At 34.2% G+C, this 122,277-nt stretch overlaps 9 protein-coding genes, 1 long non-coding RNA gene and 2 pseudogenes across 15 annotated transcripts; 5 read left to right on the top strand and 7 right to left on the bottom strand.

Annotated features, from left to right (window-relative positions):
- The first annotated feature begins 6,233 nt into the window (after window positions 1–6,233).
- On the top strand, window positions 6,234–8,835 carry MRL7 (polyadenylate-binding protein 2-binding protein). Its single transcript, XM_078302884.1, has 5 exons — window positions 6,234–6,467; window positions 6,766–7,791; window positions 7,941–8,025; window positions 8,123–8,240; window positions 8,539–8,835. The coding sequence occupies exons 2-5, from the start codon at window positions 6,809–6,811 to the stop codon at window positions 8,637–8,639; spliced, it is 1,287 nt and encodes a 428-aa protein (XP_078159010.1). The 5' UTR covers window positions 6,234–6,467; window positions 6,766–6,808; the 3' UTR covers window positions 8,640–8,835.
- Window positions 8,836–9,543: 708 nt separating this feature from the next.
- On the bottom strand, window positions 9,544–14,884 carry LOC144554540 (putative serine/threonine-protein kinase At1g01540). Its single transcript, XM_078302856.1, has 7 exons — window positions 14,258–14,884; window positions 13,131–13,366; window positions 12,408–12,534; window positions 12,265–12,327; window positions 11,133–11,316; window positions 10,658–10,790; window positions 9,544–10,212 (listed from the first exon to the last, which is right to left on the bottom strand). The coding sequence occupies exons 1-7, from the start codon at window positions 14,409–14,411 to the stop codon at window positions 9,964–9,966; spliced, it is 1,146 nt and encodes a 381-aa protein (XP_078158982.1). The 5' UTR covers window positions 14,412–14,884; the 3' UTR covers window positions 9,544–9,963.
- A 19,310-nt stretch (window positions 14,885–34,194) lies between these two features.
- Window positions 34,195–35,088, top strand: LOC144553894 (BTB/POZ and MATH domain-containing protein 1-like). Its single transcript, XM_078302075.1, has one exon. The coding sequence runs from the start codon at window positions 34,195–34,197 to the stop codon at window positions 35,086–35,088; it is 894 nt and encodes a 297-aa protein (XP_078158201.1).
- Window positions 35,089–37,632: 2,544 nt separating this feature from the next.
- Window positions 37,633–44,280, bottom strand: LOC144554865 (putative disease resistance RPP13-like protein 1; annotated as a pseudogene). The gene is made up of 4 exons (XR_013511792.1): window positions 40,608–44,280; window positions 39,387–39,799; window positions 38,124–38,545; window positions 37,633–38,010 (listed from the first exon to the last, which is right to left on the bottom strand). The product of XR_013511792.1 is annotated as a putative disease resistance RPP13-like protein 1 (transcript).
- Window positions 44,281–60,085: 15,805 nt separating this feature from the next.
- On the bottom strand, window positions 60,086–65,634 carry LOC144553684 (wall-associated receptor kinase 5-like; annotated as a pseudogene). The gene is made up of 4 exons (XR_013511433.1): window positions 65,190–65,634; window positions 61,962–62,486; window positions 61,670–61,828; window positions 60,086–61,364 (listed from the first exon to the last, which is right to left on the bottom strand). The product of XR_013511433.1 is annotated as a wall-associated receptor kinase 5-like (transcript).
- A 5,835-nt stretch (window positions 65,635–71,469) lies between these two features.
- LOC144554578 (putative disease resistance RPP13-like protein 1) lies at window positions 71,470–77,010 on the bottom strand. Its single transcript, XM_078302891.1, has 2 exons — window positions 73,079–77,010; window positions 71,470–71,555 (listed from the first exon to the last, which is right to left on the bottom strand). Exon 1 carries the CDS (start codon window positions 76,899–76,901, stop codon window positions 73,101–73,103), a length of 3,801 nt encoding a protein of 1,266 aa, XP_078159017.1. The 5' UTR covers window positions 76,902–77,010; the 3' UTR covers window positions 71,470–71,555; window positions 73,079–73,100.
- Window positions 77,011–80,571: 3,561 nt separating this feature from the next.
- Window positions 80,572–81,693, bottom strand: LOC144553707 (uncharacterized). The gene is made up of 3 exons (XR_013511449.1): window positions 81,632–81,693; window positions 81,092–81,217; window positions 80,572–80,996 (listed from the first exon to the last, which is right to left on the bottom strand). It is a non-coding gene; the product is annotated as an uncharacterized LOC144553707 (long non-coding RNA).
- A 5,215-nt stretch (window positions 81,694–86,908) lies between these two features.
- On the top strand, window positions 86,909–88,317 carry LOC144554646 (putative F-box protein At1g44080). Its single transcript, XM_078302966.1, has one exon. The coding sequence runs from the start codon at window positions 86,933–86,935 to the stop codon at window positions 88,016–88,018; it is 1,086 nt and encodes a 361-aa protein (XP_078159092.1). The 5' UTR covers window positions 86,909–86,932; the 3' UTR covers window positions 88,019–88,317.
- Window positions 88,318–93,340: 5,023 nt separating this feature from the next.
- Window positions 93,341–96,645, bottom strand: LOC144554189 (Flavin containing amine oxidoreductase family). The gene is made up of 8 exons (XM_078302482.1): window positions 95,907–96,645; window positions 95,732–95,816; window positions 95,456–95,603; window positions 95,257–95,337; window positions 94,661–94,832; window positions 94,368–94,527; window positions 94,035–94,138; window positions 93,341–93,904 (listed from the first exon to the last, which is right to left on the bottom strand). The coding sequence occupies exons 1-8, from the start codon at window positions 96,537–96,539 to the stop codon at window positions 93,605–93,607; spliced, it is 1,683 nt and encodes a 560-aa protein (XP_078158608.1). The 5' UTR covers window positions 96,540–96,645; the 3' UTR covers window positions 93,341–93,604.
- Window positions 96,646–99,656: 3,011 nt separating this feature from the next.
- LOC144553893 (cell division cycle 20.2, cofactor of APC complex-like) lies at window positions 99,657–101,867 on the top strand. The gene is made up of 5 exons (XM_078302074.1): window positions 99,657–99,791; window positions 100,129–100,377; window positions 100,569–100,838; window positions 100,965–101,528; window positions 101,630–101,867. Exons 1-5 carry the CDS (start codon window positions 99,657–99,659, stop codon window positions 101,771–101,773), a joined length of 1,362 nt encoding a protein of 453 aa, XP_078158200.1. The 3' UTR covers window positions 101,774–101,867.
- Window positions 101,868–102,775: 908 nt separating this feature from the next.
- RECQL2 (RECQ helicase L2) lies at window positions 102,776–111,074 on the bottom strand. Of its 4 annotated transcripts, none has more exons than XM_078302494.1 (22): window positions 110,881–111,074; window positions 110,555–110,778; window positions 110,007–110,153; window positions 109,155–109,370; window positions 108,887–108,991; window positions 108,149–108,253; window positions 107,938–108,060; window positions 107,728–107,816; window positions 107,586–107,622; window positions 107,470–107,503; window positions 107,345–107,397; window positions 106,761–106,838; window positions 106,593–106,658; window positions 106,426–106,492; window positions 106,271–106,324; window positions 105,996–106,103; window positions 105,514–105,596; window positions 105,298–105,376; window positions 104,983–105,206; window positions 104,196–104,340; window positions 103,744–103,807; window positions 102,776–103,123 (listed from the first exon to the last, which is right to left on the bottom strand). In XM_078302494.1, the coding sequence occupies exons 1-22, from the start codon at window positions 110,939–110,941 to the stop codon at window positions 102,979–102,981; spliced, it is 2,307 nt and encodes a 768-aa protein (XP_078158620.1). In that variant the 5' UTR covers window positions 110,942–111,074; the 3' UTR covers window positions 102,776–102,978. The 4 variants fall into 4 exon arrangements, with proteins under 4 accessions (XP_078158620.1, XP_078158622.1, XP_078158623.1 ...); XM_078302496.1 differs by having other exon boundaries at window positions 102,776–103,130; window positions 110,881–111,073; XM_078302497.1 differs by having other exon boundaries at window positions 102,776–103,130; window positions 110,555–110,798; window positions 110,881–110,989.
- Window positions 111,075–115,046: 3,972 nt separating this feature from the next.
- Window positions 115,047–115,667, top strand: LOC144554411 (putative glutaredoxin-C14). Its single transcript, XM_078302731.1, has one exon. It carries the CDS (start codon window positions 115,148–115,150, stop codon window positions 115,457–115,459), a length of 312 nt encoding a protein of 103 aa, XP_078158857.1. The 5' UTR covers window positions 115,047–115,147; the 3' UTR covers window positions 115,460–115,667.
- The last annotated feature ends 6,610 nt before the right edge of the window (window positions 115,668–122,277 follow it).

Here is a 122,277-nt window from a genome sequence, read left to right as displayed (position 1 = left end):
GCTTGGTTTGCTTGCTTATTGGTTCAATTAGAGATCAAGACATCATATTTATACTTGTTATAGAAATCTCTATACCTCATTAAAATATATTATTTTAGAGTTTACCTTTTTTTTTTTAATAGAGTGGGGAGTGCCCACCAGTTTCATTACGAAACAACACAGTTTTTACATCACTCATTACTTAAAAAACTAAAACATAAGTATCACACTAAAGGGATAGCCTTTAGGCAAGTTTGCAAGAAATGAATAATTATTACAACCTACAAAAAAGAAATTATCTAAACTAAGAAATTAGCCAACATCAGCTGAATTGTCAAGAGAAGATGTAGGCGTAGTGTCAAACCCTACTAATCCAGTATCACCTAGAGGTAAAGCATCCACAGTATCAAACCCTTCTAACCTAAGGGTTGGGTCTTCCTCCGAGTTCAAAGGGTTGCTTACCCTTCCCTGGGTATTTGAGTCCGAAGGTATTATTGGAGCAACTGCATGGTTTAATACACTAACATCCATAGGTAGAATCAAGGTTAATTTAAAAAAAGATTCATCTAACTTAGATTTACACCAAAATGTAGTAAGAGCAATAATTTTTAAAGCTAAAGAACTACTAGAGGGAACTGGAGTATGATCAAAACAAACTTTATTTCTAACTAACCATATAGTCCACATAGTACCTGCCCTAATCATTTCTAATAATAATCTATCTTTAAGTGGTATCCAAGCATCTAATAGCCATAAATCAGAAACAGATGTACAATTAAAAGTAAAACCATTATGTTGTGCAATCCAAGACCATATGGACTTAGCTATAGGACATGTGACAAAAAGATGATTAGACGTTTCCAAGTCCGAACAAAAAGGGCAAGAAGGATTCCCCTCGCCAACCTTTATTCAGTAAATTTACTTTAACTAAAACTCTATCCTGCATGACTAGCCACATGAAAACCTTTATCTTGAGAGGGATATTAGCTTTCCAAATAGTGTTAAAAGTATTGTTGGGAATACCCCCAAACTCTAACCATTAGGGCCCCTATCGGAAGTAACTAAATCAGATCTAGAAGTGTCAATAAAGACCCTATCGGAAGTAACCAAAGAAAGTAATTGAAACCATTCAACGCGGAGAACACCTGTCAACTGTCTACTAAAAGTAATCGTTAATCTAGAATTGGAAAATGCTGCTGCTACAGTAATATTTGGGTCTGAAACCACCCTAAACAATTGAGGAAAAGAACAATATAAAGAACAATCACCAAACCATCTATCTAACCAGAAAGATGTGTTATTACCTTTACCAACCCATCGATTAATGCCTAAATCAAATATGTCTCTATAATAAAGAATACCTGCCCAAAAAGCAGAAAAATGAATTTTAGAGTTTACCTAACTCAGTAAACTCATCAACTTTCAAAAATTAGCTTGATTTCTCTAGAAAATGTGTACTTCATGAGATGTCAAACTAGAATTGCGATGCTTTCTTCATAAAAGAATTCAAGACATTAAATTAATTCACTATATTTATTGTATAGTGATATGAAACTCTAGTCAATCATTCTAAGTTTCTAACACTTGTGTATTAATTAATATGCAACAAATTTGGATATATATATATATGAGATATCTTGCCTATTCAATTTATAGGATTTATAGTATCCTATTTTACTTCACGTATTTAGAATTACACAACAACAAAAAAATTAGCGGAAAGGGGTCTACGAAAAATTCTGAGAAAAATGTCAACGGTTGCTGGCTTATTTGTCAAAGAAAAATGGAGTATGTTATAATAAATTAATTGATCAGTTGAATATTCGAGAGTCACAAACTCGTAAATTTCATTGTTTGAATTTTTTTTAGTAGTATTCGATTTTCGTTGTGATGAACCTCACTTTGAGAAATTCATGGAATAATGAATTTAGGAAGAAAAGATATGACTGTACCGGTTACAAGAAAAGATCTCTTCATAATTGTTGCACTAGTTATAATCCAACAAAACAATAATAGTACTCTTGTATGATGGTGAAAGGGTAAGATAATAATTTTGTATGAATTGCTAGGATGCTCTCTAATCTCTATTAGATATTTATAGATATAAGAATGATAAATACTTAACAAAAATAAGAGAAATAATATTTGTGCCTAAAAAAGTGATGCAGGTTCTCACAAACTTACGATTGATTTTGCATTAAATTGTTTGCGCAACTAATTTGAGTGAAAATTTATCAGAAGTATGAAGTCGGATTTAGGGATTAAAAAAATGTCATCTAAATCGTCAATTTAGAAATGTCTACAGAGAAATTAAAGGATAGATGAGAAGAATTATTTTCTTACTTTCATATATTATTCTTAAATATATATTATGGAGTTAGGCTAATATGACACTAGTGTTATATCAAACTAAATAACACCACATCTTAAACCCTTAGATCTGCTTTAAAATTCGTACAAAATGAAGTGCTTGAACAGTAAAAGCGGAGAGTACGAATCTTAAAGCAGATCTAAGGGTTTAAGATGTGGTGTTATTTAGTTTGATATAACACTAGTGTCATATTAGCCTAACTCTATATTATGTCTGTCAATAAAATAAATTGAGGACAACTTAGAATTTAAATTATTCTCTGTGAAAGGTACGGGTAAGTTTTCTATGAATTATGCTTCAAACAAATACAATTTTTTTTTTTTTTTTTTAAAAGAGGCTAGAAGCCCATTTCATTGCTGAAACAGTTAATTACAAAACGTCAACAGCCAGCAAGCTGATGTCAGTTTAGCAATGTAAAACAAAATGCAACCAACCATAAGGCAACAGTATAACCAACCTCTATTTGAGGCAATCGACCAAAAGTAAGCTAGAGACGCTAAACATAATCCAATTAAGATAAAACTAAGGAATATAATAACTACAAAAAGGAGGAAGTCTGTCTTCATTCAAACACATTCATTTGCACCAGAGGCCATATGAGTATCAGCCTCCAAGCCCTCAGCATATGGCACTACTTCCATGTTGGGGGGGATGATGTTGAGAGGAATGGCATCCTCTATGATCGGCAACCAGGAATGAGCCGCATCAGCAGTGTCCTTCTTCATTTTTCCTGACCAGTATACAATCAAAGATTTGATTAGAAAAATAAGTGTTCTAGCATTTTTAGGTGAAGTATCATTGAAAACAACATCATTTCGATGTGTCCAGAGGGTCCAACAAACCGCACTAAGTATGATTAACAAACCGGACTTTTCATGATGATTCAGCAAAAAAGCATATGTCATCCCATGTGTTCCAGCTGGATATAAATTGCTGACTTTTACCTAACCAAAACCAGACTTGTTGGGCCAAAGGGCAAGTGAGGAAAAGATGGTCTCTGGTTTCATTTGCTGGACAAAACTGACATTGTTGGTTACCTACCCAACCTTTTTTGGTAAGGGTATCTTTGGTTAATATCCGTTGATGCATGGTAAGCCACATGAAAATTCGTATTTTTGGTGGTACTGGTAACACCCACCAAATTAACGGATTGTCAGCCAATACTCCTCTATGATTAAGTATGAGATAAATAGATTTTGTAGAAAATTGACACTTCCCATCTCCAATTAAGTGTATCAAAAGAGGGGGGAAGTTGTGTATGACTAATGAGGAAAAGAATGTGAGACCAGTCTTCCCTTATAGTGCCAACTAAGATTCGGCGAAAACGGATTGCCCCCCCTTGTGTGGCTATGACTTCAGATAAGAGAACCCCTTTGTTAATACAAAGTCGGTACACCTGTGGGAATCTTGTAGCTAAAGAACAATGATGGTACCAAATATCTTCCCAAAACCTAACTACAGATTGCTGACTACCTGGTTCATAGCTAAGGCTAGCCTGTCCTAAATTCTCTAAAGTACATAGTGCTATCCAAAAGGAAGATTGAGATATGATTGGCCTAGAATAGTATTTCATAATAACAAGTGTTTTCCAAGTACTAGTATAATGAGGGTTTTTAAGTTTCCACCACCATTTCAACAGGAGAGAAATATTCATATCACGAAGATTTAAAACCCCCATGCCACCAAAATGTTTAGCTAAACAAACTACAGACCATTTCATCAAGATATATTTTCTTTTAGATCTGTCACTACCTTGCCATAGGAACTGTCTCCGAATCTTGTCAATCCTATTCAAAATTGTAATTGGAATTTTATACACAGAGAGGGTATATAGAGGGATAGATGATAGTACCGAATTAACTAGTGTTAATTTCCCCCCTAAAGATAGTAGGTGTCCTTTCCAACTAGGTAATCGATTTTCTATTTTATCTACCAAGAATTGCCAATCTGAAATAGTCAACTTTTTATTACTTACAGGGAGGCCAAGATACATTAAAGGGAAAGAATCCCAATGACATCTAAACAGTTGATTGAGAGTAGAATTGGTATTGACATTAATGGGATACATAGCTGTTTTAGAGTAATTCATTTTGATTCCTGAAAGAGCTTCAAAAGCCATCATTGCCCACCAAGCTGATTCTACATTCTCTTCAGTGGCAGATAAGAAGAGAATAGTATCATCAGCATAGTGGCAATTGGTAATGGCTTTATTCTGTAAACATGGTGGTCCTAACCCTAACAATTTATCATGCATTCGACCTTTATAGAAAATCTTACTAAGTGTATCAGCCGCTAGAATATACAAGAAAGGGGAGAGAGGGTCTCCTTGTCGAACTCCCCTTTTACAGTAGAAATATTCAGTAACATGACCATTAATAAGTATACTAGACTGAGAACTATACAACCATTGAGTAATCCAGTGAATCCATTTACTGCCAAAATTTCGACTTTGCAAAACCTCAAGTAAGTAATCCCAGTGAATCGTATCGTAGGCTTTTTCAAAATCCACCTTTATTACTACACCTGGCTGTGTTGTTGATTGACAGGAATGGATTACTTCTTGACTGAGGATAACATTATCTAAAATAAATCTATGTTTAATGAAAGCTGATTGGCTAGGATCTATGATTCTAAACATAATTGGTTCTAATCTAATAGTAAGAAGTTTAGAGAGCAATTTAAAACTACAATTGACTAAGCTAATAGGTCTATATTTTGTAATGAGTTTTGCATCTTTCTCTTTTGGAATGAGACAGATACAAGATTTGTTGATTTTATGCAAGTCTAAAGTGTGCTCAAAAAAGTAATGAGCCAATAGCATAAGATCAGATTTAACCTCCTCCCAAAAGAATTGATAGAATTTGAATGTAAAACCATCTGGTCCAGGGGCCCCATTTGGTTCTGATGCAAAGAGAGCATGTTTCAGCTCTTCTTCTGTGAATGGTCTTTCTAAGGACCACTGTTCCAATGGTGTGAGGGTATCTTCTATATCCCAGAAGTTTTGTTCTAAATGTCCAAATTTAAGTCCTACAGTACCTAACAAATTTTGGTAAAAATCTAATATGTGGTGCTGAATAGAATTGGGATCAGATGTTAATTGGCCATTAATTTCTAAAGAATTAATTCTATTTCTAAACAAATACAATTTTACATAATAAAATTTAATTGAGAAAAGTTTAGCAATATAAAATCAGATTTTCGTAAAAACTAATCTAAGTACTAGATGTGATTGAATTTTATATTAATGCCATAATGCTTCGACAAATGCATATTATCGCTTTTAATTTTTGGCTACTTTCTCCTCCCGTTGTTTTATCTTAAGAAATTAAAATCTGTACATTTGTACATCCTACATTCCTACCTCTGTTACTGATAGGCTGAAACACAGACTATCACACCAAACGTTGCCACAAAGTACCCGATTCCATCTTAAATCGAATCAGACCCGCATCCGCATCTGCCCATATCTCCAACTCCAAGACTCCATTCCGATTCCATCTAAAAACCAAAACAGACCTGAATGGCTGAATCCGTATCGATTTCAGATCTCCAACAGTAACTCATTTTTTTATAGTTTAGATTGAAATCGTCCGATTCGAATCGAGCGGTCAGATTAAAGGAGCCCCGTGCGGTCCAGCTTGGATCGGATTGGCCCGGATTCGAAACGGATGGTCCGGACCCGGAATTCGCATCCTCCGAGATATTTTTGGAGAATTTCAACCGTTCAAATACATTCTACACGAATCTCAAAGCTCAAATAATACTGCCCCTGCGCTATCCCCGAACAGGCACCGGACACGTCGGTCACGCAAAATATGAGATATCTCAGAGGATACGCACTCCCGGACCCGTCCGTATCAGCCGATATCTCTTTTTCTCCCGTGCTCCGTCAGACCGTCACCTCCACTGCACACTGCACTCTGCTCTTCTATTCTCCTCGTTGTTTTTCGTTTTCTCTCTCTATTCCCCCACGCAAACAGCCGCTTCACCCCACATAGAAACCATTGACATCAGTCTTCGTCTAAATCTTGCTTCGTTGACGAAGCCCGTGCGCTGTTAGAATTTACAAGGGATAAGGGAAAAGGAGGCATAGAAGAGTCAGAAGAGGAGAGCACAGGTTCGTTTCATATCTTGTTTAGCTGCTGGTGTTTAATCGTTTGTTGTTATGATACTCCGTTGGGTTCAACTGGTTGTGAGTGCAAGGTGTTCGATGAAATGCCACACAGAGTATGTGGCCAACTTAATGGTCTTTTTTTTATTATTATGGATTTAACATTGTGGTAAACAACTTTATACTTGATTCCATCCAAGGGGAAGTTAGTTTTCATCTTTTGATTTCCATTGAGCATAAATTCGTGGCAATTTCTGATGAATCTTTGGCTTCTTTCTCTCAATATTTCTGGTAATGAAAACAGGCAGCAAAAGCAAACTGTTTTCTGATTTCCCGCAATCATAGCCATGCTCACATTCCTCCAAACCCCTGTTATATCTCCATCTCACAAACTTTCCAAAACCCTAAACCCTTCCAGTACATATCCTCTAATCTTTTCCTTCCCTCTAACAACTACCATTAGCATTAAACGTCTCTGCCAACCAAAAACCTTTTTTCCTACCCTTGCTACCTCATCCAGCTCACAATCCCACCCAACTGCCGGTCCAAACCCTTATTCCAAATCTCTCAAGTCAAGTCGGAACCCCAAGAAAAAGACTAAATCTGTCATAAATAGTGATGATAAGGTCATGTATTCATCAGGAGGAGGAAACAATGGAAATGATACAATTCCAGAAAATGATCGACCCAATCTTAACAAACAAGCACCCAACCCTAGCGAACCAATTCAATATATCAAGCCTCAAAAACCCCAGTGCAGCGAGGCGCAAAATCAACAATCTGATTTAAACAATGGAAATGATACAATTCTGGAAAATGATCAATCTGATTTAAACAAACAAGCACCCAACCCTATCAACCCACTGCAATATATCAAACCTCGAAAACCGCGGCGGGGCCGGTGCAGCGAGGCACAAGCCACAGAGGATTTCATTCGCAACCAGCTCGAAAAAACCTTGGCCTCAATTGCCTCAAAGAACCCTAACCAACGTGAAAAAATTAGCAAAATCTTGAAAGAGAGGCCAGAAGATCCCAACTCTGACAGCGATGAAAGCGATGAAGAGAGTGAAGTCAAGGAGGGAGAGAAAAAAGGGTTGGTTGAAGAGGAGGATCCAGAGTGGCCGTTGGATGCAGAGGTGGGTTGGGGAGTACGGGCTTCGGATTATTTTGAAAAGCACCCGATAAAAAATGTGGTGGAGAATGGGGTGGAGATTGATTGGGAAGGAGAGCTTGATGAAGGCTGGGTTCAAGAGATTAATTGCTTGGAGTGGGAGAGTTTTGCTTATCACCCCAGCCCCCTTGTTGTACTCGTTTTTGAACGCTATACGAGGTAACAGTTTTGTACCTTTTCTGATAGAATGCCAATTTTATTCAGTTGATCATATGCTGTTAACCATGCTTTATTATGTTCAACATAGAACCCATGGTGTCTATAAATTTTTCTTTTATTAATTAAGAATTGTCGAATTAATTGTGCAGGGCAGCTGATAACTGGAAATTTCTCAAGGAGTTTGAGAAGGCTGCAAAAGTTTATTGGAGTTGTAAAGATCGTTTGCCACCTAGGGTTTGGCTCTCTCTCTCTCCCATTATTTGTGTTTTAATGATAGATAAATTGGGTATGTAATGATGGATGATAACACATTTGGTATAATTTGTTACAGACGGTGAAGATAGATGTAAATATAGAGAGGGATTTGGCATATGCTCTGAAAGTAACAGAATCTGACTGTCCTCAGCTCTTGTTCCTCAAAGGAAACCGAATTTTGTACCGGGAGAAAGGTAAGGGGGTTAAAGAAATACCAGTTTTCATCAATTTTATGTTTTGACTGTTGAAAAATTTGTTGTTTCGACTGTTTAATATAGAACTGGCAGCATCTGCCAAGATCAGTAAAAAAAAGACTGTTGAAAAATTTGTACCAGCAAAGACTTGCTTGTAGGATTGGTCTGGCGCACCTGTTAAATACTTAACATTTTTATGGCAATAAAGTGAAAAATATTAAACATAAGGTTCATACCTGTGCCATATTGATTCAGATAACTGCAAGCTTATTAGTGTATTTATTTGTGAATTTCACAGAGATAAGGTGTTCAGACGAACTTGTGAGAATGATAGCGCATTTTTATTACAACGCAAAGCGACCTGAGTGGGTTCATTCTTCTTCTGTTGCATCATCTTGAATTATGTTAAATTTTTTTGTAGATGAAATGCAAAAATTTAATTTTTGAGCTAAAGCCTATTATGAGAGATAGGTACTAGTATGGTACAGTATAATATTACTTCTCATCATGCAAGTGTTCTGACAGAACTCCATATTAGTTTTTTAAGAAGGCTCTTGATTCTTTTTCTTTTTATGACCTACTTGCCCCAAGGCAGTAGAGACTTTCTTGTTCTTGGTTAATGGTTACTGCTCAAGTAAAACGCTGCTCTGTAATTATACTGAAATAGAGTGAGTCTATAGTACTATGTATAGCGTAAATGAGTCTGTACTAAAGCTTCATATCTCCATTTTCAATGTCAACACAGTTGATTGTAACCGCTCAACATGATTTCCATATGAAAATATAAATTTTACAGTTCTTAGAATTTTTTTTTTACTATTTTTTAAATAGATAGAAAATCACTAATTTTGGATGGTCCATAATCTTTAGATCAAGTAATTTTCTATCTACAAGAATTGTACCAAAAATTCTGAAGAATATAAGATTTGATCTTTAAGTACATTTTCATATCGATTATTTGAACTTTGAAAACAAAGATATGGAGTCATAGTACGGACCAGTATGCATTATGCACAGTACCTTAGCCTCACTCACTGAAATATATAAAAATCAAGTTAAGACTGAGTAACACAAAAGACTTGATAACCGTTCGTTTAATTACTAAACTATGAAGTATACTATAGAGTGAGAATTCAGTGTGTAAAATAAACCACAAATGACAAAAGAAAAGGTAAAATATTAGTACTTTTACAGCTGGATGATATGATAATGCCAGATAGATTTAAAGCAGTAAATTTACTGTGTATGTAGTAAACGGGAACACAATAATTGTAATGATAGGAAGCCAAGCCATGCTACTAACAGTGGAGCAAATCAGTCCATTCATTATTTACAATTTTACACCAATAAATACAAATGTACATTAGTACATTTTCTCACCCCTCCTGCATAATTAACTGCAAGTGAGATTCTGCCAACTATGTTAAGCTTACAGAGTAGTTGGCAGTAATTGGCATAATAATATACATCAGTAAATATCAATAATTGACAATAATCAAGTAGCTCCTTGCCCTAAAAATAATAACCTTACATAAACTTCTAATCCCAAGCTCCTAATTATTTTATTTCTGTTAAAAGATTTCATGCGTACCCAACTATACCTCATAATATCATGTGTCCGTGCAGAGTGAGAATTGCTTTACTCTTCCTCAGAGGCAATGTGACATCTTGAGGAATTTTCAAGGGCACACAGGAAATTTTCCTCTTTTCTCACTTTAACCTTTCAAGAAGTAAATAATTGGCTTCCAAGGGTAACAATGGCAGTCCCGTCCCCCATGACCGTGGTCAAGTTCATCTCAGTCTCTAAAATTCGGTCGAGTTCAGTTGCCACAAGCCGCATTTTGAGGCGTCTTCTAGAACTTGAGGTTACGCAATGAAGGGTTAAGTTGATTAGATCCCTCATCCCTTCAGATGTGAAACTCGAATTTAATCTCGGATCAATTAGTTCGTTGGAGTTTAGACGTGATTCCACCTATCAGATGCAAATTACAAAGGAGATTTTTATTTTAAAAATGCTTGCTACAAAAGTTGGTATTATATAAATAGAAATGTAAATTATGCCATCATTAATTCTCCACTTTCAAATCAATCAGCAAAATGCCTATGAAAAGGATATAATATTTTTTACATTTTATAGAATTTTTTTTTACTATTTTTTTAGATAGATAAAAAATCACTTGATTTAAAGATTCTAGACCATTCAAAAGAAGTGATTTTCTACCTATCTAAGAAAATAGTAAAAAAAGAATTTAGTTTACAACATTTTCATACAGAGATCATGTTGAACGGTTCAGATTGACTATTTGGACTTCGAAAACAAAGATATTGATCTATAGTACAAACCAATCTGTGCTATGCATAGTACCATGGCCTCACTCAAAAGTGGTAATAAAGTTTTTGCAGTTTCCAATAATTACCCATGGGATAAAAGAAGATTTTAATTCAGGAGGAACAAGATGGGCAGCTTCTTGGCCACTTATGAGCTCCAAAAGAAACACTCCAAAACTGTACACGTCACTGCTCTCCGACTGCTGCATTAATGAACTGACCCTAAAAAAACCAGCAATTAACTAGTTATCAAATTATCAAAAGTTTCACCTGAATTTTTTTTTTATGTTATGCTCAGTTTTACTTAACAGTATTGAACATTTCATGGCACTAATCAAAAATGAATTTACAGTGCTTTGATAACTATTGAAACTGAAAAAAGTGAGTTTGAATTTGATCGCAGATTTCTTGCTTCATTTTTAAAAAGTGGAAGTCCAGAAAAAGAAATTCCATTTTATCCAATTGACATCCTCAACTTTAATTTTTGATATGCAGCCCTAAATGTAAAGAAAAAGATATGAAGTAAATGAAGTTGGAAATGTTTTTGAGAAAAAATTGCCATACTCTGGGTCATGGTATATGCTGCCACTAAGTCTGTTAGAGGGGCCCGCATTGTCAGACCCTTGAATTAGCCTAATGATACCAGCATCAGCCACCTTGGCAATGAAATTTTCATCCACCAATACATTGCTTGTTTTAAAATTATTGTGTACCACTGGAGGTGACAGGCTATGCAGATGTGACAAACCTGTATTTAAAAATATTGTTTGAATATTAATCAAATCCTTTATGTTGTGCTTTCTGTGGCAATATTTACCATACACCCCTGTAAAAGCTCAAAAAAAGCTTGTATATTGTTGCAAAATGAGCATATTACAAACAAGTCCTTAAAAACTAAATGGTGCAGATGTACTTTCTGATATTCTTTCAACCGTATAAATGCAGATGACAATATCAGGTACAATAATGTGTAAATATGAAGCCCTACCCAAGAGAAATGACGTATCTTCCCGACATGTTTTACAACAAATGAGGCCCCAATTGATGTCACTTTGTCTCTCATTAATGATTCTATTTCATAAATGAAGAGAGAGAATTTATAAAGATGGGCAATTTGGGCCTTTAGATTGAATAAATTGGGGAAATCAGTCGAAGGGTACATCATACTTTGAAGTCATGCAGGGGCATATTTGTAAAAGCTAAATTGACAAACCTGAGTTTAAAAATTTTATTTGATTACTAAGCTAATCCCCCCCCCCGCCCCCAAACCACACACACCGTAAAAACTCAAAAAAAACTTGTATATTGTTGCAAAATGAGAGTATTACAAACAAGTCCTTAGAAACTAAAAGCCAGATGAATGCAGATAACAATATCAGGTGAAATTATATAGCCCTAACCATGAGAAATTTTACTAAGCATCTTCACAGTTTTAATGGGTTTTTTTTTTCAACAAATGAGATCCCAATTGCCGTCACTTTGTCTCTCATTAATGATTCTCCTTCATAAATGAAGGGAGAGAATAAAAAAAGGGGCAATTTGGGACCTTTAGCTTGAATAAATTGGGAATGAGTCGAAGGGTACACCAGACAGTTTGAAGTCTTGCAGGGGCCATACTTAGGGAACAATATAATGCCCAAATTAAAATATTCTGTAATGCATAAAAGGGCAATTTAGGAAACAAATATTCAGATACCTTTGGCTACTCCAATGGCTATTGATAGTCTCTGTTTGAATTCAAGCCTGGTACCCGAATCACCTAAACAAAATTTTAATTCAATCAGCAGCCCCAGAATATAAATTATAGTCTTTTCATTTTAACAGGTTGTTGAAAAGTACCATATAAATGGCCACAAACACTTCCATTAGGTAGATACTCATATACCAGCATTTGGTATCCACCTTCTAGACAATATCCGATGAGGGTCACCAGATTTCGGTGCCGAATTTCTGACAATCTTCGTACCTACAGAATTATTTATACAATTTCTGTTAGGTTTATCTTTCTAAATTTTGATTAAAATATTACGCCTCAAAATTGCCAGAGGCAACCTTTGTCAGGGATAAGCAAAACTCCAGGCACCAGTACATGCAACATGTTATGTACCAGTACAGTTGTTCATTGGGAAAACAAAACCGAATTAAAATAGTCAAACCCAAAATTGTATTCGGTTTTCAAAAATATAACAGAACCAACCGAATTAAACTCGTGAACCAAATAACAACCGAACCAAAATAACCAAAGTAAATTTTGGTTTTTTTGGTTAAACCGAAACAAGAGAGATTAATTTTAAAAGATCAAAACTCAATACATACACAAATCATACATTTAATCCAAACCGTACCATATAGAAAAAAACTGAAGTAATTCAAAATTTCAACTGAACCAATCAATTTCAACCAAGAAACCGAACCATTTAATCCAAACTTTTTTGGTTCGATTGAAAACCAAACAAACTGGACCCAATGAACACCACCTATGTACCAGTATTAATAATCATGAGTCAAATCATACACCAATAAGCCAACAAAATGCAGTAAAGATAACCCAGAATTAACCACCTCTTCAACAAAATCTTGCTGAGCTGGACTCACTCGTCTTTTGATAGCAACAACAGTACCATCTAGAAGCAAACCCTTGTAAATCTGGCCAAAGCTGCCCGTACCGACCAAATTCAAGCCATTGAAATTTCTAGTGGCTTGTTGTAGCTCCTCTAAGGTGAATTGACGAGCCCTGTGGTTTTCAGCTAAGTGGGACCCACCAGCTGAAGAGACCTGACCGCCTCTATTCCATTCCACTAAAAATCATTAAATAATAAAAAAAAAATTAATTATACCACTTACAATACTAAGGAATGCACCATGCGCAGTTATCAACAGCCATTACAATGCAATTAGAAAATAATTCAACTGCGAAGCCATGTTAAGTCTTTTTATTTTGATAGTTTAAAATAAAAAATAAAATAATCCTTCAAATGGCTCTTGTATTTGTTACCAGGAAAGTATTCTCGAATTTCAACATTATAAATGTCATAACTTGGTACTGATGGTTACCATACCAAACCATACATACAGACCTGGATGGGGCAGTATCAAGCCTGTGTTATTATTACAAAATTTAAGTTAAATTTGACACATTCACATTTAATTTTTTCAGCCAATAATCATGCTTTTGATAAACTGAATTTCAGTACCAGACATAGAATAAATAGGACCACTAGGGGCTTTACTTAAAAACTTGGTTTAACTAATTAAAAGTGCTTTTGGTATCTACCACAATATACCCCTACTTTATTAAATGATCTGGTATCTAATAGAGATACTCAAGATCAAGGAAATAATCACTAAGATAAATGCAATTTACTTAGCTCGGCACTGACACCAGGCCACTGATCTGATCTTAGTTTGTATTTTGTTCTTTATTTTCATTTTTTTTTTATTGTGATTTGTACTTTTTAAACCCTGCTTGCTCAACTGTTTTGAGCAATCTTTTGTATTTCAATCACTGTTACATGTCCTATCAATCAAATGTGGGCATGACCCATATTTTTCCTGGAAAATGGATAAATGCAATTGTACACCATGTATAATATTACATGTATCTCCAACAATTTGGAAGAGGAATTATAAAATAAAGACATCACTAACAAAAAAGTATTACAGAAATTTAGTACACAAAACTTAATTACCTAGAGTAGAAGGATCTGATGAACCAGTCTCTGAGTTTCTATTGGATGATGATCTTCGGCGAAACACACAGTACCACAATAGCCCAATAAAAGTTAATAATACCAGAAAGACCCCTACAACTATCCCGGCTATGACAGCGGGTGACAAAAACATATGGAAAATTGGTACATTGAGTTCAAATTCAAATCCACACTGGAAATTCAAGCTCCTAAATCAAAAGCAGGGTTCTGAATTCAATTCTAGCAAATGTATCTTCTTTCTCTCTCTCTCTTTTCCAACAGCTGTGTTCAAACTAGCGCCAAAATTAGGTTCTGGGTCAATCAAAAAAGGGTTCTTTGGTGTCTATTATAGTGCTCCAAAAGAGAACCAACAATCAAAATCTCTCAAAAGTGAATCTAGAAACAGATTGGTTCAACAGTGGCCACTTATTACTGTTCTTGGAGGGTATTAAGAGCCCCAAAATGAGAGAGACAAATAATCAAAGGAAGCCAAAGAATACAAGTGGACTTAGAGAAAGAGAGAGAGAAAGTGGAGCACATGGGACAAATGGGGCAAGGTGAAAGCTTTTTTATTAAGGAGAGAAGGGGGGATACCCCCCATGTGTGTATGAGAAAGGGTGTGCTGGTGTGTGAGCAGACTGGGGAATCTCCATGGCCAGAATAGGTAATACACAACCTTTCTGGTCCTACCTATGCTAGCTTGCCAACTGTAAAATCCTATAAGAAACAAAATCATTTTTACAACAAATCTTTGGAATGATTAAAAACATTGGTGACTTTGTTCAACAATTTTTCATTAGGGAAGATAGTGTGCCAAGTAAGTACCAGTGTGCCACTGCCAATTGCCAACACACCCACTGTAAAACACCAACCTTGGTCCTTGGGTCCATGGCCATCATGGACAAATGAACAGATAGACCTGGTGCAGCAAGAAAACTTGAAGGTTGATTCCCTGTGGCAAGTGAAGACAGGTTGACCGTGTTGCTTATCAATGAAGATCAGATCTGTACATATGGCATCAAATCAGTAAAATCTCCGAAATTTTTATTTATACCCTTTCAATTAAAATAAAATCCAAAACACCTCACATTATTAGGGAAGTCGAAAAATACTAGGGCCTCTAAACCAATCTGCGATTCTATTTGGAGCCACAGATTGGTTTGGAGGCCCTCAAAAATATAAATATATTTAATATTACAATCGTTATTTGGATTTTTGGTGAGCCACCAAGCCAATTTGCAACTCCTCAAAAATGAGACCGCAAATTAGTTTGGAGGGCATGGTATTTTTCGAAATTCCCACAAAATATGGTTTTTAGTTTTTTTTTTTTAAATATGGTATAAATAAAAATTTCGGGTAAAATCTTGAAACAAAGTAAAATTGTTGTCGTGAGATGAAACGCTGTCAAATGATACCGCAAACATTACTTCTCAAAATTGAAGGAGCATTGTGAAATAATGTCACCGACAGTTCTTTTATCTCAGCACATAAACAGTGTCATTGACAAAATTTCACCTCGTCACATAAACATTGTCATTAACAATGTTTGTGCTATGTTTGGAGATTTAAAGGAATTGTCATTGTCAGCATATTATATTTTTAAATGCTACAGATAAAAAAAAATTTGAGGATTTAAATGAATTGTTCATAGATATGAATGTTGCGATCTGAAAGAATATTTATCGGATTTTAATTCAATTTAGTACATATGGTTTTAATAGACTTCAGTCATAAAAAAAATCTCAACCAATAAACGCATCTATTGAAAAAAAAAAAAAACTCAATTAAAAAGAGGTAAAAAAGGTCCATAAATTTTCTTAATTTACCAACTTCTCCATTCCAAAACCTTAATTAGGTTAAGAGAGAGAGGAAATATGATATGATGGAACTTTTTATGAAAGTGAAAAATATTACCACACTGAGAATGAAAATTAAGTTGGTTGTATAGTAGAAGTTCCTCGACATAACTAGAAGTCCTTTCAATAGCGAAGGAAGCACATATTGTCGGTAGGATCAACTTAAAAAAAAAGTTTCATAAGATGAGTACAAAAATTTAATAGTTTAAAGCGATTTTGTAAAATATTTAATAAATAGTAAAAAAATATATAAAATTTGATCTGCAAACACATTTTAATATATACATCATGTTGAACGGTTTTAAATTGGTTGTTTGGATTTTAAAAACTTTAAAAATGTAGGATGTAATTCAGTGTCACCAAAAAAATATAAGTTAATTCCTCCTCTTAATACATATATATTTTGTAATTTGAGTGCGCTTAATTCAACCCATTGAGTCGTCTAGTTTGCAATAATTTAAATTAACATAACTAATTTGAATCGTTATTTTTAAATTAGCATAAATATTAAAGAAGCTCTGTAATTTTATAAATTAGTCCAAATTAGTTTAAAATTATGATTGCATAATTTGGGGTAATACAATCACTTCTCAGGTTTGGATGGTGCGTTTTCTATGCACACTTTGGTGGATATGGCGACAGAGAAATAACAGGATTTTTAGAGGTGAGGTGGTACCACCAGAGATACTTGCTTGGAAAGTGCTCCAGGAGGGTGCCATGTGGCTCAAATTTTGTTAAATTATTGACATGTGTTTTTGTGCTTTTGAATTGTACAGTACTGAGTTTGTAATTTGACAGCCCCTGTCAAATATTTTTTTAAAATTTTTTTTTGAAATTACTGTAGAGAATATAGATTGTTTTGTCTAGGAGTGCCAACAGATCGATATGGATCGAATATTAGTAGACAAATCTAGATACGGATCTAATATCTATAGAAATATATATAATATTTTTCAAAATACATATTAAACTATATAATACCTCACATATTTGAATTTGATATTATCAAAAACAAATTTCACAAAAGTTCCACGATTTGAAAAATTATATTAATTGGTCATTAGTTGGGGACGGTGGCAAAACCGCCACAAAAAGACTTGATATATGTGTGTTTGTGGATTTTTACGATTAATCAGTCAATTATTCTCTATTATTATCGTTTATTCATGTTTAATCAGCCCTTTTTAATTATGAGACCCGTAGGCCTTTTAGTTGGTTATTTATTGAGCCATGATCCATTATATATTGGATCGTTTAGTCCATCAAATAGACCGATTTATCTGATTAATCTGTTATATATTTTGTCTTACTTTATCTGGACTTTTCTAAATAACAATTTCATGAAACTTTATTAATTAAGAAGTAAACTAAGTTAAAATTAAATTTATTTGATAAATTTAATGAGCTAAATTAATCATTTTAATAAATTATAAATATATGCACATAACTTTAATGAAACGCAAAAATTATCCAAAAGTTCCAGTTAATTATCAGTATATCAATTAATCGCTTAATAATACCTCATCTGTCCAACGAATGCATACCGTTATTTACAACATTGATATATCGTAGTAACAATTTCACTATTCAAATCTCCATGCGCAATCAATGACGAAATTCTAAGATACTCTCAAACTATAATTAATCACCTATTCAAACCAAGAGTTGAGTTAAAATTTTGACATGTGTGATCAAGCTAAATATTTTCTCACAAAATGTTTAATTTTTAAATTAATTACTAAGAAATTGCCAAGAGTTGAGTTAAAATTTTATATTTTACAATAACATGTGTGATCATGCTAATTTTTTTTCTCACAAAAGGTTTAATTTTTAAAATAATTATTAAGAAATTGCAAGTTCAATTTTTAATGGATGCTAAATGTTGACATGGAATTTGCATATATTTTCTTTTGGCATACAAAGTTAAATAAATGTATGTCACAGCCGACGCTCAATTTACAAAAGATAGCACCAACGTACACTGGCACTGCCAAATTTCAGGTTGAAAACAGAAATATTGGCATTGTCGGCATCGAATTTTGAGCCTGATGCTGCCGACATTTTTATTAATATCCAATATTTAATATTTTTTATCACAAATAATCAAGTTTTTAAACTTTTATTAAAAATAATCAAACCACAATATTTTATTGTGGTTTGAATTTTTATTTTTTTGCACTATAAAAATCTTGTTACACTATATCTCTTTGAATTTTGAAAAAAAATAATTATCGTGTAAATGACATATATTGAACAATCATAGATAATTTTAATGATCTTTGAATAATGAATGAAACCGTAATCCATTAAAAAAAATAAGCAAACACACACAATAAATAGTAAATGCATTTTAAAATAATTATATGGGTAATTCTTGAATAATCTCTTAGGCTTTTGAAAAAAAAACTAATACCAATTATTGTATGTCTACCGTTGATAGAAAACTTAATTTGAAATATGAGGTGACAGTTTTGAATTTTGAAAAAAATAATAATAATTAACGTGTAAAGAACATATATTGAACAATCATAAATAATTTCAATGATAAATAAGCAAACACACACAATAAATAGTAAATGCATTTTAAAGTTATGGTCGTTTAGAGAGCATGAGTGTGCCATCGATGTTTTGACGTCATCGATGTTTTGACGTCATCGATGTTTTGACGTCATCGATGTTTTGGCAATAATAAAATTATGACCGTTTAGAGAACATGGGTGCATCATTGATGTTTTGGCAATGAAACATCGATGCACTTCTGTTGTCGTTAAGTCAGGCATAAAGCATCAGTGCGTTATAAGTGTTTTTGCATAGAAGAATCTTTTTTTTTTTTTTGAAAAAACTTTAAACAGTCATAACTTTGATTAGGAAAGTTGAGTTTGCGCGTATGATTCCAATTTGGAAAGGGGGGGACGAGGCGGTCGGGACCTTGCCCAGGGATCATCCCTGAGATCAACCCTGGGCACTCGACGAAATCAGAATTACAAAAAAACACCGTTTAGTGTCTCAAAAATTCATATTAAGTTTTCTATCAACGGTAGACATACAATGACCGGTATTATTTTTTTTTCAAAAGCCTAAGAGATTATTCAAGAATTACCCATATAATTATTTTAAAATTCATTTACTATTTATTGTGTGTGTTTGCTTATTTTTTTAACGGATTACGGTTTCATTTATTATTCAAATATCATTAAAATTATCTATGATTGTTCAATATATGTCCTTTACACGATAATTATTGTTTTTTTTTCAAAATTCAAAGAGATATAGTGCAACGGGGTCTTATAGTGCAAAAAAAAAAAAAAAAATCTAAACTGCAATAAAATATTATGGTTTGGGTATTTTTAATAAAAGTTCAAAAACTTGATTATTTGTGGTAAAATACATTAGATATTAATAAAAATGTCGGTGGATGCTGATAGTGTCAATATCCGTATTATTTCTACAAATTAATTGTCCACTATATTATGCATTCAATTAATTTATTTTTTAATGCGATAAAAAAATAGGTGAAACTTACAAGCCCTTACAATTAATTTAAAAAAGAAAAGAAAAGAGAGAGATGTTATCCTACTACAGCATTATCTAGGTTGTGTCAATTACTTTACTCTGTAGAGGCAGGTCATTGGTCAGGTTCACAATTTAATATGTAGACCAATTCTACGAAAACAACAGTCATTAACTTTTCATTTGCCATCTCATCATAGTGCAAATGACGTGGAAACATGGAATCTCCCTAGTCCCCCTCCGCTAGATATTTTTTCCGTTTCTTTAGGAGTTCAATTATATAATAATTAATATGCACTGTTTATGTTACTAAGATGATATGTGGCCAATACAGTGAAGCTATCATATTCGGATTAACATTCCAGTGTTACAATATGCATCACTATTTATTATATATTTATTAAAATTAATTACCATATAAATTAAAATTAATTAATATTTAATTTCTAAAAAAAGAAATTCTACATTTAATTACCATTTATTTTATTGAAAAAAAATATTGACACTTCGGACGAATTATATTTTCGTTCTCAATTTGATGGGTTAATTCTCAAACATAAGCTAGTAAATATTTGGTAAATATTTACAAGTTTAGAAACTTTGCAAATTTAAATATATTTATGATTGTTTTTTTTTATTCTTTAATTGACAATTAAAACAACGACCCTTTTGCTGTCTCACATAAAATCAATCATTTATGTTCCCACTTACTTAAATTTCATAAAATATATTATGTTCATAAGAATGTACCATAATTTGTAAAATTAGTATATTCATTTGAATGTATTATATTATCTAAAACATAGTATATTAATATTTTGGTTCTAAGAGCTGTTGGGCTCTAAAATATAGTCACAAGATTCGCGAATTATTCACGAATTAAATCCAAATAATTCAGTTTTTTGGTGATGCCGAACCGAATGTCGAATTATTCGGTTGACCAAACTTTGACCGAATTAAACCCGAATAATTCGCAAATTTTACAAATTATTCGCAAATTTTTTCTGAGTTTTTCCCATAATATTTTTTTTTATCTCTTGCAGAACTGAGATCTCAAATCCAGATAATTCCAAATCATTCCCGAATTATTCCCGAATCACGAATTTTACCTCACCTCACCGAACCCGAATAATTTATTTGTCACTATGTTCCAAAATATAGAGGCACAGGACAAATGTACAATAAAGTGGCCACAAGAGATCTTCACCTGAGCTTGGCTGGTGGCTTGTCCTTTTGCTTCTACTGTTTAATTTTATACAAGGGACTTTAGATATCTGGATCAAGAAAAGTATTTATATAGGCTAAAGTTGTCTGTTTTAAGTGCTGGCTAGGCTGCATATTTTTTTTTTATAGTACCTTTCCTTTTAGTACAGCTAGGCAGCATATTATTGGTCTAGGTTACAATAAAGGAAACAGCTTCGGTCCGATGGTCATCGGACTCAAAGTAGTTTTAACGGGTTTTCTCACCGTCGGATATACTTTAGGATTCGCGCCTGTAATTTCTCGTCTGCTTTAAAATCCGTACACATAAATCCTAAAGCAAATCCGACGGTGAGAGAACCCGTTGGAACCATTTTGAGTCCGATGGCCATCGGACCCATGATTCCTACAATAAAATGTTCTGTGGTAAAAGTTACTCAGTTGAGAAATTAAAATAATTGATATATCCTCAATCAATGATGTATTTCTCCAATTTTAATAAGTATTTGAATCATCTATTGAAGTTCTTAAAATTCAAGTTGAAATTATTTGATGAATGATTAAATTGGTAATCCAAAATTAAAATTATTTGATGAATGATTAAATTGGCCATCGCAACAATCTAAAATTAAAAAAAAATAATCCAAAATTAAATTGGTTCATATTGACTGATTTATATTGGATTCAATCTGACACCAACCAACATGAGTTCTCTGATACACCTCTAGTCAAATCTAGATTAATTGAATTGTCAAAATAAGTCAGATGAGCTGTAAAGAATATTTTTTATTCATAGAAAATAATAGAAAAGAAGAAAGAAAAATAGAAAGAGTGCACATGAATTTTCATTAATAGTAACATCGTTGGTGCTGTAGAGCTTACTACAAATTAGGGCTGTTAACAAGTCGAGTTAGTTCGACTTATGGATAACTTGAATTCAACTTGGAAATATTTGAGCCGAGTTGACTCGAGTTGAGAATGCCGAGCTAGACTGGCTCGCTAACTTGAATTTAACTCGAGTTGACTCGTGACCCGTGAATCAACTCGTGATCAAAGATCATAATTACCTATTATCAGTCTAGCACTTTGAATTTTAAAGTATTGAACACTTAAACTGGATATATATCATGATAATGTGCATTTTATTGAACTGTTGAAAAAAAAATGAGAACATTTTGTCATTTCGGTAACTATTTACTGTTCTTCTTACTCATAGTGGCTCAGTTTCAGTGGAATGTAAAATGAAATGGGTCAGGTCAAGTCAAATTGGAGTATGAGACGCCAATAATCAACCGAGTCCGAGTTGTAATGAGCGAGCCGAGCTTAACTCGAACTCAACTCGAGTCAGACTAACTCGAGTTGTTAGCGAGTTTGTTACCGAACTTAGTTCAAGCAGCTCACGAACCGCGAGATTTTTACACAGCCCTACTACAAATAAAAAATTTGCAGCAAAAAAGAAAAGAAATAGGATCGGTGGTGCTATATAGCTCCCACTAATCTTACGAATTCGGATCACCCAGGTACCTGACTCAAGCAAATTACAAACGGATGAGTTCTTTTAACTTGATATGAATCTGGTAACGGACCCCTTATAGTTTCTGTAGGCATCAGAATGATTTTGCCTCGGCTGAGATTAATCCTGTCCGTCCGTTTTGAATCAGGTACCTGGAAGGATACGGATTCTCGATCTTACTACAAGTGAAAATTCTAATACACTCATTCTATTTTTCTCTTTTTTTTCTATTATATTCTATTAGTAAAAATTCTGAGTTGGAAAGGAAGAAAAAGATTCGGTATCTCTTTATGTGGGGATTCGTCAGTGGGGGCTTGAGAGAAGGGTTTCTTTCCTCAAAAAAAAAAAAAAAAAAAAAAAAAAGAGAGAGAGAAAAGGGTTTCAGTGTTTGACAGAGCAAAAGTCGCAATTTGCGGCCATACAATTAAACTTTTAGCAGTGTTAAAAGTGAAAAGGTAAAAAGTAAAAAAGTAAAATTAAACTCTGTAGTACTAGGTTGCCGGTGGTCAGTGGATGAGATTTTCAGAATTTTTTTATTTTAGAGTTTATTAAATATTTTGTTTGGTTAGGCTGCAAACGAATCGAACTGAATCGAAATTAGTTCAGTTTGAGTTTGGTTTAAATTAATTTCGAGTTAAATTTGATTTAAATTAATTTTGAATATTTTTTTTTACAAACTCAATTTCAAATATTTTACGAATTTTTTACGATAATGAAGAGTGATCGTAGTCGCCGAAAGTGAGAGGTGAAAACCATCTAGAATTTTAGAACTGAGACCGAGAATTACGACTTAACGAGTTTTGACTTATGGTTGAGAGGTCTTATGTTTTAACTTTTAAGTCAACAGCGGAAATCAATGATTCACGTTACTTTGAATTTTGAACTAAAATAATTTGTGAACCTATTTCGAACGAACCAGGTCCAGTTTGAATTAATTTCAAAATATTTCGAATCAAACTTTTTACGAGCTTTTTCGAATTAAACTCAAATCGAATCAGGAACTACTATTTTTTTGTGCAGCCCTATTCGGAAGAGAAAGATGAAACTTTTTTAAGATGTATTAGAAAATAAATTAAATTATTAATTCGAATGATTCGATTGGTTTAGACATTTTTCTAGAGAACTAAATTATTAATTATTTATAGAATTTGTATGTAAATTGATTCCTTAGTTAATGAAAATGTCTGATCTGATCTGCATAACAAAATTTAAGAAATAATCAATTATACGTTTTCTTTTAGGTCATCAATTTTTTAACTTTCTATTTCATTGCAAAATATTTAATACAATTCTTAAAACATATTATTCCGTAAAATTGTGAACATTTATGTCCTTTTTTCTTTTTCTGCGTCGTTTGCAAATAAAGGAGGAAAAGTACGGAAGAATTACATTGATTTATATTTTATTTCAATTTCAAATTCTAAATGACCATTTTTGTTTACAATTTTGATGAATGATAATTTCATAAATAGAAAATATTTCTTGTAATGAAATTGTTTTTAAAATATCATGTTGACAAAAAATATTAAAATTTGTTGATCTATCTCAAAAATTAATTTTTTAGATATATAAAATATTTTTTTCCAATTTCCGAACGCTATGTCCTTGGAATTTTGGATTCAAATCTGCTCATTTTCTTAAGAAAAGGAGCACTCTCCTATTCTTCTATCCGGACCGTTCAAAATCGATCACATGGTTTTAATTACTTTTTTCTTTTATATCAATATAATCTATTAAAATGAATCAGATGTAATTGAAGCCGTGTGATTGATTTTGAACGGTCTGAATGGAAGAATAGGAGGTGCGAAAAGGAGCAGATTTGAATCCTGGAAATTTAGTCTAAATTGGTTTCAAATCATCAAATCAAACTATAGACATGACATATCTTTAATTTCCAACTTTTGTAATGAAATTATTTTAAATCATGTTGATAAAAAAATATATCTTATTTTCAAATCAAGTGATTTTTCAATTGTTTGCATCTGAATGCTATATATATCTTGGAAATTTCGTCTAAATTGGTTTCAAATCAAACTATAGACATGACATATATCTTAATTTCTAGATTCACCGGACTTAAAAGGGGTGTTGAACAATAAAATTAATTTCTTGTCTTAATCAAACTTCTCATCAAATACTGTTTAATTTTTCTTGTTGGGTCTAATCAAACACATATATAAATGTCTTGTGTCAGTTTTTAAGCTCCAGTCATGTCCCAACGTGAAAAACCCTAAATTAATAAGATATATAATACTGTTTATAAAAAGAAGTGCGTACAAAAAAAGTTAGATAAAAATTGCACTTTTGAAAGCTAAAGGGGAAAAACAAAGGGTTTCAACTTAAAAATAATTGAGGGAAAAAACAAAGGCAAGTTAACTTATTAAAACGTTGACACCAAAATCTTCTGTTATTTTGGAAAACTAGCCGTTTATTAGGTATACCTGTCATGTTTAAAAAACTGTACAAGGGGACAAAACCTTGGTCAGGACTCAGGAGTGTGCACTATTTCAAATACTTCTATATATTAAACAACACTGTAGTAGTGTAATTTATCAAGCAGGATTCAAAACGCCAATTTTATATTCACAGTTAATTAATTAAGCATCTTTACACGTCTCCAATTATCTCCATATATGGTCGAATTCGTATCCTCTCTGCATTAACTCAAAAAGGAATCTTTTCAGTTAATACATATGGACCGTCCAATAAACTTTAATATTCGTGCAAATTAAATCCGCACTAATATTGAAGATCCCTATGTTTTAGACGGAGTCTGGATGGGCTCCGTTTACAATCGGATGACCGATATCTATTAACTCAAAAGATGCTCTTTTGAGTAAATGCAGACGATGCGGACTCTATATGGTCCTAGGCTGATCATTTTTTACACAATATATAATTGAACGATCTTTAAATAATAATGGTCATGGACAGTTAATAAATTTTAAAATTGACATTTTTTATCATTAGGTTGTTAAGAGAAATATTGACCATTGGATTTCAAATACTAAATTTATATATGACAATATTAGATGAACTCTACGGCGAAATGTGAACGAGAAAATAACTTTTCGATAACTATATTTACATACCCGCAAGTACACAAAAGACTACATATATTAAAAGGAAATAAAGAACCATCTCACGGAGTGAGGATTTCACAAAATAGTATCAATTTATTTCAAAAATATAAAAATATATGTATAAACAACAATTACATCTATACGAGCATACAATACTTATCTAAAATAAAAACTACAACCAAGGGCAGAGCCAGATTTTTAAATTATGGATGTCAAACATGAAGTTAATTTTCATGTCAAAAATGAGAGTCAATTTTATAGTACCTGTGACATTTTGCTTTAAATTATATAAAAAATCATATGTAAATACAAAAAGAAATAATAAAGATCAATTGATTCCCATTCATTATACATACTTTCGTCCCTGACTGCAATCTAAGGTTTTTCTAATAGAAAGTTAACGATGTGCACTGAATGGGAGACAATTAACAATAACTAGTTAACCTTTTACTAAAAAGGTAGTTACTGTTAGTTTGACCCAATAAGACTGGAAAAAAGAACAAAAAGAAATTGTAAACAGCACAGTAATTAAACAAACACATAAAGTCTTGCATGCAATAGGGATGGTAAAAAAGCTCGTAGCTCATGGCTTGATTGTGACTCGCATCTGACTCGCTCGCTAACAGTTCGCTCGTTACTGGACCGAGTTATTAACGAACTAGCTCGCCACTAGCTCGGTCCAAAATTAATGAGTTCAAGCTAGGGCCAAGCTTGCTCGCCAACTCGCGAGAGCTAGCTCAATTAGGTATCAAGTTGTGAATTTGTATGAATTTGTATACATTTTATACTGTCTAGCCCGGTTCAGCTCGATCCAAAAAATTTGAAGAATATATTTTATTCTTAAAATAAGATCCAGTCAAATCCAGCGAGCCAACTCGTCAGCTTGCGAGCTAGCTCGGGCTGGCTTGTTATGAGTTCAAGGTGAGATTTTAGCTCGAATGCCCTAAGTCTAAATCACGTGACTGTAGCTCTGTTCATAATTAACAAGCTGAGCCAGAGCCTAGCTCGGACCGAGCCAACTCGTTGACACCCCTAGCCATGCATTCATGCCAGCATATGTTTCCCTGTATATTGGCCACAAGATTAGATCCGCCGTCAAAAGAAAAAATATAATCAAGAACAAAAAAATATAATAAATAAGAGAGAGAGAGAGTGAGAGATCTAGAGAGAGAGAAAAGAAAAAGATGAGAATCCAATGACTGGAGACTGGACATAACCTGCTGCATGCATGCATGCATGTACTCATTACATGATGCCAATCATCCAGCCTGGATTAAATTTTACTTTTTTCAGATCAACTAATGACCTCATTGGCCTATTTATTTCAGAGTATTTATCTATTTTTTTATCTTACTGGTACCCGGATTTTAGAAAAATAAGCACAATATACTTTTTTTGGAAAAATTATAAAATAATATCTAAAATCTGAACACATTTATTGAAAGCTTTAGTTATTGTAGATGTTCATTGCTTTGTGTTTTTTGCCATGTAACACGTGTTTTTTTTTTAATTCATAGAATAAATCTCAAGCATAATTTTGAGAATTTCTTAAAAAACAAATATTGTTGTTATAATGAAATGTACATAGTCAGAAAAAGGGACTCCCCGCCCCACGGAACTGTGCAAATATATATTAATTTCTTCGAGTTAAAAGGGCATATATGCATGTGATGATATCTATTGTATATGTGCAGTAATTAATTGTTTGCATGTTAAACTTCTCAAACAAAATTAAAAATATGGTTAAAACATGTATTGTTATTTGTTTTTGAATTTTTAAGTATTTTTCTGCACAGAGAGAGAAAAAAATTACTCAATTTTTTTTTGGCATCAGCGTTTCGTGGATGTTTTTGTAACGAAACATCAATGTTTTTACAAAGAAATATTAATGCAACAATGCGAGGATTAACTAAGGTATATAACATTAACGCGCCATCGATGTTTTTACAATAAAACATTGATAACAAGACATAAAACAACGGCGCATCATCGATGTTTTTGTAATAAACATCAATACAAAGTTTCCGATAAAAGCGTATGGCCACAATTCAGAAAGAACGTGAAGAGACGAAGGACCTGGTGATCGGGGCTATATGTGATAGGATTATTTGACAACTATTTATTTTGAGAATATTTGCTATTATTAAAAAAAAAAAATCATTCATAGTGCTATATATACATATGGTCTATACGCATGTTGTCCATATCATACATGTTATTTCATTCATTAGGTGATTTAGATCTTCGACAATTAATATGAAATTAATTAACGTTGTTTGTTGCTTCACTGAACTATATTCAAATTGCATGAAATTTGTTCGATATATTTTATTTAATTATATGTATCCAATAATATATATCTATAAAATTTATTTTAAAAATGTTCAAATTAACTTGACCTTTTGAATTAACATTAAAAATTATTGTCAACAATGACAAGATTTATTATTGTCAACCACGCATGATCTTTTTGTTAAATATCTACATTTATGCGAATAAGCAGATTTTTTTTTTTATATTTGTGTAATTTTTGTTTGCTTGACCAGCTAATGCTTTTTGTACTTTTTCATAAAAAAAAATGCATAGTACAATATAAATTATATATGTATATATATTTTTTTCATTGAGGATCTATGTGAATATATTAGCCGACCCAAAACCATGAATAATGAATGGAGAATATCTACAAGAATTGGAAGTTGGTATACTGTCGTGGATACTACCGTTGCTAATTGAAAAAACATCTTTATGTCAGTATACTCTTGTGAATAGTCACTTTTTATCATAACAGAATGTACCTGTAATTGAAATGAATCAGAACCAAATCTGAGTTTCTGGCATGGCCAACTGGATGGGGATCAGGTCACATGCATGTCACATGCATATATGCATGCCCTTTTGGACTTCTTTTTTTCATATATGGTCCTCTCTCATATCACACCATCTCAGATCGACTAGCTCAATTATATAACCATTAGTCTCTTATATATAGGCATATTGCTGGTATAAAGTTTACAAATATCTGAAATATTTTTCAGTTAAAGAAGATGGTTCAATTGCTTCTAATTTTGTATCTTTATTTTGTCTTTATTTTTAAAATTTTAATATATATATATATATAGGGTCTGTCTAAATTGCTGCTGGCAGCATTTCGGCAGATGTGCTGCCGGGGCTATATTTAGCCGTGTGATGTCCAAACAACAAATCCAAACCGTTAGATGTTTAATCTATATTATAATCTACTTGGAGACCAAATTTTACATTTTTTAGAATTTTTTTACTATATATTAAGCTGGTTTGAAAACCGCTGATTTCAGTAAATTTCTGCAGCATTGAAATCAGCAGTTTTCAAACCAGCTTAATATATAGTAAAAAAATTCCAAAAAATGTAAAATTTGGTCTCCAAGTAGATTATAATATAGATTAAACATCTAACGGTTTAGATTTGTCGTTTGAACATCAAAAAATAGAAAAAACGGTGGCAGCACTGCCGGCAGAAATGCTGCCGACAGCAAATTAGCCACAGCCATATATATATATATATATATATATATATATATATATATATATATAACTTCTTTACTTCAATTTTAAAACTTAAATGTTACAATTAATAGAACTGTTACATTTTTTATTTTTAGAAAGAAAAATGGAGGTATGATATAATTCAACTTTCATTTAATTCCATATATAAATGAATCTTCATCCGGATTTCGAATTCACGACCTCCCATATGAAGTATTGCTCTTTACTAAAAGACCAAAGGCTGGTTCTTAAAACCGTTAGATATGATCTATATATGATTTTCACTATGTCCATGTAAAAGATTATGACATTTTAACTTTATTTTAATTGATATCACGAGAACTTGTAAAAATACACTAATGATAGTTGGATGTTGATTTTTCAACTTAACGATTCATATAAAATAAAATTGAAAAGTGATAACTTTTTATTTGTATGCAGAAAATACAATACAAATCACATCTAACGGTTTTATTTTGACATATAAGTTTGAGAATTTTTTTATTTGAAAATTAAAAAGTGGAGGTATGTTTGGAGGCAAAAAAAAATGCATTTGAACTCTTTTCTAATAAATAATTAATAAAATAAAAACTGTGGTTCCTTTTAGTATAACTGGTGAAAGAATATCCCTTTATATATATGGAAGATGCAAGTTTAAAATCTAGTTTTAGCTGTGTACGTACGTTTAAGAGAAAACAAAGAGAATCATAAGCCTTTCGTTCACTCAAAAAGATAATCAAACAAAGAAATAAAATTCATGATCGATACAATATTACATATATATATATATATATAGTTAGTGATATTCTCGACTGCATGCTTCTCTTAGGATAATTACACGGCCGGATATATAAGAAAACAATTAAGATAATTTTTATCGAGTATATGTAATATATTTGAGTATGCATCATTTTATAAACAAGAAGTAACTTAAAGTAATAAAATAATAAAGACCATCATCCATGAGTCTATATATGACAACAATAATAATAACAATAACAACAACGATAATAAATAACAAAAGGATCAACTAACTAACAACATATCTTAAATTATTGCTAGCTACCCAGTACTGCATGTGTTTCTTCATTAACCATATTAAATTCATCAAATTAAAGGCAATAACAACGATATATATATAGCTTCTCACTTCCCTTGGTTTGTTTAATTATTATTTAAATTTTCTTCTTCTATTATTAGTTTTATTTGTTCAATTTGTTCATCTCTTATATATTGGTCAAAAAGGACGAAAATGATAATTGAGTACATATATGATACATGCATGGGACCATGGAAATAATAATCATGAAGCATTGTTAGTCAGTATGTGGGTAAGATGCTATGATTCCCTTTGCTGGAGCCTCTGTTCTAAGGTTTCCAAAGTCAGATTAAATGCTACAAATTTATTTTCCTACGTACTGTGTTACTGTGTAGTGTGTAGTACTGTGCACAACATGCAGCGGTGAACTGTCCCATAGTACTACGTAGTACGTACTGCATGCATATGAGCTTGTAGTTGTTGGATGCTACACATATGTAAGATCTCCATACAGACTTTTCAGAATTTTTCGTTTTTAGAAATATATTAAATATTTTGTCAGGACGGAGAACGATGGAAACTTTTTTGACAAACTAGAAGAAACCAAATTATCAATTATATATGTTCTTTAGGCTCAGCTCCAGACGGGGGACAGGGACACAAAGGAAGCGAACGGCAAATTCTCTGTGCAGAGGTGAGAACTCGCAAAATATGGCTGACTAGATGAACTCATGACCTGCTTCAGAAGAGGGAAATCGGAGAGGGAGCGAAGGGGAACAAAAGGGAGCGTGCACTGTTAAAAGGGGAGCGACAAGGAGATTTTGGGCGAAATTTGTCACTCCCGATTTGAGGTGTAAGTTTTACTGTTCGGAAGGTTGTCTCCCCCGTCGTCCCATCCCCTTCCTTCCCTTTAATGAAGGTTTCCCCTCTGATATTGGAACGCAGCCTTAGAATTTAGACATATGTTAAGAAACTGAATCGTATATTGATTCGATTCCTTAAAATTTGTATGTAAATCTCAATTATAATTCATAAAAAAATTTCTGATCGATATACATCTACCTACAAATTCTAAGGAACAAAATCATTCTTTCTATGGCACCAAATTTTTTGTTATCAAATTCTAGTTCTTTGTAAAATAATATATTTCTAAAAATAAAAAATTCTGATAGTACTGCAGAGAGCTTGCAGTTGTTGGATGCTACATGAATTTTCAGTGTGATATCCTTGTACGTTCCATGAGATCTCCAGAAAGATTTTACAGAATTTTTTATTTTAGAAATATATCAAATATTTTTAGGGAAGGAGAAAGATGAAAACTTTTCGATGCACTAGAAGGAACTAAATTATTAATTCGGTTCCTTGAGACATTTTATAAAAATGTCGTATGCATAAATTAATTCTTAATAGCAGAAAATGCGTTAATTATCTGTATACAAACTCTATGGAACCAAATCAATAATATTAATTTGGTTCCTAGAAAATGCTTGGGAATCCAAACAATTTTTTTCCATGGCATTGGAATTTGTTTCCATCTTTCTGATTCTTCACAAAATGGAAATACAAAATTATTATGCAGATTTTATGTCTTCATTTTGTGTTGCAATTAATTATCCCAAAATTGCATACATTGTGATTCAAAGGATGAAAAGTAGTAGAAATAATCCATGGTGTTATCTTATATAGAATTTTGTTATATCGATAATACTTTATCTAAAGAAGGATAATGTAGAAATAAATTATTTTCTATTCTTCAAAAATATGGCATATGTCAAATAAGTGCTTTTCTTAATATATCATTCTACCGCCGGGCCCTTGACAGAAATTTTATAAGATATGACGAGTGAATAAATGATAATTTAATTATATATATCAAGCTATCCTTTTTTAAGCTTATTTTCAGATTGTTAATTGGAAAGAGAATTTAAATATGACAATTTTAAGATTTATTCTGCCGTTTAAAATTTCATCCATTTCGTTAGAATTTTTTACGACAATTTTAAGATTTGTTCGACCGTGCGTTTCAAGTTTTTAAAACATAAATTCCCTTTGATAATTAGTTTGGTTGTTTCAAAAAGATAGTGTTATGGAACATATATAAGCATCAGTTGGAGCCAAGAAATAAGATAGAATGGAACAAAAAATTTCTGGTAGGACATAATTGTATAATTATTTTATACTAGCATATTTTCTTTTAATTTCTGAAAAACATGATAAAAAATATTATGAGAAAAACAATTTGGATCAGGAATAAGGAAGAATAAACTGGCGGAAGCTTAATTTGCCAGTGATGAGCATACATTCTATAGACATTGAAATTTTAGTCATCTATACATTGGAATTTATTTTTCACACACGTCAATTTATTAATTCATTTATGATTTTCCACGCTCATAGGTATATGCATTATATTTTATGTAGCAGAACGCTATATATGTTGCCACTTATAATATTTCACTAATTATAATATATTCTTCGTCTTGAATTAAGAACAGCTTACTTTCTTTTCTTTTTGCTTTAAAAAAAAAAAAAAACTTAAAAAGAAGAGAGATCCAATTGAAGACCTTTGCATATGTTTGGACAAGTTGGTATTCACTTACTTTTAGTTTTAGAAAAATATATATAACTACAATAATGTGACAGTATTCGCAAGGGATACTATCAGGTATACCGTCGCGAATACTACTCCCGCTAATAGAAAAAACACCTTTATGTCGGTATACTCTTGTGGATAGTTACCTTTTACGTACCCTCGCAGATGCTGTCCCATTCTTTTATATATATGATCTTACTATTTCAAATCAAACTCTTTTACTGAAAATGAACGGATCATATTAACATAAAGAGCCCTCCAAATATCAATTAATACAGTTTGATTTGAAATAGTAAAGCCTATTTTTCCTTTAAATTTTTTTTATATAAAAATACGAAATGGGGTTCTTGGGGCACCAGTTGTTAATTTATACATAATTGTGGGAGTTTTTTTGGGCAAGAAAAGAAAAAAAAATTGATGGAAGATCATGTATTGAATTTCAAAGTAATCATAAAGTTATGCTTGATTGCATAATATTTTTTTTAAATGTTTCAAGAAATATCTCTATTTATAAAAAATACAAAAATATACTTGATTTATAAAAATTTATATAATTATAACCAGTCCAACGCGCTGCCTCCACCACCTACCTCAGGTTATGAGCCTTGTAGAATTTGGGCCCAACAAAGGCCTGCTTTTGTTTTTTTTTTACAGATTCAAAAGTCCAATCTCTTTCAGGTATACGAACTATTTCAGTTTTTAATACCTCAAAATAAGGAATAAAATCACAATTGCGATCAATTAATAAGTCTCATTAATATGTTTATAAATCATGACTAATTTCCTCCTTGGTTTCCACCATACACTTGTTAATTGTTATTACCATTTTAGCATTGTTCATGATTTGAGATCATAATCCTCACTAAAATTTTGTTAAGTTATTTTTTATTTTTTATTATTATTATTATTTTTTTTTTATGGCACCAACCTGTAGTCACTATACAGCTGCCGCTCGCCCTCATTCCCTTGTAATCTCAATCGGTCGAGCCATGCTAGAATTTAAATCCAGTGAAAGCATATAGTCATATTTGTCTCATACTGTGAAGATTCAAAATCAGATTCCAGCAAAAGCTAGATCGGGCCTTGTACTCCAAAAATTTATAAAAAATAATGAAAATGAAAATTTGTTGATTGCTCAGCATTTATTCATGGTCGACATGGATGACAATTGGACATAAAATTTGGCTTGAAAGTTGGACCATCCAAGGGGAATGAATGGTTTCATACAATGTATATTATTAAATGAACTTTTATAGTTTGCCTCTTTGGATTATGTGATTCATATGTATTTGCTAAACAGATGTGTGATTTCTAGGGAAACGATTAGTCACCTATGGCTCTATATATTGGTACTAAAAACCTCTCCTTGTATGTCACTTCATATGTTATCTATTAGTTCAATCTGAATTCCAGAAATTTTCCTTTGTTATAAATCGTCTTCTCATAACACATGGAGAATTCAGCATCAGTTAACTACATCAAAGTCGAACACCATATCAAATTTAACTACTCAGAGATCAAGAATCTGCAAGCTGAGCAATTTGTTTCCTCCCCTGTATTCCAGGCATTAGGCAATGAATGGGTCATCGACTGTTATCCACGAGGTTCTCGCAAAGAAATGTCTGGTGTTTGTACTTCTTTCCTTGTTAGGCTTCACGCTGAATATAAAACCGTGAACCCAAAAATCAGTTTGAGTCTCATGAAGAGAGAAGGGACAACATACCAACTTCCAGGTCAATTTCTAAAAGGACACGGGACAGATTTATTCCAGTTTGCAGTACAAAAGTCTCCTTTTCAGGGACAGGTATTTGCTTATGGCCAACACCCTCGATCGATAGGGGTGGATTTTGTCAAGGATGGTAGTTTTGAATTAATCTGCAGCATTGATAGCACAGATATACCCCATGATAGGTGCTCCCTTGGGGTGTTGAAATCAATTGATTTGCACAGCCAAATTGGGAAGCTCTTGGAAAGTAAGGAGAAAAGTGATGTTACTTTTCAAGTTGAAAATCATTCCTTTATGTGCCATAGATTAATACTGGCTGCACGATCTCCTGTGCTTAAGGCAGAGCTTTTTGGAAATATGGCCGAGGCGACAGAGAAACAAATTAAAATTGAAGACATGTCCCCTGAGGTATTCGAAGCAATGCTCCACTTCATTTACACCGATTCTTTTCCTTGCTGTGATTCTGAGATGTCATCAATGAAAATGGCACAACATTTGTTTGTAGCTGCTGATAGATATGCAATAGAAGGGTTGAAGGCATTATGTGAGGATAAGTTATGTGCTCACATATCACTTGACACTGTTACATCTACTTTGGCTTTGGCTCTGCAGCACAACTCTCGTCAGCTCAAAAATGCTTGCCTAGATTTCATTTCACAGCCAGGAAATCTAATTGATTGGATCCTAAGCGATGAATATGTAGATTTGATTAGGAACTTTCCATCTATAGTGGCTGAAATAAGAGGTCGGAGGCAGGGAAGGGAAGGTAATAGTTCAACTATGTGAATACTTTTTTGAAGAAACATCTATGTGATCTTAATTATAGGTCCTTCTCTATCTCATTTTCTAATGTTGCACAAAGGATTCTGATGAGTATCATACAATAATCAATTTTTAGGTCCAGTGGTATTCCAGCCATCAGATTTACCAATTAGGAAGTAAATTGAGAATCTTATTATAGGTCCAATGGTCCAACTATGTGATTCTTAATTTTAGGTGTTTCTCTATCTCAATACGCTCAGTTCTCTCTTTGCTGCTTTCCTCAGTACCAGTCGCACTGTTATGCATCACTAGTTTCTGGTAGTCAGTACTGTACAAAATTGATAAGTTTTCTTAAGCAAAGTGAACACTTTTGGACCGTACCATAGGACTTTACTAAATCTTAGAAATTGTGAATTGGAATATTAAAATTAATTTCTTCATTTCTTTTATACTTGATAGGGTCACTTGTGACAAAATCCATTTTTAATATTTTTCTTCAGGCAATTCAAGCAACATGTAGAGACTGTCATCAATGTCTTACAAATTTACTGTAGAAGAGGTGTAAGAGGCTTAGTCTATTGTTCAAAAGGCAGGGGTGAATTGGAAAAGTAATGAAGTTTTTTTTGGAGAAAATAGGTCAATAAATTTTGATATAAAGAGTAGCAAACTGAATGTTATTCTCTGGGAAATGTGGGCATGATGAGTATCATGAATCAAGATTTCTTTTTATCTTTTGTTTTTATTTTTCAATCCTTTAAGGTACTAATGTGAAAGAACTGGTTTTAATTTGTGTAATAGATTGATTACCTTTTGCTTTTTGAGGATGCTGAAAGAGCGTAATGCCATGTATCTATTGGGAACTGTCTGAATTTTTTTTAAAACTCAGTGAATTATAATTGTTGCTATATTTAGAATCATGAAATTGTGTCAGGTCAGTCGAACAATTTATGGTGTCTATCATTGAAAAAAAATGAAATTTTCTTATGTAGGCTGATAATTTTTGTCCAAATAACTGTACTTGTGTGTGTGTATATTTACTTTCTCATTTGATAATTAAATTATTATTTTAGCGGTTATCTATAATTATTCTATAATTTCCCTTCTTATTTGAAATCATACAGCTTTTAGGGCTACTATATAAAGAATTATCATTTACCCACAAGGCCTTGAGACACATGATCTGATCTTGCTCCAAAGTTGATTGCACAAGTATGACAACATCAGTTAGGTAAGAAGCACAAATAAAACCACTAAAATGAAAATTTCTAGTTTAATTTTTTCAAAGTAGATTGTAGTTTGTGGTAATATCTGCTCACATAAAGTAAATTGTCTTTAGAGGTTAGAGTTGCAGTTTGTGATAACAGTACTCATTTCTAAGATAATTCATGATCATAATCATGAAAGCTACTTGATTTATAAAAAAATATAAAATTATGTAATAACCAGTCCAACGCGCTGCCTCGGCCTCGTACCTTCAGGTTATGAACCTTGTAGAATTAAGGCCCAACAAAGGCCTGCTATTGTTTGGGGTTTTTCTGCTTGAGGAAATGATGGTTTATGAACTAAGACTTCTGATTTGACTTTAAATTCTCCCCTAATTGTTGTTAGTTCAAATGTTAGAATCAGTAGAAGTCATTTCATATCGAGCATTTTCATCAAAAAAAAGAAAAGAAAAGGAGAACTAAGACAAAAAGAAAAGAAGGATAAGTAACAACGATTCAAGACTTATTTCTTTCAAAAAAGTAAGAAATTCATTCAAACTAAATTGACAACAGGTGCAGATCCACATGGAAAATAAGTGCTTTTATTTCTTTTCATTTCTATACTTCTCTAAAAAAAATTTAAAATTATGTCTTCTTCTAAAATATTTTTTTCTCAAAATATACGTCTCTTTCTATACGTTTCTTAGAAAAATTATAATAATATACTTAGTACTTAAAAATAATTAGAAAATTCGACCTCAGTTTAAAAGTTCATACAAAGCGTTATTAATTTTCATTTTTGGGCTTGATATCACGGAGTAACTAAAATGGGTTTGGGCTTTGTAATTCACTAATTCACAATTACAAGATAATATATAGGGCTTCTAGGGAAACAATTTTTCACCTATGGCTCTTTATACATGTCATGTATAAATATTAGTTCCTAAAATGAATTAATAATTTTCGGCTTTATAATCCTCTTCTCAGAACTCATATATAAAAAGCTCATCGTGTAAACTACATCAAACACTCGGCACATTATTTCATATTTAGCTTATCAGATATGAAGGATGTGCAACCAGAGCAATCTGTTTCCTCCTCTGTATTTCATGCATTAGGCAATTAATGGGTCATTATAGATATTTCTCTGCATTTCATTTGCTAAAGGAGAATAAAAAGAATTCTGACGGGTATCAGACCAATTCAGATCCAATGGTTCACAGCCATCCGATTTGGTAATTAGTTCCCCACTTCCCCTGCATTTTTGAACAATTAACCAAAAAACATACTATAGATCCGTATTAAAAACTAAAATTGAAATGAAAGAAAAATCATGGGTTACTTAAAACACACTCAATACATCTAGTTGTCCAAAAGAATAAATATTTTTCACACACTTCAACAAGGTTTATCACACAATGGAATCTAGGGTCGTGACCCCTTCATTCTTAAAAAAAAAATATAAATAAAAAAAAATACAAGGTTTATCACACAATGAGTTTGATAACCGCTTATTACAATAACAGTACAGTAAGACCAAACAAAATTAAGTACATGTTAAGATGCATAGCAACAATAGCAAAGAAAAATAGTTGATACAATTAAAGCAAACTTAAATATTCCATTGTTTGAAGCACACCAAAGCAAATGCACATCTGATCACAAAAGAAAAGAACTGATCGGAAAGGCACAAACCATTCTTCCTTCAATTTTTAGTAAAGGATAACCACATCTGATGACCTAGCTACATGAGATATATATGGTAATTTAAAAGAGAGAAATAAATGGAATAAGCTGATAAACAAATATAATAAGAGCATTTGGATATCTAAAAAGAAATATGTTATTTTACTGCACCTTAATCGTACATCATTGAGACCTCCATTTTGCTCCCAATCAGACCATTCTTGGAAAAACATGCAATTCGAGAAGACTTCTTTTATTTTGTTTTGGCAGGATACAAAAACACTAAAAAAAAAATAAGGATTCCAAGGTTCTCCAATCAAGCTCCAGGTTTTTACTTTTTTAATTTTTTTTAGGACTAAAAAACAAAAACAAGCAAAACACTTGCATGACTACAAATACAGAAGGTGCCACACCAAAACACAACACATCACTGATTTTCTTGGGCATACAAAACAAAATACTTCTTTTTTTTTCTTTTCAATTTTCTTCTTTTTATCATTTTTTTTCTTTTATTTTAACGAGAGGCTACAGGAAACTCATCTATTATTTATTCTCTCCTTTCTTTTCAGCACAATTGAAACTTCATCTTCAAGCTGCAGGGTAGTTGAATAAACTGTTGATTAATGTTTTCAGTAGCAACAAAATCACAAACAATACAATCAAGAGATAGAGAACAACATATTAACTTCATAATTTTAATCCACTGAGGTTTTTGAAAAGATTGTCTTAATTCAGTCATTATTTAATATATTTGGAGAAATAATTAATTTGTGATGTATAAATCTCTTTTCATCAAAGTTGTGTTGTACATATGACTTAACATGACTTGAATTAATTGGTGTCATTAGAACTTGGCAACCATAAAAGTACATTAATAAGATGCACCATAAATGTTATGACAGCCTAATTAAACTTTTCTATCCTTTTTATAGCAAAAGATGGAAAACTATTGAAAACTACCTCTATTAAATATATATCCTGTAATTGTTTTCTGGACATGACTAATTAATATTTGCCCCAACGGTGATCAAGGATTCAACATTATGGATTTGGAAACCATTTTAGCCCTGCATCAGTATGTAGTAGTTGAAACTTGAAACTTTTGATTTGTGCTACATAACAATTGACCCCGATTGAATTATTAATGTTTTTGCATGTTTTCCTAGGTTCTTTTCCTCTTGCTAATTTATTGCTTCTTTATATTGATGTCAGATATTTACTTTCTAACGATATCTCAAACACTGCTTTAGTAAAAAAAAAAACTTTAACAAATACCAAAAGTGGTGTGCACAACATTAAAAATCCAGTACAAGTTGAAACACATTTTCGCCTCCAGAATATGCAACCAAGATATCCAGATATCTGAGAGAACATCAGGTAGAATTGTAAATAACATTATGCTAAAGCTGTTTGTTTTGTGCAAATAGAAATTACCTTTTTTATTGCAGTGGTTACACAATTCTCTTCTTAGGAATGTGGGAAATGTTATGCCCATTTGGATCATTTGGATTCTTGCAACTCCTTGTGAACTCTTTGTCGCAGTGAGCAATATTAATATGTTGGACTGATGGCGGCACATCTGAGAGAGAACGTAGATTTTCACAGCACAAGATTTCCAGAGATATGAGAGAATGAAGGCACATCAGACTGGGCAACCAGCAAATTTTACATCTGTTAAATTTAATTGTTCTAAGGGAAGAGAGATAACGGAACACTTCATCACATTTTTCTTGAGAAAAGTATTCTTCCTGTGCACCAAAAAATTCTAAAGAAACCAGGGATAAAACTGTTGAGAAAAGTATTCTTCCTCATTTCGCTTCCAGCACAGTTGAAACTTCATCATGAAACTGCATGTAGTTGAATAAACTGTTGATTAATGTTTGCAGAACCAAAATAAGAAACAATCCAACCAAAAGATCGATAGAGAACAAATTAACTTCATATTTTCAATCAACTCACGTTTTGAAAAGATTATCTTAATTCTATCATTATTCGATATGTTTGGAGATTATTAATTAAATAGGGAAAGAAAAAATCACATTACACTAAAGTACGATCTACATCACATTGCCTCATTAGAACTTGGCAATCATAAAATAAAATAAAAAATTTTTTTTAAAAAAAAAGTACATTTTATGATTTACGATAAAGGATGGAAAACTATGTGAAAGTTTTTAAGGGGTATAACTACCTCTGTTAAATTTATATCTTCTAATTGTTTCCTGGACATGACTATTTTAAAAGTTTCCATAAAGGTGATCAAGTATTCAATTCATTGATTTGTCAATCATTTCGGCCCTGCACCTGCACCTGTACATGTACCAGCTTAAACTATTGATTTGTACATGTTGCACAATCATTGGTCCAAATTGAATTGTTAATGTTTAACACGTTTTTCTAGCTCTTGCTATTTTATTGCTTTTTATATGAGGTCAATTGAAGTCAAAATTTGTACATTTGCTATGAAATCTCAAACACTGAGCTTCAGCCAATATATATATATATATATAACACATGCAATACGAAAAGTACATGAATAGATTATCGCCTCCAGGATATAAAACTCTTCATGCGCTGAAAAATTAGGTAAGGAGTGTAAAACATTATGGTAAAATGCAAAAACAAAATTCGCTGACTTGTGCATATTGAAATTACCTTTATAGCTTAACATTTTTGTTAGGAATGTGGGAAATCTTATGCCAATTTGGATTATTTTGATCCGTGCAACTCCTTGTGAACTCCTCATCGCAGCCATAAATTTTAATACACTGAATTGATGGTGGCAGTTCTGGGAGAGATTTTAGATTTTCACAGCAACCGATCTCAAGTTCTATGAGAGAATAAAGGCACAGCAGATTGGGCAATGAGCGCATTTTACAATGATAAAATCTAATTTCTCTAAGGGAAGAGAGATAATGAAACATCTCATGTTCTTCTTGAGAAAAGTATTCTTGCTGTGCATATACAAGTTCTAGAAAACCCAGACATGAAAACCCATCTCTTGAGACAAGTTGTTCAAGCAGTGACCATCTGCTGATGCGAAGTTCTTTCAACTGGGGCAGATTATCAACAGTGTCACTGCTGCTTGCAACATCAAATGATATTTCAAACGAAAGGTTGGGGCACCAGATTATTTGGAGTTCTTCAAGGTTGTTATGAGTGTCTAACCCACCAATTGAGGTAAGCAACAGGCATCCCTTAATACTGAGATTCAGGAGATTGGTCAGGGAACTAAGAACCTCTTTGGGTATACACATGATTGTTATGATATCCTTTAAGGTTAGCTGGGTTAAGGAGGTTAGTCCATACAAAGACCCAGCTAAGATTGTGTCCGTGATAAAGCATGTCTCAATAGAAAGTTTCTGGAGCGCAATGGGCAAGGATAGTTTGTCACATACATCTTTAGGCTGGCAAATAAGGTCCAATTCTTTCTCTAAGCATTTCTTCAAATCTTTTGAAATGGTTGATAATGCTTGTTCTTCTATATGATTACCCAGTTTCATCAGTTCCTGAACACGTTTGAAATGAAAATAACCATCGTTGAAGCGGGAATTCTCTATGAAAGTCACAATCTGGGATATTCGTGTACCCTTTGTTGACATTATCATCTCTAAATCTTCTTTCAGCACAAAATCAAGAGAGAGACAATGGGAAATTATCAATTGAGTTAGCTTCAAGGGAAGAGGTACCCAACTTTTCAGCCTTGGAAGAAAAGAGATGGTAAGAGAAAGAAGATCTGATAGTTCATTTATTCTGTCTAGGACTTCCAACCCTCCACAGTCAGCGAGATAAAGATGCTGGAGATGTATAATATTTTCATTATTTTTCAAAATCCAAGTAGGGAACCTCTTACCACTATATCCTTCAATAGTCAGCTCTTTTATTTGGGGTGGTGGACAAAGACCGTCTAAAATTCCCACATCAATGTCTCTTAGGACATATCTACTTTTGTAATTCCAGGAAAAAAGTAATTTCTGGAGACCCATTTTGTCAGATATCTTTGCTAGATCTGCCTCCTCCTTACTTTTGACATCCTCCAGACCATAGATAGATAATGATCCAGTAATATCATTGAGATGCTCCAACTGTTTCAGCTCAAACCCCCTTTTTATTCTAACACGAAACTTTTTCAAATCCTGAAGTGATATTAGTCTCCCAACATTAGGAATCTGGGTCCCAGCACATAAAAAACGTAATTGGTAAAGTCTATTTAATGAATTGCGGATTTCAGCTAAAGTTCTTCTCTCTTCTGAGTTTTTGTAGCTTTTGTTTCTAATGAGCATTCCATAGCTTTTGTTTCTAATGTACATTCCATAATATTTAGGAAGTCTGAACCATAATTGGTATGGTGATAAATGAGCAATAGTTTGAACTCTCTCAAAATTGAGGTAGCGTAGGTTTCTCAAGTGAACCACAGACTTCGGAACTCTTGCAACATGCACTTCTATTTCCACCACCCATAATTTCCTTAACTTTGTAAAAAGAGCATCAAGGTCCACTTTCCATAAGAAATTTTGAAACCTTGATCTCGAAACAATAATTGTACGTAGATATTTGAGTTTGCTTATTTTCTCCACATACTCTCCAAGCATATGATCTACAACATATATATGGCGAGTATGGGAAGGAATTTCCTTGTCCTCACCACATTCAATTCTAAAATAATCACCTTCAGAAGCATATTGGGCTAGAACATGCATTAGATCATGCATATAGTAAGTATTAATATCCCATTCATCAATTTGAAAGAAAGAGCTAGAAACTAACTCCAAAATATAGTCACTAGCAACATCCTTCATTTGTTTATTACTATCCTCGATTTCAATGAAGCCCTCTGCAATCCATAAATTAACCAAATGGTCATGTCTAAATCGATGCCCTTTAGGAAACAAGCTGCAAAATGCAAAACATCGTTGCAATGCGGGAGGGAGGTGTTGATAGCTCAAAAACAAGGCTCCCATGGTATCATTTAACAAGCTTCTGTTTAGCATGGATGACCAAAATTCTGGGTCTAGTCTTCTACGCAATTGGCCTGCCACTGTTGTTGCAGCCAGTGGCAAACGACATAATTTACTCACAATCATCTTCCCTATGGCTCGTAATTTTATCTCCAGATTCTCAGTGACTTTTACATCACATAATGCATGGTTCATAAATAATGACAAAAAATCATCATCTGCAAGTTCTGGCAATTTTATCAGATCCATTGTCCCCAAAACTCTTGCTGCTTCTTTATGCCGAGTTGTCACCAATATTTTGCTACCTTGCATACCACCTCTTAGAGGGGCAAATAATTGGTTTAGTTCTTGCTCACTAACCCCTTTATCACACCAAACATCATCCAACACCAACAAATACCTTTCTCTCTTAATTTGGCAGCGACTTCGGAAATTAGCACATCTAAATTTTCATAATTAGGACAGCTGCCCTTGGACACAAACTCCCATATTTTCCTCATAATAGCATGGACACTAAACTTTTCAGAAACATATACCCATATAATAGGGTCGAAATACTTCCCCAACTCACCCATTTTTTCTTTTTTCTCATGTTCACAAACATACTGTGCCAAGGTTGTCTTCCCTGACCCACCAATGCCCCATATCCCGATAACAGAATAGCTCTTAGCATCACTAGTTGATTCTGACGTATTTTCCCGTAATAATTTTACAATGTGATCCCGGTCGTTGTCACGACCAATAACTTTGGAACCGGGAGTAGAAATTGTTATTCTATACTGTTCATTAGATATCTGAGTTGAATTATTGAAACTACTGCTTGGTAGGTTCAGCAGGGGAACTAATTTCATTGCTTCATTAACAATTTTTTCCAAATTCTCAAGGCTTTTAATGAGTTTTTTCTTCTCAGATGAAAATTGCGAGAGCTTGCCTTTTAGTCTTTTTAAATTAAATTTAGAAGTAGATGGAAAGAGGGAATTGACCTCCTTTTCAAGGCGTTGGTACTCGACTAAACCGAGCACATGCTCAGCCTCATAGAAAGCAGACTTGAGCTTCTGAAGCCATTCTTTGAGAAACTGCCGGTGGTCACTCTGTTTTGTAGCTTCTGTTAGGATGAGCAGCTTAGGGAGGAGCGTGGTCTGGAGATTTTCCAATTTGCCTAGGAGAACATTCTTTCGAGACCGGAACTTTGGATCTATGTCGAGCGCATCAAAGCATTTGTTCAACAAACGGCTTAGAACTGGGGAGATCAGCCAACCTGCGGCTGAGAACCCCCAGCCGATTGCAGCGATGCTTACCGGATCCATGGATCCGTCTCATGTAAGCTGGGTTAGATACCTAGTTCTGGGTCAAACAGAGAGAGAGAGAGAGAGAGAGAGAGAGAGAGAAAGGAGGTGGTCTATTATTTGGACTAGAAAGAAAGGGGAATACGGTGAAAGCACTAGAAATAGAGGGGGTGATCATCTCGGATCAGGAAAAAATAAAGGAGGCCTTTCATGATTATCATAGGGATATTATTGGGGTGGAGGCAGAACCGATGCAATTTGCGGTGACGGCTTTGTATCCTTCAGGTCATCTCGAACTAACAAATTTACAATCTATGTTTTCCGAAGATGAAGTGCATATTGCGGTAATGCAGTTGGCAAACAACAAGGCGGTAGGGCCGGATGGAGTGCCACATGAGTACATAAAGAATTTCTGGGGATATTTGAAGGGAGATATAATGAAAATCTTTGCTGAATTTTTCAACCATAAGGCAAATTTGGAGATTATTAATTGTGCTAATGTGGTCATGGTACCGAAAAAAGATAACCCTCTCCACCTTAGTGATTACCGACCAATTAGCATAATCAATATCATCCCAAAACTGATCACTAAAGTCCTTGCAAATCGCTTGAGAGGGTATCTTCCTCAACTCATTTCGAATGAGCAAACGGCCTTCATAAAGAACCGACACATTGCGGAAAATTTTATAGCCACTCGAGAAATTCTGCACCATGTCACAAATTCGGGGAGAGAAACAGTGTTTGCAAAGATTGATTTTAGTAAGGCCTTTGACTCAATAAATTGGGAGTTTCTTATTGTGGTATTAAAGGCGAGGGGCTTCCCGAAGAGATGGATAACATGGATACAAAGGCTGTTGAGTACCTCCAAATCTAGAATACTTGTAAATGGAGAGGAAACAAGATACATTCAGCATAAATGGGGTCTTCGTCAGGGAGACCCAATCTCACCTATGCTATTTATAATAGCAACGGATGTGTTTCAAAAACTGGTGGCAGCTGCGAATTCGGTTCTGACTCACTCACTATCAAGGAATTTTGATGAAGGAATATTGGCACTCCAGTATGCCGATGATACGGCCATAATAGCCAGTGCTAAGCAGGAAACCCTAATAACCCTAAGGCTAATATTGAGGATATTTGCAAAAATATCGGGTTTAACTATCAATTTTAGAAAAAGTAGTTTTGTGGGGTTGAACCTGGGACAACAACAGATGGAGGAGACACGAATAATATTGGGCTTCACCAAAACAAAATTCCCAGTCATTTATTTGGGAATGCCATTGACTGTGACAGCTCCGAATAGACGAGATTTTCTACCGTTGATTGAAAAGATTGAAAGCAGAATGGAGGGGTGGAAGGGGAAGTTAATATCGAGGGGAGGTAGATTGCAATTAGTGAAGGCTGTCCTCTCGGCTATGCCTATATATTTCATGTCGTGTTTTAGGTTGCCAAAATGGGTTGTGCAAAGAATTGACATCATAAGAAGATCCTTCCTATGGGGCAAAAATGATACAAATCGACGAGGTGTGTCTTTGATAAACTGGGATGAGGTTTGTGTACCGATTGAATGGGGGGGCATGGGAGTACATAATTTACAACTGCATAATACGGCTCTTCTAATTCGATGGTGGTGGCGAGCGTACTGTGTTCCAAACTGCCTCTGGACTGTCATTATCACCAAAATAAGATGGATAGGGATTTATGAAACTGGACCGAATTTCTGGGTTGAGGCGGGAACCTTTTTCTGGAAAAACTTGCTAAAGATTTTACCACTGTTTAAACGGTGTTTAAGATGGGTAGTAGGAGATGGCGCAAGCACCTCATACTGGTATGATCCGTGGCAAGGATTCATACTGGTAAATGAGCTTCAAGAAGGGCAGAGACCGAGGCAACCAAAGATTTCATTGAGAGATGCAATGCCAATAAGAGAGAGCCTCCATGATGAATTACCAACCATGCAAGATGTCACCTTTACGGCCCAGAGAGATACAATGCAATGGAAGTGGACAAATGAAGGGGTATACACGGCATGTTCCATTTATAAAATTATGATAGGGTTCGGTAAGATAAGAGCTCCAATAAAGACTTGGAAATTATGTGTACCGCCAACGGTACGTATCTTTATCCAATTTTTGCTCAAGGGCAAGATCCTCACACAGGATGTGATGCAGTATAGAAAAATGGGGACTGACTCAGGGTGTATGATGTGCTGCAACTGCCCTGTTGAATCGGCCCTGCACCTTATATTTCTATGCCCTGTGGCAACTGAAGTATGGTTTGAGATGTCGGCACGCTTGGGATATAGATTGATGGTACCACAATTGACCTTGGAGAAAATCTGGGAGGTTTCTAGAGAACAGGCAAAAAGGAGAGGGGGCCGAATAGCAAAGGAATGGGGATCTTTCTTTGCATGTACATGCTGGTCGATATGGAAGAGAAGAAATGAAAAGATTTTTTCTGGTCATCAAACGACATCAAGGATTTTAGCGGATAGAATCATGATGGATGCAAGGTTGTGGTTGAAGTTTTGCAACAGAGGAGTGCGCAGGATGATGGGTACAAACCTGCTACAGGACCCTGATTAGTCAGACTAGCTCCGGGATGGTTTTGGTTCTGGTGTTTTTTTGTGTCCTTTTAATTCTACTTTATTTTGGTTTAACGGTCTATGAGGTAGATGGATGACAGAATTATTTCTGTAGGTTAGGGTAGAATTGATGTGATGAATGGAGAGAAATGTAATTGTAACACTTTGCTTAATTTAAATATAATTGTATGGCAGCTACTGCCATCATTTCAAAAAAAAAAAGAGAAAGAAAGGGGAGAGAAAGGAGAGATTAAGTCGGTCAGCGGCTGAGTTCTGCGTTGTTCTGCATATTTTCACCAACATCCCTAATAAATGTGGAAATTGGTCAGTGACCCTCCCTACATAATGAATATATTTTTCTCGGATCTGATCTTCAGTCTTCTCTAAGCTGCACTGTCCGCTTATCTACTTTTCCTTTGAATAATAATGAAGAGGAGATATACAAAATTTTAATTTTGTGCTAATCTTAATAAAGCAAATATCTCTATTAATGTGATCTCCCTAACGGTGGCGCTATATAGCTCCCAATAATCTTACGATTCGGATCACCCAGGTACCTGACTCAAGCAAATTACCAACGGATGAGTTCTTTTAACTTGATACGAATCTCGTAACGGACCCCTTATAGTTTCTATTGTTCGCACAGAATATATGCTACAAAGTTTCAGTATAGCAAGCTATACCTTTTAAACCTTTGTTACACTCTGTCAAATCAGATAGCAAGTGTACTATCCTATCGATGAGTATGCTCAGGTATCGATCCACAGGGACGGAAGAAAATAACCGGACTTATCCTAAAGTTACTTAAAATTCTAGAAGTGAGAGAAATTGAATTGGTTTAATTCTAACAATTCTAATGATTTATGACAAGTTTAAAAAGCAATAAAAAGAATTAAAGTTGTTTTCAATTAATAAAAAGGCGTTTCCAGGGTTCAGATTTCATTTCTGTTCAGCCCCGAGGCATACGGCCCGTATGGCTTCCCATACGGCCCGTAGGGGACCCCGAGTTAATGCTGCAGCTACTGTTTTCTGTGTTGATACTAATGTTTAGGGTTTCTATCGACCAGATCTAGATACCTAACCTCAACTTTCGCATTTTGGCCTAGTGCCCGATTACCGGACTCAAATACTTCCCTCTTAGATGCGTTAAACCTCAACTTTCGCATTTTGGCCTAATTTATCTAAGTTACTTGTTGGTTTACTAAAAGTATCCAAGGACTTTCGCCTCAAGGAAAGTTTCACCTTTCGGGTACTCCTTGGTTTAACCCTACTTCATATACTTTATTCGGTTGGATTAAATGTCATAGACTTGGCTCCTAACACTTAGATGTGCGCATTCATCTAACGGGATGACTAATCAATTCAAGCAAGCACAAATAAAGCAATCAAAATACTACTCAACAAGGTAAAAACAAAGCATTCAACACAAAATCCAAGTAGCATGCAAACAAAACCAAACTAGAAACTACATCTTAGCCCTAGAAACAAAGTAAATTAGCTACTCATGTTCATAAGATAACACAAATAACAGAAAATAAAAGAGTTCATGACAAAACAGTGGAGAAATCCGAAGATCCGTTGCAAACTCGCGTTTTTCACTTCTCTTCTTCTTCTCCTCTTGTCTTTTGCTCCAAGAAAGCTTGTCCAAGTTCCAGTGGTGAATCTCCCCTTTTTTGGTGAGGAAATATCTCATTTAATGCCCCAGATCGCGCCCCCAGGGGCTTCCTTTTCGGCCTCCTTAAATTATGCTCATTTCAGATTCCAGCTGGATTTTCCGAATTAGCGCCCTACGGGCCGTAGGGGACCCCGTACGGGCCGTATGCCTGTGCTTTGTCTTGGAGACTTTGTGCCTCTGTTGTGGAACCTTATGTGTAGTTGGGCAGATCCTGTACGGGCCGTATGAAAAGTAGTCAGATCCAGTTTTTCGCCCTTTTTCCTGCAAAATACCAAACAAAGCATAGCAGTACCACATTTCATCGAAATATAAGTAAAAAGTCCACATTTATAGGCTTTAAAGCACAGGTTTCAGTGTAAATCAGGGCTGTAATTTAGATATAATATGGAGATGTCATCTATAGGCATCAGAATGATTTTGACTCGGCTGAGATTAATCCTGTCCGTCCGTTATGAATCAGGTACCTGGAAGTAGTGTTATAATGACGAGCAGGGCACGGGCGGGCCGGGTACATCTGGGGACGGGCGCAGGTAGGCACAAGCACGGTGGGTATACGGGTACCACAGGCCGGGCATCACGGATTTTTTTTTTTTAAATCTTGCCCTGCCCATCTTATACCAGTGCCCGTGGTATCCGCGGGGGGCAGGGCGGTCCGGTTCGGTCCGGTTTTTTTTCTGTTTTTTTTTACGGTGTTGTATGAATATTATTACATGTTTATAAATTATAATTCGACTTTTAAAATCTGAATAGTTCAATATCAAATAGTGTATATAAATAAATAAAATTTATAATTTATATATATAAATTATTCGTGTGAAAAATTTGTATATTTATTCGACTAAGTACAAATCTATTTATTTATTTCTCTACACGTATTTATAATTTATTTATATCTCGAAATTTTTAGTTTACATTTTAAATTGATAATATATTTTGTAAACGTTCATTTTAAATTGATAATATATTTTTAAACGTTCATTTATTTTTAATAGGTTAAATAAAATATAAATGAAAAATATATTAAAACAATAGATTAAAAAATAAAAATTACTCTCCTCCTTTATTCCAGGCTTGGGACCGACTATGTAAAATAATATATGCGGAGTTCCAAATTTTTTTTTTGTTAGTAATTCTTTTTTAAAATGAATAATTTAAAAACTAATTGAAATGTTTAGAAATTTATAATTTAAAAAATAACCATAAAGATTAAAAGAGGTTAGAAATTTATACCGACACTACCTATCTAGAAGTTTGGATTCATATACCATTGTACGCTCTCTTCCGCACAGTCTGAATTCGAATTAATCTCGTGCTGCACCTCGGTACCACTTTCTTCAGTGTCAACTTCTGATGATGATTCTTGTTCATGCACATGTTGCTTGCGCTCTTCAGCATTAATCTAATCTTTCAAGCACACAAATCTCTCAAAAACATGTGCACCCAACTTACTACGTTTATCAGAGAGAATCTTGTTTGCCGAACTAAAACAACTTTCGGAAGGGACGGTTGACACAGCCACACAGGCACGACAAATACGTCGCGGGCCATCATCGCCAGCACTGAAAAGGCCCTTTGATGCCTTCTCCACCATGCCATGATGTCAAGTCCATGTTCATTTTCGTTGTGCATCGACATATAGCTCACTATCTCGTTTGTGGATGTGTGCGGTTCGCTCTTTGACTGGAAATTTGCTAACAATCCACCACTGCTAGTGCTCCTAGAAGTGGAACTATTAAAAAAAAAAATTAGTGAACAAATAATGTAGATATTATAAATAATAAAGATTAAAAACACATGTATATTTATATTCATACCTAGGGGTGGCACGGGATAAAGACGAGGTTTGGTTGTCACCCATTCTTGAGTTTTATATGTTAAACATCTCATCGAACTTCGAATTCATGTGTGCCTCCACCCTGGTGTTGTCTAATTGTAGATTCTATTTGTACCTTTGAACTACTTTGATCGTGTAAAACTTCTTGTATGTTGGGTTGAGGTAGTTAGCGATAATGGCTAAGAGGGGTACACCTTCCCAATATTTTAGAAATTTTTGTTTCATGGCATCTACGATCGGCGTGAGAGATTTATCATGGGTTTTAGCTTGTTTCAATTGACAATACAAATTAGAGATGTCATAGAGATGTTTGAGCAACTGAAATGACGTCGGTGAGTAAGAGCATGATAGTTGGACGGTTGCTGTAAAAAAAGTGTACCCCTATTGGCTATTAAACATGATATGATAAACTTCATAGTTATACCCTTTTTTTTTTTGTCAAATATGTCTTTCAAGTTGTTAAAATTTAATTTAAAAATATGGTCCAACATGCTCATGAATTAAACATTTTTAGGGGTAATAGTTTAGTAAACGGATCCGCAATTATAAAATTTGTGTCAATATGCTTTCAAATTAATGATGTAGATGAAATATAGAGAGGGAAGGCTCACCAATTTAATTTTTCTCTAGTATAAATAAAATAAAATAGATGACCTCAAAATTAAAACATAAAAATCTATTACTGAGCAGCTCTCATTTATTGAGCCGCTACGGTCACATATTGTACTTAGCCTAATGATCGGGTGCAGGGGCCGATTTTTTTATTAGTCAAAAATAAAAATAAAAAAACATCGCGAAAGGTTATTGATTTTTAGAAAAATCGAAATCTAAGAAAAATGAGATGGTTTATTCCGTCCAGCAGTATTTGAACGGGATAAACCACTCCGTCACGTTAATCTTGAATTTAATTAGCGATTTAACTTGAAAAAAAATTGGACATAATATATTATCCCGTCCAACACTATAGCATATCTATTTTTTTTTTTAAATATATATATTCTCTTAGATGAAACCTTACACACAAAAAAAGCTACGTTGCTAGACGGGATATCTAACCCATTCAAGATAATTTTTTTTTTCTGCTTAGAAAGATTAGAGGAGTACTAATCTGAACGAAATGGTTTATCCCATTCAGACACTGTAGCTGGACGGAATAAATCATCCTTTTTTTTCTAAATATTGAATTTTTCAGCAAAATAATATCTTTTCCGATATTTTATTTTATTTTATTTTCGATTAATAAAAAAAAATCGGTGCAGGGGCTACAGACAATTAAAGGTTAGTCTAGCACTCTAGCTAGTTTGTTGTTAATTAATTAATAGCATGCTTAGCGATAAAAAAAAAAAAGAGCATCTTTGACTGCTTTCTTACCATTATCTGAACTCTGCTGGAATTAAATAATTTGTCCGATGCAACTTTGTATAATTTGTTTTATCCGGAACTTCGCCTAATGATCCATTAACAATTATTATTATGATTAGGCATCGTCTAACATTAGCGCTATACGCCGGCACAGCACATTAATTGTTGTTTTCTCCTTTGGATATTCTGAGGAAATATAAATATAATTCTTTCAATGATATATATATAGAGATGAGCTAAGGTGAGTTGTGAATTAAAACACATTTCTACTTCACGCCGTATTTTTATTTTAAAAGTCCAAACGATCGATCCGAACCGTTAGATATTTAATCCATATTGAAATGTGCTTGGAGACCAAATTTTACATTTTTTTTAATTTTTTTAATATTTATTAAGCATTTTTGAAAATTACTTTTTTGCTGTGAACAGTAAAAACAGTAAAATTTTCTGGACCATCAGATCAGCGACTTTCAAAATTACTTAATAAATAGTAAAACAATTCCAAAAAATATAAAATTTGGTCTCCAAGCACATTTTAATATGGAGAACAAGATGAACGGTTCGGATCGACATTTTGAATTTTAAATCGCAAAATATGAGCGTGAAGTAAAATAGTCGCTTTACTTTGCAACTCACCGTAGCCCACCTCATATATATATATATATATATATATATATATTACTGAAGTTGAGACTTGCAAAAAAAGAAGAAGATATATTTATAATTATTTAATAAATAGTTGAAACTAGCTCATTAAAATTTTTTTTTTTTACTATGTAATTTTATATGCATGTGATAAAATTTGCATGCACAACATATATAAAATTCATGTTCCAGTTCAAAAACAAATTAAAATAAAACGAAGAAAATAAAAAAAATCTACAAATTATTACAATAATACTTTTTTCCTTTGATGGTTACAAACGTAGTCACAAGATTCGCGAATTATATCTGAATAATTCGTTTTTTCAGTCATGTCAAACCGAATGCCGAATTATTCGGTTGATTGAACTTTGACCGAAATAAACCCAAATAATTCACGAATTTAAAGATTTTTTCCCGAATTTTTTATTAATTTTTCCCATAATATATATTTTTTGTTTTATTTATTTTTTGCTCTCTTGCATGACTGAGATTTCTGATCCAAAAAATTTCAAATCATTCCCGAATTATCCAACTTATTCTCAAATTACGAATTTTTAATCTTCCCAAACCAAATTCAAATAATTCATTTGTGATACAAATAACAAAAATATATCAGACGTCTCTTGATGGTATATATTCAAACTGCGCTTTTAGTTAAGGACTAAGTTTTAGCAACCTTCTTTATTATCCATCCGACGGGATAAAAAGGGAATGCGTATCCTCTGCATTAACTCAAATAGAAATCTTTTGAGTTAATGAATCTCAACTGTCTGATTTTAAACAGAGTTAATCTGATCTCTTCTTTTAATATAAGAGATATTTTAATATTAATGCAGATTTAGTCTGCATGAATTTTAAAACATATCGGATGATCAAGATTTATTAACTCAAAAAATTATCTTTTGAGTTAATGCAGAGGATACTAAATCATAAGAACAAACGCTATGCAAAAGTGATGTGTTATTTATTACAATGCAAGTAATAAATCCTAAATTGCACTCAATTTGGTTGCAAGTGTACAACCTTATCGAGGAGTACTTAGGGATCGTCTCCACAGGGACAAGTCGGAATTTCAAGTCTAACCTAATCAATTTAATTTAGTAAAAGAAAATAAAAGGAATTTGTTTATTTTTAGGATGGTTTGGTTGTGATTAAATTGAATTAAACTAAAGTCTTAAAGCTAAATTTGGTTTATAACAAGTATGAGAAAGTAGGGTTTCTTAGGATTCCTATCCGCTATTGTCATGATTAATTGGTTCGTTAGTTTTGTTCTTATGTTTATGAAGGCACAGTTGGATGTTATAGGTACAAAGTGATATCTCTATATTGATACCATCTCTAAGTTAGAATAAACGTCACCTCTCGGTACTTGGCTACCCTAACCTAAAGTCATTAAGTTCTTACTGTCCCAATTGACTTAGAAAACCGTCTTTCACCTCTCGGTACTTGGCACAATTTATCTAAACAATTAGATAAAGCCCGTATAAGACAAGCGTCACCTCTCGGTACTTAGCCTATCAAATACTCTATTCCTTATGGTCTGGACCTAATATCCAATTTCTCAATTGTAAATATCAAATCCTAGGATTTCATGCAATTTCGATTAAGTCCTCACTAGCAATTCAAATAAAGAATAGATTATAACGAAAGAACAAGCATATATCAAGTAAAACCAACTAAATCATCACAATAGTTTCAAGTACAACCCTAATCTACCCTAGAAGAGTCCTTAGCCTGTCATGGCTAAGGCACAAATGAAATCAAAGAAAAATAGAAGAGTTCTGAAAGAAAGAAAACAAATAAAACCCCTCGATCGATGTTCTTCTTCCTCCTTTTCTCTTTCCTTGCTTTTTCTTTGCTTTTCCTTTCTTTCTCTCCTTTAAAACCAGAAAAATAGACTCTAAAAACCTCCTCCAAAAGTTTCTGTAACCTTTATTTTATAACCCCCTCTAAAATCCCAAAATAACTAACTAAAAATATCAAAAACGGGGTCTGAACCGACTTTATTGCGGGCCGCAGCAAGTTTATTGCGGGCCGCAATAACTAGAGTACTTGCGTTTTGCTGTGCTGGATTTCTGAGATGCCTTGCGGGCCGCAACATATGGGCTACGGGCCCGCAATAAATCTGCGCACAAAAGAAGTGTTATGCCTGGTAAGGTTGCGGGCCCGCAATGGAATGGCTACGGGCCCGCAATAGATTTGCGTAGGAAGCATTGACAATGTATGGTAAGGTTGCGGGCCCGCAATAAATCTGCAGTGGTTCATTTCTTCGTCTTAATTTGCTGGAAATCGTCCGTCTTTTCTCCATTAAGCTCCAAATACTCGATTACCTGTAAAACAAACATAACTAGGGCAGTAACTTGAACTTTTGGATGATTTTTACCTAACTAAACCTAATTCGATCAAAACTTGGCTTAAATTACGTATCTGACCCTAGGTTTCGATATATATGATTTCGGCTTATCAAAAAGTCGCCTTGACCAGGTTTTTTTTTACCGAAATCATATAGTACTGGGCAGGGGCAGATCCACTGTAGCACAGGGGGAGTCAGCTGCCCCCCGCTGGATTTTCAAAAATAGTGCTAAAAATCTGCTTTTCGGACCTCTGCCCCTCCCTAGAATTCAAATTGCCCCCCCCCCCCCCCGAGCCCATTCTGGAATTCTAATAGACGGAATGGAGCCCATATAAACTCTGAGCGAAACAAATTAGCGGAGTCCAAATAGGCACTGATACCAAATAGCGAAAATTAGTTGAACCAAATTTTTTATTTATTTTTAATTCAAAGGCTGCCAGGTTGAACCAAATAGGCTACCAAGTTGAACCAAAATGTTGATTATTTCAAATTCCCTATAAATGTTGAATTGTTGATTTTTTTTCAAGTAATTTAGGATTTTTATTATATTGATTGATATTTTTTTTTATGTTGAATTGTACCCGATAAGCTATTGGGTTTGAACCCGATAAGCTATTTGCATCCGATTATTGCCCCGTGTTCTCATAGAATATATGCTACAAAGTTTCAGTATAGCAAGCTATACCTTTTAAACCTTTGTTATACTCTGTCAAATCAGATAGCAAGTGTACTATCCTATCGATGAGTATGCTCAGGTATCGATCCACAGGGACGGAAGAAAATGACCGGACTTAACCTAAAATTACTTGAGATTCTAGAAGTGAGAGAAATTGGTTTGGTTTAGTTCTAACAATTCTAATGATTTATGACAAGTTTAAAAGACAATAAAAGAGAATTAAAGTTGTTTTCAATTGATAGAAAGGTGTTTCCAGGGTTCAGATTTCATTTCTGTTCAGTCCCGAGGCATACAGCCCGTACAGATTCCCATACGGTCCGTATGGGACCCCGAGTTAATGTTGCAGCTACTGTTTTCTGCGTTGATACTAATGTTTAGGGTTTCTATCGACCAGATCTAGATACCTAACCTTAACTTTCGCATTTTGGCCTAGTACCCGATTACCGGACTCAAATACTTCCCTCTTAGATGCGTTAAACCTCAACTTTTGCATTTTGGCCTAATTTATCTAAGTTACTTGTCGGTTTACTAAAAGTATCCAAGGACTTTTGCCTCAAGGAAAGTTTCACCTTTCGGGTACTCCTTGGTTTCACCCTACTTCATATACTTTATTCGGTTGGATTAAATGTCATAGACTTGACTCCTAACACTTAGATGTGCGCATTCATCTAACGGGATGACTAATAAATTCAAGCAAGCACAAATAAAGCAATCAAAATACTACACAACAAGGTAAAAACAAAGCATTCAACACAAAATCCAAGTAGCATGCAAACAAAACCAAACTAGAAACTACATCTTAGCCATAAAAACAAAGTAAATTAGCTACTCATGTTCACAAGATAACACAAATAACAAGATATGAAAGAGTTCATGAAAAAACAGTTGAAAATCTGAAGATCCGTTGCAAACTCGCGTTTTTCACTTCTCTTCCTCTTCGCCTCCTCTTGTCTTTTGCTCCAAGAAAAGTTGTCCAAGTTCCAGTTCAATTCCCCCTTTTTTTGGTGTGGAATATCTCATTTAATGCCCCAGATCACGCCTCCAGAGGCTTTCTTTTCGGTCTCCTTAAATTATGCTCATTTCAGATTCCAGCTGGATTTTCCGAATTAGCGTCATACAGCCCGTATGAATCTGTGTACGGGCCGTATGCCTGTGCTTTGTCTTGGAGACTTTGTGCCTCTGTTGTGGAACATTTTGTGTGGTTGGGCAGATCTTGTACGGTCCGTACAGAATGTCATACGGGCCGTATGAAAAGTAGTCAGATCCAGTTTTTCGCCATTTTTCCTGCAAAATACCAAACAAAGCATAGTAGTACCACATTTCAAAGTAAAAAATCCACATTTATAGGATTTAAAGCACAAGTTTTAGTGTAAATCAGGGCTGTAATTTAGATATAATATGGAGATATAACCCCGCCCTGACAAAAATCCTGCGTCCGCCCCTGGTACTGGGTGAATCTGTATTCTCCAGGGACCTGACTCAAAGCAATTACAAACGGACGGTCCAGATTAATCTCAGCTGGATCAAAGATAATTCGGTGCCTATAGAAACTATAGAGGTCCGTTTTGAGATTCGTGTCAAGTTAAAAGAACTAATTTGGGTCGTCCGTTCGTAATTTGCTTGAGTTAGGTACCTAAGTGATCCGAATTCGTACTGTGTATGGGTAAAAACGGTATGGATAATATATGATCTATGTTCGATCCATATTCGAAAATTTAGATGTGAATATTTGATATTTGAATATCCATGTGGATAAAGATACCAATACGGTTTTACATTTCAATTATCAGTATCTTAATCAAATAGTAGATATATAATATATATTTTAGGGTAAATTTCGCTGTAGGTCACTAAACTTTGTTATTTGTCACAAATTGGTCACTCAAGTTTGATTTGTCCATTTTGAGTCACTCAACTTTGTTATTTGTTTCAATCAAGTCCCTCTATATTTTTCCATCAAAAATTTTAACAGAATATGCTAATTCCGTTAGTATTTTGGATGGAATATGCTCATTCCGTTAATATTTTAGATGGAATGAGTATATTCCGTTAATTTTTTGGATGGAAAAATATAGATGGACTTGATTGGAACAAATAACAAAATTAAGTGACTCAAAAGGAACAAATCAAACTTGAGTGACCAATTCGTGACAAATAACAAAGTTTAGTGACTTAGAGCGAAATTTACCCTATATTTTAATATATATTATGAAAATTTTATGTTATTTACCATTATAAATTTATAATTAGATAAATATTACGATCTTTAATATTTTTTATATTATTTAATAAATATTTGATTTGATCCGGATCTGTACCCGTCTCACATCCACTCCATATCTTTATCCAGAAAACAAAAAAAAATATATATATATAGATATTATTTTACAACTATCTGCTCTGTATCTGCACCGTTTTCACCTCCAGTAGTGTGCCGCTAGAGCCAATTTTTTAATCAGTAGTATTATAAAAAAAGTTAATCTATAAAATAAAATTGAGAAATTTAAAAATGAAGCACGAACACATTCAGAAAAAATTCCTCATAAACAAACGCATTCTGGGGATGCATTATTTCCTAAAAAAAACGTATCTTCATAATGCGTTCTTGCTATGTTTTCATATTTTGTCAATTCATTGCTATGAATTTAATATTTTCATAATACGGATTAAAAAATTGGGCATAATGGAGTAGCAATGTTACATTTTTAATTTTTATGATTTTGAGGTCAAAGAGTTTAAAAAAAAAAATTAAGCTACGGAAAAAAAAAAAGTCTATAGTCTCATCTTTTATCTTAAGAATGGAATGGGTTTGAATATTTGTTCGGTTGCAATTAGTGAATAAAGTTGAGATAGGAGTAGGTACGATGGACATTGGACCTATTTTTAGATTCAATTAGCTCTAACATCATACGATTAGTATTAAGATAAGTATGCACGGAAATTGATACAAATGCACGGATTTTAATACGGAGCATACGAAACTTAATGCAATCTAATGGTCACTACACCCATCGAACCAAAGTAGATCCGATGGGCATCGGACATACTCTGAATCACAAAGGAACACTTTGGCAGCCCCTGCCAAAGTTCCAACAAAAGAATTTTTTTGTAAGGAGACAATTAATATTGTTTTCCTTACAAAGTGAAGCTGCTAAACTCTTTTATATTGTGAGGAATAGTAAATTGAGTATTTTTAAAAGGCTGCTATTTCTTGACGATAATTAACTAATTCTGTTAATAATTTTGATATAAAAATTCAAATCAGGCTAAAATGAGTTTTAAAAAATAGAAAAAAAATAATAACCACAAATATGTTGTACGTATTATATATGGATTGGTTGTCTAGAAAATTTCAATTAATTTGAATGCTTTTTTTATATTTCATCAAAGTTCTTCACATATAATCCGTTGTAAGTTTCAAGTTGCTTGATAAACTGTAAACTTATCAAATGTCACCATTTATAATATGCACGATACAAATAGGGTGTAAATCACATTCCAAATATTAGATTTTCAAAATTAATTATCTTTTATACTACAATTAAAATTACCAAATTAACAAAATGAATTCTCTTCCTCGATTGTTTAGATTAGATTGGTAGAGAGCTTGAAGTACCAAAAAAGTCGCAGTTGAAAAGTTCAGAAAACTGATCATATCCTTTTTCATAAAAAAAAATACGGTTGATCTTATGTGATAATTTTGTGCAACTAATTTTCAGGCAAGAAATATTACACCTTCGGAAATAAACCTACACAAGAAAGCTGAAAAGCATCACAGAAGTACTCACAAGAAATTTAACACAAGTTCCAGCGTGACATGTCTTTCGGCCCATGGGCTTCTTCTAGAAATTAATGGGCTGGTTCCAAGGGGCCGCATATTCTTGGCATATTACTGATTGTTCGGCCTTTTATAAATCATTAATTTCTTTGTTTTTAGTTGTTTAAGAAAATTAGTTATAAATTAGGCGAAATGTAAGAGGTAAATCAATGTTATATCAGTAAAATTATGCGAAATGTAAGAGGTAAATCAATGTTATATCAGTAAAATTATGCTCCTTATGGGATAAATCTATATTTTTTGTTAGGATAAATGCATACAATATAGTCGCGTACAAAATATACAAACAAGAAACAATCCACATGGGATTTAGATAAATGTAGATTGAATCAGGCGTAATTTGCGTGTTGAATTTTGCAATATATGACTGTGGGTAGGAATAAGTATACCTCTACTGAAAAATAAATCTACATTTCTTCTTTATTTTTGCTTTTAAAATTTGAATAAATCAAAATCAATATTTACAAAAGTTACTCTGCCTGATAATTCTGTTGTTGCTGTCTTGCTGAGAAGCTATATAAGACCAACTAATAATGAAACAGTATTACAGATTGCTGTTGTTATGTGATTTTGTTAAATAGAGAGAGCTCATAAATCTACATGTTTTATATTTTAATACTTAAATGTGAAATGACAAACTTGCTAGGTTTTGATCAGTCCTATATCAATATTGCTCAAGAATATTCCTACACTGTACTATATATAATATTTCAGAAATTTATATTCTGTCAAATTTAGAATTATAAAATGATAATGTTGAAGAACAGCCCAAGGCCTAATTTCCAAATGATGGGAATTATGAAATTTTGATTGAGGAATCAGTAAAAAAAAATTGGATAACATAACATACATGGTACTATTCCAGTAAGGACCCATATGTACCAGCTCGGTATCAGAAAATATTATGGGCTATGTAATGATCTCACAAATGAAACATTATTCATATAAATCGTTGCATTTTCATGAATTCTTGTTTAGCACCTTCTCTCAAAATTAAGTTTGAATGAAATACCAAACCAAAGTAATGGAAAATTATGTATGTACGACAAAATAATAAATCATCAACATATCTTATGATTATTAATTTAATAAGGAGGCAGTATCAGAATCAGGTAAAGGCCTTGGGGTTGGTGACCATGTATAGAATTCAGATGCATCATCTTTCTTTGCTTGTAGCGCTGTCCTCAATCCCTTCAACTGTTCTGCTACTTCTGTCATTGTCGGCCTCTCCTCTCCAGTCGGCCTTAAACACTTTTCTGCAATTTTAGCAACCTTTACAAGCAGTTCCAGGTTTTCCTCGGTAGCAATGCTCTGATCAAACAGTTCTTCAGCCTTATTTTGTCTCATTGCTAAGCGGAACTCGTAGGGTAGAGACTTCTCCTGTTTGTTGTCTCCATCATAATACATTACCTCCTTTCTTGTGATAAGCTCAAGTATAACAACACCGAAACTATATACATCGCTTTTCGCTGTTAAACACCTACATTGCATGAATTCAGGATCTAGATAACCTAAAGTTCCTTTCACAAAAGTAGAAATCTGTGTCTTATCCATTGACAGGAATCTTGATATGCCAAAATCAGAGACCTTTGCCATGTAGTTGTTGTCTAAGAGAATGTTGGCAGATTTAACATCACCATGGAGGATAGGTTGGAGAATTTCTGAATGCAAATGTGCAAGTGCTTTTGCTGAGTCGGTGCATATCTGTAAACGGATTTCTAAAGAAATATCCGATTGATTTCCATGAAGACAGCTGCTGAGAGTACCATTAGGGATGTACTCGTACACAAGCATTGGCACATCTAGTTCCAAACAACAACCCTTGAGGCTCACCACATTTTTATGATTTATTTTTGAAAGTATAATCATTTCGTTCATGAACTCTTCTTTTTTCCCTTCATCACCGACTACGATACATTTCTTTACTGCAACCTCACGACCGTCTTCCAAAACCCCTTTGTAGACCATGCCTTGGCCTCCATGACCGATGACAGTTGCAAAGTTGTTTGTGATTTTATCCAATTGTTCCTTTGGAAAGATCTTCATTGTTTCAACTTTTCTAGACACCAATTGTTCGTATAATATTATCCCCCCATTTTTCTCGAAAAATTCATCTCTTTCTCTCTGAAGCCGTTTCTTTTGGCACACAAAAATCATCCAAAGGGTGACAACTAGTAGACTAAATGTACCAGCACTAATACCTGGAGATCAAAATTAAATCTGATATCAAGTGATGCAAAAATAAAGCTAATTAGATATAATAATATCTATTGAAATAGAAACTTGTACATGTACAAGCATCCTTCCTTTTTTTTTTTATTATGTTTTCCTCAGATAAGATTATTGATTACTATCAATCCTTACCAGAAACAATGGAATTTTGTCCAATAACATATTGAAATAATTCAAGCAAAACCTTTGGGAAACATCATATTTTAATGTAGATCAAGTTCAACTGAAAACATCCAAGTTTTGAAGGTAAATAAATATATATACTGAAATTTACCAATCGCAAGCCTCTCCCTCACGGGAAAATTATCAGTGCAAGAATTATTGAATGGATTTCCATGTCTTCCTGACTCGCAGGTGCAATCATAAGTACCATTCTTGTTGTGACAGATTCCATGACAAGGATGTTCATCAGGTAACTCACATTCATTTATGTCTGCACAATTGATTGTCATCTAGGTGAGTAAACATTAATTGCTATTGATCTATGATTTGAAATTGTTTAAGCATGTTCTAGCTTGATTAAAGAATTCAAAAAGACGAGCAATTGACCGTGCTTGTTAATTTACCTGCACATCCATCAAAAAGGTAAGGATCACCCTGATACCCCCTTTAAACACTTGCAAAGATATCCTGGTCCATTAACGGAATCATAACAGTCGCTATTCCTGCTACGGCATCCATATAATTCTTGGTTTTTCTGTGCCTGTAAACAATTATTGTTCTCCCTTAATGCCCCAATTGAGCCACACTGGCATGCTTGTGTTTGTAGACATGGTCAAATTTGACTTGCCAAATTTAAACCAATCCTCATCCACCAAGAATGCATAGTCGCACGGGCTAAAGGATAGGAATACAGTATGGTTGTACTCAATAAAAGTGACTCTGTTATCAGTAAGACCAGAAGGAATGGTGACTTGGGCAACAACCACGCCCGAGCAGGATCATTGATTATGCTGTTTGGGTCATTGCAGTATGACATGCAGCCAGTGTAGTAGCCGTAGGGGTAGGGACCAGTGCTATCTCTCTGGCTTTTGATATAGCCCATGGTGTTGCATCCGATTACCACTAGTAGGTTGTGGGTGTCTGAGATCCTGTGCACAGGTAGGAAGTTATCTCCTTAGATGAATTGTTATACAATTTGTTAGCAACAAATGCTATAAAGTTAGTTCACCGACCTGATTGTTTCTACTACCTTGGGTTGGTCATGTGCAGTATTGGTATACCATGAAGGCATGAACACAGAGCGTTGTTTATAATTCCAAGATCAATTAAAGAATTCAGAAAAGAAACAAAAGTTAATATCCAAGTAAACTAGGCATTATCAGCTCTCAGTGAAATCCAACAAGTTTGACATGTAATTGCCTAATTTAATTACTCTCTGAATTTTATTTTTGCCAACCTAACTTCATACTGTCAAAAGTGTTGGTTTTTGTTTTCAACTTAAAGCTGACTTAAAGTTCGGCCCAGCCGCAAATACCAGAGTCGGGTATTATTTGTTGTTGAGAGAGAAAAAAGCTCTCTCTCTTGTTATGCGCCAAGAGAAAAGAAGAAAGTTAAAGAAAAAGAACAGGAGGAAAAGAAGTGAATGTCATAGGAATTTCAAACCCAGTGGTTTATTGTGCTACGCTCTGACAAAGCAGGGACGGAAATGGACCGGACAGGGCTGAACTTGTATCGAGCTCTAAGTTCGGCCCTTCATTCAAAATAATTAGGCCCTGCCTGTTCGGTCCTTGTCCCCCGGTCTGAAAATTAAGGTTCGGTCTGCTCTATTAAGTTCATAATCACTTGACTCAAGCCGGTTCAATATAAAGTCTTACAAATTATTTTGAGTAAAGTACACTTAAAACACACTTAAAACAAGTTTTCTTAATCACTCGACTCAGATGTTCAGTCACCGAGGTCCACTATTTGTATTTCATGTTAACAAGTTTCAAATAAGAAAAGCTTTGTTTTGGGTTGTTTTTCTTTCATACAAACTCTCAAATTTTGTCCATAATGTGTGTGCATTGGTCTTTGCAGCTACATGATGAAATACACTATCATCAATCCATTGTCGTCGTATTAGACCTACGGTCTTTCGGTGCTCACTTTCCAATCATCATCAGTTGCAGTTGTTGGTTTCTTGCTATCTCCCTCAACTGGTTGATATGCATCTTTGCAGTAAAACAAATCTTCCATTCGGGGTTTCCAAATCGAGTAATTGGTAGAGGTTAGTTTTATCATGGTGCCACTAGAAACTTCTTCCATTGGTAACACACAGCTGTCTCTAGAACCCGAGCCTTGATACCAGATGTTGGACTGCCTTGTACCAGTAATTAGGTTCACTTAGGCAATACCACAAACACCTTGTGTGCAGCAAAAAAAACAAAATCGTACGTACAGGCTGAAATCAGTACCAATTTTCAGCAAGAAAGTAAATTGAAAACAACCAAAAGCATTCACACAAATTCTGAAAACAAAGATACTTTCAACTAATGAATATCAAGGTTTTATGCTTACAAACCATACACACACATTTTCATCATATGAGATCAACAAAGAGAGATGACTATAAGGCTTGTACCAGCCTTCTAAAACAACACGTGTATATCTCTCTTTTTCTTTCTATCTCTATTATCTTTTTCAAGAAGGACATACACAACAAAGAGAAAGGGGCTAAACTTATAGAATACGCTAGAACCTCCTGTAGGAAATATCAAAGCAGCTCAAAAATCCTCTTTTACAAAATAGATCTTAAACTTAACAAAAATGTCAATATAGCCCTCTCTCTACTAAATTGACCCAAAATTAGCCCAAATCAATTGGGCTGAAATGAGGAGGGACCCAACAGGATCTTCGATATCTAAATTACTTCTTAGGGAACAAATTCAAAGAAAGGGCTATTCATTTCTCAAAAGAAATATGTTTTAAATTTATTAAAAGAAACCGGTAAATTAGAATTTAAGCTGGTCTCTACACAATAAATAACAAATGCAAATTAAATGATGAAGATTAGTGAAATTATCGAGAATAAAAGTCAATTTCGAAGATAGTAGAGAAAGTAATTTATTTCATCGTAACTAGACTGAATATTTCTCTTTTCGGCAAATCAAATGCAAATTCATGCATTCTTGAAGAACCCCACACTTAATCAAATACTTAGGCATTTAAAAAGAACACACGGAAAAGGAATATTGATGAAAAATAATTACTTTAACAATACATGTGACTACTCCGATACAGATTGGATTGGAAGCTTCGATAGAAAATTGACAACCGGATTTTGTATATTTGTAGGCGGGAATCTAGTCACATGGAAAAATAAGAAACAAAATGTTGTGGTACGATTAAGCACCGAAACGGAGTACCACGTGATGGCATCAACAATGATTTTGATGTGAATTAAGCAACTCCTTTCAGATATGTGAGATTTAAAATTCAAGAGCATATGAAAATATTTTGCAACAATAAAGCGGCTCGACACATAGCATCTAATCCGGTTTTTCACGAAAAATCAAAACACATCGAGTGAATTGCCGTTTTATTAGGGAAAAATCCAAGCAAGGGAAATTGGAATCCGATACATAAAAAACGCAGATCAATTGGCGGATGTGTGAGCTAAAGGACTAGATCTTATTAAACTATTTGAAATTTTTTTGAGCAAATTAAGATTGATCGACATCTACAACTCTAACTAGCTTGAGAGCAAACTAGGATTATTAAACACTTTTTACTCAGAATTTCTTTTCTCAATCCGCAAAAATCAACACTAACACAACAGTAAATTAAAGTGTAAAACACTGAGCTAGTTTTACCTGTAAACGCCCTCAGGGTTAAAGTAGGCTTCTGCTGAGTAGTACGCCTCTATCCCGGATTCATTGTAGCACTGCCAACCAATTGGCAGCTTCACCTGAACCGCAGAAAGCTCCAGAGATATATTGAGAACTTGTACTGCAGTACCAGCTAGGGTTGCGATATATTTTATATTGTTGGTGGTGTTACTCATTCGGCATTGTATCTCAAAACCATTACGGAAGCAACCTGTACCTATACCAAATGGGTACGGTATGGTAAGATCACCACAGCTTGATGCGCATCCTGGCTGTGCACTTGCTAGTATGGTACTTGGATATGCGAGAGCTAGAAGAGTTACCAGTAGAAGCGTTGTTTGAGTCATGAAGAGAAGTTCATAGGTTGCAAGTATAGACTAAGCAGGTGAAGACTTGAGAGAGGAGGAGGTAGGTCCAAATAAACTTGTCAAGTGGGTCTATTAGAAAACTATAAATTAATAAGGACAATTTTATGAAGTACCTGCTTTTAAATATAATTAACAAGCAATATACCTAATATATTCCTTCCTTCCGTTTAGTACCTAATAATATAATACAATGCAGGATTTATTCAAGTGTTTACCTACTTATTTTCTCAATAATAACTTTATTTATCCTTGTTGTCTCATTAAACTTCAAGTGCCGAAAAAATAAACAAACAAAGTCAACGAGGACTTAGAAGCCATAAAGTACTGGTGCAGCTCCACAATAGAGTATCATTTTTACTGATTTTATTTTATTTCAGAACAAGGAAAAAGCTCCACAAATGGATTAAGACAATACTAGATCTTACCGCATCTTAACAAAGGGAAAGGAAGCAAAGGATCAGTGATAAATTTTATGGGTTAATTATTCGAAATTAATTTACCTTTTATTGAATAAAATGTTAGAGTGTCCCTTTACTGCTGCAAAAAAATTCAAAAAATAAAAAATGTGTCTTTTATCCACTTTATTTGTAATACCAGGCATCTTATTTTCTCCACTGGGAATAAAATATTTGTTTCTCCGGCCAATTATTGGAGCAATAAGTCAAGTAGCCAACTACCTAATTTTAATAATTCGGGATAAGACTGTACAACAACATGTCTTTAGATAAGACTGTACAACCACATGTTATTTGAGTCGGAACTTTTTTTTTAAAGGTTTGATAGAGACTACCAAAATTGTATTAAATAAAAGTGTTTACAACCACATGTCTTCAGATATTAAATATAAAAACTAGTCCGAAATTTTAAATCATGATTGTTTTGTAATTTAATTAATGGATTGAAGTTCATATCATCTTGAATTGTTTCATTAACTTTCGAGCCAATATTTCAAATTGTATGTCGTTCAAGTTTGAATCGAGCTTGATTGGAGGCCGGTTAATTGCGTGACTTTCTAAATTGTATGTGTTTAAGAGTCAGATTCAAATCAATTTAATTTTTTAAAATTACCGAAAAAATAAATTTTAACAAAAATCGGAACAAACAATATATTTGAATCAGATGGAATTTTACGAACACGTATCCTCTGCATTAATTCAAAAGGGAATCTTTTGAGTTAATATATGTCGGTCATTTGATTTTAAACGGAAACAATCTGGTTGTCTGATTTTAACACAGAAGCTCTTTAATATTAGTGCAGATCTAGTCCGTACAGATCTTAAAACCAATCAGATGGTCGAGATGCATTAACTCAAAATATTCTCTTTTTAATTAAGTTAATGCAAAGGATGCGAATTCGAATTTTACGGCATCTGCATGTCAAGCTATTCTTGAATTGCACATGCGCTCCAATAATTGAAGGCATTTTTTAAAGGAGAAATTGGATCTATGCCACTCGAAAACGGTGAATTTAGAAAAATGCCATCTCAAACTTTCTGTTTTGCTAAATGCCACTCCAAAACACATTTATTAAGAAAATTGTCACAAATACCAAATTTTTATACATTTGTAATAAAAAATAAACATAATATGTTATATTTTGAGTAGTATTTTTGTATATTCCAAAAATACCGTCACAGTAACCCATTAAGTTCGATCCGATCCAAAAAAAATGTCAAAAGAATTCGTCTTATCAATACGTCTCCTCACCCTCACCCTCACCCGTCTCCTCTCTTCATCTCCACCATACCTGATCCGATCCAAAAGAATTCGTGTCGAAGGGGGACAGTGCCACGGAGAGAAGGAAAGAAGGTAAGGTTTAGGTGTTGTTCGTCCAAGGGGGACAATTCCAAGAAGTCTCTAAAGCTGCTCTCTCAGTACATTTTTGGGTGTTGTTCGTCCACTAGCTCTTTCAAAGCTCCCACCTTCTCATCCATAGAGAATCCATGCCATGGAGATCCTTTCCTCAGAACCAAGCACAGCTTGGTGCACCAAGCTTCTGTATGTCCCATTACTAAGCACCTCCATGTGGTCCCCCAAATGCACGTGCACTGGTTGCCACGTGTCACCATTATTGTGGCTTATTTCTGAGATGTGTTTTTATTGGACTAGTAATTTAGGGCCATAAGTTGCATTCCGTTCTCTAATTTTTCAAGGCTATTTCGGTCAGTTCATTTTTACTGTAAATTATTTATTTAAAATTATACATTCATATGGTATTTGTGGCAATTTTCTTAATTAATTAATGTGATTTGGAGTGGCATTTAGCAAAACAAAAGGTTTGAGGTGGCATTTTTTTAAATTCACTGTTTTAAATTGGCATGGATGAAATTAATTTCCCCTTTTTTAAAATACTTATGACTAGATTTAGGTATCTCACAGAAATACACGAATAATTAATAATTGACCATTGACCAGTCAATAAAAGCACTTCCATGCCTCGTTGACCATTGACTATTCAATAAAACCACGTTTATGTTGGAATAAATATTCAGTAATTCGGAGAGTTAAAGAGTTAAAGTAAATTAATAAGTAAAATAAAATAAAGTTGAAAGGATAATATTGGGATCGTGTCAAGACACTTTTAAGTGTATTTCGTCTTATCTTATAAAATGAAACTGCAACTAAGATAATTCGGAGTTGTTACTCCGTAATATTCATTCATTGATCAGAATTTACTTAATTGTGATAATTGAAAAAGTCTATGTGGGAACAAATCAAGGAAAATAAAACTAATGCTTTTCATATATATCTCGGATACAGAGAGAGTATCATAACTATACATGTGTCTATCCTCATCTATTCTTCTGATAACGAATAGAGGGAGTACATTATAAAAGATTTAAATAAACCTCCAGAGAGGAGATGATGCATCATTAAGATGCTTTTAAGGTGAAATGTAAATTTAAATTAGAATAGCAACGAATCAGAAGGATGCACAATACAAGGCAAAAACTGAAAAAGCTTCTTCAGTTTTTATTGATTTAAATTAGATATGAAATTTATAATTTAGTCCTCATGTTTTTAAATATTAGAAATCATGATTAAATTATGAGTTTTCGAAACATAGGTTTCAACAATTCTTCTCCCATCGATCAATAGAAGGGAATAAAGAAAGATTTATATATTTATTTCATCGGATCAAAACAGGAAAGGGAATTACTCATGAGAGAATGTGTGTAATTAGACTTAAAGAAGGATAAACTGAAAATTGCATCATAAAGATAGAGTTATGAGATACCATTCATTATAAAATAAATATAATGATTTAAATACAAAGAGAGGAGCGAGAGAGATTGTCCAAACGCAGCTCTATTTTTTTTCTGAAAATTACGGCATATATACTTAATTTGTTCCAAAGGTGATCTATACTAATTCATTAATTTCTGTTTCTTCTCATTACACTCAGCTCTCTTTTTTATCCATGTTAATTCTTTCCTCTTGCTGAAGGTGGAGATACATGACATGGTTGGTAGATGACGTGAGTATAACAATATTTAAATTAATTATTGTTTTTGACCAAATCCTTTAGAAGTCCTTTGGGGTTTTTTAAAAATTCTCTTTTAGAAAACTTTCCAGGTGTACAGATGAAATTGTCCTCCAAGGTCAGTTGTAAGCACACATGAAATTGTAACAGTCGTGCTGTTATGCATCACTAGTATCTGGTAATCAGCACAGTATAAAATTCATAAGTTTAATTTTTTAAGCAAAGTGAACATTTTTTTGGACTGTACCATAGCGCTTTACTAAATCTTAGAATTTGTGCATTGCAATGTTCAATTTAATTTCTTCATTTTGTTATATACTTGATAGGGTCACTTGTGACAAAATCCATTTTTTCTTCAGGCAACCCAAGCAAGATGTAGAGACTGTCATTAATGTCATACAACCAGACCCGCTTGGCATTATCGAGTATCAATTTACTGTACAAGAGGTGAAAGAGGCTGAGTCTAATCTTAAAAAGGAGGTAGTGAATTGGAATAGAATTGAAGTTTTTCAGAGAAAATAGATCAATAAATTTTGATGTAAAGAGTAGCAACAGAATGTTATTCTGTGGGAAATGAGGCATCATGAGGAACATGGTTTACTCTCTGTGCAAAATACAGAGATTAAATTGGTTTTATTTTTAATTCCTTGAGGGTACTAATGTAAAAGAACTGGTTTTAATTTGTGAATTGAATTACTTTTTGCCTTTTGAGGATGTTGAAAGAGGTTTCTCATTTCTGCCATGTATATAGTAGGTACTGTCTGAACTTTTTTGAAATGTCATTAATTTAATACTGTTGCTATATTTTGAAACTTAAAAGTTGTGTCAGGTAAGTCGAATAAGTTATGGTGTCTACCATTGAAAAAGAAATACAATTTTCTCATGTAAGCTTACTTTTAAAAACGTTTTATGTTCCTTAAATAAATATTTGCAGCCTGATCCCCTGTATATAAAGCAGAGCTCTTTGAATATGGACGAGGCGGCGCAACAATAAATTAAAATTGCATACATGCCTCCTGACTCCCAAGGTAATCAAACCAATGTTTCACATCATATACACTGATTATTTTCCCTGTTGCAATTCTGAGAAGACATCAACCAAATTGACACAACATTTGTTTGCAGCAGATGAGAAATAACACTAAGGGTTGATTGAAGGCAATATGTGTGGATAAGTTATGCGGATCCCTTTTACTTGACACGGTTACCACTACTCTGGCTTTGGCTGAGCAGCAATTCTCTTTGGCTTAAAAATACTTGACTAGCTAGAGTTCATTAATCTGAACTCCTGTAGACGTCAAAACCTACTATTTATAACCAAAATGCTTGGCTCAAAAATATTATGACCTGGAATCTAACTTTTTTCAAAATACTTTCTCTTCAAATCTACTGCTCCAAGATAAAACATACTGGTGGAGAAAAGTCGAGCTGCATTACTGCTTAATTATGACTTGAATAAATACTATTTATAACAAAAACAGAGCAAAAACATCAGCCATTTTTTTTTTATAACATGTAATGTTCCCGTGCATTTTTCAACAATTAACCAAAAAAACATATTCTAGACCCGGATTAAAAATTAAAAAATGAAATGACAGAAAAATCATGGGTTAACACACTCAAGATTCATCTAGTTGTCCAAAACAAAAAATAGTTTCACACACTTCAATTGGTTTATCACATCATGGATTCGATACCATTTATTACAATAACACAATAAAACCAAACAAAAGTACAAGTTTAGAAAGGAAGCAACAATAGCAAAGAAAAATAGTTAATAAAATAAAAGCAAACTTTAATTTTTCATTGTTTGAAGCACACCAAAGCGAAGGCACATTTGACAAAAGAAAAGAACTGACCGGAAAGGTACGGACCTTACTTCTTCAATTTGTAGTAGAGGATGACTGCATCTAAGGACCTACATGAGATATGGTATTTCAAAATAGAAAAGAAATTGGAATAAGCTTATGAACAAATGTAATAAGAGCATTTGGATATCTAAAAGAAAAGAAAAAGTTACTGCACCTTAATGGTATCATCATGGAGACCACCATTTTGTCCCTAATCAAACCTTTCTTGGAAAAACATGTACTTCGAGAAGACATCTTTTTTTGTTATTTTTTTGGTAAGATACAGAAACACAAAAGGCAAATCTGCAGGTTCCAAGGGTTCTCCAATCAAGCTCCATTTTTTTTAGGATTAATAACAAAAGTAAGCAAAACACTTACATGACTACAAATACAGAACTTCCTAATAAAAACACAACATAATACTGATTTTCTTGGGCCTACAAGCACACCAACCAACCAATATAGTTCTACATACAAAACACAAATACTATTTTTTTTCATTTTCATTTTTTTTCATTTTTTTTCGATTTTCTCTTTTTATCATTTTTTTTCTTTTTTTTTTCTTTTGATAACAAAACAAGAAATACAAAGCCGGATTTGCAAGCGAGAGGCTACAAAAGTCACAGGCAATTGAAACTTCATCTTGAAACTGCAGGTAGTTGAATAAATTAAACATTTCATTAATATTTGCAGTAGCCAAAATCACACGCAATCCAATCAATATATAGAGAACAACACAATAACTTCATGTTTTTAATCAACTCATGGTTTTGAAAATAGAGCAAAGCTAGGGTGTGATGTACTTACCAAGAGGGGTTGGTGAGCACAACTCCAAAAGTCTATCGGATTAGCTTCAAACTATGAATCCAAACCATTGAAATCCATCTATTTTATTAGTGAGGCATGCATGAATTTTTTTGGATATTTTGAATTCATATAGTACAAAGTCAAGCGGTCAAAAAAATGAATCTTTTATAAGTTGTTTTATGTATTTATTTTTCATTATTTTTTTAATTGCTTGACCTTATACTAAATGAGTTCGAAACTTTCAAAATTTTGCATGTACATGCATCACTCATGAAGTAGATGAATTTCAACAGTTTTGATTTGTCATTTGAAGCCAATCCGATTGATTTTTAGAGTTGTATTCACCAACCCCTCTTTGTTATAACAATTTAGGAGAAATATCAATTAGTGATGCATAAATCACTATAAATTGAAGTTGTGTTCTACAGAACTTGAATGCTGTCATTTAGAACTTGACAAGCATAAAAAAAAGCATACATTAATCAGACGCACCAAAATTGTTATAACAGCCTAAAATTTGTTATCCCTTATAGTGAAGGATGGAAAACTATGTGAAAGTATTTAAGGGGTCTACCTATCGAATAAGGCTACGTTGCTATGGGTTGCATAGAGGGCCTCTATGCAACGGCTCAATATTCGAGTTTTCGAAATTCTAACAGTCGATCCGAACCGTTCAACATGATCTTCATATGAATATGTACTTGCAAACCAAATTTTACATTTTTTAGAATTTTTTTACTATATTTTTAGATAGGTAGAAAATCAAATATTTGAATGGTGCAGAATTTTTTAAATCAAGTGATTTTCTACCTATCTAAAAAAATAGTAAAAAAATTCTAAAAAATGTAAAATTTGGTTTGCAAGTACATATTCATATAAAGATCATGTTGAACAGTTCAAATCGACCGTTAGAATTTGAAAAACTCAAATATTGAGCCGTTGCATAGAGGCCCTCTATGCAACCCATAGCACCGTAGCCTTACTCCTAACTATCTCTGTTAAATACATCATGTAACTGTTTTCTGGACATGAATATTCTAACATTTGCCCTATTGGTGATCAAGAATTCAAAATTATGGATTTGGAAAACATTCGGCTCTGCACCTGTATGTAACAGTTCAAGTGGATTTGGAAACCATTTCAATATGAGGTTTAAATTGTACCTGCTGTATACTCATTGGTACGAATTGAATTATTTATGTTTTTGCAAGTTTTCTGAGGTCCTTTTTCTCTTGCTATTTTATTGCTTATTTATATGAGGTCAATTGAAGTCAGGTATTTTACTTCCTAAAGAAATCTCAAACATTGTCCTTCAACCCAAACTGCAAAAACAAAAATTGTTTGGCTCGTGCAAATCGAAATTACCTTTTTGTTGCCGTTGCCTTTATTATATAATTATCTTGGAAGCGATGTGGGAAATCTTGATCCCATTTGAATGTTTTGGATCCTGGCAGCTTCTTGTGAAGACGTCGTCGCATTTTTCAATTACAATAGACTGGACTGATCGCGGCATTTCAGGGAGAGAACTTAGATTTTCACAGTGTAATATTAACAAATTTTCGAGAGAACGAAGGCACAACAGATTGGGCAACGAGCGTAGTTTACAATGATCAAAACTAATACATCTAAGGGAAGAGAGATGATTTAACACCTCGAATTCTTCTTGAGAAAATGATTCTTGCTGTGCATAACAAAGTTCCAGATAAAACAGAGATGAAAACCCATCTCTTGAGACAAGTTGTTCAAGCAGTGACCATCTGCTGATGGTAAGTTCTTTCAACTGGGGCACCTTATCAGCATCGAGCTCCTTATCACATCCCAATTGCACCTTCAAACTTGTAAGATTTTTCAACTCACTTAAGCCCCTTAGTGAAACAAGGTTTGGACAACTCTGTACTTTTAGATCAATGAGTGACTTCAACTCACTTAAGCCTCTTAGTGAAGTAAGGTTAGGGCAATCTTTTAACTCTAGGAAACTGAGTTCCTTTGAATGGTCGATATGAAGATCTACTATGGTTGGGCAGTTTGAAACATGTAAATATGTTAGTGCCACTAGATCCTGTAACATATCATCTGAAGGCATACAGCCCTTGACTGTAGCATTAAGAAAACGAGATCTAGTTTTGCTCTTGCACGATGGAGATGTTAATTCAACAGTGTTACTGTTGCTTGCAACAGCTAATGATGTTTCAAAGGTGAGGTTGGGGCAGCAGTTTATTTCGATATCTCGAAGGCTGCTATGAGTGTCTAACCCACCAATTTTGGTAAGCAACAAGCATCCCTTAATACTGACTTGCAGGAGATTGGTCAAGCAACTAAGGATCTCTTTAGGTATACATGTAATAGTTATGATATCCTTTAAACTCAAGTCGGTCAGGGAGGTAAGTCCTTGCAAAGAACTCGCCAAAATTGTGTCCGTGATAAAGCATGTTTCAATTGAAAGTTTCTGGAGGTTAACAGGCAGGGACAGTTTACCATATATGTCTTTAAGCTGGCAAATAAGGTCTAACCTTTTCTCTAAGCATTTTTTCAAATCTGGTGAACATATCTGTTCATTTATAAAATGATCACTCTGTTGCATCATTTTTCGAACATATTGGTTGTGGTCATGGGAATTATCCATGAAAGTCACAATTTGGGATATCAATGTGTCCTTTGTTGACATTATCATATCTAAATCTTCTTTCAGCACAAAAGCAAGAGAGAGACAACCAGAAATTTTCAATTGTATTAGATTCAAGGGAAGAGGCTCCCACCTCTTCAGCCTAGGAAGAAATGAGATGGTAAGAGAAAGAAGATTCAATAGTTCATTTAGTCTGTCTAGGGCTTCCAAGCCTCCACAGTTAGCAAGTTTAAGTTGCTGGAGCTTAATGATGTTGTCATTTTTTTCTATTATCCAACTCGGGAACCTCTTGCCACTATATTCCTCAATAGTCAACTCTTTAATTTCGGGCGGTGGGCAAAGGCCATCTAGAATTTCGACATCAATCTCTCTTAGCTCATTTCTTCTACAATAATCCCAAGAAAAAAGTAATGTATGGAGGCCTTTTTTGTCAGATAACTTCGCTTGTTCTGCCTCCTCCTTACTTTTGACATTTTTTAGACCATAGATAGATAATGATCCCGTAAGGTCTCTGAGAAGCTCCAATTGTTTCAGTTCAAACCCACTATTCGTACTAACATGAAAATTTTCCAATTCCTGAAGTGCTGTTAGTCTCCCAACATCAGGAATGTTGCGACCATTAAGACATAAGAAACGTAATTGGAAAAGTTTGTTTGCGGGTATAAAAGATGCCTTTTCTTCAACTCTCGCAAAATTGAGGTAGCGCAGGTTTCTCAAGTGAATCACAGACATAGGAACTCTTTTAACAACAGGCCCTACTATTCCCACTACATATAATTTCCTTAACTTAGTAAAAAGAGCATCAAGGTCCACTTCTTTCAACAAGAAATTATCAGAATATGATCCAAAAACAATAATTGTACGTAGATCATTGAGTTTGCAAATTTTCTCCACGTACTCCTCAAGCATATGATCTTTAACAAATATATGGCGAGTATGGACAGGTATTTCCTTTTTCTCACCACTTTCAATTCTAAAATATTCGCCTTCAGAAACATATTGAGCTAGTTCATGCATTAGGTCATGCATAGAGTAACGATTGCTATTTGTATTGTCAATTTGGAAGAAAGAGCTAGAAACTAACTCCAAAATATACCATTTAGCAATATCCTTCATATGTTCATCACTATCCTCAGTTTCAATGAAGCCCAGTGCAATCCAAAAATTAACCAAATCATAATGGTTAAATTGATGCCCTTTGGGAAACAAGCTGCAAAATGCAAAGCATCTTTGCAATGCAGGAGGTAGGTGCTGATAGCTCAAAAATAGTGCTCCCATGGTATCATTTAACAAGTTTCTGTTTAGCATGGATAGCCAAAAGTCTGGGTGTAGTCTTCTACGCAATCGACCTGCCACTGTTGTTGCAGCTAGCGGCGAACGGCATAATTTTCCCACGATTTGCTTCCCTATTGTTCGTAATCTTTTCTTCAGATCCTCATCGACTTTTACATCACGGAATGCATGGGTCATAAATAATGATAAAAAATCCTCATACGCAAGCTCTGGCAATTTCATCGGATCCATAGCACCCAAAGCTCTTGCTGCTTCTTCATTCCGAGTTGTGACCAATATTTTGCTACCACTCTTACCAGATTTTAAGGGGGAAAATAGCTGCATTAGTTCACGTTCACTAACCCCTTTATCGCACCAAATATTATCCAACACCAGAAAGAACATTTTTCCCCTTAATTCTTCCTCAAGTTTAGATTGTAACCCTTCGAGACTACTATAATCGGGACAAGGCTTCTTACAAGCAGACTCCAGAATTTTTTTTAAAACAGCATGAACACTAAACTTTTCAGAAACATAAGCCCACAAGACACAGTCAAAGTACTTGTCTTTTTTCTCATATTCACAAACATATTGTGCCAAGGTAGTCTTGCCCGACCCACCCATGCCCCATATACCAATAACAGAGTAGCATTCAACATCACTAGTTGATTCCAAGATATTTTCCCGTAACAAATTTACAATGTGTTTCCGGTCCCTGTCACGACCAATAACGTTGGAACCTGGAGTAGCAGTGGTTTCACTATTCTGTTCATTAGAGTTCAAAGTTGAATTATTGCCACTACTGCTCGGTAAGTTCAGCAGAGGAACAAATTCCATTGCTTCATCTACAATTTTTTCCAAATTCTCCAAGCTCTCAATGAGATGCTTCTTCTCAGATGAAAATTTTGGGAGCTTGCCTATTAATTTCTTAAAATTAGATTTACAAGTAGAAGGAAACAGAGAATTGACCTCTTTTTCAAGGCGTCGGTACTCGACTAAACTGAGCACATGCTCAGCCTCATAGAAAGCAGACTTGAGCTTCTTAAGCCACTTGTTGAGAAGTGGCCGGTGATCGCTCTGTTTTGCAGCATCTGTGAGGATGAGCAGCTTAGGGAGGAGCGTGGTCTGGAGATTTTCCAATTTTTCAAGGAGAATTTTCTTTCGAGACTGGAACTTTGGATCTATGTCGAGTGCATCAAAGCATTTGTTCAAAAAACGGCTTAGAACTGGCGAGATCAGCCAACCTGCGGCCGAGAACCCCCAGCCGATTGCAGCGATGCTTACCGGATCCATGGATCCGTCTCATGTAAGCTGGGTTAGATTCCTAGTTCTGGGTCAAACAGAGAAAGAGAGAGAGGAGACAGAGAGAGAGAGAAAGGGGAGAGAAAAAGTGTTGGTTGCCGTGCACGAAAGATTAAGTTGGTCAACGGCTCAGTTCTGCGTTGCCTTTTCGTTTTTATTTGGTTCTGCATATTTTCACCAACATCCCTAATAAATGTGGAAATTGACAAGTGACGCTCCCTACATAATGAATATATTTTTCTCGGATCTGATCTTCAGTCTTCTCTAAGCTGCACCGTCCGCTTAGCTACGTTTCCTTTAAATAATAATGAAGCGGAGGAATATAAAATTTTAATTTTGTGCTAATCTTAATAAAGAAAATCTCTGTATTAATGTTTTATATCTTCTATCTTTCTCGGAAAAAAATAAGAAGAACGGGTTTACTTATCCCGTCCGATTAATCCCTAATCAATGGCCCCTTAACCAAATTCAGCGGAAGAAAAAAAAAACCGGACGGTAAAGTAAGACCCATCCGGGGTAAAAAAATAAAAAATCCGGACGGGATAGTTAAACCCGTCCGGACTCCGGAGGTAAAATTATATGAAATTTGAGTTTTAGTGGGTCGGGTATTTAAGCCAAAATTACATGCTAATGCTTTTCCACTTAAAAGGTGCTATTCATTGACCAATAGGAGATATGTTGCCTTTGTGTTTTGTATATTAAACAAAACAACCACCTTAAATTTCTACCCATACTACATAGCCTGAAATACTCCTAGATAAAAAAGGCAGAATTAGTTTAGTTAAACACAAACTATATCCTGACTTGATTATTCCGTTCTAAATGGCTTTCATGATTAATTGGAAGTAGGGGTGGCAACAAATCGAACCGAATCGAACTTACTCTAGGTTTGAGTTTGGTTTGAATTAGATTCGAACCGAACCTGGTTTGATTCGTTTCGAATCGAATTAATTGCGAACTACACATTTTTCGAATCGAATCACGAACTAAATTATTTTTTAGCAGCCCTAGTTATACCGATAGTTTATACATTAATTTTTTCTCACGGGACAAAATTCACATGGCTTCCTTTTACCGGTATGAAATGAGTGTTTTTAAGGTGAAAAATTATTCATGAAAAATACATCACAACAAATAATCGTAAAAAGATGATTAAGTACAAGAACTGAAATATGCAGTAAAACAAGTAATCGTACCTTGAGTGCTCACTCTATCAAACCCTCGATCGAACCATCTAATGAAGTGAGAATCTGAAAGGTAGAGAAGGCGGAGGAGAGACGATCGAAGAGAGAGGAGAAACAGCCATCTAGGCCGAAGAGACAGCCAGTCGCCAAGAGCGTCGGCTAGGTTTTAGAGCGAGAGAGAGTGTGAGTTAGGGAGAGGAGGAGAGAGAACTAGGTTATTGAGATTCGAGAGCGATGGAGCGTCGACTAAGTTAAATTATGACTCTCTATCTTGGGTTTTAATTTCATCAGGTAAATGAATGGCCGATGTTATTATGAAATTCAAACTATAAAAGTTCGCGAACCCATTTTGATTGAACCGGGCTAGGTTTGAGTTTGATTTGAATTAATTTCGAACCGAACCTGGTTTGGTTCTTTTCAATTTGAACCCATTTCGAATCGAATTAAACTCGAATCAAACCCGAATTGAATCATGAACGACAAATTTTTTTGCCAGTCCTAATTGGAAGTATAAATATTCAAATTGAAAGTGTTAAAGGAAAGAAGAGATAGGTGTGGAACTGGAAGATTACGAAAATTCAATCTAGATGTCAAAATAACACTTATTTATATACAAGGGTTTAATACTGACATAATTCATGTTGACACTTGATGTGTATGAGCAATATTTTAATTAAGGCGTGAACTGTTAAAACTTTATTATGTGTGCTTCATTATGTGTCCGGACGGGTTTAACTATCCCGTCCGAATTTTTCCTTCTTCTTTTTTTTTATCTTGGACAGGTCTTACTTTACCGTCCGATTTTTTTTTTTCCTCCGCTGAATTTGATTAAGAGGCCGTTAATTAGAGATTAACCGAATGAGATAATTAGTCCCGTCCGCTGATAGGACAAGTAAAACCGTTCTTTTTATTTCTTACAAAACTCTATCTCGTATTTCGATAGTTTATTCATTTATTTTTTATTAATAAAAAATTCGGAAAAATAGCGTGTACTGGCAATTTTTCTGAAGTCAAATGGGCAGCTGGCAGCCTGGCACGACAACCAACATGTAGTTACTGGAGACGCCATTGAGGTTGATTTTCTATGGCTTGCTAAAACCAAAGACTTGTGTTCTGACTACTGACATTTGGTTCAAGAGTAATCTCAAAGTAAGAATAATAACATTTATTCCTTAAAAAACCAAGATATGTTTGTATTTCTCTCTTTCAAGTGCAACCTTAAAAAAAAAGAGAAAAATATGACTGGTCAGATTGCTCCAGGTGTTAACATTACATTCATTTGAGTTTATAAATGTCATGTCATTCTTCAAATAAAAAAGTTTATTAAAAATGGGATCGTATAAAGTAAATTTCATAACATGCGTCTAAACTATTCATTTTACAAAATGTATAAACTCACTTATTTTATTTAATTAGATGCCACGATGGAATAGAGTACGTAATTGATTACTAGTAATCGTGCCCGTGCACAGCAACGGGAGCAAATTATGTAGTAGAAAATCTAATTTACTAAAGTATTTTTTTATGATAAAAAATAGAGAAAAAAAATATCTCTAAATGTAAACCAAAGATATTATATTTGAATTGAATATAGGAAGAAAAAAATATAGCATTCTCTAATAAAAGCCATAAACATACAAAGCTAAAACAAAACAAACAACCTAAAAGCTACTGAAGTCAGTAATTGCAATACATTGACACCACATTTGGTAGCACATCACATCATGTTGAGTTTGCACATAGTAAACAAACTGTTTTAATCAAGGAACTTAGCATTAATCTTAATTTATCAGTTTGTCATATATTGATCATTCACCTTGATCTAAATTAATCTAATTTAATCATAAAATAGTTTATATGTTTAATAATTTAATTTGAAGATATATTACTTGTAAAAATTCAAATATCAAAATATTCGCAAAAATAATTATTCGTTAGTTACGTAAATTTTAAACGTGTCTTACCTATTAATAGATCATAATTACTTACCTATTTGATTTATTTTAACTCAACTCTAATTATTTTAAATCGGTCAAAATGCGGTTTCGAAGGTTAACTTATTATTAAAATTTCCTAATGCTATTATTTTACTAAAATATGTAAATTGTGCAATTATTACTAAACTATATTGTTAGTTTAATATATTTTAGTTACTTTATAATTTAGATACATAATTTATTTATAAAATTTTAAAAACGAATTGTTTATCCATTTTACGTGTTTTCAATTATTTCTAACTAAGCCGCACAATTCAATATTTTATAACTACTCTAATTGAAAATATATTTTAATAAAAAATAGACTAATAAAAAAATAATAATTCAATAATATCTATAAATGATATTCAAATAGATTCGTTCTAAATCCAAATTATAAATAAAGTTAGAAAATGAGAATTCCTTCCCTCTGTTATGCTCTATCTAGTAATAGTTGATTTCTAAATACCACTGAACCAGTTTAGGTACTGTGTACTGGTAACATTATCCCACCAGGACAGATTTATCATACTATAATTGAGATACCATTTACTATCAACAAAGAGGTAAAAAAGTTAGTTGAATGAGGCTATGGTATTATGCATAGCACATATTGGTCCGTACAATGGATCAATATATGAAAATGTACTTGGGGACCAAATTTACTGGTTTTTTAGACAAGTATATGTATCATATCTTATAATTTTGAAAAATTGGATTTTGCTGTATCACACCGTATCCAATACAATACTTGTATCCATATATGTGCAGCAAAGATCTGCACTTTTACCTAATCAATACTGAAAAATATTTGCTAACTTGATGTGTTGAATAAATTCTCTGGCGTGAGAAACGACAATAAAAGTTTTAGGTCACTTCGTCAGATATGACTCCAGCCATAAGAGAGTGTGGAGATGTAGATGGTTCTGCAAATAAAAAAAAAGGAATAGAAATTTAAGTTGTAAGAAAAGACATACCATATATCAGATGTTATTCCAGAATAATAATAAAAACAAGTTACCCTTAGTTCAAGAAGTAAAAGATCAGGTTCAATAAATAGAGCACGTGCAAGTGCTATGCGCATTCGGCAACCACCTGAAAATGCTCTTGTCGGTTTTAACATCATTTCTTGTGTAAAGCTTAGTCCCTGAAAATAAAACAGTTAATTGTCAATAAATTTAAAACATTAGATGCAACAAGGATGCATATTCAACCGGAGGATATGAAGTTTTCCAGTGCAAGTGAAATTTCTTAACAGCTTAATATTTTGGCATCAGTTGAGGTCTACTGTCGCCTCTATCTGGGCTTTTACTAATGAATCAAATATTGAGAGGTTAATAATAAATTATGATTGAAAGTAGTGTCATTTGTGGCTATTAACAACATCAACATGTGATCGGTACTCAGATATTGGATTCACTCAGCCAAATCACCCTCTTTCAAAATTTATAACCACAAAATTCATCAAACAAAATGCTATAGGATAAGATTCTCTTTATAGATAAACAGACCTATAAATATCATTTTCCAAACTTTAAAGACAAAATAGCAAGGTGGGCACCTGGATAATTGGGTCTTTGTGCATACCTGCCACGTCTTCATTTTTGAAACCCCTTTTGATCTATTCCTCACAGCACAGCAAAAAAAAAAACCAGAATATGATAGCTAATAGGTGAAAATGCAGCCTGGTAATTTAGCTACCAAGACATATCGTTGGTACCAGTACCAGTTAAACAATTAATAAGTAGACCTTAGATGAGTGTCTATATAATCTTCTACACAGAAGTGAACAAAAAAAAAGGAACTTCTTTCTTATACTAAATAGTTACCTTGTAGTAATATCTCTTTCCATTCTCTAATCCTTTCATGACGCCATCATGTATAAAATCAGGATCTCTCCATCCAATACTATGATTAGCTGGGTAGTCACACATATGTGCCTGTTTGTACCGGTTCACCTCTGTACCAGCTGTCTGGTTCAATGTCCCTCATCCAGCCCGTACCTGTTATGATTCCAATTATGTAGTAATATCTCTTTCCATTCTCTAATCCCTTCATGACGCCATCATGTATAAAACCAGGATCTCTCCATCCAATACTATGATTAGCTGGGTAGTCACACATAAGTGCCTGTTCGTACCGGTTCACCTCTGTACCAGCTGTCTGGTTCAATGTCCCCTCATCCAGCCCGTACCTGTCATGATTCCAATTCTGTATCAGTTCATTGTTGCATACTTCCAAAACTCTTTGAAGAGATTTTCAATTTTCATGCACATTATTTCCAACATCCTGTTCAAGTTTAGTCAAGAAGTTTGATTGGCAACGTGAATGCAAATACTAATTGCATTTTGCCTATTCCTGAAAAGCAGGATATAATTTCTTGCAAACAACTCAGTTCATTCTAACTTCTACAGAGAGCCTGATCATTCAGTGAAAAAAGAATCCAATATTTTGCAAGTAATGATACTTGAAATCTTCCTTAAGCTATATCTAAGGAAGATTTGGGCATCCGACAAACCCCTCTCTAATTCTTAACCCTTAGTTCACATTTCACATGCCCCTAATCATTAGCGGGGCCTTAGAGTTATATTCTCAACACTGATTTGGCCAGTATTCCATAAATACCCTTATAGTTATATATTCTCAACACTATTATAATTAGGAGATACATAAAATAATTGACTGGTACCAACCTTTTTGTAGAGTGATCTTCAGTTATAATCTCCAGCTCTTAATGCTCCTTTATATCTAAAATTACTTTTCATGGATATAAATTAACAAATATTATAGGTCAAGTTTAAATTTTAGACCCCAATTTGTACTATTTGCATGAAAACCCTAAATCTAACATCAGGAATTGAAAAAACTTGGTATAAAGTAATAAAGAACTACCATCATTCCCATATACAAAATTCAATATAAAGCAATCCTGTACTTGAATGGAATAATTCCGCTTGATAATTTCTTAAGGTCGGTGGTTTCTCTGTGGCTCGCAAATACTGAAAATCAAGGAGTGTTTTTGCATGGTAAAATGAAAAATTGAAAATTACTCATGACAAAACTTACATGGATCATTTCAGTAATTTTGGCGACACTCTGCTGCCGTGATCGCAGCCCTTCTGATAGGGTGTTAAATACTCCTTCAGCAGTGGATTGAGATATCAACATATTTAATGCTGAAGCCTTGAGCAACAAAACCTAAATTTTTATCGAACAATTACCATTAAAAGGGAATCGTTTATGGGTAAGAAATAAGCTAATTGACTTATGCACTGCTAGAGTTTTGATTAAGTGTGTTATAAGGTAAGGTTGCTTTTCTAAGATGCAATATATCACAACAAAAATAATATTCTTCTTCAACAAACTGAGATTACAAACACATGAACCAAATAGCAATTCAATACAACATCAGTGGGAAATAGAAATAAAATTGTCCCAAAAAAATTGCAACTACAAGACTTAACATGAAAAAGGCACAAATTAAAAAATAAAAAATGAATAATTACAGGTTCTGACACCAACTCCTTTCTACAACCACGATTATGAAATCAAATCAAAAAACCTAACACCTCTTAAGACTTCATTTGCTATTTCGACTCTACCGACACCGATTCCGTAACAAAAATTGAAGGAAGAGAAGAGATCGGAGACCTTGTCTTAAATACCGTCGATCCGATTGAAGACAATGGCGCGATGACCACCATCGATGTTGTAGAGGCTGTTCAAGGCGGCGTAGACGGCGGGCGGCGCCGAACAACGCCAGCTTAAGCATTGCGGGGGGAGGGGGTTGTGCTTGGTACTCAGGTAAGAGAAAGAGATGGGGAGGCCATCGGTCTGAGCGAAAGGGGGAGAGAAGGAGAAAGGGGAGAGATGGCTCGGCGCGGGTCAGGTGAGAGAGCGAGAGAGATGGCGGAGATGGCTGAGGCGATTCGGTTTCTTTTTCTCTTTCTTTTTCTTTGGAAAGAAGGGATCGGGGACGGGGACGAACAACAAGCGTCCCAGCGAAAGAATTTGTCCATCTGAGATTAAATCTGCACGATTTTTGATTCAGATCCAACAGTGCAGAATAAAAATACTTGTGACAATATGTGTGACAATACGTGTGACGAGTCCAATTTGAACTGAATTTAAACTTCTACACAGAAAAATGGTGTATTTAATCAAAAAAAGGTGCAATCTGAAAATTCAATAGCTGAGCATTCTTCTGCCAAAAAAAACAGTAAATCAGGACCCTTGCAGGATCTAGACATTAAGCTCCTTAATAAGGAGGAGAGAGATGCGCTATATTCTTCTCAATACGTCTCAAGTTCTTAAAATTTTAATTCAAGTATGATCCAAATTAACACACGATCAACATGCTAATGAATTAAACATTTTGAGTGGTAATATTTTAGTAAATGGATCCGCAATTATAAAATTTATATCAATATACTTTCAAAGTAATGATGCGTTAGAAATATAAAGAGAAAAAAGGGCCCACCGATTTATTTTTACTATAGTATAAAAATAATTAAATACATGACATCAAAATCGTTAAATTTGAAAATATATATAGTACTGATGAGCTCTCATTTACTAAGCCTCTACGATGACAATGTACTTAGCGGATGAAAACTGCAGGAGCTACATATATAATGTCGCAACAAACAAGCCTGATCTAGCTAGCTTGTTGTTAAATTAATACTTAATGGCATCCATCGCTGTCAAACAATTACTTCTTTGACTTTTTGTTCTAATGATGTGAACTATGGAATAAATTAATTTTTCCAATGCGACTTTACAATTTTTTTTAGAGTTAATACTTTGCAAAAAATAAATTTAGATTCTTACCTTACCTATATTTTGTACTCCGATAAAATAAAATAAAAATAAAGAAGTAATAGCAGACTCAACGAGAACTGGAAATAGGGCTCGGCCCAAAAAGAGTTATTTTCTAATTGAGTAACCTAGCCATTATTCAAACGACAGCCCAGCCCAATTACATGTGCCAAAAGCCTGAAAGCGATTCAATCGGATTAGGGCTACTCATGAGCCGAATTAAGTCTGAGTTGAGAACAATTTGAATTCAACTTGTGAATTCATGAGCCGAGTTGCTAATTCAGTTCTAAGCAGGCTTCTAAATAGCTAGCTATAGCGGCGCTATAGCTTTTCCGGACCATAAACGCTAAGCTATGAGATAAAATTGCGCTAACTCAGCTACGACCGCTATAGCTATAATAGCTGACCGCTATTACCGCTATATGAGACCTGCTATGCTACATGATTTTTTTTTTTGCAATTTATATGGACTTCTGTACTTTTATTCTTATTTCTAATACTACATGGTCTTCTACGATAAGTATACTAAACCAAACTATATGCTTCTATTTTTATTTGTAATTTATTCTATCATTATATATCAAGAAATATTCAAATACTAATTATTCATTTTGATTACTCTTTTTATAGTATTCGTTTGTAAAATTATTATCGTTCGTTTCAATTGAAAGCTAATTTTGATTATTATTATAATTATAAAATGTTTAAATATGTATATTGACTTCATTTACCTTATAAAATTAATTGTTCTTTGTCTATTATAATATGTAATACCATGAAGTATAAACTATTAAATAATGTTACTTTTTAGATTTTTTTCATTATTATTTGCGTAATTGATAAAAAGTATAGACTTAGATTAGTTGCCATTTAGTTGTTACATCAATTCTCTAATATTAATTATGTTGATAATTAGTAGAAATATAGAATATAAAGTTTGAAAAGGGAAAATCGCTATGTGTGATAGCTTCCGCTCTAGCTACGCTATTCGCAATAGCTTTTTTTTTTGTCTCCCCGCTATGCCGCTATAATCGCTATTTAGAACCTTGGTTCTAAATCAGAAACTCTAATTTGGAATCAACTCGCGAGCAACTCGACTCGAGACGAGTTAACTCGTGACTCATAATGTAATACATAGTGAGACAATCTAATTTAATTATAACAAAAGAAATATTGCATAGTTTACCAAAATAATACATAATTAAAGACAATACATAATGAGACAGTAGCCAATACATAATTAAAAATTACGAAAATACAAAAATAGTACATAATTAAAAATTATCAAACAAATAAGGTTTAGTTGTTTGAGAAGCGGTGATTTTTTTTTTTTAGTTTCAAGCAGTAATACAGTAGATTGTGGAAAACATGTATAAAACTTGAGGACGGAAAAACTAGAAATATATGGATTAGAGTTTGGTGTGAGTCAAACCAAGTTAATTCCGAACCAAGTTGGAAATAACTTAGATTCGACTCATAAATCAACCGAGTCATTAAAGTTGAGTTAGTTTTGACTGAAATCGGTTTTAACTCAAGTCATTAGTGAGTTGAATACAAATTGATTCCGAATTAAATTTCGAGTCATAAGGTTTTTGTGCACCCCTAGAACGGATAGACGGACGAGAATTCCAGTCGTACCGACACAGATGCTGACATGCTGTGTCCAAAGCGAAACCGAAAGAACCCGTTGCTGATTCGACACGTATGAAGAGATCCACCGATTACTCTTTATGCCTCTCTCTCTTCTCCAGTTATAATGAACTACTGGAGAAGTTGATGAGCCACTTCCACGGATTACGGATAGCTCTTAATAACCCCTATCCTCTGAGGTAACAGAATTTTTTTTTTTGATCAAGACCGTCCGATTGAAATCCGGGCCAATTCGGACCGAGGTGGATCGCACGAGGCAAGCTTTAATAGTCGTGAGGATTTTAATTGAATGGTCCAGATCCAGACAGAAATAATACGTTACGAGGCTTTTTCCAGTCGGAAGTAAAAGCAAAAACCCTAGCAACAAAAACCCTTTCGCTTCCAGAGCCATAGTATGACGACGACGACGACGGAGGGAATGGAAATGGAAAGGAACTGGGCGGACCTTCCGCCGCAACTTGTCCCGCTGATCCTGAAAAATCTCCCCGACTTGTGCGATTTCGTCCGATCCCGAGCAGTTTGCAGGGCTTGGCGTTCCTCTTCCTCCATCTCCGACCTGCCCCGACAATTCCCTTGGATTATCAGGATAATCGGTGAGGGGCCTGATCTGGAGTTGTACTCCATCGCTTTGAACAAATTATACACTATCCGTGTTGACTGCTCCTCTGACACGAGGCTGTTTGGAGCTGCCAGTTGTTTCATGCTCACTGGTCAAGAAGGTGATGTTGATAGCTTCTCTCTTCTGAATCCCCTTAACAATAGCGAGATTTTCCTCCCTGTTCTACATGATTGTAATCCACATTCGTTACTATTAAAATATCCTTGGTTTAGTCATCTGAGTTATCAAATTGACGACTATATGCTTGTCTCTGATTATGAGCTATCGGTTGTCTGTAAACCCGGTGATGATAAGTGGGATATCATTGGACCTGGACACAGGTCTTTATACTGCTGTTACTATTTTCAGGGTTTGTGTTTCAGGGTTTTTGTGTTTATAGAAATTATTGATATCAGTAGCCTTGAAGTGCTCTATGTCATACCACCACCTAAAGATGAAGAAATGTTACGGTTGAAAGGTTTTGCGTATCCTTACCTTATCGAGTCTTGTGGAGAGATTTTGGCTGTTTGTTGTTTAGAATCCTATAAGACAATGGATTATAAATTTTTCATTCATCGTCTCGAATTTGGCAATGGAAAAGGGGATCCTTGTTGGGTCAAGGTTAGCAGCATTGGAGACCGAATATTGTTCTTTCATTTTCCTGCTGGTACTGGTCGTGGTTTCTGTCTCAAAGCTAGTGATTTTGCTGGGTTCAAAGGGAACTGCATCTACTTCATAAATAAGTCAACAAATTATCCATCAGGTCACAATCAAGTGATCAATATGTATGACATACAGAATGGTGAAACAGTCTTTATCGACACCCCTTTCGATTGCGGAAACCTCATTACTTGGTTTATGCCTACTTTAAACCATATCTGACATCAATGCATTTTAAGATGAGTGTAATGAGAACTTGGTCCAGTTGGCCGCTTCTTCTGACATTACTCCTTTTATTCTTAGGGTCTGATTCTCTTTTTTAGCTTTGGAGAGTAAATATTCTTAGGGTCTGATTCTCTTTTTTAGCTTTGGAGAGTAAATATTCTTAGGGTCTGATTCTCTTTTTTAGCTTTGGATAGATTTACTCTCATTGTGTTTGTATTGCTCCTCTTATTCAGAACTTAAGGGTTGCTTAATGTAAGACAATGATATTTATAGAATTTTGGTGTGCTTTTTGACTAGTTTTTGTTATAGCTTGCAGTTGTTTGTGTCGAACTTTACAGATAATTAATTTTACAGAGAAGAATGGTTAAGCTCATGTTCTTTATGTTGCATTTTACAGATAAGTAATGCTCTTTGCTTTTCTATTATAGTTGATTTGTCATTGTGAATTTTTTATCTCAATGTATTGGGAACATCACTTGCAATATTGGGTAGTAGATGATGGAATTTGGAATAATCTTTACAATTTTAGTGGGTTTAGAGTAACTTTTGGTGTACTCAGCAGTGTTGGCTTTAGGATTTGTTATCTCATTGCTTTCGACAGCATTGATGGAGATATATAGAAGTTATTACTTCTATGGCATTGTGGATCTGCTATTCAAATTGAGGAAAGTTTTGATGCATGTTCTATCACATTTTACGAGAATAGTGTTTTCGACCAATGACAGCTGAGGTGGTTGGAACAATTATTTCTCACTAAGATGAGACGAAGGATTCAAATTCTGGTATGGACTAAAATGATAACTTTGCGAGTTCATAAGATGGGGCTGTGAAATGTTTTTTGGTTTTAGACCTTTCAGAAACAATTCGGAATTCTGTTTTAGAAAGATAAACCTAATGGAAATTGTATAAATAATTCTATAGGTACAAAGATTGTCAGAAATTTGTCACCAAAATCTTGTGACCCTCATCGGTTATTGTCAAGAAGGTGGATTCCAAATGCTGGTATATGAATATCTACCTAATGGAAGTGTTTGTGGCCAATCTATGTGGTAATTTCAAAACAACTTGTTTAAATGTAAAGACCATAATTTTTATTCTGGGGCTGGTGATTGAATTAAAATTCTGTTTAGGTAATTCCGGTACAAGGCTTGAATTATTGGTAAACTGCAAAAACTTTATCACCACTTTTGAGTGAGGCTACGGTACTATGCATAGTGCAGACTAAAATTTACATTTTATAGAATATTTTTACTATTTTTTTAGATAGGTAGAAAATCACTTGATCTATAAATAGTGATTTTTTTTTATAAAATATAAAAATTGTTCTAAAATTACATTTTCATATGAAGATTAATGTATAGTTCAGATCAACTATACAGAACTTCATAAATGGAAATATTAATCCATAGTACGGACCAATATGCGCTATGTATAGTACCATAGCCTCTACCACTTTTTGTTGTTTCATTCTCAGTAATAAATAGACTACTACATGAATTTTGTAAACATGACTGGTACTTTCTGTGACAGTAATATATTAAAGCAAGAACAGGTGGCCCAGTTCTCAGTCAGCTCCGCTACTGGATTGATACCATTGAGATATCAAATTGTTTGTTCTATTATTATTTTGCAATACGCCACTAAATATTTTATTGCATCTAACCGTTAAAATCATCCGCATCTTGATTGTATAATTTTGTTGAAAATACGTACTTGCAGATGATATGAACAGTTTAAGCCAAATATTTGACTGCATTTTCTGTTTAGCATGAATACTAAAAGACCATTACTAGAATTATTATTGTTCTGATAGTAAACTAAATAATAGGTTTTTCTTTACATTTATTTGACAAAGCACTTTTTTTTTTCCTGATACTGTTAGATTTTGTACCAGATTAATTATATCAATCCTGCCTATCAAGTACACTAACTCCAATCCCTTCAAAGAAAAAAAATTATTATTTTTTCATAGGCGTTTTGCTCATTGATTTGAAAGTGTATGATTAATGAAGGAATAATTTACATTTCTATTTGTACAATTTAGCATTTTTAAACTAAGATCTCCTTTGTAATTTGTATCTGATAGGTGGAATCACATCTAAACACCAGCGAACTAATTGATCCAAGATTAGGTTCAATTTTCACATCAGAAGAGATGAGGGATCTAATCAAATTAACCTTTCATTGCGTAACCTCAAGTTCTAGAAGACGCCCAAAATGCGGCCTGTAGCAAATGAACTTGACCAAATTTTAGAGACTGAGATGAACTTGACCACCGTCATGGGGGGCAGCACTGCCATTGTTACCCTTGGAAGCCAATTATTTACTTCTTGAAAGGTTAAAGTGAGAAAAGAGGAAAATTTCCTGTGTGCCCTTGAAAATTCCTCAAGATGTCACATTGCCTATGAGGAAGAGTAAAGCAATTCTCACTCTGCACGGACACATGATATTATGAGGTATAGTTGGGTACGCATGAAATCTTTTAACAGAAATAAAATAATTAGGAGCTTGGGGTTAGAAGTTTATGTATGGTTGTTATTTTTAGGGCAAGGACCTAATTGATTGTTGTCAATTATTGATATTTACAGATGTATATTATTATGCCAATTACTGCCAACTAGTCTGTAAGCTTAACATAGTTGGCTTCCTATCATAAAAATTATTGTGTCATTTGTGGTTTTAGTAGCATAACATAGTTTGCTTCCTATCATAACCTAGTTGGCTTCCTATCGTAACCATTTTTTATGTCATTTGTGGTTTTACTTCATATCATTTTCTTCTGGAATCTACTTTATAATATAGTATACGATCTTAACAGGATAAATGGATGGTTATCAGGTCCTCTCAAGTTGCTCAGACCTTTAATTTTTATATTTTTCAGTTATAATTTCATAGTGGCGTTTTACTTGGTAACAAGTAACAATAGATCAAAGAACAAGATAGTCTTACTGCAGAATTTTTTATTTATAGAAATTATATAAAAATAATATAAGATAATATATTAATTACATAGAAATTTTGATATCACGAAGGAACTGAAATGATAATTCTAAAGAAACCAAATTATTATTATGTTTGTATTCCATTAAGAACCATTGAACCAACGTATCAGACACATAATGCCACAGAAAACCGCCTAAAGGAATGAAAATGTATTTTTTAAGTTCCTTCTATCAGATAAAAATCACAAGACAATTCATTTATTATCTATATTATTTTCAAATAATTTCTATAAATAAAAATTCTCGTCTCAATGCCTTAGATAGGGGTGCAAACGGGTCGGATATTACCCGTCCGAATCCGGATCCGTATCCGAATTTTTGCGGATTCGGATATTCGGATACGGATAGATGTGGATTCGGATACGGATACGGATTTTTTTATGCGGATTCGGATACAGATATGGGTTGAGTTTCGGAATCGGATACGGATAATTATCTGGATCCGGATATTTTAATTTTTCGGATATCCGGATATGTTAAGATTTGAGAGAATTTTTTTGTGTCTATTTATCTTTTGTATTAGAATGTCTTTAAAGAATATCTTTTGTGTTGGTATTTTTAATTAAAGTTATAGTTATGTTGGTGAATTTTAGTTAATCATATATATATTTTGTAATGGTGTAACAAGTTAATTAGATATATATTTTGAATTAGAAATCCGAATTATATCTGTATCTATATTCGTATCCGAAAATATCCGATCCATATCTGTATCCGTTTAATATCCGATCCGTATCCGATCCGTTTGCACCCCTAGGACCCTTAGACCAAGTAGGTCTTAAAAAGAATAAAGCAATTAGGAGTCTTTTTAGAAAGAAAAAAAAATGTAATATGTAGTTCTGTCATAACACTTGCACGATGGAGATTTTTTTATCTATAGAAACTAATAAAATAAAATATACAAAAATAGAAAGAGTGTTTGATTTGTAACATTTTTAGAAGATCGGAATCAATGGTCCCGATCCAAAGTTTTTGAATCGGGTTCATTGGTTCCGATCCATAGTTTTAATATATTTTTTCCCACCAAAGTTGTTTAAAATTAATAAAGTATTAAAATTTTGGATCGGAACCAATCATCACAACCCAAAAACTTTGGATTGGAATTTGGAACCGTTGATCCCGATCTTTATAAAAATATTACAAATCAAATATTCTTTCTATATCCGTACATCTTATTTTATTAATTTCTACGAATAAAAGATCTCCTGCATGATGAGATATGATATCATGCCATACTAGTACCTATCTCTCATAATAGGCTTTAGCTAATTTTTTTTTTTTTTTTTCATTTCATCAAAAAAAGAAATTTACATAATTCAAGATGATGCAACAGCAGAAGAATCAACAGGTAGATCAATTTTTAAGTTGAGACTTAACAATTTAATCTTCACTAAAAAGTTGATTTTTGGCAACCACTCCAGTCAATTAGGAATGTAGGATGAGTAAATAAAAATGTGTTTTACTATGAGAATAAGCATAAAGACCAAATTACCCTCAGTATCTTATTTTGACATACAGTGGCATAACTTCTCCTATAACGAAGCTTATTACAGTATATTTTTTATTAATATAATTAGATACAACATCACTGAAGTTAATTATATTTTAATTAACAAAACCTGCATTAAATATAGTAATTAAAATATATTTTGATTCAGCCAATTAATTTCGTTTGAACACATTTGTCCAATTTCATACATCAAACTATATTGTAATTTGTGCATTTGTCCAATATCATAAAATTTATACATTTGTCCAGCATCATACAACAAATTTGTACATTTGTCCAATACTGGTAATACTTAGTATCAGAATCCAACTATACAATTCGCAGATTATAATACTGGTAATAGTATCTCCATACTACACAATTGCAATATTATATTGATGATCCAAACTATATAATTGCAATATTATTTCCAATTTGACTACAAGTATAATACTGGTAATACTTAACCTGTGACAAAAATTTTAAACTATACAATTTGCCAATTGGCCCCTGACACCACAAAACTGATACCAGAATCCAAACAAGGCTGGTACCGGTCTGGTGCACAATTCCTACAACCTCTCAACTTATCGATCAAACAGGACATGACCAAAAAAGCAAGAAAAATCAACAAGTCACAGCCTCACAGGTTAAGCTAATTTGGCCACGAAACTATGTCTTCATTTCAATTCATTCAAACCAGACATCAAACAAGATGAAAACCGGTTCACAGTTTAAAGACTTGATCAAGGCATCCAGCCTTGCACATATAAATTAATTCACATACTAATCCCTCAAAAGAAAGAAGGGATCGGCAACATTCAATCAACAGTACAAGGAAATTGCATTAATCAACAATCGTTCACAGAACTAGAAAAGGGAATTTTCAGTACCAAGAATTGCAAAAGTTAAATATATTTTCAGTGCAAAACTGCCAACTATGAAAAAAGAACCTTAACAATATGAACATTTATTCAAATAACTCGAACCCACTCGATACAAATAAACTTAAGAGCCTAAATGTACAGGAATAAAAAGAAAACACTACTTCCTTTTCACACTAACAAACTATAAACCAAATGCTACGGTTGATTAAACTCGGGCATAGTTGGCTAAAAATTGAGAGACTTGGAGTGCAGTCTGCTGCGCACCCTCGACACAGCGGCCGAGGGCAACGCCAGCCACATAGTTTCCTCCGAGAAATAGACCTTGGAGGCCGGCATTGCTTAGAGCAGAGGTAGCAGTGTCAAGGATGTCGAGGTGGCCAACCAAGAACTGTGGAATTGCCCGGGGCCACGTTCGCACCCCCAGCACCAGTGGCTCCTCCGCCCCTTCTCTAATCAGCATTTTTCTCAGGTCCCGGTCAACAGCTTCCACTAGCTCGCTCTCACTCTGTACATTTAGAGACAACATTACAATAATGCAATAAGCTCCATCAGGCATCAATCAACCCTTTCTTATATCATATTATATTACAGTCTACTAGATCAGCAGAAATCCATCTGTAGTGTACTACATGTACCTTAGAAATGATTCCAGTGTTGGTCGAGCCACCAATGTAGTTGAGGAGGAGCACCCTTCCTGGTGGTGCACGGTTTGGAAACAATGAAGAGCTGTATATAGTTCCTGCCATTCATAATTTCAAATATTCATAATCGCTACTAAGAAGACTAATCCAATCTATAATGATGTACTGACAAATATAACATATTTGTTAGTGCAAAAACAACCAAGTGGAATGCAACAGTCATATAATTCTCTAAGCTACCAACAAAATAAATTGTTAAAGTTGATGCAGCTGGAAGGTAGAGAGCTCTTGATAGTAGAGTGAAAATACTAACAAGCTAAATTGTACCTAAAGTTTCAATGCCTTGGGAACGAGGATGCAGCTGGCCAAAACCCTGGAGCTTGCCATTAATCTGGCATTCTTTTCTAATTGCTCCTTCCTCATAAGACACCGTGACTGCTGCAACTGGTGGGTAATAAAATTTCTCGAGTGCATCAGCTGCCTCACTCTGATTCAGGAAGAAAACGGAAGTTAACTTTCCCTACATCATACTATACCAAAAAAATATATTAACACAGCATATTTGATTTCATTTTTTGGAGGGGTGGAGCGGACAGAGGGGTTGACGGTAGTTGACTCACCGAAAGAGGACGCAAGATGTTGCTAGCAATATAGGATGGAACAGTAAGGACAACACTGCGGGCCCACACTGACATTGGTCCATCTGGTGTCTCATACAACAGAACATAGCCTTCATTTTCTGACTTCCCAATGCATTTTAGTTTCCATGATAGCTTCACTTTGCTAGCCAACCTGAGCCACAACAAAACCACATTTTTTTCAAATTCAAATGATTAGCACTGCAAAATTTCCTCCTATGTGTGATTATATATCTAAATTTTTTTCCGAAAAGTTAAGCTATTCTGGTTCTCTTTCTTATTCTTCCCAGTTTTTTTTTTTTCTTTTTTTTCTTTTTCTTTTCGTGATATGTTGTTCTTGAATCTTGAGCACAAACTACTACTGTATGCAAGCCCCAACCAGGACTCACAAATGGTAAATAATGTGACCATCCTTAATTGGAAAGTATGGTTCTATTTTATTTGAACCAACATTTTAAACTAAGTTGTAGCCTGTAGTCGAACTGTAATGCGCCCATCTATCTTAGAAGCTCTATCTAGGAGAAAATGGTAAATAATGCAGTAAATTGATAAGAAATAAATGAAAGACAAAGATATACATCGAATGAATTGCATTAGGCAGCATTTTGAGCCCCTTGCGGAATGATCCAACTGTCTGGCCCTTGGGCTTCGGCAAGCGCCTTCAGAAAAAAGAAAAAGAAAAAGTTGAATTTGTTTCCCAACTCTTTCGTAATTAGGAAGATGCAAAAATAATGTTGAATTGAAATTAAGATTGAAAAGGAGGATGCATGCTCTTACGGATCTCTAGGGGGGTTGGAATTGTTTTTCCTCTCTTGAATTGCCTTAAAAGTGCCACCAATTATACTGCCGCCATTCTGCTCTAGCCGCCACACCTTTCCAAAAGCTGCCTTCATGCTCAGCTTAGCCGGATCCCCAGCATACACCCCTGTTGTAAGTTGTAAATGTAAAATGCACCACAATTCAAATCAATTCGAGTGTTTAGTTTTAGTTAAACACAGATAATTGGGAGGGAAGGAGACAAGAATCAAGATGGAAACATGAAGGCAACCTGACCTGAACAAAACGGCTCAATAAGGCGCTCGAAAACCTCGTCACCAAGATTCCTGCGAACAAATTCCTCAACCGACTCCTCATGACCCTGAAACCTTTGCCAAAAAGGAGAGCACCCATGAGATGAAGGATATGAAATCAATTAAATTTAGAATTGAAAATGTATAAAGACACAAACTGGTGGAGGGGGCCGAAGACCAATTGCACCGGCACCAGCACGGATTTTGCCAGGGATGCTCATCAAATCAAAGAACGGGAGGTCGGTGAGCTTAGCCGGCACAGGTCGAAGACGGCCATCCCAAAGTACAAAGCGTGGTGCATCAGGGTCACCTAAGACGAGATCATCACGGAGCCCGGCATCAATAGCTGCTGTGAGAACAGCATCAGAAGGCTGGAAGCTATTGGGACCCTCCTCCCAGAGGTAGCCATTGCTATTCTCAACCGTGGTGATGTTGCCTCCTACCCGGTCCCCAGCCTCTGTCACCAGGATGCTGTCATCGGCCGACATGCCGTGTCGCGTGGCCAGTGCCTGTGCAGTGCACAGCCCGCTGATCCCGGCCCCCACTACCACGCACTCAGCTCCCATTCTCGGAGTCTCCGCACGGGGCGGTGCCTCTGCTGGTGTGGCCATACCGGTCTTGCTGGGGATTGCGCAGGAAACTCTCCATCTCCGTCTCGACCTCGAGCAGGAGAAGGAAGAGGTGGAGGTGAAGCTGGTGAGACCTCGTCTGTTCCAAGTAGTAATGCCTTCTCCAGAGCAATTCGCAGTCATAGCCAGAGCTGAAGATGCTGATACCGATGCCAATGCCATGGTCGAATAACCTCCAGCCTTCGGGTTCCAGTCCCTCTCTTATCTCATATCTCATATCGTTAGTTTGGATTTTCGCACGTGAACAGCACGCCCTCGACGTGCTCACACCAATAATAGCACGAATTCGGATCCTCTGAGATATCTCATATTCTGCGTGACTTTTTGGAAAATCTCAACCGTTCAAACACGTTCTGCACGAATCTCAAAGCTCAAATAATACTTGACATTTGTCCTTGATTTTTGTTTTATTTTGTTTTTGTAGGGACCACATCTTACTCGGTATTTTTGAGGAATACAAAATAACTAAATTATTTGTGAATGAATCGGACAAATTGCCAATCAAGTCACACCTCTATTCTATGGCTTGAGATTTTAGGAATCTCCATTGAATTTTTTTAGAAACCATAAATAGAAGAATAGATTTTATTAAACCGACTTGATTGTTTTGTTTTTTTACAAAAATTATAAGAATCGAGATGCTATTTCAGTTCCTTTTTTTTTTTCGGGGACCAAATTGTTATTTCGGTCTCAGTCGTTTTCATTGATTTCGAGAAAAAAATACGTTGAAAAATTATAAAATTACCTCGAACTAAATTGCCATTTCGATCCCCAAAAAAGATTCAGACCGAAATGGCATTTCAGTTCTTATGATTTTTTTTAAAAAAATAAAATAAAATAATCATATTGGTTTCATAAAAAAAAACTTTTTTTTTTAATTATGATTTATAAAAAAAAAATATCTCCATTGTGATAAAAAGGCGAGATAGCGGCTACGAAACCCTAAGGGAGAGAGAGAAGTGAAGGCATATGAGACACTGGTATAAAAAGGGAGAAGAAGAAACTAAAGAGTTAGTGCAATTTGATTAGACATGGACATGTTGAGAATTAAATAAAGAGCCATATTCAACGAGACGCGGAAAACTAAAAACTACTTATAGACTGTTTCATATCAAGTATCATGTAAAATAAAAATTAATCGAATACAGTTAGTACCAACGATAATATACAAAATAGGACGTGCGAATTGATGAAAACCCTAATTCCCAATATTTATGCACGGTTTTGTCAATAAGAACTATGAAAGAGACAAGAGATCACAAATGATTAAATTAGCTCATGTATTTTATTCATGATCATGTTCAGTTAAGAGTAATTATGAGGTATACATGCATAATTAAAGAAATAATTCGTTATGAAAACGAATTTATAGTTAGAAATGGTGAGTATAAAAATATACACAAGACTATTTTGTGAAAGTGCAATAAAAATATACACAAGATTTAAAATAGATGACACGTGTACAAAGTGAGAACTAATTATAGCAAATAGGTTTATAATTTAGTTGCCTTTCTAATATGATTTTTTTTTTTCAAAAAAACAATTAGGTGACACATGTACAAAGTGAGAACTAATTATAGAAATTGAGATACAATTGAAATGGATAACTTGACCAATTAATTTGTCGTATCTTTACAGTGCTCTACAGGGGAAATTTCATGGATACCCCTCACAAGCATCGAATTCCTTATTTTCCCTTCTAAAATTAATAATATCATATTTATCCATGAAATTTCAAAAACTCACAAATTTACTCAATTTATAGCCTTTTTTGTTCAAACTCATTTTAAATTGAGTGAGTCTATGATACTATGCATATTACGATTTGTTACCGTGCTACGGCTCTATATTCGAGTTTTCAAATCCTAACGGTCGATCTGAACTGTTCATCTTGTTCTCCATATTAATATGTATTTGAAGACCAAATTTTACATTTTTTTTGAAATTTTTTTACTATTTTTTTAGATTCATTGAAAATCACTGTTTTTGGATGGTCCAGAATTTTCAGATCAAGTGATTTTCTAAATATCTAAAAAAATAGTAAAAAAAATTCAAAAAATGTAAAATTTGGTCTCCAAACACATATTAATATGGAGAACAAGATGAACGGTTCGGATCGACCGTTAGGATTTGAAAACTTAAATATAGAGCCGTAGCACGGTAACAACCCGTGATATGCATAGTACCATAGACTCACTCTTTTAAATTTATAAAAATATGTAGTCCCCCTTAAGAAATGTTCAGTCATCCAATTATCATGTGTGTGAGGACTATTAATTCATTTATGTACTTGTGACGCGAACACGAATATATATATATCTATCTAAATATCACTGTGAGTGCGTCAGAGGTAGAGAAATAAATAATTTGCCATCACAATTAAATAGCCAATTAAATCTTTTACATATGCTATATATAAAACCTTGAATTATGTATTTGCCTTTCTGAAATTCATAATATCATATTTACCTTTATAATTTCATTTTTAACCTTTATATATATATTTTGCAGTGGTATATGAAATTCTCCCTACTTCTAAAGTCTATTTAGAGATACAAGGATACAAAAAAGGGTTGGATTTTTTTGTCATTTCCAGAATTGGTTGTAATATGTACATGTTTGGTTTTTTTTTTTAATTCACTATGAAATTGCATATCCACATGTTTGTTGTGTTATTAATTTCATCTTTATCATCCCTAAATTGTTGTAACTGTTTGACTTAATAAAGCTCAACTTGGGTTAATTTTTATTTTTCTTGATTTTTTCCTCAAATTAGTTAGTGTCTTCAAACTTTTATTATTCTTAATCTTTACCACTTACATGGTCAGCTTTATGAACAGTTTTTTTTTTTTTTTTAACTTTCTTCAACATTTTTATCTTGTTTGCACTTGGGCCACCTTCAATCGGCCCAGAGTCCTTTGAACACCTTTTTTTATTGTACTTTTTATTTCATTTTTGTTTCCTTTTTAGATTTTTCCTAATATAACTTAATAAAAATAAAAAATTTAAATATAGAATTATATAACCAAAGTTGTCAGCAGCCTTTCCAAAATTAATTAAACCGCCTTTCCTAAATTAAATGCAGCTTATAAATCACAACAGCCACTCCCTCTCTCTCTCTCTCTCTCTCTCTCTCTCTCAACATTCATTCATTCCTCTATCTGATACACACCTCTATACAAATCTTTCCTTCTCCTTTTCTCCTTTATAATCAAAATTCAAATTGTTGGTTTATTCATTTTCTCTTTTAAATTATATCATACTACTATTTATTTAATTATGGAGGTAGCTTTCTCAGGTTTTACAAATTCATCTGAGAGGAACACCAGACCTGTGATCAACCCTCCTGTGCCAGATGTTACAAACCGTGTGCATCCTTATCGTCGCCCCTCATCTTCCTCGTCACGCATCTATGTAAGATGATATATTGTCAATTTTTTCTCTTTTATGAAGGATAACTTGTGCACTTTAAATGTTTTGGCCATTTTGTTGCATCAGGGATTATAACTTGTGGAGTTAAGTTTTGATTGTAATTCTTCTCGTTGTAGCATGTTCAATTGGTGCTTCCATTTAGGAAGTTGTTTTTGTTAATTATTCCACACTATCACAAATTAAAGAGAAGTACTAAGAATAACCAAAATTTTGACTCTTTTTTCAACTTTTCATATCTTTTCTAATCTGTAATTTCTTATATTAATATAAATTCATTGTTATGAACATAATTTTCTATTGTGCTATCTTCAATAAACAGCGAGACAGGTTTATCCCAAGCAGGAGTGCAACAAACATGGCTCTAGCACAAGGTCTCCTGACCATACCTAGAAAAGATGAAAGAAAATCTGAAATAGTATCGCCTTCGAAGGAAGCATACAGAAAGCTTCTTGCTGACACCATGCTACAAGGAAGAAGTCGCATTTTATCTTTTAGCGACCGACCTCCTGCTCCCCTTAAATCTTTACTGGATGACCCACCGATAAGGAAGCTCAGGCGCATTCCTCAGGTACTTTCTTTATTATCTATCTAGCATATTGTTACTAGAATTAAACATCACAACTGGTGACCTTTGTATATTCTGAATACTGACATGGGTACTAAATTATTACATTTGTACATCCAGTAAATTTTTTATTAATACGGACATTTGTACTTATTCTTTCTTTGTATATTCTATTTCCTTCTTGAATCCCTCAGAAACCAGCGGACACACTCGGTTTGACCGATATGATAGGCGACAACCGGCTTAACTTACTGGATTGGGGAAATAATAATCTACTAGCAGTCGCACGTGGCGACACTGTCTACTTGCGGAATGCTACTGATGGGTCTGTATCTAAGCTGGTGACAGTTTCGGAAACTTCCGGGCCAGTAACCAGTGTCAGCTGGGACCCTGATTGCCGTCGAATTGCCATTGGTCTCAACAATTCTGATGTACGACTATATGATACTACCACCAATAACCTGGTATTTTTTTTTTTTTAATTAATTTCAAGTTATAACATCTTTTTCTAGGATGTCCTTACCCTAACAATTCATTGATTTACACTGGGAATGCTAATCACTATAGATATATGATATATCATTCAACAGATAAGATGTTTTCACGGGATCCACAAAAGATTCGTGGGATCTCTCGCTTGGAATAACCATATCCTTACAACTGGTGATGCAGAAGGTACCGTCATCAACAATGACATGAGGATCCGGTCTCATATCATCAGCACTTACTATGACCATCTTGATGCAGTATGCGGTCTCAAATGGTCTCCATCAGGAAATTACCTTGCAAGTGGAGGCAACGACAATCGGCTCCACGTATATGATGCCTCTAGATCCACACCTCTCCACCGATTCAATAACCACACTGACACGGTAAGGGCGCTCGGTTGGTGTCCATTTCAGAACAACCTACTAGCCTCAGGTGGGGGGAAAACTGACAAATGCATTAAATTTTGGAATGTAAGTGCTGGTAATTGCCTGAACTCGGTGAATACGGGATCAGAGGTGTGCGGTTTATTGTGGAACAAAAATGACAGAGAAGTGCTAACTTCGCACGGGCTTCCGATGAACCAACTGGCACTGTGGAAATACCCCTCCATGGTTCAGATGGCCGAGATTATTGATCACACAGCCCCTGTACTATATCTAACTCAAGTATGTATATGTAAAACATAAAACAAATTGGTACCTGTACATTTTGATTTATTTGTAACTTGTGATTCTTTGTTTTTCTTTTTTCTTTTTGAAATTTGTAGAGTCCAGACGGATGCACGGTGGCATCCTCATCCGAAGATGAGACTTTAAGTTTTTGGCATATTTTTGAAAAATCAGATAAAAGATGTACACCTAGGACTTCATCTGCTGTGGGGCCATGTAACATGTACAGCCACATACGATGATATATTTCAATTTCTCTCTGATGTCTGATTTCCATAAAATGCAAAGAATCGTCAGGTTTTCATGTCAGATAAGTTTTGGTTTGTATTCAATTTGTTGATCAATACAACACTAGTACGCGCGGTTCTGTCATATTGGATGGTGCAGCTGTGAGGGACTGAAATTTTACAACTAAGCTGTGTATTTCAGTATGTTAGGTGATTGTATTCAAAATTGCTGGTAAAGTGCCTGACTTAAAAATAGGAGAATCTAACATATATCACGATATAGTCCCTTGTTGATACATGGTTTTGGAAAATCTATTGGCAGCTCTTGTCAGAAAGATAGTTTTTATTGCATTGAAGATTGATTGAGATATGGAGGAGAAAGAAGATGGATAGTGCTATGGAAGATTTAATTTTTTGTTGGACTAGCAGTTTTGTTTTTAGTTCATTTAATGGAAGATGTAATTTGCTTAATTTTGTAAAATGTAAGGATTAACTTAGCATCATCTCTCTTCTATTTGCTTGTAAAATGTAAAATGTAAAATGTAAGGGCCTATTTGCTTTTTTTTAATTATGTTTAATATTTTAAAAACTAAATTAATTAATAATTAACTTAGCATCATCTCTCTGCTAAGGCCTGTTCTCACGTTAACCCTTCGAGCAAGCTGTTCAAAAAAGTCTCTTCAGTCTTAACAATTCTTTAAGAAGGATCTCTTAAGCGAGTTGTTTAATCAAGGATTTCTTACACGCATGTTCACCAAAAAATATCACACGTGTACGTTAATCGAGAAATATATGAAAATGTATAGAAATGTGTACTTCAGTTGTTGGCAGTATAGTGCGAATCTAATTTTGGATTTCAATAACTTGTACACCTGCTTGAATAAGAGAATACATTAATAAAGATTTTTGCTGAACATATTCGCACCATAATGGTACAGATAATGTAATACAATCTCCTGTACATTCAATTTACTATGATTCTACTATACCAGTCTCCTATGCATTATCCTGTATTCATTTTTGCTAATTAGTTAGCTATTCAATTAAGCTGAAAAGAGTTTTGGAATACAAAACGTACAATCCCAATTCATAAAATAAAATCAAACTATTAATCCTAAAACAACCCCAACTTACTTAGAAAACTACAATACCTGAATTTTCTACCTTGGTACAGTACCAGCCCTGGAAAATTACAAGCACATCCCTAAACTTCTGAATAATCATAACAACAGTAAAAACAGTATAATAACAGTAAACTGGAGTCCCTTGTCTTCATCAGGGAACTCATAGCATGCCCAATGGCCTACTTTTGCGATGCTCTGATCCCAAATTATCATAAGATCACAATTTTGTGACCAGCAATTCCTAAAAGCTAAAGAATAGTCCAATATTAGGTAAATATTAGGTTTGAATAGGAGATGCTCCAAACACCAAGTTAATCAAAAATTGTCACATTAATAAACATTTATTATGTTTGAAATTCTATTTTCTGAGACTTTTTAACCAGCATAATATCAAAGAATTAGATTAAAAAAAAAATTATACTGTAAATTAAAACTGCTAAATTTTGATTTAGGTAATTAGTTTTCTGGGTAAATTTGATCTAAGACAGCTAAATATTTTTGCTGTTTTCCACAAAGCCGCTTATGATTTGTCCATTCGCAATCAAATGTAGAGTCCCAGTTTGGTCTCATCATTCAATTCCGATATAAATTATGCAAGATATGTTGAATATCTTGCATAAATTCTCCCGTTTGTTTGTAGAAGAAGATCACAAGGAGAAACCACATTCTAACCTTGATATCAGATATCGGAATTTAATTAATACCTAGAACTCTTGTACTTTTCCAGCAACAACATCGTCACTTGAGATTGGAAAAATGCAATAGTGTGCGAAATTGATTGAATTGACCTCAGACAAAGACAATACTGATGAAGCGCGACTCATTTGTGAGTTATTGCAAAATCAAGATTAAGGAGCTTACTCGATTCTTGGTGATTCTACTCCGATCTCCCATCTAGGTCTCTCTTCCTCTTCGTATACCATCACTATAAACCAACAGATGATTAGAATGGCGTTGGAATAGTGGAAAGCACAAAATATTTGATGCTAAAGAAGGCAGGAGAGATGAGGAGGTTTTAAAGCAGGAGAAGGCAAAGAGTCGCAGTTTTGGCACTAAAGAAAAGTAGGAATGCAGAAAGAGAGAAAAAAGGAAAGTAATTAATTATATTTTATATGATAATTGACATAATTAATCTCAGTTTTTGATTAATTGGGGTAATATGTGAGTTATTATAGTTTAGGATGGTAAATACGTAATTTCTTAGTTTTTGATTGTTGATTCCCCCAAATTAAAAGACGATCAGAAAATTTCCTATAAACTGGGGCTCTATTTCTTCTCATCTTCACTGCTTTTAACAACAACTACTGCTTTACCTTTTGTCGGCCGTTTAACTTCTTTATTTAAATCGAACTCCTCATGATCACCATCTGACGACTCTGAGCTAACATGCTGCTGAATTACTTGTATAATCTGCACACCGTACTTCTCTGTCTTCACTTTCCCTATCAGTTTCTCTAACTGCAGATTGAAACAAATCATAATTTTGTGACAGTAAATAAGCATACATATCAACAATCATGGATACCAGACTAAAATTGAATATAAGGCTTCTTTTATGATGATTATTTCTATGGTACTATGCATAGCGCATAGTGGTCTGTACTATGGATCAATATCTCCATTGTTAAAGTTCAAACAATCGATCTGAACCATTCAACATGATCTCCATATCAAAATGTACTTGTAGATCAAATTTTACATTTTTTAGAATTTTTTTACTATTTTTTTTAGATAGGTAGAAAATCACTTGATCTAAATATAGACCATTAAAAAGTAGTGATTTTCTTCCTATCTAAAAAAATAGTAAAGAAATTCGAAAAAATGTAAAATTATGTTGAAACATCAGGTGAAAATTATGTTGAACGTTTCAGATCGATAATTTGAATTTTAAATTGAAAATATTGATCCGTAGTATGGACCAATCCGTGTTATGCATAGTATCATAGCCTCACTCTAAATCCAATTACAGCCTTGATCCATGAAAAAGGTAATCGAACTAAAACTTGAGACTGGGGATAAAAAAAAATAAATATTATGAAACAAAGACACTAACCAAACCCTACATGACTGGTAACAGCATCAGTCAATAACAGTAATTACCTCATCTAATGAAGAAGGTCTTTGAGTGCTTAGCATGGAGATCTGTTCAGAAGACAAAACAGAGTGCGGGAATATTCCCCCATGCTGAGACGAAATCTCAGTGCGTAGTTCATCCAACTCCACTTCCAGACCTGACACTCTTTTGCGCTTTGATCCTTTGTCAGTACTATTTTTGCTGCCTACTTGCCTATTTGTACAAATTTCCAGCTTTACCTTTCTTTTCCCTATAATTATGTAACTTTCAGAATAATAAAGAATCCAAAAGTAACACATCGGAAACTGCTTTAGATAGTCTGAAAAGGTAAAATGAATCACCATCTAGTACTTGCTTTGATAGTGGTCCCAGTGTGACATATGCATTGGTAGAATAAGCTGTATGTTGAAATTCTTCTTTCTACATACACATCAGAGATACTTGTCAGTATTCATTTTTTTCTTTGCTCAAGTCATCAAGTAAACACGTAAAATTAGAAATAGATCAAGCATTTAGAAAATTTAACTCATAGTTAATATCTTAGCGAGGAATAATACCAAAATTCGGTCCACAATAAGCTGGATAATTAACTGTTCAATATCTTCTTTCTTCATATCAGAAGCTAACTCCTTCGATCGAACTGATTTACAGAAACAAGGTAAAATAAATTATTTTTCTCATTAATGGTGAAATTAACGAGCCAAAAGGAGATAAACGGTTGATATAATCATTAGAGTGAGGCTATGGTACTATGCATAGCACATATTGGTATGTACTATGGATCTAGAATCTTTAAATCAAGTGATTTTCAACCAATCTTAAAAAATAGTAAAAAAAATTCTAAAAAAATATAAATTTTGATCTACAAGTACATTTTCATATGGAGATCATGTTGAACGGTTCAAATCGACTGTTTGGACTCTGAAAATGAATATATTGATCCTTAGTTGGTCCAATCCGTGCTATGCATAGTACCATAGCCTCACTCAAATCATTGATAATATCTAAATTAATAACTAGGTTCTGAAATGAAGGTCACCTAGTTCCTTTATCTTGGATTTAAATCTGTCAACGAGTTGCAATATGGTTGCCTTCTGATCAATTTCTTTAATCTGTTGTAGCAGTGAGACTATAATTGTTGCTTCATCTGAAAGCCAACACATGCACTAATCAGAGAAACAAAGTGAAACAAAAACATTAATTATCAAAAACCAAAATGGAGTTAGCTAAATCAACGCATTGGAAGAGTCAGTGACCAAGAATTAAGTAGCACAGATTCTTAATTAAAAGTGCAATAGAGATAAACAAACATACGAGAACAATCAATCTCCTTTATCTCAGATCCATATGCACAGTTGTCGCACATCCCTGGAATTTGGAAACTTCTATTATACAAACTATCTGTGCTTCATAAGTAAGCAAACAAAAGAAGCTGACGACTCTTTTCAGGAACAAAATGAAAATGGTACCATTGCAATCTTGTGCAGTTTCGTTAAAATGGTGAAAGAAAGCACTTCTGCGGCAGATTTTTTTAGACTGGAAAGGAAGAGGCAGGATAACACATCCGTATTACAATAAACTCTTGTTTAAAACATCACATTTCATGAAATTAGCCAAATGATCGTGAGTTATATACCTGGCAATATCGCACCATGTCATAAAGATTTTGTAAGCCACAATTCTCATAGAATACCATTGAGCTCTGTAACAAATATGGAATAGAGAGACAAAAAAAAATTCTTGAGTGAAGAGGTATAAAGGAATATATCTAGAAATGACACATAAACAAAGATAAAAACTCAACCTGTCGTGCAACATCACCCGGCCTGTAGTACAAAACACACTCTGAAGGAAGCCCATCTCTCCCGGCACGGCCACTTTCCTTCAGTTAAGATAATAGTAACACAACATTAGTTATTATGTGGAAGAAGTATTAGAACTTTTTTACTTTCCGGTGTTAAATATAGATGAGTGAGGTTATGGTACTATGCATAGCGCAGAATGGTCCGTACTATAGATCAATATCTCCGTTTCCAAAGTCCAAACAATTGATCTCAACCGTTCAACATGATCTACATACGAAAATAGTACTTGCTGACCAAAATTTTATATTTTTTAGAATTTTTTCACTATTTTTTAGATAGGTAAATAAAAAATCACTTGATCTAAAAATTCTAGACCATTCAAAAGTAGTAATTTTCTACCTATCTAAAAATTTAGTTAAAAAAATTCAAAAAATTGTAAAATTTAGTCCGCAAATACATTTTCATATGGTGGTCATGTTGAGCAGTTCAGATCGACTATTTGAACTTTGAAAACAAAGATATTGATCCATAGTACGGACCAATCTGTGCTATGCATAGTACCAAACACACTCGGTACGGATACCTGATAGTAAGTTTCCATGGACTTGCTCAAGCTATGATGAATGACAAACCTGACTAGAGGAAAATAAAAAGGCATTAGGAACACTTTGAGTTATCTAGCAAGAGGAAAGCAAAATTAGAACACACCATCAGGTTTGTTTATTCCCATCCCAAATGCCACCTGCATGGAAGTAAATGCACATAATCAGTACTAAGTTTCCAACAAAATAGTTTGAGAGATTGAGAAAGAGAGAGATGCGTACCGTCCCAACAATGACCTGCAATTTGCTTTTGCTCCAGCTGTCAAAATTGTACAAAAATAACAAAAAATTATTTATTCTGGCTTCAAAAATTACACTTTGCTTTAGAGTTTTTTTAGTATGCGAGAGAAGAAAGTGAACTCACCGCAGGTGGACATTTTCACGAGAAATTACATCCATATCTGCATGGTAAAAATCTGCTGAAATTCCTCGATCACGCAAATCCTTCGCAATCTGTTAATAATACAAGCATGATAAGATGGACCAACAACCAAAAGTATTATGAAAGAAAAATAGAACAAATAAGAAGAATTAGAATCAGAGGAGAGATCAAGTTGTAAAATGACAATCTAACCTGCTCACATTCCTTCCTAGAGAAACAATAAACAATTCCAGACTCTTTATTAGGATATGACCCTTTAATATAATCTGCTATCTCATCTACTACATTTTTTCCTACTGATGATTTGTCATGAACCTGTTTAACACCAAAGGTAAAGAAAAACTTGGCAAGATGTTGCACAAAAATTTATCCAAAATGTAAAGAATTTTAATGGGTAGTAAACCTTATAGAAGAGGTTTGGACGGTTGACTGTACTAACAAACTTGACACATCTGGGTATGTGAAGCATCTCCATCAGGTCCATTTGAACCTTATATGTGGCGGTTGCCTTCAAAAAGTTAAAAATCAACAACAAACCTATTATAAACTTCAAAAATGAAAATTTTGTCAAACTGAATGACTAGGGGTGTCCATCGGGTGCGGTTTAATTGGTTTTAAACCGAACCGAGAGAGCTTGGATTAAATGGTTCTGTTTTTCTGGTTGAATGGATTGGTTCGGTTCATTTTTAAAACCAGTTCAATTGTTTGGTTTGGTTCAGTTTAGAAACTTTTAAAACTGGTTAGACAGAAAAGACTGAAAAGAGGAGTATAATTATTTTGAACCTATAAAAAGTTAGTTATGAACGTTTTCTTTCTCCTTGAGTATGAAAATCAGTAAACACTAATTCAATTTAGTGTATTGAAATAAATAATTCTTTTAAGCCTATAAAAAATTCAAAAAATTAACAAAACTGTTCATTTTTTTTTATTAATTTTCTTATTTCGGTTCAACCGAACAAAACAAAAGTTAGTTCAATTTGTTTGGTTCGGTTTTAATTCAGTTGATAAGTTTATTCAGTTGGTTCGGATGTATTTTTTTCAAAAAACCGAATAAAATTTTGGTTTGCCTATTTTATTTCAGTTTTAACCAAACCAATGAACACCCCTGTGAATGACCGATACTTGAGAAATATAAACTCACAGTGAGAGCTACTATAGGAACATTAGGGAATTGAATCTTCAAAATCCCAAGATTCTTATAGTCTGGTCGAAAATCGTGACCCCATTGGCTACAACAATGAGCCTCCTAAAAACAAAAACACGGAAATTTTAATCCTTTTGTAGGGATTATATATTGCGCTGTGAGACATTCACGTCATAGATTAAGATTTGTTTTGTTACAGTGTAAATGTTTTGGAAAACACAGTGAATCAGAAATCCAGTATGGAATCAATCATTCAAATGCTCACATCAATTGCCACAAGGGAGAGGCGGCCCGCATGATTGCACTTTTCAAGCTTAGATACAAATCTCTTGCTTTTTGAAATCTTTTCGGGTGTTACATACAGTATCTTAAGTTTGCCTTCCCCTTTATCAAGGGCCTTGTATATAAATTTCTCATCTTCCTTGCTTGTTGTAGATGTCAGCATGTGTGCAGGGATACCCAAAGCTTTGAGTCCCATAACCTGAAATATCAATTAAATATTTGTGCTTTAGCTAGAAAGAACATATTACTTTTTGTAAGTTATTACTCAGATTCATAAGGATATGTACCTTTGAGTATGAATAACATACTGAGTTTAGGTTCAGCTTGAGTGCTATGGAAACCGCCTCACTGACTTTGTTTACAGTGTTTAATTGTACAAACTGAGGGTAGTTGAATCTATAATTGGTTTAAATAAACTCAATTGCAGATAAATTGGGTAATTTTCAGTTTCCTGAGAGTTCATAAATGGCAACAAAATATCAAAGTTGGTTATCTTTTATTTGAGATGAGTGGGACTTAGGGTTTAGGGTTTAGGCAACTATTCTGAGATAAATGGCAACAAAATACCAAAGCTGTACACTTTTCTTTCGTTTATGCAAATTGTAGGTGGGCAATTCGCCCGCTAACCTTAACAAAAAAATTAATCATTTTTTTTAACTCGAACAAAATACAAAGGGGAATGTCATTTTGTAACAACTGTTATTTTCATAAAATAAAGACAAGGCAAGCTGCATGCAGGCAGGATTTTGCCTATATGCAATTTAGCATTGAACTGGTACAAACCTGGTCATATTGATACAAAACCAGGAATCACAATAATTTCATCAAAAAATACCTGATCTTGTATAAGAGAGAGCAGTGGGCTGACAACTAGGGTAATTCCATCATGGAGTACAGCTGGCAACTGGTAACATAAACTCTTGCCACCACCAGCTGCCATTATAACCAGCACATCTCTCCCACTCATCACAGCATTAATAATCTAAGATTATATGAAAAGAGAAGAAACGAATTAGAATAAAGTTTCAAAAGCTAAATGAGGTACCAATGTAGGCAAATAAGCAACAAAATAACTAGAAGAGTTTACTTAAATCTGGCTCCCTCAATTTTACTTGTGCACTTGGCCATGAAAAATTTAAGTATTTTACAGTCTACTGCTACAAACTCAGATAGTTAAGATATATCAACAGAGCTAGGTACTCTTTTAGTTAAACAAAAAAAACTTGACAAAAGTAGCTTTATTCCTCAGGAAAAGTGATATAAGTAGCTACTGAGTTCTTATTTTGAGTATTTTTGTTTCAATTTGACAATAGCTTAAACATTTGAGTGGTGAATTGCAATCTAAAATTAACTTCACTGAAAGGAAATGTCCGTATTAATAACCTCTCTTTGATTAGCTCGGTATGAAGAGATGCCAAATACATTGAATCTAATATCATCAGCACGAGAATCCCACTCAAAACTCCGCGACCAATCCTCTGCGGCAACTGGTGCAGCATTCTCTTCTGTATTACTTTCAGATTCCTTCAATCCATCTAACAAGGACCTGAGATGAGATTTCCTCTCTTGCAACATCTCTTGGTGCTCAATCAATTCTTTGATTTGGTCTAGAAAAACAACAATTAAGCTTAATATTTAACACAGTATCAGTGCCAATGCCAAAACAAAGAAATTCTTTGATTCTAGTTTCTTCTATAGAAATGGATTACCTTGCACGTCATGGAGCTCGGTTTCGACCAAAAGAAGTTCTTCTTGTAGGTCTCCTTCCATCGATTCGAATCAAACCGAGCTAGTTTGCAGTTCCTAAAAGGTTAAAACCTTGATCAGGTCATGTGTAATGGAGAATATACAAGGAACTTGACGGAGCTGGGAGGCTTAGGCGTGGAGGTAGTTTACGGTGGCGGAGCCGCCGCGGTACTTGACGGTGGCGAAGGCAAGGAGGCGGAGGTGGAAATGCTACAAAGAGGACTAATCAACAGCTGCGATTGTATCAAATACGGAAATAAATCTGCTGTTATTCTCCAGAAATAACTGGAACCTTTTATTCCAATCTCAACCGTTAATATTTGTTGAGATTCGTGTACATAAACGTTTTTTTTTAAGATTCACGCTTTAAAAGTTTAAACGCTTGAGATCTAAAATACAGGATCCTGTTGTTACCAAGGAATAACAGCAGATTTATTTCCTAAAATCTGATAGGCCAACTGGCCAAGTTGGTCGGGTCCTGATGTCTAAAGCGACTCAAATTTTGCGTTTAGATTGTTACCGTCCGATCTGATTCTAGCACGAATATTAAAGGATCAGGGTGCATTTTACTTCTGACTGGATTCAGTTCGTATCCTGATCGAACGGATCTGGATCTAAAAACAAAATTTGAGTTACTTCAGAGGACCGGACTCGGTCAGGATCCCACCCAATATTCACCATTTCACTCATCGAAAATTTAATAAAAATAATGTTCTCGAGCAAATCAAACACTAAAAATCTATCATTTTTATATTCTCATGTCTTAATCACCCATGTTAATTTTAATAATTGTAATCTAATATCCTAATTCTCATTCCATTCATACAAAAAAATTATTAGAGAAATATAAATTTTGGTTTTCTTAAGAAATTTTGTAAGTTAGATCCCCAAATTTTGGGATAGTTGATTTTTTAAATATTTATTACATATTTGTAATTTTAAAATTCCATTTTTTTTTCATTTTTGTATAGTTGATTTTTTTACTAATTTCTAGAAATCAAATCACAGCAAGAATTAAGTTGTAAATGTCTAATATATTTTAAAAATTAACATTTTAATTTGAAAATAATTATATTTTGCATATTAAATTTTGACAAATAATTTCACTTCTAATTTGAAAATAATTATTTTTAAGAATTTCTACCGACTGAATTAGACATGTTAACAGTTAAAAAAAATGGAATGGGACAGTAACGTTCACGTAAAATAAAAAACTGTAAATCAAAGTTCCTAATTATGTTTCAAGATTTTTTCAAAAATGGTGTTACTTTTTAAATATGTATTTTTTTAATAAAACAAATAAAGCTACATATTCCTTAATTTGCAATAACTCTATAAGAAGGCCTCAACTATACATCACTTTCATTATCTACAACAAAGTTGCATCATCTATTTGTTAGATAATTCACATAATATAGTTCCTTTGCAATTAATAAAGTCTAAAAGAGGCCTTTTGTAATATTGTGATAGAAATAGAAGGCAGCACCTCAACTATACATCACTATCATTATCCACAACAAAGTTGCATCATTTATCTGTTATATAATTCATAGAATATAAAGGAGAGAATATGCAAAGAATCGACACATATTATGATATTAAGTACAGACATGCGTGGTCATGATACACACAAAAGCAGGATTCTAAACAAATAAAAACATGGGAATGATTTTAGGGAATTTTGGCTAGAGAGAGAGAGAGAAGATAAAAAGAGGAGACATGAAACGAATGCAAAGTCATCCAATGAATCCTTTGTTCCTTTCTATGTTTGGAGAGATGTTGATGCTTCTCTCTGGATAAACTTGCCAATGTGGTGAAAGCGTGTAACTGATATATATAGATATTGGATTTTGTTGAGCGAGGAATAGGAATTTCTTAAGTGGATTTGCATCCATACCCGTACCCGTTATGGTTGGTCTGATGGGCAGGGGCAGACTTAGAGTGTTTCAGGGGGCAGTTGCTCCCCCTTAGATTTTGAGTTTTAGTGAGATCGGAATGTTCCAATCGACTTTGATTTCTCCTGAAATTTTTTTGGATTTGATGGGCAGAGAGCCAGAGATGGACCTAGAGTGTTCTAGGGGTAGCCCCCCCCCCCCAATTTTGGATTTTGAGTTTTAGTAGAGATCGGGATGTTCCGATTGACTTTGTTCCCTTCTGAAAATTTTTGTGCCTCCGTCTGAATGTTTGAATTGTAATTCAGGTTAAATTTAGAGTTAAAATTAAAATAATTTTTTTAATTATGATTGACAATTAGAATTATAAGTTAGAGAATCAAAAATTACAAGTCAGAGTATTTAAAAGTACAAGTTAAAACGATGTTTTTTATCGAGTACCTAATTAGTTAATGGATTTAAATCCAATTAGTTACTTAAATCCGGTTCGATATTTTTTTTGTCCCCCGACGAAAATCGAGTCCGCCCCTGCTGATGGGTTAATGGATCTAACGTTTCTGAGTCTCTAAGGAATAGCCACGTTATTCAATCCATTAGGCAAGTTGTTAACTCTGCTATCGGATCAGGCTAAATTTTAACATTTTAATGCACAAAATTGGTTTTGACAATGTCAAACGGATAAATTGCGACATAACATCTGTATCCATATCCGATCCGATAAGACACGTGTCACAAATATTTCCCAAGTTGGAATCCGACCCGATAGGTCGGATTAGGCAGAGTATTTAGATAGCTAGAACCAATCCTTTGACACATGTGTCGGTCATGAAAAATGTACATCTGGAAAAATTCCGATGCCATATTTAAATCGGTGCAAAGTGCTGATTAGGCGCCAGATTTTTGCTAGGTCAGAAGCTAGTTTTTAGAATAAATCGGTGCAATTCAATATCAGTATTATCTCCCCAGTGAGAAAGTTATTCATTCAAGTCGGTGATAAAGCCAATTTAGTCGGCGACTCTTTTAAAGCATGAAAATAGAAAGAGAAGAATTTATACTGAATCATAAAAACTAGTAAAAAAATATATAAAAGTTAATTTGCAAATATATTTTTATATAAAAATCATATTAAACAGTTTAGATTTACTTTTTAAATTTTTTTTAAAAATATTAATCTATAATACGGATCAATTCACACTATGCATATTACCACAGCCTCACTCATGAATTATGTTCATTAAAGTGACTGGTGATGAAATGAGAGAGAAAATAAAAATAAAAACACCATGCAAATTAAACTATGTAAACTCTTAGATTTTTTTGTGTAAATATGATGAGACACAGTGTAAAATCATCAATAGAAGCCATTACTGGTAACATGATTTTTTGGATACAAACTAAAATTTGGTTAATTTTCTTTTTATCTTAATTTTTGTTGGCATTTTAAAATAAATTATCTTAGCTTCAAGTACTCGGCATCCAATTCCAATCTATGCTGCAAACCATAAAAAATTAAAAAAAAATAAATAAATAAAAAAGCTTTAGCCCAATTGCAAGACATGGTAGTGCTTGTACGGAGAGGATATATTATTAGCAATTGTTTCAAAACTATCATAGCATTCTCCATTATTTAATAAACCAGGTATTCATTTTTTTGTAGTTTACCAAAAATATACTTTGACCTCAGTAAAATATGTTTGTTTGAAAAATTGAATATATAAATATTTAGATGATTGAATAAAAACAATTCAAAATATATCAAATATATTGTATATTAAAAATGACCAACCTTTTAAGGAAAAGTTGTCATCTAAACATCATTTTTAAAACAAAAGCTAAGAATAGAATGAAATTAAATTAGCCCCAATAATTTGTGATGACGTGTACAATTGATTTTGCTTTAGTGGCGACATAGGATTTGCATTTATAATTAATTACTAGATAAAAGTTCTACAAAAGTTAATTGTTCCAATTAGTAAGGAGGAGATCTTTTGTGTTGCCACTTGCCCAAGGAGATGCTCAAATAAGGTGATTCATATCATTTCCAGAAGAGAGAGAATAAATTTGCCAAAGCAAATTCTATTTCCATTTTCATTATATATACATTTAAAAAATAATAGAACGTCTCTTTCAAAAGGAACCGACCAAAAAACAAATCTTACATTAACCTTGAAAAGATTGTTTTTATTCATATCACCTTTTCTCTTCTATAAATAAGCTACTCCTAAGCCCCAAAAACTCCAAACACACCACAAAATTAGCTCCTACATATAAACTTCAAATTTGAAAGCAACCTTATTACATTTGCATTCATTCATTCCTTTGTGAATCAAATTCATACATGGATAGAGTTAGCAAGTTAGCGTCGGACCGAGCCGTCGTGATCTTCAGCGTGAGCTCGTGCTGCATGTGCCACACCGTCAAGAGACTCTTTTGCGATCTCGGAGTGAACCCTGCAATTTATGAGCTTGACCATGACCCTAGAGGGAAGGACATAGAGCGGGTCCTAGCGAGGATGATCGGACGCAACCCACCCGCACCAGTCGTGTTTATTGGTGGTCGGTTGGTGGGCCCAACCGATCAGGTCATGTCGTTGCATCTCGGCGGAAAGCTCGTCCCTCTGCTTAAAGAAGCAGGCGCCATCTGGCTCTGATATCATCTTAAATATATAGTAGATGAGAATTTGTGCTTTAATTTTAGTGCAAGCAATGTAAGGGAAGAAAGAAAGCCCCTTGAGTTTTGCTGCCAGATTATCACATAAGCTCTCCTTTTTTTTGTTTCTGTATTTTCCACTTTTCATAAGGGTAGCATATTTTTGAGCTGCCTTTGTTTCTTCAACAAATGTACATTTTCTTGGCAAAGTATCATTTGAGATGCAAGAGCATTTTTTTTTTTTTTTTTTTTTTGGTTTTACACTTTGTTGTTCTCAGAGGATAAACAAGAGCTTTCAAGTTGGAAAAAAAAAAATTACATCTATCATGGGACTACATTATATGTGATGCATAATCCGTTTGTGGAATAACCTCTTTAAATAAGAAATTTAAATTAAAGTATTATCTTAAAGTTTACAAAGAGGTGACTAACATTCTTTTTTGTATGTATATAAAAGGTGTTCCCCCAAGAAAGAGAATCATTATCTGCTATGGGACACGTCAGCATTGTTGTTAACATAAAAATTATTTGCTCTTGTTTTAAATTAAATCAAAGAGCGATATTAAACCAAAACCCTACTAATTACCACTAACCGAAAGAAGATTGAGACCTAGAAATAGAATCTGTAGACAGGGAGATTCTAATCCTTTATCCAGCCACATTTTTTTTAGATAATTATTTCCTCTTTTTTTTTTTTTTGTTCCTCAAAGGCATATTTTGGATATATATGTAAAGACATATTTTGGACTTATATATTCTTTCTCATTTTTTGCGCGAAAAAGGCCCGTAGGCTATCATTATAAAAGTTGCAATGCGCCTAAAAATTCCATTCAGCCCATCTACCTAGCGAATGGAGGGAGGCCAGAGTAAATCAGCTTGCAGTGGCCCTTCTAACAAGTGAAATGTGAACTCCCTTATTAGGATTGGAATTCACATCCTCTCAGGTTACCGGATTGAGTACAATTGAATCGGATGATTCAAAATTGTCTTTTTTTTTAACTTGGCACGAATCTAAAAGCACAAATAATACTGCCCTCTCTGTCATCCCGAGCAAGTTAGCTGACTGAGGACAATTGAAACGTACGGACGGTCCAGAATCTTTCTTTTAACTTGGTACGAATCCCAAAGCACAAATAATACGGGCCCCTTGCGCTATCCAAAATAGTCATAGACTGAGAGTAAATCTGGACCGTCCATTTCAATTTGCTTGAGTCATGCACGTACCTGGAAGGATACGGATCCCGTAGCCTCCCTTAAAAGTTAAAAGTTAAAACCAAGCCCCTCCCCCCGGGCTCCAGAAATTGTACAAGTTATTTGCATCCAAAAATTGAAATAACATAATAGGAAACCCAACATTATACAAATAAAGAAACTGTGAAAAACGGTACATGAATTTAAGTAGCCGGTATAATACCGGGGTAGGTGTAACCTTGGTATTGCCTGAGCCTGAGTAACCCTTGTGTACGAGGCTTCCATGTGGTATGGGGAGAAATCCGTAACAGGTATATGGTCATCGAGGAGCAGCTTTTGTCAGTTCGGATCAGGAAAGAACCATATATCAACCCGACATTCAAGAACCATATATCAACCCGACATTCAACTGGAGAGGCTTGTCGTATCTGACAGGTTTGCATAGCCGGTTGGACTTGCTGGAGCCTGGATGCCACGTGCGATCAGATTGTGCGGGGATATATGTTTTTAAGTCAACAAAAATCTGGTTATCTCAACCAAATTTAATTTACAAACAGAGCTACATATATATAGTTCCTCTGTAACAAGTAAGGCTGTAAACGACATGTTAGACAAAATTTAAAATTGTTCCATGTCAGAACCAATCTTGACCTGAGTCAAACCAGCTCATTCGTGTTGTGAGCTGCGCATAAATAAAAGTTTTGTGTCGATTTTAGTGTTGTGAGTCGCAGTAAAAAAAAATATTACTTTTTTGCAATGATTTTCATCCTTTTATGATGTACATTAATAGTAAAAATGGGGTTCTAAATAGCACGTTATAGCGTTTTTAGACCATAAAAGCTATAGCGCTATTAGCACTATAGCATGCTATAGCAGGGCAATATGAACATAACGTTATTTTTTTAGTTGTTCCGTTATGACGCAATAAACGATATTTAAATCTTTGATAAATAATTGAAAAATAACTTTATTTTTTATTGTAACGAGCCGAATTAGCACGAATGGAGCTGAGTCAAGTTTAAACTCGCTATTAGCGACAAGTTGAGTCAGAATCCAACGAGCTAGCTAATTACAAGCTTTTTTTCAAACTGATCTCAAACGAATCACGAACTACAATTTTTCCAGCCAAATCTAAAAGAGACCTTTTGTACTATTACACTGCGGAGAAATGGAAGGCAGCGCCTCAACAATACATCACTTTCATTATCTACAACAAAGTTGCATCATTTATTTGTTAGATAATTCATAGAATATGAAGGAGAGAATATGCAAAGAATCGACACATTTTAAGTACAGACACGCGTAGTCATTATACACACAAAAGCGGATTCTGAACAAATAAAAACATTGGAAAAGATTCGAGGGAATTTTGGGAAGAGAGAAGATAAAAATAGGAGACATGAAAGTATGAAACGAATGCAAATTCATCCAATTAATGATCCTTTCTATGTTTGGAGAGATGTTGATGCTTCCCTCGGATAAACTTGTCCATGTGGTGAAACTGAGATATTTATTGGATTTTTATCTCAAAAAAAGATATTTATTGGATTTTGTTGAGAGAGGAATAGCAATTTCTAAGTGGATTTGAACCCGTACCCGTTATGACTGATCTGATGGGTTAATGAATCCAGCATGTCTGAGTCCCAAGGCTTTTAAAACAAAAATATGTCGATAATAAATTCGAATCTGTCTAGAATTTGTGTCAATTAATATGATAAAATAGAATTTTACTTTACACAATAAGCTACCTTATCGGATCTGAACACTACTATTGGATCAGTGTCTATATTTTAACATTTCAAGGTAGAAAAAAGAAAGGTTTAACAAATGTCATACGGATAAATTGTCATCGGATCTTAACTCTATTATCGTATCAGGCTATATTTTTATCATTTTAATATACAAAATTGGTTTGACAATGTCAAACGGATAAATCGGGGCATAACATGTTTATCCATATCCGATCCGATAAAAATATAAGCACGTGATTTTTTTTTTGTTACAATCAATTCCATTATTTTCAACTAAAGTCTAAAAGAGACCTTTTGTACTATTATATTGCAGAGAAATGGAAGGGAGCGCCTCAACTATACATCACTTTCACTATCTACAAGGCTACAACAAAGTTGCATCATCTATTTGTTAAACAATTCATATAATATGAAGGAGAGAATATGCAAAGAATCGACACATATTAAGTACAGACATGCGTAGTCATGATACACACAAAAGCAGGATTCTAAACAAATAAAAACATGGAAAAGATTCGAAGGAATTTTGGCAAGAGAAAAGATAAAAAGGGGGAGAAATAAACCCTAAATTCTAAACCCTAAACCCGTTGTGGTGAAACCAAAGGTTTAAATAACGTTTATCGTGTTATAGCGGAATGGTTAAAAAAAATGATGCTATGTTCATATAGCGCCGCTATAGTGTGGAATAGCGCGCTATAACGTAGTAGCTTTTATCGTTTAAAAATGATATAGCACGCTATTTAGAACCTTGGGTGAAACTGATTTAAATATTGGATTTTGTTTAGAGAAATTTCCAATGAATTTGAACCCGTACCCGTTACGACTGATCTGATGGATTAATGAATCCAACATGTCTGAGTCCAAGACTTTCAAACAAGTTATTCAAAATTGTGTCGATAAAAAGTTCGAACCTCTCTAGAATTTACGAGATCCTTCTAAAATTTGTGTCAATTAATAATGAAAAAATAGAAGTTAACTTTACACAATGAGTTACCTTATCGGATCAAGGTAGATTTATTTTTTAATAAATGTCAAACGGATAAATTGTCATCGGATCTGAACTCTAGTATTGGATCAGGCTATATTTAAACATTTTAATGAACAAAAATGGATTTGACAAAACCAAACGGATAAACTAGAAAATAACATCTTTATCCATATCTGATCCGATAAGGCGATACGTCACGTGTTACAAACTTTTCCAAATCCGATCCGATAAGTCGGATTAGGCACACATGTGTCGGTCATGAAAAATGTACATCTGGAAAAATTCCGATGCCATATTTAAATCGGTGAAAAGTGCTGATTAGGCGCCAGATTTTTGCTAGGTCAGAAGCTAGGTTTTAGAATAAATTCAGTATCAATTTTATCCCCAGTGAGAAAGTTATTCATTCAAGTCGGTGATAAAGCCAATTTAGTCGGCCACCCTTTTGAAGCATGAAAATACAAAGAGAAGAATTTATACTGAATCATGAAAAACAAGTAAAAATAAATAAATTATCTTAGCTTCAAGCGCTCGATCGGCATCCAATTCCAATCTCTTATATGTTCCAAAGCAAACAAAAAAGCTTTGGCCAAATTGCATGACACTAACAGCAACTGGTAGTGTCTGTACGGAGATGATATTTTATTTAGCTCGTAGTTTATATAATAAATGTAGCAAATATGTCCACATTTGTTTTAAAATGATAATAGCTAGCATTCTCCATTATTTAATAAAGCCAGATATTCATTTTTCAAAAAAATACTTTGACCTCAGTACGTATAAGTATGTTTCTTTCAAGAGCTGAATATCTAAATTATTAGATGTCTGAATAAAAAATTTCAAAATATTTGAAATAAATTGCATTTATTAAAATTGGCCAACTTTTTAAGGAAAATTAATTATCTAAACATCATTTTTCTAAACAAAAGCTAAGAAGTAGAATGAAATTAAATTAGCCCCAACAATTTGTGATGACATGTACAATTGATTTTTCTTTAGTGGTGAAATAGGATTTGCAATTCATTATAATTCATTACTAAATAAAAGTTCTACAAAATATTAATTGTTCCAATTTATAGAATGTGAAAATGAGATATGAATGAATTTCATTAGTCTTCAATTGATACAGAGAGGGTCATTATATAGACCACTGTATTCAATACAAACATAGGCGCTGTATATAACTGTCTAACAGAAAGTGGTTAATCCTAATACATAGTCTAAGTGCAATGTATCTAATACCCCCCCCCCCCCCTCAAACGAAGGGGCAGCAGCAGCTAAACCAAGTTTGGAACATTGGAACTGGAGCCGAGTAGAAGACAATCCTTTGGTGAGAAGGTCGGCGAATTGATCTTTCGAGCATACGAAGCGAACCGTAAATTCCTTGGAAGGGACTTTCTCATGCACAAAGTGATAATCTATCTCAATATGCTTCGTGAGCACATGAAAAACTGGGTTTGATGCCAAGAACGTCGTACCCAAATTGTCACACCATAGGCTCGGTGAATTGAGAAGCGGCACATGGAGCTCTCGTAATAGATGCTGAATCCATATCAACTCGGCACACGCAATGGTCATACTCCAATATTCGGCCTTCGTGTTCGACCAAGAGACAGTGTGTTGCTTCTTAGACCCCCACGAGAGTAAGTTAGAGCCAAGAAAAACACAAAAATCGGTGGTAAAACGCTTATCGTATGGGCACCCCGCCCAATCGGCATCGGAATAGGCATGAAGATCAAGAGAAGACGATGCATGAATGTGCAAGCCATGGTGAATCGTACCTTTGAGTTACCGCATTCCAATGCTCGTCGGTTAGAGCATGCATAAATTGTGATGCTTTGTTCACTGCATAGGCAATGTCCAGCCTTGTAATCGTGGCATATTGAAGCGCTCCAACAACACTACGATAGAGATGTGGTTCGACCATAGGTGAGCCATCAAGCTTGGAGAGAGCATGGCCGGTTGCACATAGTAAGGTAGTAGGCTTCGCACCATCCATCATAGATCAAACAAGAAGATCCCGGATATACTTAGGTTGAGAGAGGTGCATGCCATGCGAAGTAGATGAAACTTGGATGCCCAAAAAATAGTGAAGTGGACCAAGATCCTTAAGCGAGAATCTAAATGCAAGATTGATACCTCGCATATTTAGCCTATATTTGACTTGATTTCGTACCAAATTCACGTTCTAAATTGTCAAAATCATGTGCATTTCATTGATATATCCTTAGAATTTGGTACTGCTGAGAGTTTGTTTGTTTTCTGCAGGATTGGAGCAAAATACACGAAGAAACGGCATTTTTGGACTCCCTGGTACGACCCTTACCAGGCTTGGTACGGGCCGCACCAGACTTAGCCGATCCAGCTCTTTCCCATCTTGTACGACCTAGCCGTACCACCTTGGTACGGGCCGTACATAGATGCCGCCTGACAGAATTCAAATCTTGGCAGAGGCTATATAAAGCGAGGGATCTCTCCATTTTGGGGGATTCCATTCCATTTCCAGATTGAGAGCTCAGACAAAGAGAGAAAGAGAGCAAAGGAGCAAGGAGAGAAGAAGAAGGAAGAGGAAGAGGCGAAAATCGACGGATCAACCCCTTCTCCACTCCCGATCTTCGATCTAGTTCTATCATGCCTCTCTTTATCTCTTTATTTGTATTTCTGGACAGATCTATGACTTGTGAGTAGTTGATCATTGTTTCTAGGGTTTGTAGATGGATTTTCTTGATTTGTGTTGCTTTTCTTGATTTGGATCTTGTATGAACTCTTTTGATTGTATTGATTGTGTATTTGCTTGTCTTGATTGCTTTGTCTTGCTGTGATTGCATGTGGTGTGCCTATAGTGGTAGATCAACCCTAACAAGGTCATGTGACCATTGCCTTCTCTCAACC

Source organism: Carex rostrata, chromosome 5 (assembly GCF_964058835.1).
Source record: "Carex rostrata chromosome 5, lpCarRost1.2, whole genome shotgun sequence".
NCBI classification, from domain to species: Eukaryota; Viridiplantae; Streptophyta; class Magnoliopsida; order Poales; family Cyperaceae; genus Carex; species Carex rostrata.
The sequence above is the reverse complement of the archived record's forward strand: the minus strand, read 5'-3'. Positions and strand labels throughout refer to the sequence as shown.

Excerpts from the sequence above, each read along its gene's own strand:
- LOC144554189 (XM_078302482.1), bottom strand. The coding sequence starts at position 96,539 with ATGGCATTGGCATCGGTATCAGCATCTTCAGCTCTGGCTATGACTGCG. Across the intron at positions 95,338-95,455 it reads TCCAACCCCCCTAGAGATCC|GCGCTTGCCGAAGCCCAAGG; the intron begins GTAAGAGCATGC and ends TTTTTTCTGAAG. Across the intron at positions 94,528-94,660 it reads ACATCTTGCGTCCTCTTTCG|AGTGAGGCAGCTGATGCACT; the intron begins GTGAGTCAACTA and ends TTCCTGAATCAG.
- LOC144554578 (XM_078302891.1), bottom strand. The coding sequence starts at position 76,901 with ATGGATCCGGTAAGCATCGCTGCAATCGGCTGGGGGTTCTCGGCCGCA.
- LOC144554540 (XM_078302856.1), bottom strand. The coding sequence starts at position 14,411 with ATGTTTTTGTCACCCGCTGTCATAGCCGGGATAGTTGTAGGGGTCTTT. Across the intron at positions 12,328-12,407 it reads TGTTTGTGGCCATTTATATG|GTGATTCGGGTACCAGGCTT; the intron begins GTACTTTTCAAC and ends AATTTTGTTTAG. Across the intron at positions 11,317-12,264 it reads AGCCATTGGAGTAGCCAAAG|GTTTGTCACATCTGCATAGC; the intron begins GTATCTGAATAT and ends TTTTAAATACAG.
- MRL7 (XM_078302884.1), top strand. The coding sequence starts at position 6,809 with ATGCTCACATTCCTCCAAACCCCTGTTATATCTCCATCTCACAAACTT. Across the intron at positions 7,792-7,940 it reads GTTTTTGAACGCTATACGAG|GGCAGCTGATAACTGGAAAT; the intron begins GTAACAGTTTTG and ends TTAATTGTGCAG. Across the intron at positions 8,026-8,122 it reads AAGATCGTTTGCCACCTAGG|ACGGTGAAGATAGATGTAAA; the intron begins GTTTGGCTCTCT and ends AATTTGTTACAG.
- LOC144554411 (XM_078302731.1), top strand. The coding sequence starts at position 115,148 with ATGGATAGAGTTAGCAAGTTAGCGTCGGACCGAGCCGTCGTGATCTTC.
- LOC144553893 (XM_078302074.1), top strand. The coding sequence starts at position 99,657 with ATGGAGGTAGCTTTCTCAGGTTTTACAAATTCATCTGAGAGGAACACC. Across the intron at positions 100,839-100,964 it reads ATACTACCACCAATAACCTG|ATAAGATGTTTTCACGGGAT; the intron begins GTATTTTTTTTT and ends ATCATTCAACAG. Across the intron at positions 101,529-101,629 it reads CTGTACTATATCTAACTCAA|AGTCCAGACGGATGCACGGT; the intron begins GTATGTATATGT and ends TGAAATTTGTAG.
- LOC144554646 (XM_078302966.1), top strand. The coding sequence starts at position 86,933 with ATGACGACGACGACGACGGAGGGAATGGAAATGGAAAGGAACTGGGCG.
- LOC144553894 (XM_078302075.1), top strand. The coding sequence starts at position 34,195 with ATGTCTGGTGTTTGTACTTCTTTCCTTGTTAGGCTTCACGCTGAATAT.
- RECQL2 (XM_078302494.1), bottom strand. The coding sequence starts at position 110,941 with ATGGAAGGAGACCTACAAGAAGAACTTCTTTTGGTCGAAACCGAGCTC. Across the intron at positions 107,398-107,469 it reads GGGAATAAACAAACCTGATG|TCAGGTTTGTCATTCATCAT; the intron begins GTGTGTTCTAAT and ends ATTTTCCTCTAG. Across the intron at positions 106,493-106,592 it reads ACATGGTGCGATATTGCCAG|TCTAAAAAAATCTGCCGCAG; the intron begins GTATATAACTCA and ends CTTCCTTTCCAG.